We start from the raw sequence: 114,780 nt of genomic DNA, 5'->3' as shown, positions 1-114,780 counted from the left end.
AATGGCTAAGTTCATAAAGAAATAAACGGATGAATTAACGAAAAACTAAAACAGTACAATTTTTGCATCACTGCTGAAATGGCGGATCCATTGGATACCCCCCTGAAAATTTTATAACAAAAAAAGGCTTCAGATTACATTCCTTAAAAAGGGAGGGGCGATGATCGGATTAATGATTATTTTGCGCCCCTCCCCCCAAAATAGTCAATAATTTTTCTGTGTAATTTTAATCATGTATATTTAAATTTTGAAAAAATATGTGACGTCGCAAACTCAAAATATTACACATTCATGACTCGGTTATCATGATTTTATGGCCATGGTTACAGAATAAATAAGCAGTCTGCAATTCTGACTTTAATTGTTTATAGTCGACCTCTTTAATGACCTCGAGAAATGGACACAACGCCCGAGAAACATTAATGATCAAATTTAAACAACTGGTAATGAAACACAGCGATCAATACCACTCATCTGGTCCTGCTGATTTAATTAAAGTTCTCAAAGATTCCATCATTTTTTCCAAACAACTATCGATCAGAATTAAAAGCTACTTGTAATAATGAATCTGGATTCTATCTCTCTCATTCGTCGGGCATTAGCCATAATCATCGACGAGAGTCTATGCACAACGTAATCATATCTAATCTTATATAAACCACCGTCAAAGAGATATGATTGGCGGAAGTAAATATAACTCTGAATAAGAAATCAAGTATTTACATGTATAAGGGACTGTGGATGCTTTAAAACTTGATATTTTGCCCTGTATGTCATTTTTTCTATCAATGTTTTACTGAAAATGATAACATCGTCGTGATGATAAAAAAAATATTAAAGCACAGCGCTATGACGAAGTATTAAGTATTTTTAACGAAATTTGCAGACACGTACTTGGGGCCCCTCCCCAAAAGTGTCCTTATGCAAAGTTGCTGTCAATGTAGATATTACTGAGTTATGGTCAAACGAGATTCACTCATGATTTATCATTTGAGGGTGTGCACTCTCATTATGATTATAATCTATTGTTTTTTTTATTAAGGGTAGGACTTAAAATGAACATGAGGTGATATATCGGATATTTCATTTGGCCATTAGCTTTCAGAAACCGCACACACTCTCACTCTTAATCCTGTACGGAAATTTCGGCAAACTGAACATGCTGAATAGACGCCATTTGAGCTTTTAGAGCTTAGTAATTATCATCTGGTCACTTTTTTATTTTCAAATCAATGTCAATCGATAGGGTGTGACTCCGAGACAATCTGTTATGCTATAGCTTCACCGATGAGATCAACTCCCGGCAGACCAACCGATGGAATAAGTCCCTTCATTTTTTTGCTTCCCCCCAATTTCTCTCCTTCTGTATCTTCTTTCTTCTTCTTATACGTTCTTTAATGAGGGTTGGGGAGGGGGTGGATGTGTGAAGCGTGAATGAGTGTGTGATTTTTTTTTTCATAACTTCTTCAAATTATTTTGATTCAATCGTAATGTAGATGAAAATAATTTTCAATATAAGATTTACCTAATATATATTTCATCAATGTGTTGCGTATATTACTAGAAGATTCTGTTTGGTATTACACTCTAAAAAATGAAATGCTAATTTAGCTCTTAAAGAGCGTGTATAGTGACTGCACTTTGAAGTGCTGATTTGTCTAGTTCAAATTTGAACGAGAAAAATCAGCACTCCGAAGTGCAGTCACTATACACGCTCTTTAAGAGCTAAATTAGCACTTCATTTTTTAGAGTGTACATGTATAATCACAATTGGTTTAGTAAATGCCGTAGAATAAAAAGATCGTAGATTTAAAAGGGGCGTAGCGTTTTAAAAAATGAAAGGTAAGATCACACTCTCCGTCAGTGCCCATGATGTGACCAATAAGAAAAAGAAAAGAAAATTCAAAATCCGTTTCTGAAACAGTAGTAAAAACACGTGTGTTCAGAGGCATACGTAGGGTACTATCGTCGGTAAATCTGAGCTGCCGTCGGGAAATACTAAAGAAAAGGGACGAGAGCTGGGAGGAGAAGGGAAAAAGAGGAAAGAAAAAGGGAAAGAAGAGACAGAGAAAAAGAAAAAAAAGGAAAAAAAAGGATGAAAGGAAAAAAAAGGAAGGAAAGAAAGGAGGCAAAGAGGAAAAGAAAAACAAAATAAAAATAAAAGGAAAACAAGAGAAAGGGGACAGTGAAGACAAGGTTTTGATAAGGTAATTAGATATGCGGAGTCTGAGATGTCGAAAATATGATAAACTGTCAAGTACACAAGCGCAGGACTGTTGGACTGAGGTCTGTTCTCGCTCTGTTTTTATATTTGGCAAAAAGAAGCTGCTGAAAACTGCTTATCTAAAAAAAAGAGCCAATGGAGTAAATAAGAGAGTCAAAAGGGGCCTAATATTCTGCTAGGATCGAAAGCTAAGGCCCCTTTTGACTCTCTGTTTTTATATTTGTCGATCGATATATGTCAAATTGCATACTTTCATCGTTAAATTGTATATTTTTTCCCCGCAATGCGAACGTGGGGAGCTCTCTGTACCGACCGTGATTACAATATCAAAAGTTGTTAGCTTTGCTACCGACAGTGATTAGAATGTCCCGGTTTGAGGTCTAAATCTAAAAGATTTTCCAGCTCGCGCTTCGCGCTCGCATCATATATTTAATGAGATCGATATCCTATCGACAGTTTCATTCATATTGGACAGTGCTTAATTTTATTTCCCTTTCTGGTCAGTATATAAAAATTTCACCTCGCGATTCGCGCTCGCATTATGTTTATTAAGATAGGCTACATAGTAATAGGCTCATTTAGGCCTACATATGCAGAATCTGAGTTTTATCTTTTTATAAAAACATGTGTAAATGTCAGCTCGTGCTTCGCGCTGGCATCGATTGTTTGGTCGATATACCCATTCTCTTTATGGCTACAATATAATTTTTAGGTCAAAATATACACATTTCCAGCTCGCTCTTCGCGCTCGCATGCTGGGACTGGTGAGATACTGTATGTATTCTGTTTATGGATCACTGCGAACTCTCTTTGACATGTCATATCGAAAATTTCAGCTCGCGCTTCGTGCTCGCCTGGATCCTCTAGTTAGATGCGAATGCTCAAAATACTAAATTTTCAGGTCTAAATATCTATGTTTCTAAGAATAAAAATTTAGTTAAGACTGACCCTAAAAAAGACTTTAGCGGCCGTAATGTGGGAAAATGTGATTAACAATATTTTTCGCGCCTCAGCCCTATGATTAAAGCTGGACCTGCCCCTGTGTATGACGAAATAAAATGTGAATGAGTTACTTTAGCATGACACATGTTCTCCAGACGTCGGTATTCGGTACCGATATTTGTCGGTAATGAGGGCCTCTACATCCCCCACTGGAAAAGTCCTAGCTACGCCCCTGGGCAGACAGATTGTGAAACTCAATTTTCATTGGAAGAAAATCAATGCGCTGAAGATGGAGGAAGCGCTGTGTAAAAGATGCATCTAAAAGACGTGTTGCCGTGACTGCAAGATGACAATGGCGAATCTCCGGTTCCAAAACAGGAAAATCTGAAAAGAGCCTCACCACCAACAGTCGAGGTTTTGCAATAAAAGAAATAGAAATAGTCTGATTCGGTATAGGCCCTAAGGAATGAAAAAAAATCACAATTGCTTTTGTAAATGCCGTAAAATAAAAAATAGTAGATTTAAAAGTAGCGTAGCTCTAAAAAAAATAAAGGTATAGTCACACTCTCGTCAGTAACAAAAAAAAAGAAGAAAATTCAAAATTCATTTCTGAAACAATCGTGAAAACACGTCTGTTCATGGGCATATAGATTGTGAAACTCACCTTTCAAAGAAATCAATGCGCTGAAGATGGAGGAAGCGCACTGTAAAAGATTCGTTGCCTTGACTGCAAGATGACAATGGTGAATCTCCGAATTATTTTTTTTTGTCACATCACGGGCACCAGTGTGATTTTACCTTTCATTTTGTTTCTGTGTATGGTATTTCAGTCGCGAATTTACTGCTGTATGATTTGACATCTTTCAGTATGCTCGATCAAGCCTTAAAAACTTTTCTCTAATTCTACCACATCTTATCGTCTCTGTTCTTTCTTAAAGTATAGACTACCTTGCTGCATGTTGCAAGGTGGCAGGGGAGGAAGTAGTCTGCAGGCACATTCACACCCTTATCTCGAGTGAAGGGTTTGCACAGCAGACTAGGGAGGGGTTGTTGTTGTTGTTTTCCAAAACATGATAATTTCTTTGTTCAAATTATGTCAGTTCGAAAGTAAAAGAAAGAAAGGAAAGAAAAGTTATCAGGAAATTGTGCAAGACCACCTCTCCTGCCCTGAATTAATACGTTATCCTGACAAGCCCGCTCGAGGTGCATTTCGAGGGCGTCTCAGGAGTACAAAAAAATTGTATTCCCTATGTCTCTCAAACGTGAGCAGGGGGCGCTCACGTATACTCAGTATATAGGGGATGTGTATACAAGATAGAAAACAGGTTTAATGTGTGATCTTTATGTGCATAAATATGATCTTTATACCATCTTCAAAATCATACTTTAATTATAAGTTTATTTTTTTTATTAAATAGTCTCTTCATCAGTAACATTACTATCATTATTATTGTTACGAGTATGAGTAGTAAATGTTATTAAAATCGTCATTATTATGATTATAATCTTTATAATCAATATTATCACTATTATAATGTCATTAGAATGATTGCCATATTTACCTTTCACCTCCTCATTATCATTTTATCATCATCGTCATCGTCGTCGTCATCATCATTACCACCACCATCGTCATCATCACCACCATTATCATTATTATCATAACAATCATCATGATAATGAACACCACCACCACCACCATCATCATCATCATCTACATCCTCATCCTCCTCCTCCTCATCATCATTATTATCATCACCGCCACCACCACCACCACTACCACCATCATCATCATCATCACCAGTATCATATTTCGTAGTTTGGAATTTTATGTTAGATCATGGAAACATGACAATAATATATTAAGTTGTCGAATATTTTTTTGGTAATAACTACGATGTTTGTTTTTATTTCATCAGATGATAATCGAAATTCATTGCACCAACTTATTGCTTTTAAACACGCTGAATTGAGTCCATTTAATATCACCAAATATGCCACACAATAACACGCCCAACATGATTTGAACAATTCGATTTTAAAACCCATTAGCTGGCTGCATTTGTGATATTTTTTTGAGCAACGCTGTCATTACTCAATACATACTCAGATATTGAAATATTTCGTTAAAACCGACAATAAAACGAAGTTACTTCTTCAATAAGAGAAAAATGCACTAATTTCCAGCATATTTGTTGTGAACTATAGTTCTAATATCAGTTGGTTTCTACTAAACCACAACTAAATTCGCTCTTCTTTGTATGTCGCTTTTAATCAAAATAGGCGTAATGCAAAATGACATTAATACCTCTAAGCTTCACCAACAATAATTGTCGTAAATGATAAGATAATATTAAAATAATAAAGAGTAATATATATTTCTATGGATATAAATTGTATTTTGCAAACCTCATATCTTAACCCCGCGATGTATTACACAAAAACATAAGAAATTTGAATAATAAATTTGTATTTGTAGAGATAAATCACAAGTACGATGCATGGACCGAAGGTGTTAGGTATTTACAGTATGTCCATGCGGAACATCAGCCCCGCCCTGCAGATCATTTCAATGTTCAATGAACAAAGGATGTACTAGAAGATTTTGGCATTCCTGAGACATTGTTAGAAATGAAAATTCTACTTGAAATATTTCAAAATCTACATCTGGCCCTCTACAGTGATCAATTAACTATATTCGTTTTGTTACGTAACACCCTCATGACCATTGCCTCCACTCATCTGGATGAGAAATACACACCCATTCATCACTTAGTGGTATGTGGTGACTTCGTACTGGACCCTTATATTATGTATATATAGGAACGTCAATTTTACACAGAAAATCAGTCGATAAACAGGGCAAGCTGTTAAATCATATGTATGGTTCTTAATCTGCGCCTGTATTGATTATTAAACCTCCCCTTCTCCATCCTACATGACTAATAATTGATCGGGTATAGTCACCCCTGTGTGGTTCCTTTCAGTAAATATACTTGTGTCTTATGTCGTTTGAATGTGTGCAGTAGATTTCTCCGATGTACTGTTGGTTGGGGAATGAGTACAAACAGGGCGCCGCGAATAAATCACTGACACTTTGGTTATTCTTAAGAAGAGGTTACAGGATTATTTGCCTGTGACTGGGAGAATAGAGAGGTGGGCCACTGGTCAGTAAAAAGTGCCCCCAAAAGTATGTACTGATGCTATTTAAACGAATTAAAATGGTGGGATATGGGGGGGGGGGGGGTTCAAACCCGAAACCGAATAAAGTTTACTGTAGATTGAAATCCGTTATCATAGAGTCCAGATTGATTTTTTTTCGCATACAGTGTAGCTCAAAGCTTTACTCCATTAGTATTATTGAATATTCTATGCTACATTAATTAGAATTTGCATTTCATACATTTTTATCAGTTTTTTTCAATTCAAGGTGCTTGAAAAAAAACGATGCTTTGCAGTGTTTTTTTCATTTCTGCTAATCATATTCTGCTTTGTTAATCAACCAATAAATGTAAAATTAATTGTATTTTTTCCTTCTTACAGTGAGTATTCTACTAAATAAATGACACATTCAAATAAACATTGCATAGAAATATGTATCCCAGATATAAAAGAAAGCAATGAAAATTTTCAATTTTATTTCATTATTCACTGGGAAACTAGCTAACCATCACTATAGCTCACCCTATTTCATTACGTCATTTTAAAAGTTTTGGTTCATTTGATTTATTTTCGTGTTATCTAATCTTATTGTATCATAAGATTAGTCACGTGTAAAAAAAATCCTACGCCCTTGTACGCTTGAATTAAATAATCTTGGGCATAATACATTCCAATCCCCTTCATCTAATAATATCGATTTTGTAAAGTACACACCCGACAAGGTATTCTCTCCCCCTCCAAGTCGAGTACTTCTACCATTTTGCTGTTCATTGATACACGCATGCGCACTTACTAACTCGGCACGCGCTGACAACCAAAGTGAAAATGATCGATCGCTACGAGTTCGAGTCGAAAATTTGTCAGCTTAGCATGCATCCAGCGATTTAGGTTATACACAAAATTCTAACTTTCTAACAACTGTTATCACGAAATTTTCTTTATTGAATTAATTTCTACTTGACATTCATCAACATCTGGGATTCTACAAAGAACGAGAGTTTTACTATTTTGTGAGAAAGTGGAATTTGATGATACAAAGACTTCTGCGGGAAAGAGAGTGTAAAGGAACAGAAATCAACAGAAATGGCGTCGGTGGGGATTATTCTATGCATGTTAGCGTGTTTAGCCGGTAAGTATAGTTTGATGCAGTTTGTCTGATCGTAACTCTTATCCCATCAATTCCGTATTACTCTGATAAATCAAACTATGTTATTAGTTAATGTTCCTTGAATTCGAAATAGCAGATATTATGAAAATATGCTATAGATCATGTACAATAGATGTAATCAACTTTGTTTGATTTACTCAAGAACGGATAAAAGATATCCGTTTTAATGACATTCAGAATAAATAGTTGAATTGCAACTTAAAGTATTTTTAAGAAGTATCATTTTTTTCCACTTGAGATCTATCGAAGTAAAATAGCAACGTGATTTTTTTTCTGTATTTACTTTTTATTTTGGCTTATAGACTATTTTTACATTTTATTTGATTTTTATTATTCTCAGATAGCATTGGTCTTATTTCTATATCAGAAAAAATATAAATAATTGATCTTGGGCTTTTGCCATAGAGGGAATTATTTTTAGGCCGGAATTTTGCTATATTTCGACTACAATTTGAAAAATTGATTAAAGGAACTGGACATGATATTTAAAACAATGTTCTCTAACTGTTTTATTATTCATATTATATTAGATTTATATGAATTAATACTCTGGTAATAGACTACTACTTATTCATTAATTGTAAAAAAATATTTTAATGATTACTAGGTGATTCATAATTTCTTATAGATTGTTAGTTGCTAATAAACCCTGATTACCATAATTTAATATCGACTAAACCGAACTGGAAATTTGGACCTGGTAAACAAATTCTGCAAGGCTCATACAGATTATTTCAATAGTACACTGTGAAAAAATTGGGCAATATTTTACCCAATATTTTGCCCAACGTTGGGCCGATAGTCAACCCTACCAACTACTGGGCAATATTTTACCCAACGTTGTTGGGGCATTAATGTGCCCAACTGTTGGGTAATATTTTGAACTACATTTTGGGGGACATTAATTTGCCCAACTTTTTAATAAAGTTATTAACCCAACATCTGGGCAAGGCCTACACTCACTTCGTGTACCTGGTCCGTGTCGATCCGGAGACCTTATCCGAAAGTGCTTTGCATGCACAATAACGCTGCATACAAGTGCAAGTGCATATCTCAAGTGAGTGAAGCAAAAACAAAACAGCGTCAGATGTATGTAGGCCTATTCTGACAAATTCCTTACAAATTATGCTTAACGTAAAGTCCAAAATAAAAAAATTAAAAAAAACGTTTAAGCAACTCATCTATGAAAGATTCAGCGAGGCTCCCCAGCCCCCAGTCATCTAGAAGCTCCTCCATATCTTATCGACCGTGTGTAGCATGCTGCAAGCGCAACTCGTGATCGTAAAGTTTCGCAACATTTACCACTCAGCAGGGCAATTACTAGCCCAACAATTGGACATCTGTATTTTGGCAGCGGCAGAGTAAAAATTTGCCTAAGTATTGGGCACATAATGCCCAACAAAACAATAACCAACGTATATACCCAACAACAAAATGACCAACGTAAATTTACTCTTTTTTTTCACAGTGTAACTAGGTGATTCATCATTTCTTATAGTGTTAGTTACTAATAAATCCTGATTACCATAATTCAATATCGACTTAACCGAACTGGAAATTTGGACCTGCTAAACAAATTCTGCAAGGCTCATATAGTAAAGAGCATTGAATGAAAAAATTAAAGAGCGTTTTGATGTGTCTTATGCAGTCTTGGACAGATCAAAGTGAAACCAGTCGGATCGAATTACGGAAAACCTACATTAGCCCAGTAAAATAAAAAAGACAAGAACAACAAACAGAATCCTTGTATAGATATAAAAAAGAAGAATAATGGTCCATACAACCCGTTTGATGCCCATGAGCGAACTGTTTTTGGAAATCCTTTCAATGGATTCATGGCTGAAATCTTTTGGAGTAAATAACCTCTTTCAAAACATCTCGGTGTATTACTTATATATAGGGGAGTATAGGGTGACCAGTTTCTATTATCTCACACTTTCAATAATCTCGTTCCCAAATGTGCAATTTTATGAGATACACCGTTAACTCCAACATTTTATTAATATTTCTAGTATGTTTGTACAATTATGCTGTTTGCTTTCGTCTTTATCGTCAAGTCGGCGCTGTTTAGAAGCTAGCACTGCTTTTTTGTAGATTCTCTTGCCTTCGTTATATTTTTCCTGCGTTTTTGTCTATTTTGTTTGGACTTTTAATTTCGGATCATACATTGATGTTCATTGGACTTTATGGATACTAACTATCCTATTTGTGAAATTTTTGTGAATTTATATCCATTTTCTGCTGAGTCGGTGTTGTGAGTGTACCCAGAATGTACAGTAACATATTTAAAGGTCAAGTCCACCTCAGAAAAATGTTGTTTTGAATCAATAAAGAAAAATCAGACAAGCACAATGCTGAAAATTTCATCAAAATCGGATGTAAAATAAGAAAGCTATGACTTTTCAAGGTTTCGCTTATTCTTAACAAAATAGTTATATAAACGAGCCAGATACATCAAAATGAGAGAGTCGATGACATCACTCACTCACTATTTCTTTAATTTTTTTTATTGTTTGAATTATACAATATTTCAATTTCAGTTAAGAATTTGTCGATTAGGACCTCCTTGCCTGAAGCACAAAATGTTAAAATAATGGAATTCCATGTGTTCAGGGAGGAATGGAACTTCATTTTACATGACAATGACGAGAAAATAAAAATATTTCATATTTCATATAATAAAATACAAAAGAAATATTGAATGAGTGATGTCATCAGTTCCTTATTTGCATACCGACCGAGATGTGCATATAGTGTGTTTTGTGAAATGAAGCGAAACTTTAAAATGCCATAACTTTCTTATTTTACATCCGATTTTGATGAAATTTTCAGTGTTATGCTTGTTGAATTTTTCTCTTTTTATTCAAATCAAGTTTTTGTTGGGGTGGACTTGTCCTTTAATAAACATTCGTTAGCACTGTAACTATGTATATAACACATCGTTTATGAGGGTGTGCGTGTGTGTGTATTTGAGTTTTGTCAGACGTGTATCAATCAGATATGATTATCTACGTCTGGGACCGACATATAACGTCACCATCCGAAAGACGTGACCAGGGCTCGAACCTCGAACCTCTGCATCAATTTGTAACTTCCCCACATTGCTTGGATTACAGGCGCACGCCACAACGCCCAGTTCGGACGGTTCGGACCCATGATATTGATTTTTAGCCGGCATTGTTGTCTCCGGGAATGCCATGGCCATGTATAATGGACAATAGCCACCCTCCGGACAATAGATCGATTTGCTATTTACTAATGCTATTCATTAATGTTTCGAAACCTACCCCAACCAAGACCTCGTTTGGACCAAGACTTGTTTTCCACCATACAGATTCTTGGATGTGCCCGCAAACGAGGTCGTCGCGCAGGAAGAAAGACTCACCGGTCAATATGGACTGCTACCTCGTATCCTCGAATAGAAAGCAGATCGATCCTCCTCTATTTATCCGACCAAGGACTTTCAGCTATAAAACAATAATAGTAATAATGATAATAATGATAGTAATGATAATAGCGGTAGATTTACCCGGGGTAGCAACTTCTGTTCCGAAAACAGTACTGTTCTCCCAGCGGGCCCTGCTATTATTACCCCGGCCTTAGTTGGGCTGCCTAGGCGCTCAAGCATTCAAGGAATTAATCCTGCCGGGTACCCATTCCCCTCACCTGGGTCGAGTGCAGCACAGTGTGGATAAATTTCTTACTGAAGGAAAACACGCATGGCTAAGATTCGAACCCACGTCCCTCTGTTTGAGTAAGAACCACTAGAACACGACGCCACTTCAGTAGCATTGAGAAGAATGGCACATGTAGGAATTCTGAACGCACCGAATCTACCTAAATTCTTATCTGTGCAATGCCAGATCTCTAAACAACAAGCTAGATGAATTGGAAGAGGTTACGACCCAGGAGAATATAGGAGTGGCAGCAATTTCTAAAACTTGGTTTCATCATGGATCCATGGTTTCATACAGACATGCCACCAAATCTAGTGTCTCTACCGAACTTCGTGCGTTTTACGAATTCAAGGCGTGACAGATAGGGAGGTGGAGTTGGACTCTACATGAAAAATTACCTAAAACCAGAACGATTTTTGGTTGATGTGCCTCATGATCATGAAGTAATTTGGGTGAAAATCAGACAAGAACGGCTCCCACGCTTGATCTCGCAAATTGTTGTAGCTGTTGTCTACAACCTAGCCCCTTTACTTATGGTTGATCATCTTCAAGATACCATAGACCAGATCCTTATGACTATTCGACACTAAAACCAACATGAGAAGAAGAAGAAGTATAAGAAGCAGTTACTATGATGCTGGTGTTGCTGTGATGGGGAACTTTAATCAACTAGACTTGTCCCCACTCCTGCGGGATAGAAGATTCAAGCAGGTGGTGAATAAACCAATAAGAGAAGACAGAACCTTTGACGAAATTATAACGAACTTTTCTGTCCAATACCGAGAGCCGCTGATCACATGCCCTCTTGGTGCATGTGATCACAATGCTGTTCTCTGGACTCCTACCATACCATGTAACCATCATAATAAAGTAGAGTCACAAGACCATTGCCAGATTTAAGACTGCAAGAATTCGGATCTTTTTTTCACGGGCTGTGATTGGTCTCCGGTCCTCGATACATCATCTGTCAATGAAAAGACTGACCTGTTCTACAAAATGATGAATGGTATGATTGATCGTTTCTCACCGACACGAGTTGTAAAGATGCACAGCTGTGGTAAACCCTGGATGACTCCTACTATTAAAGAACATAAGAACCCTTGTAGAAACAGTAGGGTCAGGCGACAACTGAAGATGAAGGACTAAAAGACTTCAACAAAGTGCCATCCCTTACCTTATTGACTTATTGAATTCTATGTAACTGAAAATTCTCATAATTTTTGTCAAGATTTTGATTACTTTGCTTTCAGATAATTACTTTTCAAGTACCAACTGAGCTTAGATTTTTCTCTCTTTTTCGTTTAAACCTTTTTCATGTTCATAACAACTACATTAACGCACGTTTGCTACTTGTTCTTATATGTCAATAATGTACGAGTCACATGATTTTTTTTTAATTGCCAAGCCTTCTAGAATTTAAATGCATTTGTTAGCCGTCCTACACAATGTATGACCTATAACTACTCACATTGTAATAATGTGTAAACCAGTGGTAAATTATGAACGAACATCTTTTTACAAAGCGTCAATGATTCTTTATATGTAACACTTAACTTTTGACGATAATAATGTGAATAATGAAAGTGATAGTAATATGATATTAATAGTAATGATGAAAATGACATTAATGAAATTTTAGATTAATTGAGAATGAATTGAATAATAAAGAATGATTGTATTACAATGATGATTGATTTCATTATGACGTATGTATGTATCATTTACCTCAGGCATGTTATTATAAATTTTTTTATGTATTTTGGAATTGTGTTTCTAATTCCCGTTTTTCATTATGTTGTAATTTTTATGTATATTTGTGTATTTGCTTTTATCATGTTATGTCTGAAATCTGTAATTCGGCCTTTGGGCCGCGAATGATTTTTTTTTGTTTCTCAATAAACCATTTCTATTAAGAAAAAATGATTAAGAAAAAAAGTTTGGCACGTTTGACGAAGTATTTTTATTCCCTCATTGCTATATCTCCAAATGTGAAATATCTCCTTCATACGTCGTTCTCCGTGTCATGTATTGTTATGTTGGCTTAATAGATCTACTCTTGCCAAGATCCGGATCGATTGCTCTTGAAATTCTTGAAGTACATTCGGATTAACAATTTTGACTATTTACTCTCACTGTTGACAAACAGCATGCACATATGATGCATGCACAGTATCCGGCCCCAATTCCTTTCAGACTCTCCTCCTCATCCCTACTCTCCCTTTTCAGACATAATCATTATCAATCATGGGCATCATCCCGTCGACTGAAAATGTTAGCTTACTGTATGCAAGAAAGCGATAGAACTCTGTAATGTAATAGACCTTGATAATATAGGCGATACATAAATTCACAATGACAGTTAACAGTGACATTGCAACATGATTATTATTTCATGTGCCAAACAAATTATTATTTATTTTACGGTACAGGCAAACGATTAATCAATGTGGACGATATGAAACTATATCATATTATACTACATTATGGCTCAGAAATAGATAGTAGAAATATTCTACGAGTTAGGTAATAATGAATGAATTATGGATGTATTATGAATTATGGCCCTAACAAGTGGAATATTTTTAGTATCCCATGAAAAAGCCGTTTAATATAATCAATATTATCTTTAATGTTTATCATTCATCGGACCGTAATAAACTTGCTCCGCTATTGCACAGGTAAATCATGCTGACCAAAATGCATCGCTAAACGTTTAAAAAAAATCGCGGATTGAAGTTTTACGGCATTCACTCATTAACGTAGAAAAACTCTTATTAATCAAAGCAGTGTACTCAAAACAAACTTCCGCATTTCTACTGGTATCCGGACCACCGGTATTAACCCCACTTAATATACACTGATAATCAAGACCGCTTTTGGATCATACGATCCAAATTAACCAAATTAAACGAAATATATCAGAAAAATTATTGCGTCCAAATTATCGCCGTGTTAAGCATTATAGTTGATTTCACTAATGGAGTTGTTACCACGGTTACATAAGCATGATAGAATAGCTACACTGAATAAATACGGTTGAAATTGGCCTATTAATAAAATATATTGGCCAATGCAATTGATAGAAGCCCAATTAAATGGTCATTTTGGCGCTTTAGTGGTGATGCTGTCAGTTTGCATTGACATTCCTTTCGCATAAAATAATCTCGTGTATTTTCGTTACTCCCCATTCCGGCTTTCCATTTTTATTTTCGTTCTCCCTCGGTCCGTTTTATAATTATGAATCGCTGGTAAAACCACATTCATGACCAATAGGTGCCTCTACCAAAATTATAATTTGTGTTTCACTTATGATCATTTATTTGGATCTATATACATTCCAATACATAATACCAGGACCTTCTCCTCATCATATTAGTATGTTTTCTGGTGATTCTTTAGTTCCTGCCAAAGGTAGAAACTATTCCTTTTTTGTATGTATGTTATATGGAAATGTAATTTACCTTGTTTGAATATGTGGAGACATTTCCAAACCCGAATATCAATTTCCAAAATTATTGTCCGTGACCCATGTTTGATACTCAAAAGGATACATTTGAAATCTGGATGAAAGACTTATCCCAATAGGCAAAGATTTTGCAACAAAATACAATCTTAACAGTAAAAACTAAACAAAAAAACAGAGCAAATAAAAATTAGACTTTCGTTGGAGAAAATGCCGCAGTAACTAGATTTCAGTAGACAGTAATAAAACTGTTTCAAAAAGTTTTTGTTCAAAGTGTTTTTGTATTAGACGTTTGTCATCGTCCCCAATTTTAATCATAAAAATTAAGCATAGCCTAGCACCATGACAACCATAATGATGTCATTTAGCCTGAATATGATAAAGCGTCATTGTTAGACTCCTATCTTAATTAATACATTTTGCGCGGCTTTTTGCATTTTAATTCACGGGTATCGCCCTCCATCATCACATTCAATATTTATATGCTTGCCTGCATGGTTTCGAGTGACAGACTATATTCCATTAGTCTCGATGGACAAGTTGCATTAATCTAATTACACAGGCGTTGCATAACGATGTGATTATTAAAATCGATGCACTATCATGTCGAAAGTACATTAATCTCATCACTTCTTTCCAACAAGGTAATCAATATCAGATTGTTTCCGTGACGGGGGAGGGTGTGGCCACTTTCTCACTGGATAGTAAAAGCAGCGCATTGTCTCAAAACAAACTGTCTCAATAATATGATAATGATAATAATATTAAAAATAATAGTGATGATGATGATAATAATAATAATAATGAAAATGATAATAATAACAATATTAATAATAGGCATTAATTTTATAAAGCGCCATCTATCTAGAAATATTCTATTCCGAGGCGCATTATTATTACTATAATTACCCCGGCTTTAGCTCGAGCTGCCTTTTAGTGCTCATGCATTCAATGAAGTAATCCTGCCGGGTACCCATTCACCTCACCTGGGTTGAGTGCAGCACGATGTGGATGAATTTCTTGCTGAAGGATATTACGCCATGGCTGGAATTCGAACCAACGACTCTTTTTTACAAATCAGAAATCTAATCAACTGGGCCACAACGCTCCATATGAACCAAGTCATCTTAATCCATGTGAAAACGAAATTCAGACTAGAGACCTAAGACCCAAATAAAAAAAAAAAAACCTCTAAGCAAATTGAAAATACATTTTGGGTGAACAAAAAGGGACATTTCGTGGAGATGAAAAATCAATTGGAATGATTTCGATTTGCATTTGATCTGTATACAGATAACTCTTAAACGAATTTATTTGACCAGCGCCGTTTTGCTCAATCCTATAGAGCCCGCTTGTCTTAGTACACAGCAAAAATGTGGTGTTAACCGGTGTACATAGAGGACCACACCAGTTATTTTACACCGGTGTTAAATTGGTGGTGTAAGTTTTACACCTATAGGTGTTATTACAACACCGTTTCTTGTTACATTCACACTCTTTGGTGTTATGTTTAATCTCTAGGGTGCAATTTTAACACCTCAGGGTGTGGTCCTCTATTAACACCAACTGGTGTCAGTTTTAACACCGTAGTTTTTACAGTGTACGTGTGAACCATTAAGATGTATTATGGTGTGCTTCGTTCAAATAGTTAACACAGTTATCAAACCAAATGTAAATGGGCCCCTAAGAATGATATCTGTATGGCTCATTGCTACTGTTGATCAAGGTGTGTGTAAACACATCTCAGTTTCATACACTAATTCGGCGCCATAGTCGGGATAATTACTTATTTGCCTACTGTTAGCTATTTCGAGCAACGACGGTAATCAAAGTAGATCGAATGGGAATGATCGTAAAATGCAGAAGAGATCAACATTGCTCAAAATAATAGTTACTTTATTATTCAAACAGGACTACTATACAAAATCAAAGTGAAAATGGAAATTATTGACTTCCAGAATATTTTACAAAGCAAATATTTTACCAAAATGTTTTTGAGCTGTTGATGGATTAAAAAATTATAATAATAATAATAAACATTAAAATCTTCATTTCCATTGTCACTATTATTATATTGCCAAGTTTGTGGTGGTATTCCAATACAATACATTGTTTTGCATGGAATCAAAATATGACAATAAATGGACCAATATTATGGATATTTTCTAAATTAAGAAAGAGAGAGAGAATGACCTGATATATGGTGACAATAATAATAGTGATAATAATAATAATAACCCCAAAATGAAACTTTATAATGATGTACGATAGATCATTTGAAAGAGCGGAGGTCATACGTAGCGTTTAATCGGGTTTGAAACCCAGTGATCCAACTTTTTAGTAAGGTTTTTAATCCTCATTTCCAAGTCACTCGGAGATGATAGATAACTGTCGTCCTTTTGTTTGATATTGGGCATTTATGCTTCTTCTTGATTCAGGTAAATAACCACCGACAGAAAAATGTACCACTGACATGCCATTCTTTGTGACAAAGTGTAACTTAAATGAATCAGAGCCACATATGATATAAATATGAGTGATTCTCATCACAGATTAACTTTCATGAATGAATGATTCTCAGTCTTCTTTTGAATTAATTTTCTGCCAATATATCGTTTTACAGGTGTGTACGGTACTCAAGATGAATACAGATTATTAAACGACAAATTTTCCAACTACAGCAACATCATCAGACCTGTAGCTAAATCATCAGACCCCATAGATGTTTTAATCGGAGCAGCCATACAACAGATCATTGATATGGTAAGGGTCAGAGACTCATCAGGAATAGTGACATGTGTTGTATAAAGTTACATTAAGTACAACTTGCTTTGTGTCTGATGTTCTGGCAATGCTTACTCCAACGTAAATCAGCAGTGATCGTCACAAATATGTATTTGTATTCACTTGCTCTTGGTATAAGATCATTGCAGAGAGAGTAATCATAGAAGCCAGGCACACGTTTTCGAATTATTGGTGGAACTGCACACTTCTTCATATTAAAAATCGGATAGTTGCTGGCGATCCTGTTGAAGAATGTGATGGTCCGTACTTTAGGAAATATCTCTTTAAATAACACAGTCATCAACAAATACCCTCGTACTTGACTTTATCTGATCTGAATAATAGAAAGAGAGTCGGGTCGATCACAGAGCCTTGTGGCACTCCAGAAGTGACAGTTTTCCATTGTTTTTAATGCAATTATAGTTGCCAGTTGACTAGAATTCCAGCCTCAATCTGCTGGTCTATTTATTGTTTATTGAAGCCTTCGTGAGGAGGGGGGGGGGGTCAACAAAATACACTCAAATCAGATATTGACTTTGGTTGCAAGTGTAAAGAGGTTGAAACCCTAAAACAATTATACATTTCTTCCTTCTATGGTCGATTTGCAAGTGCATTTACTTTGAGTATTTTTTTCATTATTCATTCGTGTTTTTTTTTTTTTGGGGGGGGATTTACAGTCCGAGTTGCAATGGAAATCGGTAAATAATGATGAAGAATAGAACGAAAAGGGAAGAGAAAGACGTTTACAAGACAAGAAGGAGAAAGAAGGAGAACAATGCTTAGGAAAAAGAACGAAATAGATGCACAAAATAAAAAAATAAGGGAGAACGTTGGAGAAAAAGAAGTGAAAAAGCAAATGAAGAACTAGAAAAAAATGAAGCAATAAAAATGACATGGAAACGAGGTTTTTATAATTGGTTATCTTTCAATTAGAGTACAGAAAAAACGGTATGAAAATCACCAAAATACGTTGGCTTCTGTTTTCTCCATTTATAGGATGAGAAAAATCAAGTCATCACTCTTAACCTATGGATGCGCATGGTAAGTAACTACAGATTAATTTACATTATAATCAAGAAGAAGAATGAAAAGGAGGAGGAGGAGAAGAAGAGAAGGAAGAAAAGATGAATGAGGAGGGTGAGGGGTGGTATGCATGCAATAGACAAGGAATGACTATTCTGCACAAGCACTTAGCAAACCTAAAACTTTCGCCCATTCCTCTGCAGCCTTTGAAGTAACAAAAAATCATATGATGCTGATATGTCTAATCACTGATCTGTGTACTAACAGATAATTGTGTCTGATGTCCTCTGATCACGAGACCGAAGATTAAGAAAAAAGAAAAAAGAAGAAATAGCAAGACCGCAAGAAATTTTGATAAATTAGAAATATACTAAAGAAGAAAAAGCACGCCTAAATATTTTTCACTCTACACCAACATTTCAATAGGTATAAGTGAAATCAATTGATATCTGCTGAAAGTGATATTTGAGATTGATGTCTACCATTAAACACATAATATTCATAATCTTTTTTAATTATTTTTAATACAGCAATGGTCAGACAGTAATCTGGTATGGGATCCCGCCGACTATGGTAACACATCTGTATTGATAGTACCTATTGGTACTATATGGAGACCAGATATTGTTCTATTTTCCAAGTACGTATCATTTTAATTCTCTGTCTTATTTCACCTCTGGTTGGAGTAAAGTCATGAAGTTGTTTATTGAATACGTTGAATATGTTGTATTTCTATTGTTCAATCGGTTTGTTTTGTCTTTACAAGACCATCTATACTGGAAAGAACACATTGTCCCAGAGAGTGTGCAACAGTGTGTCACAGTGTGGAACACAATGTGAAATCACATTCACACTGTTAAAGTTGAGTAACAGCGTCCACCACGCTGTGAACAGTCACACCATGCACACTGTCGAGGTGTCCACAGTGTGAAAATGTATTCACACAATTTGAACATTTTAACAGTGTGAATAATATTTCACATAGTCTACTATGTGAACACACTGATCACAATGTGTGGCAATGTGTTCTTTCCAGCAGGGATAACCAACGTTATGATTATAAGGATTAAGGAATGATGGTTGGGTCAAGTATTTAACTCTCACTTTTAAGTTCCTTTAAAAGTTAACAAGTATTAAAGGTCAAGTCCACCTCAGAAAAATGTTGATTTGAATCAATAGAGAAAAATCAAACTAGCATAACGCTGAAAATTTCATCAAAATCGGATGTAAAATAAGAAAGTTATGACATTTCAAAGTTTCGCTTATTCTTAACAAAATAGTTATATGAACGAGCCAGTTACATACAAATGAGAGAGTCGATGATGTCACTCACTCACTATTTCTTTTGTTTTTTATTGTTTGAATTATACAATATTTCAATTTTTTTGAATTTGATGATTAGGACCTCATTGCATGAAGCACAAACAGTTAAAATAATGGAATTCCACGTGTTCAGGGAGGAATGAAACTTCATTTCACATGGCAATGACGAGAAAATGAAAATATAATAAAATACAAAAGAAATAGTGAGTGAGTGATGTCATCTGTTCCCTCATTTGCATACCAACCGAGATGTGCATGATTATAACTGTTTGTGAAATCACGCGAAACTTTGAAATGTCATAACTTTCTTATTTTACATCCGATTTTGATGAAATTTTAAGTGTTATGCTTGTTGAAATTTCTCTTTTTATTCAAATCAAGTGTTTGTTGGGGTGGACTTGTCCTTTAAACCCTGGATACATTTATAGCCTTACTAAATTAATTTAAGATAACTTTATGTATTAAGCAAATACCAACTACAGGCCTTCGTCACAATTAAGAAGTAAGTAATTTAAAGTAAGAATACTAGTAGCTTACGACTCTCTACTTACGTTTGACATTCGGATAAATTCGGGTGACAAATAATCCTTTGCCTTGATGTATCTTTTACCTACATGTACACATTTATTGATCATGTAGATGAACAGAGGCCCAATCCCCAATTGAAATATTAACAGTTTAACCACGTAATGTAATTATTTTTGTGACATTAATACTGTGGTCCAAGTTTTTCAAACTAAAGTCACGTCCTGTTTGCTTCTTTGAATGACAGTGCCGACAGTGGCTTCAGCGGGATGATGCAAACCAGTGCCTCCATTTCTCACGATGGCATCGTCCGTTGGAACGCCCCAGCCATCTACCAAAGCACCTGCAAAATAGACATCACCTACTTCCCTTTCGATGAGCAGCACTGCCGATTAAAGTTTGGATCCTGGGCTTATCATGGGTTTCAGATTGATCTTAAGAATCGGTCCGACAGCGGCGACATCTCTGCCTACATCGACAATGGCGAGTGGACACTCGTCGGTATGCCCGTCAAGAGGAACCTCTTCTTCTACGGTTGCTGTCCAGAACCTTTTCCTGATGTTGAGTTCACCGTCATTATTCGCAGAAGGGCCCTTTTCTATTTCATCAACCTTCTCGGACCTTGTGTTCTGATCTCATTGATCACCGTGTTGGATTTCTTCATGCCTGCCGACGCGGGAGAAAAGGTCACCCTCGGGATCACCATTCTCCTGGCACTCACCGTCTTCTTGTTGCTGGTAGCTGAAACGATGCCGCCCACGTCAGAGGTTGTCCCGTTGATAGGTAAGAGAAAAAAACAATTATCGTTATGCAAGACAACCTTAGGTCTCGGAGACATAAACGTCTAAGTCTTTTCTGGACAACTCCTTGGTGACTTGTAGGTAGTCCCGTAAGAAGGAGCTGTCATTGGATAAAATGCGTGTTCCCGGAAGAGAAACAAAGAATCATACCTTCGGAATTTGTTTTGTGAACATCATGCTTATATTGCTTAGTAATGTTGGATGTAGAAGGGAAAGAAAGGCATTCCTGGAGTTCGTGAAAGAACTGTTAATCTACGAAGAAATAATAAGCATGTCTAATAGTAAATTTTCAAATGTTAATGCTGTTATAAAAACAAACTGTTTTATCAGTGTCTACCACTTCCAACGGTATCATATTTTTTGTTTGATTTTCAGCTCAATATTACGCATGTACCATCGTGTTGGTATCCCTTTCTACTGTGATGACAGTGTACGTTCTGAGTCTCCATTATCGACTTCCGGGAACTCATCGGGTGCCACGAGGTATGAAGAAATTCACCTTCAGTTTCTTAGCGCGCATGTTGTGCATGGGAAGCTTCATTGTCAACATGGGTGATGACGACAACGATGACGAGATACGGCAGAACAAGCCACACGCTGGCGTCTATGAGAATACCTTTCTTACCAACCTGAATGGGGTAGCCATCATGGATGACTCGGAGAAGAAATCGTCGGAGGATTCGTCGGTAGTGTCCAAGAGGTTCGAATCGATGACCCATGATATAATGACCAATCTGAAGTACATCGTCAAGAAGAAGAAGGAAGAGGACGCCGAGGAAGATGTCATGACCGAGTGGAAGTATGTCGCAGTCGTGTTTGATCGTCTTTTTATGTGGGTGTTTACGCTTGCCACCGTTATCTGCACCGTTGCCATCTTATGCCAGCCAAAACCTTTTACAACATCCAACGAAATCTAAAGACCATTTACGGAGCTATCTTCTGCATAATGTTCTAGTAAGGCAGAAATGACAGTGCTGTAATGGTCAGTTCATTTGTTTCATTAAACGATGACAATTAGCGCATGCGCTAGTGATCAAAATGGATATTTCGATGGTTGTTCAAAATGAAAAAGCGTAAGCTCGTCCGAGCCAAGATTGACCCAGCTGTATAATTACAACTGCATAATTACTGCGTCTTTATTTACCTTTTGAGCACTTATCAGTCCGTCGAATTCATTTGAAACATTCTTTTGTAACTATAAGACAAATTTGAATTGTGTATTTTGTTTTCCTTTCTTGTAAAATGAATTTTCTGAGAAAAGACCGTAGATTATTAACAGAGACACGCATCGGTAAAAATGCATTTCATGTGTAATAGCATTAGCTATAAATCGGTCAAAATAAAAAGAATATTCCCTTGTCATGTGTATAATTTGGTAAGTTTGATCAGACTGGAATGTTGTTCTTAAAGTCAACTCGTGTATATAAATATGCTATGTTTGTTTAAGTTACCTATGTTGTTCTTTTTATACACTACAATTTCTTTGCCCTGCAATTGGCATTTAGTTTCACATTTTCCTGCCAGGGACCCAGGCTTTAATTATATTTTTCGATTTAAATGTTTACATGTTATTTCCGTCTTTATTAAGCCTATTTTGATGTATTATTAACGTTATATTTAACGGCAAATGGCAAATAAAGATGAATTATATATATGATAGATGTTTGTTTAATGTCTTAAAATTACCTCAGAATAATATTTTAGTTATTCATTTCTTGCACGTACAAGATACGAATTATAAAAATTGTCATGAACACGTGTAGGAAAATTTCTGGTAGCTTATAATATTCTAAGGGAGATTTTATGTCATATTCCAACCGTCTATTTTGCTCTTACATGTCATCAGTACGCAAATGTTTGGAATGAAAATTTTAAGACGCATTTTTTGTAAATTAAAAAGAAAATCATTTCAGCAAAATACGGCAAGTCATGAGGAATATTCAGAATGATTTCAAGAAAAATAAAAGGCTTCACTTTTTTTCTTTAATTGTATCTCTCAAAGTATCGGTTTTAAATTTGTTGATATAAAAAATATTTCTTTATTGTTTACTCTTTTACACTGTTAAAATGTAAATAAAACAATGATACCAATTATGCATCTCACTGAACTGCGAGCGTCAGTTCATAAAATCAATTTTAGTGTGGTTTCATTCTTATGTCGAAACGTACTATTATGTTGATAATGGTTAGAATTACAGTATATTCAAAATTTATATTTCAATCTTTTTGAATGGAATGGCATTTTTGCAAAAGACTTGCCCTATCAATTCGATTTTAGAAAGTCATTTTACCTTTTTATTTCGCCCCAATTTTTTGTTCTATGTGAAAAATGAAAGTTGAATTCAGCTGTTCAAGTTCCGATTTCGTTTTGATTTAGTGTATAAACTGTTCTTACCATAGATTTAACTTATACCTTCTGTGATTGAATCTGTTGATTTGAACGTTTGATCTAAAGATTATGGGGCCCGGTTTCATAAAAAACCTCAGATATTTTACCAAGTTTGCAATAACAGATTAAATCTACTGAAGTCTATCAATTCAATTGGATGATAGCAAATTTATTATATAAATTACATTAATCTTTATTAATAAAGAGAAATGCCAGTAGTTGCAATAAACACTGATTTCATGAGAAAGTCTGTAAAACCAGGTTTAATTGTCAGTATATCATCGAGGATCTAGATCTGGTACAGTTACATAAACTGAACTTTGTGAAATCTTGAAATCTACGCCGAAAAATATTCACACTGAAGATCACCAACACAGATAGGCACACGTGGGACAGTGTATTATTATTGCTGGAATAAAGACCCGACGGAAGTGACCAAATCCGCGCTTATTTTGCTTATTTCTCAGCAATTACACAATTTCTTCCAGAATCCTTTGGCACATATTTTTTATTCATACAAACAGACACTTGGGTGGTCATTATATTAGATTCTGTAAAAACTCATTTTGAGATCGTTACCAATACTGGAATTTATTTTTAAAATGTTGGGCTGTATACTGTCCACTATGTTGAGTAATGTATGTTGGTAATTATTATCCAATTTAGCAAATTCATTACAAAATTATTTGTTTTGTTACCAAATTTGGGCAGATTTTAAGCAATAGTTATATATGTGGACAGTATGTTTTCCAGGGTTGGTTAAAAGCTGGGCATTTTTTGCCCAACTATGTTAACAGTGTATACATTATTTTGTTATCATAACAAGTTTATATGAAAGAGGACCATGTGGGTTTGGCTTATATTAGATTTTAATACGATATATTTCATTTTTTATCTGACAGAGTCTGCTATCGACGAATCAGGACTCCCTTCACTTCATTAAGAACGAATAATCCTAAATTTTAATCACATACTTTCCATTTTCTCTTGCTTATGTTCAGTTGAGTGTAAATATTATAAATGCTTTAAGAAGTTGCAATAATTTGTATTTATTGAGACAGAAATCATGGAAATGGTTCTTCTAATGTGGTAGTTTATCTGTCAAATGAAGCAATGTAAACAGTACTTATAATTATTCGTTTGTATAGTCTATATTATTAATTTTTTAGTTGGTTGTATATCATCGTTCCATACATGCCATATGAGCAAAATCAATTTCTCGAAAAAAAAAACTGCCTTGGCGATGGAAAAATAAAGTTTTAATATTCATACCATTATGATATGTAATACAAAACGTCCATTTTGCCGAAGATATTGTAGAATGGAATTATACCATGAACGCCTATTTATATTTCTATGTGACATTAATCGTCCAAAATTGAGTAAAGGATTAAATGAGTAACCATAAAATAAGGGATTTGTGTCGATAAAAAGATATGTTGTGTGTCTCAAATGAGTATAAAAGAAAAGGAAGAGAGCCCATTAATCACCCTCAAATTTTAGAATGACCAAAGGATAGAGAAAGAGATAAAGAGAGAGAGAGAGGGGGGGGGGGATGGAGGGAGGGAGGGGAAAGCTATTTGGATTTATTATACAAAACAGAAAAAAACAAGTAGAGTAGACAAGATAGATCAGAGAACTGGTTTCCCTTTCAAAATGGGCAAATCATTTAGAAGTTGTTACTTGTAGCTGGCAAGGCAATCTAGGTTCATGACAATACATTTCATGTGTGTGTGTGTGTGTGTGTGTATTTGAGTTTTGTCAGACGTGTATCAATCAGATATGATTATTTACGTCTGGGACCGACCTTTAACGTCACCACCTGAAAGACGTGACCTGGTCTCGAACCTCTGCATCAATTTGTAACTTCCCCACAGCTTGGATTACAGGCGCACGCCACAACGGCCAGTTATGTTCTGATTCTATGGGAGCTGAAAATGGATAATCACATTGGAAAAAGTTTGGCTAGTGTAACCCCGTCTTCTGGCCCCAACTGCAAATTCGGAAAGAGAAATGGAAAGATATTGGCTGATGTGGAAAGGGAAGAACGGTGAAAAAGAGGAAGGTACAAAAAGTGAGTTTTGGTCGTTTTAATGTAGAGTTATCTTTTCTTTAACTGAAAAAATGACGTCACCCCCTCAAAACTTCCGGGACCCCTCATATGTACACGCGACAGCCTAAGCCGTTTTGAATACCCTGAAGCAGGGGGGGGGGGTGTCAGAGGGAAAAGCAAAATCAATGATCCCAACTGGTTCCGTAACGTCTAAAGTCATTAGAACCTCTTATTGATTATGAATATATACGACATCATTAGAATTTCTCAAACTTTCACACAACTTTAATTCATTAAGAGATTGATTAATGAAGATTGATCTGGGTTTTTAATATGGACCTCCCGTTCACCATCTGTCGGGCGGATATGGAACATGTTGTTCAATTCGATTTTAAAAGAACGACTGATATTTTTTAAACAACTGTAATATTAAGTTTTGTGACTCTCATTGTGACTTTAGACGTTACGGAACCAGTTGGGATCCATTGATTTTGTTTTTCACTCTGACACCCCTCCTGCTTCAGGGTATTCAAAACGGCTTATCTGACGCGTGTACATACGAGGGCCCCCCCCCGAAGGTTTGAGGGGGTTGGGGTGTGACGTCATATTTTTCATTTGATAAAGGTCAAGTCCACCTCAGAAAAATGTTGATTTGAATCAATAGAGAAAAATCAGACAAGCACAATGCTGAAAATTTTATCAAAATCGGATGTAAAATAAGAAAGTTATGACATTTCAAAGTTTCGCTTATTTTTCACAAAATAGTTATATGAACGAGCCAGTTACATCCAAATGAGAGAGTCGATGATGTCACTCACTCAATATTTCTTTTGTTTTTTATTGTTTGAATTATAAATTATTTCAAGTTTTACGAATTTGACGATTAGGACCTCCTTGCCTGAAGCACAAAATGTTAAAATAATGGAATTCCACGTGTTCAGGGAGGAATGAAACTTCATTTCACATGACAATGAGGAGAAAATAAAAATATTTCATATTTCATATAATAAAATACAAAAGAAATAGTGAGTGATGTCATCAGTTCCTCATTTGCATACCGACCGAGATGTGCATATAACTGTTTTGTGAAATGAAGCGAAACTTTAAAATGCCATAACTTTCTTATTTTACATCCGATTTTGATGAATTTTTTAGTGTTATGCTTGTTGAATTTTTCTCTAAATCAAGTTTTTGTTGGGGTGGACTTGTCCTTTAAATAAAAGGTACCTCTACTGTAAAACGACCAAAATTCATTTTTTGTACCTTCCTCTTTTTCTCCTTTCTTCCCTTTTCTGTTTTTTTCTGCACTACTTGAAGATTCATATATAGGGGCGAAACTATGCTCCCTCATATCTCAGACAATATCTATTAATTTCTCTTTCCATATTTGCTGTTGCAGTGGCTTACCAAAAATTCCCTCAGCGGATGATTCTTTAATAGAGAAAATCAGATGAATTTGGAATTAGATTATGACATTTTGAGTGTTGAAAAGTAAAAATGGCTAGGTATTCAGAAAGTAAATCCTGATATTCAACAACACAATACAAATACACTTTTATCGGGCCATTGAATCCCAACCAGTACGCCAGTATCTGTTTGATTATTGTTCTCATTTGTCCATGATTCAATATTTCATCTACTTTCTTTCTCCTGATTCAGTCATATCTCCGTATTTCACCTTTTCTCACATGCCCCAATATTTAACTTTCATTCTACATGTATATCTCTATCTATCTATCTATTTATATATCTATCTATCTGTCTATCTATTTATCACTCTACCTTCCCATAAGTCTCACTTCATCAATACTTCCAACCTCATTATCCCACTCTCGTCCTTGGTCTCCCCGAATCTATTCGTCTACCTCTTCTTCTTCTCTGTCTTCAATTGGTGAGTTAGTGAAGATAAAATAGAATTTGTATTGGCTCGTCTATCTTCATTTGAACCTTGAACATAATTAATTACTAGGAAAGTTTTTTGAGGATATGAACTCATGATATGATAGGTCTCCTATATTACAGATATAATGCACTGCGGAAATGTATCTAACTTTCTTTTTGAAACTGATGGTAATAAGAAAGAGGGAGCTATTTTTGTATACATCAAAACTCAAGAATATCTTTTCTTTTTAACATATTAGATTAATAGCGTTGGGCCAATCTTAATTAGCCCCACACGTATGATTATATTGGGATTATATCAATCTCCATATATCGACCATCATGGATTAGCATGATGATAAAAATTTCAACAAGGCAAGTTTGCTCTGGGAGTTATTTTATTACCAATACCAATCAATTCTACTTACAGTCGCTCAGCACTAAAGGCCTAAGTGCTACAGACACAAATCAATGTCGGCATGTTAAATGTCTCAATTTTAAGAGGTAATATAATACAATATGTCTATTTACAAAAAGAATGTATGATCGCACTTTCACTTAATACTTCAAATCACTTTTATACAAATCATCATTGCCTAATATTTAATAGTAGAAATGTGTTATGATATACAAAAAACAATTGATCGTTTATTCCCATGTCCTAGACAATTAAAATCATGCAAATCTTTTCTTATCAATTTTGTCTTTTGCTTCAAAATGTGAAAGATTAAATACAGAAAGTTGGTTGGATCAACAAAATATTGTATATATGCAATATATGCGTATACGCACTCAAATGGAAATTAAAGTAACGAAAATGAAACACGATTTCACCGAATCTATATTAACTGACACGACAGAAGCTATCGCATTTGTACGGGACCTTAAAGTATAGTTTTGTTTAAAAAAAACACCCGAAATGAAGCATAATAATGAAGAGCATTCCATTTGTAGTTTGACGCCTTAGTTATGATGATTGAAAATGGAAGATGTGAAATGGAACAAAATAAATGTTTGAATGGAATTATATTGATATGGATAAACATATACATACACAGTGACCATGGTAACTATATTATTTGATTCTCATCTTCACCAAATTTCGAATTCTTCTTGGGATGCAGGATTTGACATGATAGAAAGAATACTGATACATCCAAGGATCAGGGCTGTCATCATGAGAATGAGTAAAACCCGATCAAGAATGAGACAAAGATCTATCCATTGCTGCTGGATAGCAGACATTGCTTCTTTCTTCCGAGAAATGTTTACCAGTCTGCGAATGTAGTTGCTAATGCGCATGATCGATGACCCCATGCTGTCGTCATTGGTCTGCAGAATGAGAAAAAAGTTGACAGAAATTAAAAACAAAATGAATAAAACAGAAAATACACAACATCTCCCAAATAAAAAAAAAATAAAAAAGGGGTCATTTACCTTACATCCACTGCTGGAAGTGCAACACTTATAATGCTAAAACTTTGGTCTAAAATGTTACCCTAACCCTAATTCAATCACGGTCTAAATGAGTTTGTTTTGATTAACATGTAGACACAATTTTCAACATGTTATTTTAATATTCCTACAAATTTTCTTGTTTATTTTTTTTTAGTAATGTTTTGTTTCTCTCCAAAATAAATAAAACATATATTATAGTACAATCAACAAAACATTTTCATTTTCCATAAAAAGAAACACACCATTGGTAATTGTTTAGATATAATGAACATGCAACATAATTTAACCGAAGGTCTGAGAGAAGTTTAATCTGTCTTTTAAACAAGTGAAAAGATCAGATTCAATCACTGAAAATTGCTCCATTAAGTTCATCTATTAATCCGTCATAGAACCTCCGATTATTGATGGTTATAATGGTAACGAATATCTTTGTATGGCTTTCGGTATCGTGAACATGGTGAAAGGTATCTATGATATGGCCATTATGATACATCTATTCTAAGTTTTATGACAGAGGATGAAGATGCTCAGTCACGTGACCTATCTTGTGACTTACCTCACTACCATAGTCGGAATCCTCACTGGAATGCTTCTCCTTGATTTCTGGCACGGCAACGTCTTCGGGGCTCATGTCAAGCTTCTGCAGAAGGCTCTCTCCAATCGCCTTGGTCTCCATCGATGCCTTTCGATTGTCGAACTCGAATGGGTCACTCGTCTTGTAGTCTTGTGCGTCGTGGTCGATGACTTCGACCATGGAACCCTCGTCATCGCTGTACTCGTGACGCCAACCATTGAGCCGAAGGAGTTGAGCGGCTTTGTCGAGGATGAGCCACCGGGCCCATGCAGGAGGAGGATAGGGTAAGTGGAGATGGTAAAGACGGAGAATGATTACGGAGATGGCCGTCTCGATCCCCATTATTGCGATGATGGTTGAAAACAGCTTACCTGCGGGAATAGATGGAAATGAGTGGGAATTAAAGAATAGGAGAAAAACAACAATTGTGGTATATTTATAGACGCATTTTGATGATTTTTAATCTTCAAATGTAAAAGAAAAAAACGATCATTGCAAATATAAGTAAACTATTTAGCTTTTTGCCAGAGGAAAAGGTTTATATATGTTCAGTTATCAGGGCATATTTTTAAGATCAGAACTAAGAAATGTCCTTAAGAAAAAAATTGTTTTAAGGTGGGATCAAAGACAAAGTTCCTCAATTACTCACCAAGGTAGGAAATCGATTCCGAGGTTGGCGGCAGGAGCTGTGCTCCCAGGAGGAGAAAGAAGACAAGAGACAGCAGGCTGGTGATGTTGAGACCCACTTTCTCTCCCGAGTCTGGAGGGAGGTAGAAACTCAACAACGATACCAGAGACATGAAGACCGATGGGAAGAGAAGGTTGAAGACGTAAAAGAGTGACTTCCGTTTCAGGTTGATATAGTAGGTGACGTCCGAGTATGGGATCGGGCAACAACCGTACTTGATGAGATTCTCTACAACGGGCATCCCCTGAAGTTGCCACTGGCCGTTCGGACTCAGCTGTGAGAAGTCACCAGAGTCTGGAAGTAGTTTGATGCATTAGTACTTAATTATTATTAATGAGTATATTTGTTTTTTGACATAGCATAAATGATCATGAAACAGTCTTGACACACTTAACGAAACCCGTGTTGTTTTAAAAGTGTCCTATCAGCATTATGATGAGAACGAAGTCTTAAAACCAAACGTTCTAGGAACATCAATCGGGTATCAATGGTGAAAATATACCGGTATATCAAGAGAGGTAAAAATACGCCTTGATTTAAAGGGATGTTGTGAGTTAGCCCTGAGCTCAGTTTACACGGTACTGCTCAAATTGCATCACATTATTTTGTATACTTATATTCGATAACTTACCTGATTGTTTCTTCATGATAACCTCGTTGCCGAGATAGGCCCACGGGCCAAATTTGAGTTTACAACTGTGTTGATCAAAGGGGAAGTACTCGACGCTTAGACTACAGGAGCTCTTGAAGATAGCAGGGGCTTGCCAGAAAACGGTTCCATTGTAGAAGATCTTGGCATTGGTGAGCATGACGTCATTCCCAAGCTCCTTTTCGACGTCCGCACTGGACATAAGAAATGTATGAAAGCATAAAGAGGGGATTGAATATGTTGCAGAAAGGGAATGAACCTAAAAGGGAAAGATCGCTGGTGTGAGAGAGAGAGGGGGGGGGGGTGGAAAACGAGATGGGGGGATAGAGGAAAGGGCATATTAGAGCAAAAAATAAGACAAAGAGGACGATAATCTAAATTAATATCTAAAAGTCAAGCATTCATATTAAACAAAAAAATGACTGAAGACTAACTAAAATATGTTACCTTTCGTAGAGCACTGTATCCGGTATCCATATCATTGTGGTAGGAATATGAACGGCGGTTATGTTGTCGTATTCATCAGGATCCCATGTTAGATATTCATCTATCCAGCTCTATGAAACACATAATAATAAGAGAAGGAATCAGGAAACAAAACAACTCAGACAACAAAGAATAATAGAATACACTATTACCGCGTAACAATTTATTCGATTTTAAAAGGATGCAGGCACACACTATTCCGTATTATATACATCTCCCCTTTTTTTCAATGTCAAGATACAATGTTCATTCAAACATTCCCTCACCCTTAATATTATTTTAAACCCCCCGCATGATAGTGGTTGTGTAATACATGAAGGGGGGAGTTCAAATTCTGGGAAACTCCGTGGAGTTCAATACTAAAAGTAAGGAAAAGGTTAGAATGTCACCAACGCAATTAAACTGATCATTCGTGTAACGAAAAGTAAGGAAAAGTCATTCACATTATGAAGCCACTATAGATAACACTGATTATTTGCATACATAATATACTTCCTGACATCATTTTCATTTTTCGTACAGAAAGTAAGAATTTATTTTTATGGCTGGGCTTATGGTTAGAAATTCATGTAGTTTTCACATCTTGTTTTACGAAAAAAAAAATGGTTACCTGTTCGAGCCACATCGCTGTGATCAAAATCTGGTTTCGTTCGTCCTGTTCAATTAAAAGAGAAATGAATTTATAAAGGACCAAAGTTAAAGAGGGAGAGATGAAGAAAGAAAGAAGTGAAAGGGGCATGGATATGGAGTGTAGGAGAACAGAGAGCAAAATAATAAGGTAGATATAAGTAAAATCTTACAATCATTCGCCAAGCCACGTTTGGCAGTCGATTAACTACTCGTTCACCAAAGATCCAAGTTAAGAGGAAAATTCTACTGATAATAACCGAAAATAATAAACGATAGTGCCCAACATAATGAAGTATTTATTCGTTTATTAAAACTTAATTATCCAGGGTTACAAGATAACTTTAATAATTCTTAAGCATCACGGTCATGGCATTAATATTACAAATAATCTGTGTCTCTGAATTTATTGTATGCTATTCTTATCTTATGACCTTTATTATGATGTTGTAGATGTCGCACGATTTATCCACATAAACAAATAAACAAACAAACAAACAAACATTAATTACCATTTGAAGAATTCTGGACAATCTCATATGATAATATACATAGATGATAGTGGATTCATTGAAGACTGGACGCACGTAACGGCTGTATTGTGACAGGAGGTCTCTGACCAGACGGGTTTCCGTGTTGAAAGACGGCCTCATCGTCCCGGTCGAATTCGACATCGTCAACATCATCTCGGCGTCACTAACTATTTTAACAACAGGTATGAATATAAACGGAAAGTTACCATCTGTGCAAATTAGTAGTATAATCACGACTTGACCTTGATTTAACTGAAAATCATTTATAAACCTACCATGTTCACGACAAAAGTTTGTCATTTTTCCCTGTAACATAGGCAAAGGAGCATGCTAATAACTTTAATTAGTCGTTCCATAACAGCAACCGTACGGAAGCTTTAAAGTGCCATGTACTGTCTTGATGAGATATTAAGATATACATATCAATTCGATAAGTTATCATGTGGACATGGCTTTTTATAAGACGACTTGGCAGCATAACGTATCTCACCATCACGTAAAGTAGATTTCACTTTAAAGACCCAGACCGGGCCAAAAGTGAAATTGACAAAAAGTATTTATATATCAATCGAAAGTTTGCATACTAATTCACACAGAAATGTAAGCTTTATGCGTTTTTACCAGCTGAGTATTTTTCTTCGAAAATAGGCTTTCTTGTACGTGCTTTCACCGACCTCCAGACCGTGACGTCTTGTTGTGTTAGAAGCATTGGAGCTATTATTCTTAAGCAAAATACTCAGCTGTTAAGCGGTAAAAATCATATAGCTTGCATTTCTGTGGATCCATGAGAAAACATGCTAATAACAGGTCTATCAGTCTATATTAAAAAGTATAAGCATGATAAATGTCCAAAATAGTATATCAAAAAAGGATAAAATAATAATTGGTCAAAATCATCATTGCACGTTTTGGAGGGTTAACCACGATATATGCCATTAACTTTGTGGGGTGCCATATATATTTTATTTGTTTTTACAATTTTGAATCTGTTTTTGAAGTAAGTTACGCCGATAATCCTCATCATTCATAATAATAAGATATATATAGTACACAATATTGACGCTTTTAAGTAAGACAATTATGATTTTCTTAGGGAAAATATGATTACGTAGTAATCTCATGTACATATATTTATGCGTCTATTGCCAGGAGCGAAAAACAAAAATTATCGGCGTTCAAAATGCTACCATCGTATTTCTACACCCATGTCATTAAAGATACATTAAAAATACATTATAGCATACATTTTTTTTCATAAAGATACGAACATCCAACACTGTGACTGATCAAACTTTTAAAGGTGACAGCATCAACAGTAGGTAATTAAACATAAAACTTACCCTTTAACGTGAAGCCGAATATGATCGCAGATATCAAAAGAACACACCTTGATCTAAAAACATCCATCTTCATATTATTTTGCTTCTATTAAATTCTCATGAATTCAGTGTTAATTTCTTCACTCCCGTTAGAATGAGTTGCGAACACGTAGTTTTGTCCAGAAAAAGTAAACACCAAAACAAGTTTATTCGTGTCGTGTTGCTGTCGCCAAACAAGCTTTCCATGGAGGAAAAATCATAGCACAGATTTTAATTTTCGATCGGTTTGGAATGCATACGAACGGTGTCATTATAACAATCATTTTTATGACCAATATTGTAGGCTCGATAGTTACGTAACGCCAATCAATGCGATGCTTTTAGCGCATTACATATCTTCGATTGCATTGAACGGATATACTTAGCAATTAATCAACTACTCGAGATTCGTGTTCTCTTTTAAAGCCCTTAAAAGCGCCTTCGTGCGGTGATTCGTTACATTCACCCCTAGCCTTCGACGCAATTATACCTTTGATGGAAATCTGCATAAACATAAATCTCGATCTCAGTCCTAAACCCAAATCTTCATCTTCATAATTGAATGAAAAACAAATCATGATGTACATTGATTTTTCAAAATGAATTTATCGTGTTCTTGTTAGATCCTTTGAAAAGTTTGTTCTCATTCTGAAATGGATACCTGTTATAGTAATTGAACATTCTTTTTAAACAAGACCACACATTGGTATTCATAATGCATATATCATTTTCATTTTTTTAACATACGATAAAACAGCAAAGTAGATAAAATGCCTTGCTCAAGGGCAAAAGTGCCGAACCGGGAATCGAACCACCGATCTTCGGATCTCCAGTACAGCGCCTTAGACCACTCTGCCACGGCCGTTTAAATGATACACAAATCCAGCTCAAATGTATTTTGATTGTGATTAATATCTTTATTTGAATGAGGTCTGAAATGCTGACTGATCCGTCAAATTACGTAACATCAGTAAGACAATGAACATGAATTTACTCTTATTACATCAGACAACAATCACAAAGGAGTGTCGGTTTTTGGGGTTATTTTGGGATTTGATGGGTAACTCCGGTTGGATGTTTCATAAAGCTGTTCGTAAGATACGAATGACTTTACGTATGACTGGTGATCCTTTCATAAGGCAAGTGATATATCACTATGTATTTGACTTACGACCCAAGATCATTATCCAATCGTGCGTAAATTTGTGCATACGAACAGCTTTATGAAACACCCACCGGGACGCAGAGAAAAATCGGTGCAAAAATATGTTCATATCATGATGATATTTGGTGTTCGGGGCTCGGCGCTCGGCGCTCGTATTGTTTAAAAGTTATTTAAGCAATCGAAAACAGTATGTGACTTTTAATGGTATTAACTCACGGTCTCTTCCAATCAAATGTGGTGTCCCCCAGGGATCTATCCTGGGTCCACTTCTGTTTTTATTATACGTCAATGACATAATCAATACATCATCACTGTTATCTTTTGTCCTATTTGCAGATGACACTAACATATTTTATTCTCATAAGAGCCTTAAGTATCTAGAAAATATCTTGAATGCCGAACTAATAAAAATTTCGAAATGGTTCAAATGCAATAAACTTTCTCTCAATATTCCGAAAACCCATTTTATACATTTCAAGCATAACAATATCCATGTGAATGATAATCCAATTAATATTAACATTGACAACAATACAATCGAAGAAAAGAAGAGTTCGAAATTCCTGACTGTCATTATTGACGAGAATTTAACTTGGAGTAATCACATAAATCATGTTACACTATGTATTTCTCGAGGTGTGGGAATTAATAATAAGTTAGAGTTTATGTTACCACGAGTAACTCTGTTTTTACTATACAATACACTAGTACTTCCTTACAAAACATATTGTAATATTGTTTGGGCCAATTGTGGAACTACCAAACTCAACCCTATTCTCACCTTACAAAAGCGGGCTCTTCGTATCTGTACAGGATCGTCTTATTTTTCTCATTCTGATCCACTATTCTGTAAGCTCAAAACATTGAAGGTTTCTGATTTGAATGTCATGCAAGTTGCAGTTTTTATGTTCAAATACAAAAACCACCAACTTCCCTCCTCATTTCAAAATTTATTTAATCTAAACAGTACAATTTACACATACCCTACCCGTATTTCTGGAAATTTTCACCTAACAAACCCAAAGTTATTAATAACTCATAAATCAATTAGACACCATGGCCCCGACTTATGGAACAATTTACCCGAAACTACAAAAATGTGTTCCTCACTTTATTCCTTTAAAGCCACTATGAAGCGCAACCTAATATCATTGTATTCAAATCCGCCACATTGACTATACTTGTATTTTTTTAATGATGAATTTTGACCCCTCCTCTTCTAATGTACTTGCACTACACTTGCACTTGCACTACACATGCACTACACCCTCATGACCTCTTGTTAAAAAATGTGTAAGTTTTACATGTCGCTTTTTTTACCTTGAGGCCGTCGTCAACATCAAGCAGGTCGCTCATGACGACGGTCTCCTGCGTTCTGAAATTGAGTTGAATAATATTTTTCATATGCTTTTTTTATATTCAGAAAGAGATTGTAAATGATACGTGTGTCTAAAATGTATATATATGTAAAATCTATGTAATAATTGATTATGTTGTATTATGTTGAACATGTTGAACGCAGAAATAAATTTCAAGCAAACAAACAAACAATATTGCATGATGTACTAAATGATAATGACATGGCTTGTATCATTATCAATACCCTTTGGAGGCTTTAATCAAATCTAACATTTAGCACACTTAATACATAAGCATATTGAGAATAACTCGAGGCCTGTGTCTCAGTTGGTTTCGGAAAAGATTTGGATTTGGCTGTTGATATTGGTCTGACCGAGAGATGGCAGCAGATACTTTTGGGGAAGTTTGAAATAAATTCATGATACGGATCTATTCATTACGTTTTTACCTTGTTATCAATTAGGGCCCAGAAATAATCATTGAAATCCGATAAAAAAAAACAAATTAAAGAATAACACAATCAAGGAAACACAAGAAAATTCATTAAGCATGATCATATCTTTATTGCTTCATAAAAAGTGTGGGTTATTCGGGGAACCATGCACTTTTAACCACCTAAAAAGTTCACTCTACAAGGTACCATTATTATCACGATAGAAGGTATTTGTTACGATAAAATTCTACGTCAACTTTGCGTCAAGGTGCTGAAAGTACGCCAAGATGACATTCTAATGATTACTTGGAAGCTATGCAACTGGGGTGTAAACCTTAGAAATCATACAAATAATGCACAGGTCGGGGTTTGCTAATGGTGATGTATTACATTTGAGTGTATTTTTCAATGACAAAAGCTGGAAACTTGCACAACAACGTAGATTCCAGAAATGCCTGCATCGCCACTAACATCACGAACTTTAACCTGTGCATTATTTGTTTTATAAAATGATGTGGTTATACGGCAGAATTGGTTATAAATCAGAAGGAAATGACACAGTAAAAAAATCAATTTCGTGACCTGTGATTATACCATTATTCCCCTCTCAGTAGGCATAATACAGTTAAGTGCATATACCTCATCCCGTTTATTGTCCTTTTAACTTTCTTTTCTTTTTTTACCCCTGTCTTACTGTTTCTTTGTTTTATGAATGCACATTCATTTAAAAATGGACATGAATTCATATTTTCATATAACCATGAATGAATATACGAACACTAAAACTCCATTTGTGTGATCATGAACAGGGGTTCTGCATTAATTCGGCAAGTTACCCAAAATGTGCATAAAATGTTGATGTTATTTAGGCCAAGAAGTAAATAATTTACAATCCCCATCAAGATACGATTAATAAAGGATAAATATATATATCAAAACAATTTGAATATATCTTTAATAAGGTGAAACGTAAAAATATGGATACATAACATATCGAATATCATATCAAGTGTATTTACAACAGTTTTACAAATACATGTACATGTATATATTTTTCAAAATCACAATCGGAAATATACTTAATTTTGTCACTGTACTACATAATAGTGGCAAGCTTTTGAATTTTCAATAGTAAACATGGGGATGAAATAAATCGAGCATGAAAAGGTTGATCAATATTTCGCAGTTTAATGTAATGTTAAGGAATTTGATGGTTCATAGATTTCGGAGTAGACAATCATTTTAATAAGCAATAATTTTCAGTTTTATTAATGACTTTAACAAGGGCGATAATACCTATGGAAAACCAAAATCTTCATCTCCATAGCTTAATCGTATCAGCCTGATTTGATGCTCTTCCTATATCCACTTTTTTTCGTCAAGTCATACTCGACAATGAGCCAACATCATTTCAGTTATATGAAATAAATGTAAAGTATTAAACTAGCTACACTGATATTTCAAGGTGGATATGGTTTTATAATTTTCTCTTACACATTCTAGTGTAACTATCATTGGTTTTAAAGTGTAATGAATTATTTCAAAGTTACAAAATTAAGTCACATATACATCGATAAATATTTAATTTTTTTTCTCTTATTTATAAATTTGTACATCAAACTGATATAAATCACTTTATTAATTTGCCAAGGGATTCATCAAGTTATAGATTTAGTCTTGTATCCGATTCCTTATCACTTAACAATCCCCCTTTTTGAGGAGGGGGGGGGTAGCATGTTGCATTCTCGCAAACTAAGATCTGAATTATTTTAAGAAGATAAAAATGAACACATTTTTTGACTTGTCAGAGAAAGTTGTATCTTTCAATCACGAATTCAAATTCGCGTCTAGTTATCAGGAAATGAGGTGAATGTATTTATACATAAAAGTTATTGAATTTTAATGCAAGCATATGGAATACTATAAGCACTTAACATTTTCAGTGTGGAAATAGAGTGTATCCCTTAATGTTGCATGACCCCCGTATTATCATAATACCCTTCTAAGGTAGTTTCTGCAGAGCCTTTAAAGTGCCATCGACTTGACGACTTGGCGAGATACTTTATCTTGCCATGCCGACATAATAATCTTATTATGTCGACGTGGCGAGATACGTTATCTCGCCACGTTGACTTATAAAACGTTATATGTCAACATAGCGAGGTATTTGATCTTGCCAAGTCGACTTATAGCATATGTCGACATGGCAAGATATGAAGTGTCCAAGGCCCGGCGAGAGTCCAAATATCTCGCCAAACTGACATATAACCCTTTATAAGTCGACTTGGCGAGATAACGTATCTCGCCATGTCGACATAATAAGGTTATTATGTCGACATGGAAAGACAACGTATCTCGCCAAGTCGTCAAGTCGATTGCACTTTAAAGGCTCCTTAAGTTTCAAGGTCATTTACAATGAAAACAACACCCATTTATATGGCGCGGCTTTGAATCAATTAATTTTATTAGCCTTTGTTGACTTTTCATGAACTCTGAAAATAATACCCGTTTATCGAAGTTTCTTGACCCACTAAGTCAACTTCTTTAACGATCATGAAACGAATTCTAATTGACAACACGTATTTCTATAATTGTCAAAGATATGAGTGTTTTTTATAATTGAAATATCATTCTTTGGTCTGACATGTATATATGTATGTGACGTTTGCTGTCACTGAAATTGCGTTCCAACTCTTCAAGTACTAAGAGTAAGAATTAGGTAGAAATTCAAGGTCAAAATGAGGTCCACCAATCAGATGCAAGGGTTTCAGTAGCTTATAACAGTCATCAAAATACACCATGAAATACCTCCCTCAGTGATGTTTCATGAAACGTCTTGCCAATTAGTTTTAAAGACAAATTTTCTCCCAGTAAATCTGGTGTAAGCAATTCAGTAGCTTATCGTAGTTATCACTGAAACCCAAACGCTCTCCTGCAACTTTGTTTATACCCTTGCATTGGTCTTTTTACCGTGTTTATACTCATCAATATTATTGTTCAACCACAGGACCTCATCAGGTCCTCAGTATCATACCCATACTGGAAATATGGTCACTCGCACGATGATCTTTATCAATTACCATACACTTCACATCATCCTGTTATGTCAGTATCATGACGTAAGTGATGACGTTTTATCAGCCCTGTCTCCACATTCAGAGTTTTAAATAGTCACACCGAACGCATATAGTAATTAAGTCCTCTTTGACGTAATACATGCGATATGTCAAACGGATGTCGATTTATCTGGCGATGACGTCACGACGTCGAGATACTGATGTCGAGGAGGCATTGGTGTCGATGTCGGTGTCTTGTAGAAGTTGTACAGTGGGGTGAATCCCAGTCCGCCGTACACGTACTCATTGTCCTCTTCATCTCTTATTTCATGGGCGCCATGAGCACATTGCTCGTATGTGTGAACTGGAATGACAATAATAATCAAGTTAGGAAAATAAATCTTGTTTTAAAAACATTTCATCAAATTTTCTTGAGTCTTCATTATTTTCAATATTACAAGATCTTGCGTCTATTACTCTTCCTGTGAATTTCTTTCTAAATTTCTTTATAAAATATATATATTGCTAAATAGGTATCCGGTAGGATGTGGAAGTCATTGTAGCTTGTCCAGTACTGTGTGCGCTTCATCAGCGACTGACTAGAATACTCCCCAGGGAGTGAAGGATGTGTGCGGGAATGACTGATTGAATCCGATGACCGGGGTAATAATATATCTGTAAATCGCTTAGACACGTCGTTCCGATGTATTAAACGCTATATAAAAAGCGGATTATTATATCATTATTATTATCATTATTATTGCAATTTCCCTCTATTATCTATATCCATTTTCTTCCCTCTGCAGCTAACGTTTAAAGGTATAAAGTAATTTAAACGATTGTATGTGTTAACATCAGATTAAAGTCATAACAATACTGTAATTGGTATAATCTGCTTCAATTGAATTGATTTATATAAAGGTTCATCCAACTATAATATTTCATTTATGATAAAACCCCATATAAAGATGCACTTACGGTCTTCAACTGATTTTCCCAAGTCAATATGAATATCTGCGATGGCTGTCTCATTTTGGTTGTCCATTGACCGACCGAAGAAGCTGCCCTCTAGCGGTTCAGTACCCACAGTGATCTCCAACATTAGATCAACATCGAAGGGCGTGGTAGCTACGTCGGCTGTAAACTAAAATTAAGAGAAGTAATTGGGATGCATTTATATTATAGAATAAGTTCATGAAAACGGCAAAACAAAAAATGACATGACTTGCATTCATGGTCGTATGGGCCTTTGCACCTTGAGGCTTCGAAAGTACTTTTGAAGTAATGCTCGCTTTTGTTAATGACATTATTCATTTTATTAAATCCTAGTAACAAATCTATACAAGAAAAGACAGCTTGCTTCATCATTCGGAAACTTCCAGTAATATCTTGAACAATATTTGCCGAAATTATGAGAAATAAAGAAACGGAAATACTCCAATACATTCCCTTAAGAAATAATTCAAATGACAACCGCAAAATTCATTGAAAACAAAAGCATACAAGGACGTCACTGCAATAGATCAAATAAAGCATATACCAATAGATTGCAAATCAAATATTATGCATACGAGTTTATACATTAAATCAATGGTGGTTGGAAACTCGAACCCTGACTTTGACACAAAAGATGGATAAGTGACTTCATATAAATCTGGAATTGGCGTATAGTGACTCCCAACCCCATGGAGTCGATTCATAATTATCTACCACTCGACTACTACGGTAACACCAACGAAACCGACTTTGAATTCATCGACGGTGAAAACATACTAAAATTCGTTGGTCATTGCCACGTTCTTACAAAGAGTTACGATTGATCCAATCAATCTCAGCTGTATGGAAATCCATCCGTACCATATTTTTTTAAACAAGAAATCTTCTTAGTAAACAAAAAGAATCACACTGAATCTTCCAAAGAACGATGAATGTACGAAAATACATTATATCTTGCAAATATTTGACAAACATGCATTTTAGATGTTGGCATTGCTGTTCATCCATAGTTGCGGTTGATCATTTTAAATCATAACTCTTTGTAAGACAGGGGCCCCTGGAATCCCTTTTGCCCGTGTGGCTGCAACATAAATCATACTTGACAACTTGATTTTCATACCTTAATATAATACTTGATATCGATAAAGCTGCACCCCTCTAAACCCGTGGCTGGTACAGGTGGTATCACGAGTGGTTTCTGCACCCATGTGGCTCTTGAATAGGAACCACACCCCTCAGACCGTATAGCTTTGACTACGTGTGATGTGGTACGGAAACCAGGTGCACCCACTCCTTCTCTCCTTGCACCGTAGTTCACGGACTAAATATAGTAAAATAATGAAAATAAATAGATTTGGAACCATAAATTTAAAAAGGAATCAGTACTTACTTTCAAAAATAATTTGGCAACGTTTAGATGGGATACTGGCGTACAGATGGGGGGCCTGGGGGCCACCCCCCCAAAAAAAAAAATCACGACCAAGTGAGAAAAAGAAAGAAAATAAAACAGGGTTGAAATTTGAAAAAAAAATATTTAAATATAATAAAATAACGTCAAAACTTTTAGAGCTGTTGTAAAATTTTGCCCATTACGTTTCGTCGGGCGCCCGGATGATTTTAGAACAAAAATAACAGAAGTATTATGTAAATTGTTTTAACAGGAGTTTTTCTGCAATTTAAAAGAACGGGTCCGTTAAAACTCATTTTGTTCATTTTCAAGCCACTCATAGGAATGACGATTTCCCAAAAGACATTCTAATTGACAATGAGCCAATAGATAAAAAAGAATCTGTGAAATTTCTTGGCATTACAATAGACAAACATTTATCATGGAACCAACACGTAAGCAAAATATCCTCATCAATGGCTAAAGGAATTGGAATATTATACAAATTGAAGTATTTTTTTCCAGAGCACTCCCTTTTAATGATATACAATGCATTGATACTACCATATATTAATTATTGTAACCTTATTTGGGGAAATTGTAGTAAAACCAACCTTGAACATTTACTTTATTACAAAAGAAAGCTGTTAGAATCTGCACAAAATCAACATATCTTTCACACACTGATTCTCTTTTTTATCGTCTAAAAACGTATAAGATATATGATATAAATACCATACAAATAGCTATTTTCATGCATAAATATCATTACAAACTGCTTCCTTCTGTATTTACCGATTTCTTTTCATATAATAACAACTTACATTCATATCCAACACGGACTTGTCAGAATATTCACTTAGAAAATCCTAGAACACTATCAGCACATAAAACACTTAGACATCATGGGCCTGATATATGGAATACATTGCCAAGTTCGCTGAAACAGTTAAGATTCATTTCTCCTTTCAAAAAAGGTATTAAATCACTATCATTGAATAAATATTCACAAAGTTAATAGGCTATTTCTCTATATCTTATGAAACACATGATTTAAAAAAAGGAAAACAACAACTATAAGAATACGAATAAAGCATACATTATGAGGACCAAGCGCCCCCCCCCCCTCCTCCCCCGTCATTATGCACCTGCACCCTTACGTTAAGATAATGTAGTAAGAATAATTATCATCGTTTTCTGGGGTTGCCACGCGGTCAAGCTTAGCTTATAGTGGCAACCCCTGCAACCTTCTAATAATCGATGTTTTAATAGAAAATGCATTTTATTTTTGTATGTTTTGCTTGTCAGTTATATATATATTATTATTGTATTTTCTTTGTTAATATGTTCATGAAAAAGTGTTGCAGAAACCAATAAATGAAAAATGAAAAAAAAAAATTAAAAAAAGGGGAAACGTTTTATTACAATAAATTTGGAAGGTTCCATACATCAAATACACATTTTCAGTGATTTTACGCGATGCGTGTAGGATCGCAGAGTGCAGTAAGATTACAGGTGTTCTCAATACCCTGCTGCAGGAACTTCTGTTCAAATTTCCTAGCAGTGTAGGAACAAGACATGAGCAGAAACGAATGAACAGAAATAAAACAAGGATAATCTTGAAAAGGAAGAATCAAACTGAAAGACTACAAGCACATGTTTTCCTTCCGTATTTCCCATGCAGAGAAAATACATCATCAACATTCTCCTCTGAATAATTAGTATCACAGGAAATGTTGAATACAATTTTTCCTTAACGATTACTTAGTATCATTTCTGCATTCAATTCCGTTTTCGTTTATCCAGTCTTTCATTACGTTTCGACAAGCTTTATAAATAAACCCCAGCCTGTGTTTGCATATCTACAGTTCCTAAGATTTTTAGATGTAGTAGTTCTATTCTATAATACTTTCGGAAAAAAAACATAACACTTTAGTCACCTGAATTAATTCGGCTTCTAACGTGCATACACTGCGTCGACTTTTGTTTTCCAGGTTCGCCGAAATGTACACAACTTCTCCAGGGACGTAGCATTTCTTATCCGTATGCGCAGAAACGCTGATTGGCCCTGTTGCGCAGCACAAACAACATACTATTTTCTCATCTTCCGCGTATACTGGGCTCTGCAGGAGAGAAAGGTGAAGAAGGATGGTGAGGGAGAAACGGATTGAGAGAGAAAGAAAGAGAGGGGGGAGGGGGAGGAAAAAGTGAGAAATAAAATTTAAAATTGAAAGAAAAAAAAAATAATAATATAGGAAGAAAACCTATCAGGGCTACCAACAGAAGGCGCACAAAAATATAGTGCTATAAGATTAGTTGGTCCGATATGTTTCTCCTTTTATCGCACCTTTTTCCTCTTTCCTGTATTAGAATGCGTACAGGTGGAAGGCCCCATTATACATTTTATATCTCTGTGATATTAATTCATATTCTCTAAAATCCGATTAAATTTCTAAGACTCCCAGGTCCCATACATACATGTTGATACTAGTATCAATATTTATTCATGAGGAAAACTTATCCCTATCGGAATTAGATTGAATCTGTAATGATTTTGGATAAGACTTCTAAAGCCAGCAATTACTTTCAGGATAATTTGATATGTCACCGGTTCTAAAGGAAATTATCTCCAGGTGGGTGTTTCATAAAGCTATTCGTATGTTAAGAGCGACTTTAAGAACGACTGGTGATCCTTTCTTGTGGTAAATAATATATTCATTGGCGATGGTTTGGCACATAAGGAAGGATCACTAGTCGTTCTTAAAGTCGCTCTTAACATACGAACAGCTTTATGAAACGGCCCCAGGTAGAGATTGAAAATGGAACACGAGAAATACTGTTTAAAAAATCCTTCAAATTAGCATTTAAATGTACATAATAAAATATTTCATCTAAATATTATCTGTAGGCCTAAATTCATACTCGAATTCCTATATAAAATCATTGTATTATAACAAGATAATTTTCGTTGATAATTATTTCTATCCTTCTCCTCCCCTTTCTTGTTCTTCTTCTTTGTTCCCTTTGTTCCCATCATCATCATAATCATCATTATCGTCACAACCTTCTTCTTTTCCTTTTTTCCTCCTTAACGTAATTTTCATTGTAACATGAGTTGATAATAATTCGTACGATATTTTTTGCAAGTACATGTATTATTGACATTATAAATCCTTTGAATAACATTTAACCCTAAATACATTTTTTTTCTCTTTTTCGTTATTCATTTTCTACTCATGTCCTTTGGACCTGAAGTTTATATAGCATTCTACTTGCATTATTGAAAACATCAATACTAATAATGATAATAATGATAATGATAACTATAATGATAATAATAATAATTAGTATAGTGCACTTTCTTTCTTTATGACATGATAGAGCATTTTAAACTACAAAATAAAAACCTTACCAATGAATGAATAATTGGATGTCTGTCAATATCACTTTTATACAGGTAAGTCTTTAAGAAGCCCAGTTAGCTACCCTGAAGGTGGTAGCTGTTATCAAATTCAATGACAATATGAAAGACAAAAACAAAGATTTGAAGACTATGCCTTCTTCGGTGCCAACTCTCAACTTTTAAATATACGGGTGATGCGACTGCGCTTACTGGACGAAGTAACAATGCGCACATCTGCATTTTGTAGCATCTGTAGTTTCAATGGGAAATCTTCTGTAGGTGCTCTATTAATGAAATGGAAAAAATGGGCCCTCCACCAGACCCCTGGGTACAACGCATACCCATAACATAGAAAAAAGGAGGTATATAACACCCGTCAGAACCACTGACTGCTAATGGGAGAAAGGAGAAGATACAAGTTCAGCCATTGCAGTGCCTTGCCTTGGATACCTAAACTATATAGTATGGTATGTTTACTATTTATTTGGAAGGAACCATAGTATTATGACTGAGCGATCAATGATAATCATACATTCCATAAATAATGACCAAGTACCAATAATGGTTAGCCTTAACAAAGCAGGGCCCTTGATCTTACCATGCCGCTGGGGATCTTATTCAAGTCTACCGTTACGCCGGATATGGTGAACGCCCTCTTCGTAACGTGGTCAAACTTCCAAGGTCTGTCTATGACTGCACGGGCAAAGAACCGCGAGTACCCGAGGGTTCCTTCAAATGAACAAGGTAAGACGCGGGCAGGTAGCTGGAACTGGAAAGGAAATCGATGTTCACCGGCTTCGAGTGGAATCTGGTGGTCGTCATTGTCTTCACTAGGTTCTGGGTTAAAATCATAGCAAAAGATGGAAACTTAAGATGCTAACAATAAAATGGAAAGACAAGAAGATCTATAATTCATTTTGCAGTGGATATTTTAGAAACAATTAAGTGTTGTTCTTTCCAATAAATTTATCATGTGTTCGTTTTAAGCATTAGGACGTAAAAAATGGTTATTTAGTCGCTGAGCGACGATCCTGCATAATTATATTCACACTCAATATGTCATTTCTATAATGTACTTTGAAAACGATAGTGTTGATTTAAAAGAAATACAGGCAAAGAAAGTCATAATCTACCTTTTCCAAATATTTGAATATTTTGGTCGAAGTAGCATTCTCCCGCCATGTATGGGATGGTGACCTTTGATTTGCCACGTGACTCGATCTCTGTCCAGTTGACCATCGCACGACCAACAAAATGCATGTATATACCTGGACAAAGAGGAAGAAAAGATATAGGTTTCAATGTGAGCAGCTTTTAAAGAGAGCTTATTACATCAGTTACCAAATGATTGACCATCACTGAGACAAAAAAAAATGATCAGGTAACTATCTAAATTTGTGCAGATTGGAAAAGAGTCCGAGTAATGGCGTATTTGACTTCAACTGATGACATTCAAATTTGATAACATCTTCAGCTGTTCAACCTATATACTTTCCGAGAAGGAAATGCATTAGAATCGAATGTGTGTGAGTTCATGCAAAGATTAACTCGGATGATATCAGAGTACATGGAGCGTGTTCCCAGGGTCTCACTGTGACATGTATATATTGATGGGTAAATGCTACGGTGACATCGACGAAACTTGTTCCAGACCGATCAAACCTAGTACGTTATTTCCGATGATGGCATATCGGTCAATTTGGCGTTGATTAAGTCGGTGGTACGGCATCGTGATCCTCCACGCGACTGTTGCCAAATGAGAGAGTCACGATCACTTCACACCATAAATTAACCATGTTCACACTGCCGGTTGATAGACGCGTTGACAGGGATCGTGCACCTCACAACCAAACTCACTTTTATCTTTTTAAAGATGTATAATAGGTATCATAGATCATGTCTTCTTTGCCACAAAGAATGCTAAGATTGATATCTTTTCGAAACTTGTCTAGCGTGTGATATCTAACGATGAAATAGATGGATTTCTAGTTATTTTCATCAGGTTCAACCTTACTCCAAGATGTCAAATGCAATCAAGATTAGGCAACATTCATCAACAGAAATGAAAGCGAATGGAGATTAGCATTTCAGTAGGTACTTCTAATTGCATATTACGTGCTTTAACGCCATCAGAGAGGATAAAATAATGAATCATTTTAAAGCTGTATTCTAATTTAATAAATCTGGCGGCTAGCAATGTTGTATAATCGCATAAGCTTGAACGAATACCGACATTTTGTTCAATTTTGTCACAGCTGGAATTCCAAATGCTTTAACAAAGGCCCCGGACTCAGGGCTGGACGCGTTGGATCCCGGGGGGTTAAGAATCTACGAGCGTGGCCATCTCTGTCTTAGATCCTCTGCCCAGCATGATATGTATTAGGTCACCATGAGGTAAGAGTTATCTATTTCAAGCGTGCCATGCATAACAGAGGCTTTTGAGGATTTGAGAAAAGGTGATCATCTTGTCATTCAATGAATTTAAAGGAGCTGTACACATCACTTAAAAATCGTGTTATTCGTTGTTTATAATTTCCAAGCGGTAGGTGAACTGTCATGCAACCACCTTCTTCCAGCATTTTTTAAAGCATAGTTTGATGATAAAAAAATTGGAGCAACTTTTTAAACATTTGGAATGTATGCTTCCACAGAAGATTTCCAGATTTAATATTAAACCTAACGTTAGTCATCTTGATATTTGTTGAGGATTCTCTGAATATATGAAAAAAGTTGCTAAATACGTAGTGCGATAGAAGAGGGAATGAAGTATTTGTTCATTACTCTCCATTTTGATGTGAACTTCGCCACCAAGGGGATATAGTTCAATTCATAGTCGAAACCCAATAATTTTAAAACCCCTTCTTACTTTGTCTTTGTAATACACAGTACATATACAAGATACCAACATATTTTTCTAACTATCTAGAGTAGATGTAGAACTAGTTTATTACAAAAGCGCATCTCGTATTTATCAATAAATGTATATCACAGTTTAAACATTATTATGGCATGATTCTTTCTTAAAATGTTATGTTGACGCTCATTAACGGATATAAACTTGCAATCATGGCGGGCTAGAAAAGTTTCCTAAATCTATGGTAGATGTAGAATGACCGTTTCATGTTCGATACTCATATTATATCCAATTACAATTAAATTGTTACTAAATAGGATAGATAGACTTTCCCCAATAAACATTTCATAAAGTAAGTAAAAATAATTGAGCTGAAGGGTCTATTTCAAGATGGCGCCAGAATCCACACATAATAGTTCCATCGCTGTCACATCGGTCAAATATATCTATTCATGGATATATGACTACATTATAGACTTCAAACTGTCAATTTTCTACGCAGGTGTATGCAGGCATTGTCAGTTTCCCTCCCCGGGCTATATTTTTCAAAAGGCATCCATTAGCATTTCCTGCTTGTGGTGGCGTCTACACTAGCAACGATATCATGGTTATCAGCACACGATTATAGTCTTTCTCGGACAAGTGCAGTGATTTGACGTTGGGTTTGGAATGTGGAAGACTATTTTAAACAAAGGGTTCCGGGGAGGGGGGTGGTGGGAAGAGTCAAATAAAGCACTTACTTATATGATAAATAAAAAGGTAGCACACTAAGTGGGAAATGGCGCCATATTTTTATTTTTTAGTAAAATTCAAATCCCGCGATTTCTAAAAAAAAAAATTAATTCGAGTATCTGGCTGCAAATACTGATTGCGGTAAAATGGAAAGGAGGACACACACAGAGAGAAATCACTTCCAGTTGATATTCATCTTAATATGATCGTATTTGTCCTGAAAATCCGTATCAATAAGAGTTGGATCTTGAAACGGAGAAAAGCCTTTGTTCCCCGCTCATATTACATGTATTGGTATTTATAGGTCTACTGTTCACCTGAGCATTCAAATAGAGCGAATCATAACAAGAAGAGGTGTCTAATTGATTTATTAACGTCTGTCTTTTTAACAGAATATGAAAAAAAAAATGATTTAAACGAACGATTTTGTTTTCTGATTCGAAAATATTATATTGTTCACGTTGAGCAGAGTGATAAGAAGGAGGCAAGCCTGACAGAACATACCAGTCACCTACACTAAGCAACATACAGTTTGGATGTAATAACAATACACACTGAAAAGAGTTGAAGTAGTATATTCATGCATTTTAGCCATAACATTCATAAGTATCTCTCTCGAATCGTCAAGGCAAAGACCATAATTTCAATTCCATTTCTCAAGCGAAAGTTTGAGGATATTGATCAGGAAAGGGGCACAGGCAAGGGTGCATTTTTTTAGCCGGACTCTAGATTGGATAGAGATACTACATCTGGTGAGCAAACATACTCACAATCACGTCGAGAATGAACTAATCTCGATTAGACAAACATCTCGATGAGGAAAGAGCTGATGCAGTGTTGAGAACTGTGTCCTCCGAGTCGAGACCTATACTGATATCAACGTTATCATCACGTTGTATACACGTCCTTCCTGTTTTCGACTGAAGGGTTTAGCTTAGGCAAGTCGTGTTGTTACACGGATGTTTAGAAGTTACTCGAGAGAATGAGCGACTTAAAATTCCATAAATAACGACAATAAAACAACAACATCAGTAACAAAAGTAATGCCACTGTTTTCATCCAGTTCCACAGAACGAACAATGTAATATTTACCTTTAAAGACCTATGTAATTCGATCACCAATTTCACGATAAACGATCCGTTTATTCTAAGTATTGATATAGGCCTAAGTGATTACGTGAAAAGTGTAAACGAAGGTCTGGCGCCTTTTCTGATAATTAGGGAGAGATGGTGGAGAGGGTAGTGGTCAGTCTGCACTCTCATCCCTCGTACATTATCTTTGTGGCTCGTTGATAATGTTCAAGATATTTAAATTACTGTAGGTTCTTTATGATCAATGATATACCAATATCATTAGATGTGTATATTGGCACAGTGTTTTCATATCTACCGCCGATAGCATACATTTCGCTCGCATTACACGCATGAGTGCCAATATTGAGTGAGTTGGAATGCATATGCATGTAAGTGTCATAGAATTTGAATAAAAAAAATGTTCCCTCTCCATTTTCTGTTTCATATTCAAGATCGTCTCTATAAAGTAGCACGGTAACATATCTTGTGTCTTTCCATATTTGTATATTGATGTTTTTCTTTATCATTACATTCTGGTTAACAAACATTTTCAATGTCATTTTTACATTACTTTTTACAAGAGAGACTAATAATCATGAAATCGAAATATCGATTTTGTTTACTAGATCGTTTCGCCCGCTGGACAGTATTTTAGAAGAGAGCACCGTATTTCAAACTTTCTCCTTTATTTCTCATTACGCCACTGCTTGCCATAGTCATTGCCCCTCATCATGAGGCCAGGGACACACATACACTTTCTTTAGATTTCAACCGCAAGACACTCGACTGAATGACGTCACAAAGAGTTCACATCTCTCTGTCTCTCTTTCTTATGATGTCACACGGCGACCTCACCATCGCACACTTCAATAACAGCGGGCTTCATCTGAATTTTATCAAGATTATGTCCAAGAAAGAGATAAATAATAAATGCACAATAATTTTCGTTGCCTTCTGGGAATATCAAAATATCTTATTCATTATACTCCCCTGTACGTCCTGAACTATCTTAAATCTTTCTGAATATATATATCTGCAGAGACGACAATTAACAGAAATAATATTATAAATTCCTGTATATCGGATGCTGCAAAGCAAGTACAAGATCAACTTTTAAACGGATGAAGAAATTAGAATGTATGTATGAAATGCATAAAGGGGATATGTCAAGAACACAGCCTTTGATTTTACCCTAAAGCAAGAGTTGAAATTGTTTTATTTTACACGAAAACAAATGTGGAATTATGTAGAGATGTGCGATGATAGTAGTGATAAAATGGCCCTTATTCAAGTGATTGACCAAGAGCGCACACGTTACTCGGTAGTTATTTTTTTTTTCTAATTCACAATTTTGTACCGTGTTAGTAAATAATTTTCCTATCTGATGTATAATGTTTATTAAGTGACAGTGTAGATGTGAGCTGTGTCTTGTATGCCTTAGGGGTGGGTGAGATCAGAAGAAGATTCATATTATAACCTTTTTTGCCGGTGTTGGGTGTGAAATACTAACCCCCTTTACATAGCTCTTTCACCGACACCGATCATTAGCATAGATGAAAACAGGTGCACTGTGTACGCCGACGCTAATGAAACATGCAGGGTCTGTCACAGAAAAATCCCAAGAGATAGGAGAGGAAGATTTAGGAGAGTTACACACTGAAAGAGAGAGAAAAAAATGAGTGAGTGAGAGGGAGGGAGAGAAGAGAAAGGATAAAGTTAAAGAAAGAAAGAAAGGGGGAGGGGGTGGGAGAGAGAAAGGAGGGGATGGAGAGAAATTGTGTGTGTGAGTGTGTGAGGGTGGGTGTGTTGTGAGGTGAATGATAGAAAGATAGTGTAAGTGAGAAGGAGGGGGAGAGAGGTGCATGGATTGCATTTACCCCCCCCAAAAAAAAAAACAATAATAATGATAATAAAATAAAAATAAAGGGATCAAGACAGGTGAGGAACAAGGAAATTTGGGAGTTAAAATAAGGAAGATGGAGACACGGGGCAAGAGAAAGGAATGGAATAATTAGAAATTTGCGTTTGTGCACAAGATATTCATATAGCTCTTGGTGACGCTTAACAAGAGAATGAACAGAAGCGGGATAGCGTTGATACCAATAGCAGTCGGACATTCATTGAATGTATGTAATGCATATCCACTGCATTTATGGAAGTATAATCGTAAAAAAAACAATTCAATCATGTATTGTAATTATATACACAGCATAAAGGAAAATATCGAGCATGTGCTATAATAGGATGAAAGTTCTTCACCTTAGCTATCAATCAAGAATAACAAAACAGAAACTCCTGCATGCTAATGTTATAACAAAATGTGAGATACGTTTTCCAGGCATACCAGCATGTACATCCATGTGCTAATGTCATGGAAGTTTGAGATGAATTTAAGTACAATAACACTCACTCCTCACTGAACATGATTGTGACATATATCCATGCACCGAGTTTGCTGGTGGCTGGAGTTTAGTCAGTCAGATGAAACATTTTATTCTTCTTCTTCCTCTTTTTCTTTTTTCTTTTAGTATTGTATTTCTTGAAGGATACCATAATGCATTGCACCATGGAAATGATAAAGTGCAGTATAAGAAATATGCGAGTACTCGGGTATTCGGGTAATATAGAGTGCATGCATGGAGAGACAAAAGCGAGAAGAAAAAGTCAAAATGAAAGATAGTGAGAGAATGAGACGGTTGGATGAAAAGTTAAAACGGGGAGATGGGGGTGGGGCGAGGGAGAATCTGAACAGCCAATGTTCTATACAATGGTATGAGAAAAGGCAGAAAATGTATTGCTAGACATGACCAATTTATGACTACATTGTTGTAAAATTTATCCTTAAAATAACAAAGTTCCTGCAGCAGAGTCTCGAAAACATCTGTAATCTTACCACATTGCGTAATCTTACATTATATCATGTACAAATTTCCTTTAATAAAACACCCTTTCCCCCCTTTCGGAAGTACAGACTTGTTTCATATGAAAACAAATTGAAAAGGGACCAAAAGGACGAGATCTGTGTAATTTTGTTTGTGTTTGACTATGTGAGATGACGAGGGTGTATATTTGTGTGCTTAATTTGAGCACGTACACATGAAATATAAAGCTATTTTTATGATCAACATGGGACGTGACATTTCAACAAATGGAGGAAATACAAAGAGGTACGCCGGCAGCAGTCGTACTCTGTCTCAATCATTCTAATATTAAAAATATTAATATTTCGATTTCGACCAAAATGAGATCTGTGTATAGAGGAATATCATATCGTTATAATCATTTTACGATATTAGTCGCTTGTAGCATTAGTAGAAGTCGTCGTAGTGGAAGTAGTCGTAGTATAAGTAGTCAATAGTGGTAGTAGAAGTAGTACAGTAACAGCAGTGGTGGTGGTGGTGGTAGTAGCAGTAGTTGTAGTAGTGGAAGTAGTAGTAGTAGTAGTAGTAGTAAGTAGTATAAACAATAGTAGTAGTAGTAATAGTAGTAGTAGTAGTACTAGAAGTGGTGGTAGTAGTAGTAGAAGTAACAACAGTGATAGTAGTAGCAGTTATAGTAGTAGTAGTAGTGGTAGTAGTAATAGTAGTAGTAGTATAGTAGTAGTAGTAGTTCTTGTTGTTGTTGTTGTAGCAGTAGCACCAGCGGAGCGCCGCAGCAGCAGTAAAAGTACACTGTTAGAAAAAACAGAAGATTTTACATGAGAAAAATACCCCTCCCCCAAATTTTATAGAAATAAATAACCAAATCATTCTGTAATTTTTTTATAACAGAAAAGATTTTCTACAATTTTACAGAACAGATCTGATTTCAAAAAAGAGGAATAAGTTTTATTACAATAAATTTGTGAGGTTACATACACCAAATATCAATTTTTTTTTTATTTTTACACAAATTCATATAAAATTTACACTGTGTAATAAAATTACAGGTGTTCTCGAGACTCTGATGCAGGATTTTGTTTTTTTATTTAAAATTATTCTAACAGTGATAGTGTACTTTTTCAAATTCGAAACTCTAAATTTTGAACTCATAGTTAATCAATAAACAAGATAACCCACAAAATAAACTCGAAAGGAGCCCCCAAAGCAGCCATCCATAGTATTCAGACAGCAGTAAACAACTTCCATGATAATAATCCTTCTCGGATGATGTTAAAAACCTAACTTGCCTGCAGCAGAACAAGATTCGTTAGACTATCAAGATTTTGCTTGCAATATCATCCTTCTCTTCACTATCCATTTTGCCTCCTTCGTCTACCTTTCCAAGCTCTTTGATTCATTGGCTGTCAGGGTATGATTACTGAAAGCTTTTCACCCTGATTAATCCGACATCGGCAACTATTAATCCTCTCTTGAGTCGGCATGAATATGAAGGCATTGGATGACGCCAACAGATTAATTAAATCCCTGCGATGTCTGAATCTCAAGTCTATTCTCCTAATGTCTTAAGAAATATCATTCTCCATTTCCTTATTCATACATTTTAAAGGTACAATGGTATATCATTTATAGAAATTCATATTAAAAAATCAGTATTATAAAATAACGCCATTTTAACAATTAGAATCGCTCATCCAACAGATAAAACAAACAAATTTTCTTAGTTTCTTCATAATTAATTTGCATGCGAGATGTACTAATATAATAACAGTTTCGGCATTAGGTGAAATACTCTAGTGTATTCATGAAAACAAAATCTCATAAAAAATTGTGATGCATGGATAGCAATCGTTTTCAAATCTATACAATAATCAAGATAATAGTGAAAATTTCATCTAAATGCGACTAAAAACACTATATATGCTTCAAACCCTAAATATATAATTAATTAGTTAATTGAATATCCTATTATGATATAATTGAATGTCTTTAAAGTGGATTAAAATAATTTCTCCTTTTCCCGTTTATATCATGGTAACACTACTTCTGATGATCTGGCATGCAGTAATCCGTTAATATCTAATCACGCATATACCTCCTCCATGGCCGTTTTCATTTTTTCGAAGCCGTCATGGGTTTTGAAGAATTCACTGAACTTGTTAAATGAACCTTGCACGAGGTACACCCTACCTATCCCAAACGTACCTAATCATCATATGGCTGAATTCATTTTATGCGTGGTCACAATTTCCTTCCTTCTCCTCGTTTAATCTCTCTTCATTTTGTTATCTCTCTCTCTCCTTGTTTATCATTAGGGCCTATGTCATTTAATCACTCTTCATTATGACTTCTCCTTTCTCCCTGTATTTTGCTTCATCCTCTCCCTTTGTTCATGATTTTCAAGCCCTTTACTTAGGCCTATTGCTATTCTCCTTTCTATACATTCATATTTTTTTTTCGTATTTTAAAGGCTCTTTTATTACTAATGAAAATGAGGCCTATTCATCAACACTTCTATACATGAACAAAGAAACATAAATAATGCAAACTTTCCACCTAGACTGGTTCACTAGTTTTATTCATCGATGTCATCCCAATAAAACTTCCATTTACTCTGTAATATTCTTCCATTTTTTTTTTGGTTTCTGCAGTCCACTTTCCGTCTCTCATAGCAACGAAGCAGTCGATTTATTTTCAGAACTATGAGAGCAGCGGTAGGTCATTCTCTTTCAGCCTGAAGCTCTGGGGTCATTACATTTGCATTTTCTGTCTGTCCATATTTTCACACCGGATGAGCCTAAGGGGGGTCATAAGACTAAGATAAGTTAATCGTCTGTATTAACTCACCTTTTGCCGTATAACGGATATTACTTCGGAGTGGTCTTTCCACTTTTCTTTGCATTGTCGTTGAATGAATAATAATGAATGTGAATAATCAACTATTAATCTATATAATAAATTGAAGGTCTATAACATTTGAATATCAACCCAATACGCATGACTAAATACAATATATAAATTGAATCTATAAATACACACACACACACCCTAACACACACACACACATATATATATATATAGATATATATATATATATATATATATATATATATACATATACATATACATATATACGTAATATGTATCTGTTCTAATACAACAGGCATGATGTTGAAATAAACTGTAAATGGCCACTTGCACTTACTGATGATCATGCATTGGATAGATACTAGCAATCAGAAAATATTTCATCACTTAAGAACTTCGATGATTTAAATCGTAATAGAAAATTTGACTAGAATAATGTTACACAATTATCGAAATTAGAATTTCATCTTATTTTTCCCATACGCATTATGGTAGATCACGTCTTGGCAAATCATCCCCTCCCTGTAAAAAACTAGGTGAAAAAAGAGAAAAGCAAAAAGACTTTGAAGAGAAGTCGACCTGTTCGGGGAGATTGACTTGTTTACATCGGATCGAAGAGAACGTGACGTCATGCATAGCTCAAAGGGACACTTCAACTATAGCATTGAGTTTTCCTGAATTCTTCCGTGTAATATGCAGGGCATCCCAAAACGATTTCCTGATAATGAATAGGGAAATGAATGTCAGTCTCTCCAACCAATCGATTCCTCTTCAAAGTTTAATTTAAAAAACGATGATATAAGATGTTCAATTCAGGCTTTTTTTATCCAATACAAATATGTTTTTAACATTAATATAATTCAGACAATTCGTTTTCACTGAATATTAAAATGTATAATGAATATATCAAAATTAGATTTAAACGCCAGACTCCTCAGGAGATTAATAAGCACTTACATCAGAAAGCATTATTACATGTTTGCATAATTATTTCAGATTTGTTTTTTTTCAAAACCACATCCTCACTTGTACCATGTAACGACATAAAACTGATATCTTGGAGCATTTCGTTTAATGCCATTGATCGATGAACAGACATACTCATGCATGCATCGTTTGGATTAAGCAGGTGAGTAAGTAAGTAAGCAGATTAGTAAGTAAAAAAGTGTAAGGGCGAGATAAATCGTCAATGATCTAAGGACATCGGAAATTTTCAAAGTGAAAACGACGAGGCGATTCTTATCATGTTCGTTTTGGGAAAATGCAATACAATGCAATACAATATCAGTGTGTGAGCGGGTGAGGGTGTGTTAGAATGTGAGAGTGAGTGGTGAGAGGAGGGGTATAGTGGTGGTTTATATATTTAAACTAGGATGTAGGCATGTATGAGGAGATTGTATCATTTTCTGATTTCAAGGTAGGAGAGAACATTATTCCTTTCCTTCCTGTTTATAACCATGATAACACCATCGTATTAATTAAGCAAAAAGGAAGAAAGAGGTACGATGGGATGAAAAAAAATAATAAAGAGTTGTCTTGCTACTTATAATTCTCGACATACTTTGTCCTTGCAAAGTAATATTACCCGATAGTAGACTCTACATCTTTATTCGCAAAATCCGTTTTAATTCCTTTCTCCACTGCTTTCCATCTTTATACCCATTTATTGTCATAGTAACCAAGATGTATAGCTCATTGGTGGACACGCATCATGTCTGTTGAGTTGAAAGATTAAATGCCTTCAGCTAGCTTACCTGGGTTAGTGATATTCCACAAATCTAAATCAGGAATAGATAGTATCCCATAAAATGTGGGGGATATGGGAAGGAAATGCTTTATTATCTTTGTATTGTGATGATTAAGCCTCAGATGATTTTTTGAAATTATCTCTATTTTTGTCATCATTTGTATCATCATCATCATTATTACCAATGTCATTATTGCTATTGTTTTTATTTTCACCATCGTTATCTTTGATAATGATAAAACGGAAAAAAATGATAGCGTTATTATGATTTCTACTATTAATATTGTGAACATCTGGTTTTTTTTTTATTATAATGGTAATCACCATCGTTAGTATTGTAATTATTCTAATAAATTTCAATTTCTTTTTCTGATTGTTTTTCTTGTCATTTGGTTTCCTATCAATGCCATAATTTGTTTTTTTAATTGTCATCGTTGGTATGATTGCATCTTGAAAGGGCAGGGCAAGCGCAACTAGTTTGGAACTAGGCTGAAGATAGTGGTTTGTTTTGGTGAGATGTTTGTAATGCCAATTTAGACAATAATTATCACAACTAACTTAATTTTGAAATTGTATTCTTTTTCACATTGAAATAATGCAAAGGATAAGATATAAAGACGAAAATATATTGGTAATAGTATCATTATGTGAGGAGAAGGGAGAATTTTTTAAATGAAGTCAATGGCGACAATAGTTAAATATGACAAATCGCCACTCAAACCAATAGAAGAAGAAGTTAATATCATCGTTATTGCAGTTGTAATGTGCTTATTAGTGCTTTTTAGCGAAGGTATTTCTTGTCTTTTGGTTGTATTATCTATATCAGTTTTAACTGGCGAATTCAGAAGTTTACCAACGTAGTTAAATTGTTTTACATGTAATTTCTTTTTTGGTGTTCTTTGTTTGTTTAACAGTTTTTCAATTTTAAGGTTTTTTTTGTCCTGATGGCCGCCCCCCAAAAAAACATATACAACTTTTTGCATCAGACGGTATGGTAAGCGCTGATATTGCAGTTTCTTAAAATTTTTGACGCTTTTAACTCGTATTCGCCCAAAACCTGAACTTTTCTTCCTGTTTTTTTTTTCTTACAATGAAAGAAGTGCCCTATAGGCGTGCGCCCCTTTGCCCATAGAAACTCAACTGATCATCGTCTTCTGCTCTGATCTTGTGTTGTGTATTGAAACGTTCCTTTTTCATTGATTGCTCATCACAGAATATGGGGTATGGATGTCATCACGCAAAAAGCAGCTACACTGAATTATTTTGACAAGGAACTGCATATGATATTATCAAATATGCAAGGGATTTTGCGATTGGCGAGGGTGCCCGATGCACTCATGAATTCAGAACCATGATACTTGCCGTTAAGACCCGCTGAATTGCAAATATGACATTTAAACGGGTCCGAAAGCAAGATCCTTTGACGCCCCGGGAATACATGCCAAAACCGCGCGCTTCTCCGTTCATAATTTATCGTCTGCATTGTTTGAAATGAAATAAAAGAGACAAGTGAAATATAATTCATATTTTAGAATTTCTAGAGGCTCTTTGGTGTTTCCAGTGAACATCTGAAGCAATTTAATTGTTTTTGTTTTTGTTTTTAGAAATATTATCAGTTCCGACGGTAGGGTGGAGAGGGTGAAATGAATAGAGCTATTGTATCTCATACATGGTATTCCTACCGACAGATATACAAATAAGAAAGAATAAAAGTATAAAGTAATTATGAAATGAAATAATCCAACACAAGAAGAAAAATTGCGGTAACAGAGCATCGCATACACCTCTCAATATACATGAACTGTGAACTGCTAAAATTCTCCCGGACCAATATTATAATTACGACAAAAACAATACTGATAATTAATGATTTTAATACTATCAATTCCACTTCTAATATTACTCCTACAAATCCTGCTACTTCTACTATTGCTATAGCTATACTACTACAACTACTAGGCCCTATTACTTCTACTACTTCTACTTCTATTAGTACTAGTACTAGTACTACTACTACTACTACTACTACTACTACTACTACTACTACTACTACTACCACTTCTATACTACTACTCTTCTTCTACTACTACTACTACTACTACTACTACTACTACTACTACTACTACTACTACTACTACTACTACTACTACTTCTACTGCTGCTGCTGCTGCTGCTACTACTACTACTACTACTACTACTACTATACTACTACTAATCCTACCACTACTACTACTACTAATAATAATACCATCACTTCTATACTACTACTAATTCTACTACTACTACTACTACTACTACTACTACTACTACTACTACTACTACTACTACTACTACTACTACTACTACTTCTACTGCTGCTGCTGCTGCTGCTACTACTACTACTACTACTACTACTACTACTACCACTACTATACTACTACTAATTCTACCACCACTACTACTACTACTACTACTACTACTACTGCTGCTGCTGCTGCTGCTACTACTACTACTACTACCATTACTACTACTACCACTACTATACTACTACTAATTCTACCACTACTATACTAATTCTACCACTACTACCACTACTACTACTACTACTACTACTACTACTACTACTACTACCACTACTATACTATATTACTTCGGCTCTATATACACCAAAATACCAAAATGGCTCAGATAAAAACAAAATCGTAAAGTTAGTCTTCATATGGCAGTGAATATAGTAGTCTGTCATTTAAAAACAATACCAGTCGTTCTAACAAATCGCATTCATTCAACATCCTTAAATTGTACTATTCCATACGGCAACCCCCATGTAATGAATACTACTTCTGTGTTAGCGTGTATGGAGTCCTTTTTTAGAAATGAGCAATGCTCGTACTCTTCGTATGTCTAACAGTTCTACCATCAATTTTAATCATGTTAATGAGCGCAATGAAAATACTGTTTTGAATCAATCATGCTGAGGTTGATAAAACTTTGTTTGCTTATTTCAAATCTGAGGGGATAAAATGAAATATGTATATCAAGAGTTGCCCTTTCCAAATCCAATTCTTTTTCTCAAAAGTGATGTTCTACTCCACAGGATATCATATGATTCTTACTATTGATCATAAACACTGATCGATGCAATCAATCGTTAAAAATAAGTCTCTAAGCTCTATAAGGGACCTAGAACACTATTGTCACCTTCCGAGGGTTGTGTCACGCGAGGATTGATAAAATTTAGTAATAAAAATTGTCGGGATGAAATGTACTTTGATAAAGTACAATACAGTATAGCGAAAGGTTGAAATAGACAGCTAAATAAAACCCCATTTCGCCCACGTTTTTCATATCATAATAGTTTAATGAAACAGCGAAAGATCACATTGTTCAATGATGATCTTGGACCAATCATATAACGAGTCGCTACTAAACCCAACATCGTAATTGCAACACGTTGAATCAGACCAATTTTGGATATGTCTTTTTTAAGTTGCCTTTTATTGTTTTCATTATATTCTTGAACGGGATGATACATCTCATAAACATGTCATAGACTTCTTAAAACAAGACAAAACTGGGACCTTTGCCCCCTTCCTCTCCTTCACATCGTCATTAACTATTCTATCATCGCCACTATTCAATAACATTTGATAATGATCAAAAGTTGATGAGGGATCACAATTAAATTCTTGCTAATCCCTCCTCGGCTGTTTTGTCCTACGTGTCTCAGTATATCGCGAATTCAAATTAACTGGGGACCATCCGTTTTAGACGCACCTTATGATAATAACTCGGTCTTACAATAATATTGTTTCTGTCACCTTCCATCATTAACTGATGAAAAGTAAACGATGAAGCCGTGATGGGATAATTAAAGCGGCAGTGAGAGGCCCCCTCTTTCTGTTCTGTAATTCCGATGTATTAGGATTGAATGGACGACGAATAATTCATGCTCTATTAAGCGGGTATGTTGTAAAGTAATACTGATATGGGGAAGAGATAGAAATGGTAGAAAACAGTTGCATCTGGCTGGAATTTAGCACTGTCTAAATTTCTTAATCAAAATAATGACAATTATTTTTTTGTCATTTACATTCAATCAAAATCAGTTCACAAAAGGGAACATCAGACAAAATCTATGACAAAACTGACTCGATGGAGACTGGATAGGTTCGCACTTACCTCGTAGAAATTTGGTATCTTGTAAATCGACTTGAACGTATCCTGTAATGAGATCCCCGGCTGAGTACACGGCATGTTGCCGATCAAAATGTATCTGAAATGCAACTAGTTTCCCCATGGTGCAGTTCTCTTACGTCCCTGTATGCTATATCACAATGTGTATTGGAGGGAAACGTGACGAAAGGTAAAATGATGTTGACTTCTGTGTCGTCTGGAAGTTATCTACTAAAGATATCGAAGTTGTGTTTCGCTTAATGGGATGGGTACGCTTATACTGGTGTGTGCGAAGAATACAATCTCTCTGTGGTAAAAGGCATCGGGTGATCTCGTAACATATTCATGTAGCAATTCCTGTATGTCTCTGATGGTTGCCTTTAATAGAGCACACTCTACCAAAACACTTTCACGTCTCTCTTTAGGGTCGACTTATTCTCAATGTTTGTACTTTTCCTGCGTCAGTGTATGTATCCCCGCAGCTCTATCTCATTTTCTACCCCCGATACCCCTTACTCTGGTTTTGTATTCCTTGTTTGTCTCGGTTTAGATACACTGCGATGGCGACCTAGTTTTCGTGCAGATCGGAATTCATTTAATGATTGATATTTCCAAAGTTTGTTGAGCTAGCAAGCTGTGAGTGGGTAGCCCGTTGACGAGAATCAGCTAGAGATTTCTCCCACTCTGACATTAAATTTATCTAACAGATTTCCGAGGTCAGCAAGTTACACACCAGAAGCAGAATTCCCTGTAAAACATTAAAAATAGAAGAGTGTTAGAGATGTAGATGAAAAATAGTACACACGACAATTTATAAATGGAAAGTATAGGGTGTATAAAAAAACACTCATTTACGTTTTGTGAAAGCCATTATGAATTACAGTGGTTTTTTTACTTCAAGCGTTTAACAAATTTGCTGGACAGGTCCCCAGAAAAAGATAAGGAACCGAAAAGAGAATTCCCACTTCAAAACTAAAAATCACTCTTTTATCATGTTTATTTGAAAAGCAAATAAAAAGAAAAAATATACATACAGTAATATTCAATTACATAATTATATTCATGGAATCGCTTTATGTTACACGGCCTATGGATAGACATAACGTACAAATGAAAAGGGTCTACAGAAAGTGCATTAGTCTCGCTTATTTCAACATGACTCCACCTGCATGCATTTACGGCAGTTTAATGAACCGAGATCATTGCCAAATAATCAAGTCTAAGCGAATTAATTAAAGGGAATTGGATATACAGTGACGATGAAGGTGATCCATTGATACATGTGCTAGCGTATAGGAATTACCCTTTCAAACAGCCTGGGTATAACCATGAACTTTGCACGTTTCAATAGTGAAAATCACTGTCGTTATCAGTGTAAAGACGTTTGATATTATTTTAGCACTTTGATTTGTTAAATTTCTTTAAATTTTCTGTTCGCGTCAAAATCGCGATGTTATAAAATGCAATGAAATTATAATTAACAATATGTTCCGTACAAAAACCCTGTCATGCCAAAAAGATTACCGTCTTACTAGCTTTTCTGTAAATCCCCTCTACAGGTACTTGTACAGGTTCCACGAAATTTGCTCCGGTGGAAATGCCACAATACTGAAATGACCAACTTCAACCCTGGATCTAACTCTATAACCTATTGTAAACCTGGCCCTAAACCTACTAAAATAAAACCCTATCTCATCCCTAAGACTATCTCTTTATCTAGACCAAATATAGCCAGGAGCAATTGTCGCCGGAGTAAACGTCGTGTCGACACTTGTACATAATATACATTCAACCATTTCCCCTAAGAATGTACAGGAAATATATTAGTGTTTGTTTATCTTTGGGTATTTATATCTTTTTGCCAAAATATTTTAACATCTTTTGCACATAATTATAAAATAATAATAATAATAACAATAATAATTATGATACTATATACTAGAAATAAAGAGAATCGCAGTATCCTAATTTCAGTCTAATGGTTACAAAAAGGAAAAAGATGTGCCAGCTAAGGCGGAGAGAAAAAAATATCAGAATCACCCCCAATAAAAAAAAGAAAGCAATGTACATCCACTTTGGCCTACATTTTGTAAGTAGCCATGCAAATGATAATGACGTTATCAGATGGATGAGTTATTCATTGAGCTTTAACATCTGTGATACGAGACTGGAGGGAGCAGAAAATCTCTAGATGGAACGAAACCATCAATCAGAATGATAATGGACGAAGTCTTTAATACTCCTTAATGGCCTGGAATTGGGTGAGATCTTTGACCCCCTTCTCACCAATTAGAAACATTTATCATCTTCCATTATTTGGTGAACTGCACAGAGAAATCTAGGTTGCCTGTGGTTAATGGTAGGCGATATATCTTTAAATAAGTATTATCGCATAAGATGTAATGAGTTGTTGATTGCCTATATAGATTTGTTATGCTTAAAAAGACATTCGAACGAAGGAGGGGTTATTTACTTCACGTAAATCCGTTAAATATCTGATCTCGGACTACACAGATGCCCTTTATGGGTTTGTTATATTGTGATCAAGAAATATGCAAAGTAATACAAACGCAAACTTTACATAGTATATGTGTATAAATTTATAGAAAGTTTCTCTTTTAATCGCCAAAATCATGTGACAGTAAAAAATGCTTCCAATACACGTTTAACGTAAATACTAGATTCAACGTCTAATACTGATCGATAATACTTCAACAGTTGTATTAGTTTTGTAACCAATGGAAATATCGTTTCAGCGCGTATTTATTTGCTTTAAAAGTGATATTTCCCTCTCATTTCCTACCACCTCGTTTGACGTGGTAATACATTATTCATTCTTCCTTGGCCCTAATCAAACTAGAATGGTGTGGTTGGTTGTATAGAGCATTTTCAACACCTGCTAAGTATTTGACATGAATAGGTAAATCGTATCTTTCATATTTTCATCATTCTTTATTATGACGGGTGATCAATAGTTTTGCGATATAAATATACTTCTCGCAGTTACAAACATGATCACAGTCATATTAAAAAAAAGGAAATAAAAAGCCATCAATATCTGTCAAAATATGTGTTTCCAAATATCTTAAATATCTGTTTGATACTTTTTCTTTCATCATACCATTATGTTATGAATGCTATATGAAGATCTGGATGATGTACTTTAAATGAATGATTTATAAATATGGTCTCCGAAATTTATTTCAAAGTTCACCCCTTGAATGTACTTTTTGACCATTTCCATTCATCATATCCACGAAACTAACTGTCAAGGCTCACATCAGAGAGAAAGAGAGAGAGAGAGAGAGAGAGAGAGAAAGAGAGAGAGAAATTGGGTGAGCCACTCCTTTTAACTAATATCAGCCTATATATACAGAAAAACTCTTTACTTTTTAATATGCTACTTTTTGATATTTTCAAATATGTTTTTAAAATGAAAAGGTTATAGCCCAGATACCACTCGTCCCCTAGTAGGTAATCATTTTCGTGGCAATGATTGAGAATGAAATAGAAGTCTGGTTATCAAACAGCGTTAATTCTTCTTTTTCTCTTTCAATGATTTTTTTATTATTCATAACTTCATATACATATAACAAACATAACCATTATACATTATACATATTATAAACAGCGTTAATTCTGCAATAAGAAAGGCGTTGATCCACAAATGATAATAAATACATGTACATCAATCGAATAATAATCACCATAAAAAGCAAGCTAAGAAATAGTAAACCTTTTGCGGATTTATGAAATTCCATCAGATATTGGCTGAATGATACACCATTGACTTGCTACTATGCATCAATGCACTTCAAACCATTCACCCCCTGGGAAAGCATTAGAACGCTGAAGCTGAAATATCCCCCACTCAAATATACATTACGAACAGTCTGATACAACCTGAACTATCTTATACTTACCCTACTCTCCAATACTCCTACTCTCCGTCCCGTTCAGGAACAACGCAGAAAACCTTTAAGGTCTATTGCCCTTCCTTCACTTTCAGCGTGTTATAAGCGGTGTGTATATTTTCACTCTCCGTACATATGTGGGTGTGTGTTTATGCGTGCGTGATGATGAAGTGTAAGCGTTCGTGTAAAGATGCATTATCAAAAGAGCGGGAATTCGTATTGATGTGCATGAGCGCACGTACTCAAGGCACTGGAGATATGTAGTACGTGTGTTTATATGTTGTTCGGCTACGGGCGCGGCGCCAGCGGTTTTAACATGTCATTTGCGTCTCCATAAGATATGAACTCATTATATATCACTAGTCTTGCTCGAGACAAGGGTTAAGCCATATGAAATTGGTGTAGAGTTTATGAAAAAGGATACTGGGGCAGGGTAATCTTTTTATGATTCTCTTTTTTGGGGGGTTATCATAATGAATATCCATCCTTCTCTTATTACAATTACTGATAGGCCTACTATTATGATCAATCTTGAAACTTTGAAACTTGTTTTGATGTAACCATGATAACGCTGCGGCAGCACAGAATGTTGAATATGACAAATAATACGACCAATTAGAACAAAAAAGACCCCCACCTGCCTTATAGGAGTCCATAAAGTCCATTTGATATTTCTAGGAAAGTGCATCTCCATGTCAAACATAGTTCTATGTAAGAACCCATTCAATAAACTAGTAAGAACCCATTCAATCAATCCTTTGTGACATGTATGAGTTTTCAGAATTACACATCTTTCCTCGGCAATAAATTGATTTGCAAGCCAGTTTTCTCGATGGTTTGTCTGTTCAATTTAACATAAGTTGAGCTCTGGACATCGTAGCTCGATTCATTTCGTCATATAAATATCCGAGTAAATTTCCATTAAGGGAAAGTCTACCCTAATGTTGAGTTGGCTTTTGATAAAAGGATTGAACGGGGAAGTGATTTTCCAAAAGCTGAATTGAAGGTACATATACTGGATTTTATTTTTATGAATTATTCTTGGAAAAATGTTGCCGCACATAGAAGTCCAGTTAGAACTAGCATCTTACTCACATTTTTCCTTTTTAAACCAAATCATATTAATATGTAAGGTTTGAGTGTGGATGGCAATTAATTTGTTTTTATAACTTACATGTTATCATGGTATTAGGCATATTTAAGTAAGCCTTATATATTTATTTTATTCATGACATAAATTATAGTTCTATGCTTTTTATTTATTTATATTTCCTTAGATAATCTTAAATACGTTGCAATTTCGTAGCTTAACGAATTTTATAATTGTATGTTTTCATTTTACATATACACAATTTGATTTTGCTTTTCATTTTTCCTTTATCATTGTGTCATCGGTAATTCCTATTTTCATTGAGTTCTGTATAATATGTATCTCTATTGTCATGCATGTTTTATGTATTTGTTATTTTGCACGGCCCCTTTGTAAACCAGCCTAGTAGCTGAACAGGGCTTTTACCGTCAATAAATAAATGAATCAAATTGCAAAACATTACATTGTTTTGCTTTTTGAGTAACACTAATTCATTTTCTAAATACACACCTACTCTAATATTTCACACATGGTTATTGTGAAGTTAAGTGATTATAAATGAAATTAAAAATCGTTATTGGTAGGCCTATGTTCTTTTTAATCCTAGTAAATACCAGGGATGGCCAAATTCAGATACTAGTAAACTTTGACAAGTTAATTTGTTCTTCCAGTGAGAGATGTGTGGAGCATGCATTTTCTAAATGAAATTGTCTTTTGTAGATTCATGTATATGTCGCCTGTAGGAGCATTTAAAATAATCATCACCATTTCTCGTGCTATCATCGTAATGATATCATTCACAATTTCCATGTTAGACTCTAAAATACAAAAAATATTTACCGTAATTGTGTAAAAAGGAATATGCACGTTTGTTGGATAAGATTTTATCCCATATTGCGGCAAAATGCATGTTTCTTATTTACCCAATATTGGGTAAATTGTACTCAATATCTGCATTCGAACGTCATGCGGGTATCAGGTTTCCCGTTTGATGTCGAACTTGATTTTTTTTCGTTTTGTGGAAATTAAAATGTGATATCTTCGAAAGTAAAACTATTTGTTGTATTGTGCTAATGTTGATTAAAGAGAGATCCCCAATAGATCCCAAGGAATAAATCGAAATAAAGAGACATACAGAGACAGAGAGCGAATGAGAGATGAACAAGAAGAGGGGTCATAATTAATAAGGCTATTTGACAAACGATGCAAACGATTTTTATACATAGCAATAATGGTATGAAAGATTGTAAGGTGTTCTTTAAGGTATTTGTGACTATAGCATTATGAAAGGAGACAAAACGAGAGGGTAAACTAACGGAAGATATGGATATAATACGGATAGAAAAGGATCAATAGAGAGTAGAAGTAAAAGAACTGTGAGACACATTCAGAGAGCGGATTTGACGATTATGACTCCTCATTGGGTAAAAACTGGCTACAGCAATGCGATTCAACATGTTCAGGTAATAGTATGCTCTTCAATAGGAAACAAGATAAATCGGCGCCTCATAAATATTAAGATAAACTTTGTTTAACATTATAATGAGGACCAAATTGGAATACTCCTGGAATATCTCATTAAATTATTAAAAAAGAAATACATGTATTTTTTGTGAAAATAAACGAAACTATAAAAGGAAAGGACTTTTTACATTTTTTACATCCGATTTTTATGAAATTTTCAGCAATGTACTTTTTAAGCATTTGTAGCGGGAAGGGGAGGTATGAATTTATTCTTTTTTGATTTATGCTATATGAAATATGATTTGTATTATTTGTTCGTATACAAAGACTTTTTTGGTCTCTGGTCTGTCTATCTTTGAAGAAAAAGACGAAGGAGGAGGAGAAGACGGTGAGGTAGAAGAAGAAGAAAAAGGGAAAAAAGGGGAGGAAAAAGAAGAACAAAATGTAAACGATAATTACATGTCCTTTTTAATGAAACAAATTGGGCGTTGGTATTTCTGTGTTCATTTTATTTTTCCGCACGTTGCATTAGCACATTAAGAACACAAGGTGGCGCATTCACATTGATGTATACAAAACTATTGATTATTTTCAAGAATTTCTGTCAGCCCTGGGCTCCGCAGCTTAAGATTATTTGTGCGACGTAATCTGCAAAGCAGTTGTTTGGCCAAAAAAATCACACTTATTACCGCACATGCGCTTGATTGTATTTTTGACCGGATATACATTTCTCGAATACCACATTAAAGCAGTAAAAATATAAAATATGTGAATCCTTATGTGAATGGCGAATGGGGTATGCACTTTTGAAGTACATGTACCTTTTTTTTTTTACTCTTGTAGTTTTGTCACCATGGGTGGTGCCAAAAAGAGGGGCAGGGGCAGCCAACCCTACGATTTCATTTAGTATAATATAATACCCCTAACATATGGCATCACCTTTAGATCGTCTTGCACCCAAAATCTAGGCGCCCATGTGTGTTACATATCCATGCACATACACTCATACATAGACTCAATTATGTAGAGCTCTATTCAAATTCGCAACCCCACCCTCAAAGTTTCCTACACATAAGTCCCACACGATATTTTATTTACACTGTCACGGATATTTAAGTAGCAGCAGCAATTTAAGACTCCATTTTTCAAGTTCAAGTTCAAGTTTATTTATTCAAAACCAAAAACATCACATCATAATCAAAATAGATGTACATACAACGTAAATGAGTACATGAACATACATCAATCAGACTATAGCATATACGAATTAGTTTTAGGACCCCTTTAAAAGCAAAGCTTGTGAGTAGGGCCCAGTAATACTTAAGATTATTAACATAAAACATAGGATATACTAATCTACAAGATACAAAGGAGAGAGAGAAAAAAAGTGTATAATAAGGTTAAGATGCTAAAAATAGAATGGAAAAAAAACTATTATTATACCTGGACCATGGAATTTGAATCGAGATAGGATTCTAGAGTGGATAATGAGTGAGTTATATCCATTTTCAGTGAACGGCCGCAATCTTGGACGCCCTCCTGAAAATAACTACTTTCCCGGGTGCGGATTTCGGCAGATTTTTAGTATGTAATTCTTGTGGTCAAATCCTGCCAGAAACAGTTGAAAACCATTTGCTGCAACTTTGTAAGGGTCGAGCCATTATATTAACCCGTGGATGGGATGATTTTGAAGTAATTGAAAATAACCTTTCGAAAAGAAATGTGACAGAATCAGTGTGGAAAAAAAAGGATTAATCTAGTACTGGTATACTCTTGATAAACATTGTCGCCAATCTTTGGTCCAGTGATCAAGAAACACGGAGGTATAGACCACATGCTGAAAACGTTGTGACTTATCATTTGGCTTGAGAAAGTCCACAGGAATGGACGAAAACTCATCCCAAATAATAATTAAGGTTGGGTGAAGCTTAAAAATAGTTAACAATTTACTCATGAAAATATATCTTTAAAGGTACATCACTCGAAAATTCAAGATTCTATACAAATAAGCAAAAACTCTTGCCAGTTTACATTATCATCTTATGTAAACTTATGATAAAGTACAGACATAGATGACCCTTTTTTTAGCAATATCTCGATATCTATACTCTTTGTAACTATGAGTAAACATGTTATTATGAATTATGTGCATCATACTCTTTATTTGCTCAGCAATTCATGTCTGCTTTCTCGCTCTCTCCTTCTCTTGGTTCCCTTCTTCTCACATCCGTCTCTAACACTTCTTCCTTTCTTGGTATATTATGTGTTTACAGGCGTGTCCCGCCAAAAGACTTTCCTTCTAGGCACTTTCGCCTTCTTCAGTATAAAACATAACTTGTATACAGTAACAGTCTCTATGACAAATTGAATCTGTATGTATATATTCAAAATAATTTTTGTGAAATGAAAGAAATAAAGATATTTATTTGAATGAAAAAAACAATCAATGAATGATTGAAATGCCTTGCTGAAGACTGCATGACCATTGCATTCGAAAACACCAAATTGCACTTTATATATATATTCATTCTCGTACACAAATCATGAAGATGTACTGTATTTGACTTGACAGACATTCACTCGCGCTCGCACACCCTTCCTCACGCACATACATGTAAGTCCTTAAAATCCATGCATACTATAACTTTTCACACACAGAACTCCACTACAATGCATATCAAGACAGCTAGTAATCTATAAAATGTGGGATAAATTTCTGGGTATGGAAGCTTAAAAGTGTCACCCAGATGATCATATAATCATCTCGTCGTTTCTACATCCTGTGGGAGAGATGATCAGATGACAAGATCTTGGATCTCGACATGTCTAATCGGAAAACAAATAAAAAAGTTATTGAATTTTAAAGTTTATCAATATTTTGTGAATACAGTTGTATGCACATTGTCATGAATTTTCACGAGGTGGGCTGATGATGTCACATCTCCACTTTCCTTTTTCTTAAGTTATTACATGAAATCTTAAGTGTTTCATTTTTTCATACATGTGTTTAATGTGTCTCCATTATGATGAAATAAGTTGAGGCAATGAATTACTAATGCACTTAATCAGTTCTCAATTCAAGTGTTTTAGTTCTTGGTAGAAAGAGTTGGAATAAACCTAATTTCATATAATGAAATACAAAAGAACATGGGGGGATATAACATCATCAGCCCACCTAATGAATATTCATAAAGACATGCCTTGAGCTGTTTCACCGGAATCATGCAAATCTTTAAAATTCAATAACTCGGTTATTTGTCATCCGATTTTGATCATTTTTTTAGCATTTTGCTTTGTGAATTTTACTATATTTATATAAATATGAATATCTTGAGCCTGGGCCATCCTTTTAAGGAATTTCCATAGTTAAAATAAAGTTCATGTCATTTTGACCAAATTTTCCACACTTGGTTTACTTTGGCACTTAAATATTCCAAATATACAAAAATTAATATAGGTTCATGTGCTTAATGTATTTCCGAGCATTAAATTTCATCCAGAGGTCTCGAGAAATACGCAATAAAAATGATTTTGCTTTTTAGACTCCTCGAGATCACATCCATGAGTTTATATCACTATTACCCTGTCAAAATCCATCTAAATTTCCAAAAATTTACATTATAGTTCAGACTTATACACAAAGGCCCGTATTCTGAAGTCAGGTTTAACTTAGACTCAGGTTTAAAGTTGTGGTTTAAGTATGGGAAGCCAAAAGTATCAAATTTTTAAATTAAGTTGTACGTTTCTTATGTTTACTGTGCTCTTTCCTGATTCATCGATGGTGAAGACAATAATCTATATATACTTCCTAGACAATTATGAATGATTTGAGAGCCAAATGAGCTGAAACATGATATCTCTACCATTAGTGATTTATGTATTAATTGGCTGTCCATACTTAAACCACAACTTTAAACTTGAGTTTAAGTTAAACCCGACTTCAGAATACGGGCCTTAATATGAGAAACCCGCTCATACTGCTATTTGTATGCTCTTTAAAGAGTAGCAGCACCTTCAATTTTGAAAATTGATAATAATTGGATTTATATAGCGCTTTTTTTGAAGAGGTTCAGAGAAGAGAGGTTTTGAAGAGATGGAGGGAGTTTGTTCCAAAGACGGGGGGCAAGAGATTGAAAGGAGTTGAAAGAATTAGGTGTGAAAATGGACAAAAACAAATTTAAAAATTCTAAATTTATGTAACAAATTTAAGAAGTAAAATAAATGTACTTTATTCAAAACCCATGTCATGTCATCAGGGGTTCATGTTTGTTTCCAAACTATCTGCATTTTTACAGAGTAAATGTGCTTTAAAAACAAATCTATATAAGGGAAATTTCTACACTACTATCCCATTTAATCAAAATGAAGGTCATATTCGTCATACTCTGCAGAGTAAAGTTTTCTAGAGGTAGAGGTGTTTCAAAATTTGGTCCATATATTATTTTCAACTAATAGCTTCGTAAAATAACACATTAAAATTTGCTGTTTCATTGCCAATGACTGGAAAAATAAGTTAAAACCTGTAGCCGGTCTTATAATCAAGTAAATTAACGGGAAACTATCAATTAGAAAGAAAAAAATGATCAGCGTTTATGGGCATGATGCATCATAATTCATCACTTCAAAATAAATATGCAAAGATTTAGAACACAAATTATTGCAGATTAAAATTATCAACTTTTCCTAAGATTCAATAGAAACACCGCCATCTATTGTTTTGGGGAGCAGCAGATGGGTGGCTCATCATAGTCATCAATCATGTCCATATATTAATCAACAATGTGCTATTTCTATTTCGGAAATACTTAAGGACACCGCACACCTTACGATTGCTCTGCGACCCGATTTTGGAAGAAAACGTAGTAGAATTTAATGATAATATTGAGACATGGAGTATCTTACTGTGTAATGTTCTAAGTCATCATACGAATACTTATGCTCAAATCTGTGACTACGCTATCATCCTTATTAGAATAAAATAATGTAATATCTAGTCGTAATGACGCGATAGCAATCGCACGACTGGCTACGATTTAATACCAATTTAACCTTTAGTCCAAAATAATGGCTGGTAATCACCCAAAATTGTTATATAAGCATTCTTTTAGTTAATTCTAACCTCAAATAAAAGGAACTTTTCATTCAAATATTTAGAAAATTAGCAAAATGCGATTTGTTCCAAAATCGGATCGTGGTCGTAAGGTGTGCGGTGGACTATAGAAGTTCTCCAAAAGGACAAGCGCGTACAAAAAGTTCCATAATGAGCGTTTTGTTTCTTCATATAGAACTGTTATTTGAATCATGGAGTACTTTTCATGTAGCGGCAGCATGCAGCGAGCTCTATCCTGTGGGTATTACATCGATGATCATAGTAATTAGAAGGATAATTTCTTAAAAGATATTAGGTATTTTATAGATAAATTACTATGGCTTCAAGTTCAATCATTCCACATTTCTAACATGAAAAGCGCCATCTTTGTTCTCTCGAAATTGACTTTTGCAGCTCTTCTTAGCATTGCCAGGAAACTTTGGGGATAAATGCACCAGATAGATATTCTTAACCAAGTCCTCATTTTAGAATAGATATGATTAATGAAGCGTCTTGGATGTAATGGAAGTGTAAGATTATCAAAAGATACTTCCATCATTTCCGTGCAGTCTTAGCTGGCACCACTACGGATCTCAGTCCACAAGGCACGTGTAGCAAAAGTGTAGTTTCAAATTCGTCAGTCTTTCATTTATGATATCGATAACCATTGTTCTATGCTTGTCACTCTCAATGTTAAACTTTATTTTGTAGAGGAAATGTTAGAACTTCACCACATTTCGTAGATTTTACATGATTCTCGTGAGAAAGTAGCGACATCAAAAGAAGGATAACATAATGATACACTGAAAGACAAGCAAGTTCTTCGCCAAAGAAAACGCTCATAATGCCCCAAATGCATCTGCAGTAAGGGTCAAAGCTTTGTCAGACTTCATCACGCATCGTAGCTTGAGCATTTTTCTTATGAGTGGGTGGTAGGTCGAGGACAGTTTCGACAAAGACACCATTGGTCCTTGGCTTCGGTACTACTTTCGAAGGCAATCTCCGATGGCTATGTCCCTGATGTATCTCTTCGTCTAGTGTCCTCGCTACATCTTCAGGAATGATTTGTATAGGATCTATCTTTGTCTTTTTTATACCCGTCTGTGGCAATGGATCAGTGTTGTCCTGAGGTACTAAGATTGCTCTGGGTGTGTCAGCCTTCATGCCATAATACGCCTTGAGCTGTAAAAGAGATAGGCACACTATTTAACTAAAAATATGACAATTATAATTTCTACCTCAACTTCAGATAGTTTTGTGTTTACCCAGTTCGTGTTTTCTGTAAATTACAAACTACAAATATATCCTTACCAAAATTGATTGTATTCAGTACAATGACCCAGATGTATATTTCTATGGAGCAGCAGCTCTGTATTTCGAGCCGCCAATAAACATGATAAACGTGGGGAAGATTTCGAGGTCATTTCATCTCAAATCTTACCTTAAAAGGTTTTGCATGGATTAAAATAAGAATATAAAACGAAAGTATCTTAAATCATCCACGATCAAGCCTTATGACAAGGCCTCGCGACTTGGCTCTATTCCTCGTCAAACGGTGACTGAGACGAGACTAGCAGCCGACGAAGAGAACTGGCGACAAAAGAGTGAGCGCGAGAGGGAGCGACTCGAAATCATCGCACTCACCATGCTCACTCGACTTTTTGTTGAGAGTCTTTTTTCCATTCGGTAAATATGTGATATAAATATCACAACAGACACAGGGCCTTGTTTAATGGCTATCCGCGACCGTGCTCGAGGAGGTCCCGCCATATTGCCTGCAGCACATACACCATTGTATTTACTTTGAAAAGGGTAATTATTCATTATAAGTATAAAAGAAACATACACTTGCTGTACATTATGAACTGATGAATTAAAAAACCCGAGTAGGATATGTCGCATCATGTGACCCGTCGGATTAAACAACGGCATGTTTAAAGTTTTATGTAATTTAAGAATGTGAGCCTATTTAAACGAGATAAGGATATTTTTGATGATAAGAACATTGATTTATTTCTTTCAGGTTCTCAATTTCATATCAAACAAGAATGGCATGTTTACGCGTTCCAGTATCATATTTATGCACTGGAAGGATTTGCTATAGGCTGCTATGTAGGTGCGTCACCCGGATATGATAAACGGATGTATGAAAATGGGACATTGATCTGCCCGGCGGTAGAGAAGAAGGTGCCAGAAAATGCATGTTAAACATAAAGAAAAGCATATGCAGGTGATGATGGAAATAACTATTGGTGTGACTTAGTATAAGTGTAACAGGGATAACGGACAAAGAACAGAGACAATCAATAAGTGAATCTTTGAGATGAGGTGATCACGGGTGATAAACTTACAGGTTGAAATCTACGTCTGTCTCGAGATCTTCCCCCCCCCCCTCCTTCCCTCCCCGAAAAAAATGAAAGAATTATTCTTCACTCCTGCCTACTATTCTGAATCTTAGGGAAATGGGTCCCAATTCTTCCAGAAAATTTACCTTGTTAATCTCATCTTCAGCAGCCTCGCCCTTTTCAATCGCTCTTCCAAGCTTAACTGCCAGAGCTTCGTTCTCCGTTTGAACGAGTCTTCTCTCCGCTCTTACCTCTCGTAGAATCTCTTCTAATTCATCTGCCCTCGCCTTGGTGTTTTGGTAGCTTGTCTTGTTTTGGCATTAAAGGAAATAAAAGAATGACACGATGAAATTATGAAAATGAATATACGTTCCTGGCCCTGGTAAAAAAAATAATGCAGCGTCGCTTTAGTGATTCGCATTGATAAAATGACTGAATCTAATATTTTAACAATAATTGTTGAAATTGCTCGAATGCTCTGATTATAACGGGCCGCGGAAAGGGTGGTACCGATATCGTACAGACCCTTCGGAACGTCCAATGTTGATGAACATGGATAGATAATGAGAGAAAGCGAAAAAAAAAATGTTTCCTTTTAGACATTTCAAGAAAATAATGGGTAATAATCATTTTGGAATCAGTATATTTCCTTCAACCCTGGATAATCCCGTAAAAGGTGTTATTTGAACAGCAAGTGCGTCAAAGGAGGCAACATTATACTGCTTAACCTATTTCTGTACTTGGATACGTTTTACAGAGCCGTTGTGGGTTATTATGAACCAGGCAAACGACTGATTTCGGCCCATCAATTTCTCGTCGAAAGCTGTCCAGGGGCACTTGAGAATGTTGTGTTGAATTACGAAGTCGTGTCAGAAATCCCTCGGATCAGTATGCTCTCTCGGATTTCTCCCCGACGAGAGAGAAAGAAGTAGAAGACATGAGTAGGATCGCTAAGTTATAGCCATGTTTGTGTCGCCGAGTAAGATGCATTTTCACATAATCACATTCCCTGCATGTAATTTAATTCTAAGGACCCATTGATATCGACCAGTGGTGGACTCCATTTCCTATGCAACATACGGGCTAGTACGAAGGGGGCTATGTGCCAAAAGCATATAGTAAAAGCAGGAAGGGGGATAAAAGGAAAGAAAGAGAGAGAGAGATCACTAGAGCACAAAAAAGAAGGAAAGAAAAAGGGAGAATTGCTTATAGAGAGATGGGAGTATAAACATGGATGAGAGAGCGAAAGAGCGGGATAAATGAAACCGAGCGATGGTTTCCAAAAAGCAAAAATAAAATCGTAAAAGCCATAGTAGTCACTGTGAGAAAAAAAAGTCTTAAAATCATCGCCATCTGTTACCATATCATCGAAAATCGAGATCTTGTAAGTACTGGCGTTTCCTATAAAAGGTTCGGTCCCATGCACAGCACTTACGGGTGCAGAGAGGATGCAGAACGGAAAAGAATCTTGCCATCCGTTGGAAAACGTTATGTATCCGTTGTGAACTCTTTGCAAACGTGTTTCATATTGTAACGCAGTTACAGTCTCTGATTTTTGTAAAAACGAACCCTTTCAACGTATTTCGGATAGTGTGAAAAAGAGAGGAATGGAAGTGAGAGCGCGATAGAAAAACAGGGGGAAGGGAATTTATAACCAAGTGACATTATTAATAGATGGTGAGGTAATTAATCTAATACTTATTACATCACCCTCTATTAATAATGTAATTCGGTTATGAATATACAAGGGCCTCTAATCAAACCAATACAATATTTGCATGAGTCAATTACTCTACAATTAGCAATAACAATTCCCAAATCAAAGCGAACGAATAATCCCCTCGAATACGGTTTAATCCCATACGCAGATCGTATTATTTGGAATACTTCACTCAAGCGGAAGTGTCCTATCACTTTTCCTTCCCCCTAACCCCCATCTATACCAAAAATGATAGGTTGAAAATGACACGGGATATGCCCAATAAATCCATTTATCTCTGACAGAAATCTATAGTGCCAAACCACGCGCCCCTTGTTGCTAGTATAACTTGTCTATATTACACTGACATGCGCTTGTGGTAATGTCATGTTGGATTTGATGAATAGGGTGGAGATCAGAGGAAAGGGATCTAGATAGCCCCTAGATGGACAATGTAAAACATACAGATGTGGCTTACACATTCTGTATTTTCTACTTTTTGATGCTGTAGGATGATTTTACATCAACATCTTCGTATTTGAATGTTGCTTTGTCATATGTATTGACCAAATATTTCAAATTCAGGAAGTAGCATTTTATATGTCAAACAACTGCAAACCTCTATACGTTTTCTCTTTAAGATAAAGTGCAAATTTTCCTATATAATTTCATTTCATTATCGGTAATATTCATAACGCTTGGAATAGATTGACTTACACACACAAACGTCAAGCAACTTTCATTTTTGATGCGTAAAAAAGGGGGAATATCCCACAAACTGCCCCGGTGCATGCATTTTATGCAATTATGTGTAGGTCAGCTTGATCTGGGATCTCTGGAGTTGATAATTATAATGGGAACCTTAAGTATGACTGGCTGTTGATCCGTGTTCCCCTTGTAGTTTCTTCTTTGCTATTCCCATAAATAGTAAGCTCTCATGCATACGGGTTCAGGTGTAATCGTAATTTTCAGGAAATATCCATTAACAGGTCCATTGAACCTGACCACTGTATTCGACCGGTCTTTTTGGCTCATTTCCTTCTAAAAAATAAGACTACGCCTCTGATTCGAAAAGTCAGATTTCCGTTTATGCCATGGCCGTATTACACCTTGCGGCGAAGGACTCCGTCGAATTTCAGTTATCATTTTGATTTAAGGCATCCCATTTCAAGGCCAAAAAGATACTTTCAAAGATGCAATTGGATACACACAGGAATGCATTCGGGACGTTGGACATGAACGAGAAAATAAAAAAGTTGAAACGAGTATGAAATGTTAATACCAAGATCTCTGATTCGTGGGAGGCTTAATGCTCCTATTCCTTAACCATACCCCCCCCCCTTGATTCAATCATCTACATCGTATCATCCGCTAAAGATAAGTTTTGTACTATTGAAAAACAGCCTTGGTCTTGAGTGATGTTGTTAAGTAAGTAGTGTTGTTCAGGTCCTCTGAAGGGGTCCAGAAACTCTGGTAGTCAGGAAGTGCTAGTGTACGTATGCGTAGGGATATGACTCTAAAAACTGAAGTGCTAATTTTGAACTTATTGTCCTGGTATAGTGACTGCACTTTGAGGGCTGATTTTCTAGTTCAAATTTGAATGACTAAATCAGCAGACATTATACAAGGATATTGCTAAATTTGCACTTAATTTTTTAAGAGTGTATGGGTCATATTAAAGTATGCGGAGTGTGTGTGTGCTTTTCGAAGAGTTATAATTATGATTAATTGTTTTATATGACCAAATACATTCTTCATTGAAATGTTCGACAATTAACCAAAAGATTTGCACTTTCTTGAGGAACTAATGGCGGGAATGGTTACTGCATTGATCGGCCGCACTCACGTCAAACCTCATTACGTTCAAAATCTTAACTTTATAATTTTAGCATACCTTCGCTAATCGTGCAAAATCAGCCATATTATACTGATGAATGTGGATGTTACTGATGCAAAGCAATAACGTAGGAACATGGACAAAATTTGATTAATCTATGACATGTAGGTTGTCTCCTTTAAATCACGCTTTGAGCCACGCGCGTGAACATCCAATCCTCTAACAATAGTGAAAGTTTTTTATGATCTCGATTGCAGATTAGGATGCTTTTGGTTTCAAGTTCTTTTCTTTCTCATCATGCTCATGATATACCTGTCCTTTCTGAATATAAACATCTCTGTTTGTTTCTTGAAAAGTCAGTGCTGACGCATTGCCCTTACATTTCCCATGATTACGTATATCAAGTATCCAATTCGACATTTTACAAAAATGGAGACAACCATTTTTGAAACAGCTAAGATATAAAAGATTGAAATACTTTTCTTTCGGAGACCCTGCTGTCTTTTCGTGTTATGTACAGCTTCTTACAAGATTCCCCACCGTCAATTCCAGAAACATTGCAATTTGAAGAGGATATCGGTGACATTTGGATATCGGCTAACCCGAAGCTATGGAAAAGAGGATGCGCCACAAACATGCAAATGGCAAAGCTAGAACATCGCTAATTAAGAGCAACAGACATTACAAACGATAGAAAGCGAGGGATTAGAAGAAAAGGGAGCCTTACGCCGCAGGGTCCATGTATGTAACATATCTGATTTCCGCTTCGTAAAGGTTTAGGCTTCTTACTGCTTGGTGTCTTCCTTTGATGAGCTTGTGACGGGTATAATGTAAAGTCTGTAGAATAGACTACGAGACGAGTCGAAAAGAACAATGGTAGTTACCGGAGAAGTAACACGACATAGAGTTGAGGTTAAGATTGTAAATTAATTTTTGGTGTGTGTATTTGAGCTTTGTCAGACATGTATCAATCAGATATGATTATTTCCATCTGGGACCGACCTTTTACGTCACCATCCAAAAGATGTGACCAGGGTTCGAACCTCTGCATCAATTTGTAATTTCCCCACTTAGCTTGGATTATGGGCACACGCCACAACGCCCAGTTTTGGTTTAGAATAATTAAAAAATAAGGATTTGAGTTTATTTACTGCTGGGGGCTAGATATTTATGTTTGGCTAAGTGTGCAGATTTTCCATCGGAGCAAATGTCGCCGGAGCAAATGTAATAGAACCTGTTACATTAAAAAAATCACTGAGGCATCTTGGAATAGAAAAATAAAATGTCGTTGGACTGGGGATAAAATGAATTCTTTGGAACGTTTCATGAAAGGACATTTTTTTGTTTCATTCGACAGTTACCATAGCAACATCCCATCAATATCAAGGGAAAATGTAAGCTCGGACAACTTGTCGGACGAAAAATGTTAGTAAAGGCTTACCCGTGGGAGTATTTTATGAAAAAATTAAGCTGTAATTTTCATAGACACGTTGCTCTGTCCCAATCGGAAGCAAGATTTCCGTAGCTTATAAAAATAGTTATCTGGTGTGATGCCCCCTGGTCCCTTCAATGCACTGTATGAACCTGAACGAGTTGTGAATCGACACACTCAAAGTTATTGACTTAGGTGATCGACTTACCTATGTGTTTGGTCTCATTGAATATAAACAAAATATAAAAAAGTCGATGGAACGATGAAGAAAATAACGTAGCGCCATTCTTGAGGCGAAGTTCATAACCCTTTGTACCTTTTATCTACAAGTATACGAACCATTCTCAGGTTTTCAGGTATGCCAAGTGCTATAGTTTTGAAATTATAGGGCTATAATAGCACCCACATGTACGCATATTCCTTTCTTATAATAATAATAATATGCAACATTTATATAGCGCTTAATACAAATGTTTCTAAGCGCTGCATACTATTACCCCGGCTTAGCATGGCTAACGATTTCTTATGGTTGCTATGCCGACGTATGTTTCATCATCTCTCATATATCTGCCAACATGACTGTTCTCTATGAATTTTAGTCCCTTATAACACAATTTCTATGAACTGTATGCTGATGGTAAATTGAATCACATTTTTTTCTAAATAATATGAAAATGTTGAGATATAAACATTTAACTTGCATAATATCCAAAAGACTTTTGCGAATGGTTTATCATGAAAATAACAAATTCCTAGCACTCTCAGAAAAAAAAAATATTTAAGAGATTTTCCACTTCAAAAATTTCCCGATTGAACAGAAAATGTACAAAAAGCAAGTTTTATAACTATCATTTAATTATACGTAACCAAACTTACATTAGGCGTATGAATAAAGATCAAACTTCTTCAATGTCTTTTCAGGCGTATATACATACCTGTGCCTAACATAAACGAATAAAAAACCACTCGTACCACAACTTGATTAGGGGGCGTTTGCTTCAAATTTCCAATTCACCGCAAGCAAGCATGGCAAGATATGCAAGTTAAGTCTTAATGACTACCACAACACCCACAACATGATCCTGTCTAATCCAACCTTGCGAATATAATAAATCGATTGCATATCATTTGTTTTCGGGTTGGGGAAATTATTTTACAGGTACTGATTTGCCTATTATGAATGAAACGATTAAAAAGGGAATTCGCTTTTATTTTCAAGCTATCAACAAACTCCAAGAAAAGCTAAGATTTGTATTTCCATTATCTTCATTGCTCAAGAGCAACAGGTTTAGTTTTCAACGTTATTATCACAGAATGAACATGATGATGGTGATGGAAATAGTAGTGATGATGACAGTAATAATGACGGTAAGTCTCTCGAAAATTTGTCAAAATACTGTACTTGCTTCTAAAATTGCATTTTTTTATGACAAATGTACTTACGAGCGCTTTGGATCCTTCTGTCAGGGCTTGATGCAGTCGATCGTCCATCTCTGTCTTGGTACGTTTTGCATTCTTGTTCGCTTTATCAAACTCGATCCTCGTGTCAAGGAACTTCTTGGAGACTAGCTCAAGCTTGTTCGAGAGACTCTTCTTTTCATCTTCTAACTTCTTTTCCTTTTTCTCACTAGCTTCAAGTGAAAGACGTAAATTCTCGATCTGAAAGTCACAAGTTTGTACAAATACCACACAGTATTAAGCAATTAAACATGAAATAAAGCTTAGACCCTACATACTAGGAGAAAAATGAAGAAAGAAATGAAGAAGAATACTAATAGAGTTATTGGTTGAGGGAATTTGTAGTAGACCATTATTCAATAAGGAAGAAAAAAATAGGTCGTATCCCCTCCTCCTCCCTATAAAAAAATACTTCGGCTCAGCCCACGCTTTTGCATTCGGTGTCATTATGAGGACTCGGGTTAGCAGTTCATCACTGTTCATTACGTTTTCATCGTAATCCAAATTAAACTATTGAGTATGCCTATACATTATCAATCATTAAGCGAATCTCCCAAGCACGTGTATTAGGCTCGAAGTGATTTAATAGTGTGTCAAACTCTGAAATGTCGGTCAAAGTTAAGGTGACACAGGTGCTTTTTGTTGACTTGCTATGCTGACTCACGCCCTCATTTCCTGAGCGGGCAACCCACCCGCGTGAACATTCACGATAAACTGGGGACCTGACCTTATAGGAAACACGTGTGAAAAAGTACCGACTAGTACTAGGAATGATGATTTTGTCGTCTGCTATGAGGCATGTTGACGGCAAATCATGTACTTGTTCAGGTCCATTACTATAATTATGACAAGAATGATTAAAATTTAAGGTGGATTTAGAGTGAACAACATTTCTGAGTTACCCCAGAGATCGTAAGTGTTCAGTTCAAGATCTTAATATTCTCATTTCAGTGTTTTCGAAAAATGGCTCCGTCTTATCTGTCTGAGTTACTTGTAAATATGAACCTGTTTGGAATCTTAGATCACTTCATAAGGATTTATATATTGTACCTGTTGTTAAGACACAGTTATGGTTAACGGGTGTTTGCGCACGCAGCGCCAGAATTCTGGAATAGTATCCCACACAACATGCCCAATTGAAGTCAAGTCTATACAATAATTGGGCAACTCAAATCTGCATTTAACACCTTATTTATGTTTCTGATAATGATATCATCATAGCATTACCAGGAACTTTCCTTCATTTGTTCCTATTTCTCCGAACGCGCATTGAGACCTTTGTAAGGTGAAATGTGCTATACAAAAAACTGTTCTTATTATTATTATTATTATATTATAAAATGATCCATGAGCTGGTGATATTTTAAACGATCATTTCATCTCTCCCCAAGAGTTAGCTTCCACTCCCTGGAAGAGAGTTAAAATTACAATGATTTTAGTTTACAGTGAATTGGTAGTCAAACACTTTAACCACGTTGGAGCAATCTAAGACACACCATTATTACAGATTAACGACTGAACATGCATATTTTAAAAAATAATAAAAAAATGAAAACTACAATTCTCTCTTTCTAAAGACATGTCTATATGATTTGTTCATATTTTGAAGAACCCTATCTCATTTAGTTTTCATCTAGAAAAATCAGCTCAGCTCATTCGGCAACACGCAACGAATGTTCCAATTCCCTGAAAAATACAAACAGTGAATGGAAATTGTGTTCCAAGTTACTAATAGAAAATACCATGTACATGATGATCATGCGAGAGGAATCAGCACATCCCGATAACAACAAGTGATTAATATGAAAATGATAGATATTGAACGATTTAGACCTTTGATAATAATAATAACAAATAAACGAAGTACAGGGCAATTTTCAGAAAATTGCTGTGCACCCCGAAAACAAATGTATACGACATTCTCAATGCCGATGGCTGTGGGAGAGATTATAATCCCTTAATTTTTGTATAATTAAGATTGCCATATTAATTTACCTTCAACATGCGATGCTCATATGAACTCTGCACCTGGAAGTCTGCTGCTGTCCATCCAGAATTCGACATCATGAGGAGAATAAGAAACAACCCCAGGATAGCGATGATCGTGAAGAGGACGACGACCACGCTGTTATACTGGAGTTTGGTTAATGCCCCGGTGATCGACTTAACCTCAGGTCCCCTCATCGAGTACGAATCCCATATTAAATCGGAAATCGGTCCTCCACGACGCGTCATTATAACGTATTTTAAAGAGACAGTCCACCTTGATAATGGGGTATAATGTATACACTGTAAAAACGCTGTTTAAAATTTCAAGCACGTTGTTTAAGCCTGTCACTCTAAAAACTACTGTTTAAATTTTTAAAACAATTGTTTAAACTTTTTAAACAAGTTGTTCAAAAAGTTTTTTTTACTGTGTAACAAGTACGAATAGAAAACAGAACATGACGAACATTTGAACTACAACTTTCAACTTTAAGGAAAGGTTCATTTCAATCTTATTCTTTATACAGGAATTAATCCATAATCGAGATTTCTAGAATTCTTTCTAGTTTTCTTCCTCACAGAAACTTTTTAAACGGAGATCAATGACATAAGTAATTACAATGATCGCACTTATACAATAAAACTATGCAAACTGTAGTACTTAGGCCTATATCGTTTTGAACAATTTGAATTGTATACCCCATTTTTGGTTTGTAAATACCTGTACGTTATTAACCATACAATGGAATAAGCAGAAATTAAAATAAATTGAAAATGTAATTTGATGGTTTTTAATTGCCAAAAATTGGTATGAAATAATTTTACTTAAAGTTTACTTTCCTGTTGCATGCAGCGTGTAAGCAAGTAAATGTTTAAAAAACATCATAATTCCCCATCCTTATCAACGACTATGTATAATGCAAAATAATGCAAAATCGATGTTTCAATGAAGGTATCACTCTCGGTTCAAAATAAGTAACTGTGACAGGCTACATGTATGGATAAAATACAAAAAAGGAATGAATATACGACATGCGTGCCTACTGCGCAGTCCCATAATACCCATATCTGTCTGCATGTCTTGGCACTCAATTCAACCGAAACATTTAGAATCTCTCATATAGGGTTTAGTGAGTAAACACTCTAAAAAATGAAGTGCTAATTCAGCTCTTAAAGAGCGTGTATAGTGACTGCACTTCGGAGTGCTGATTTGTCTAGTTCAAATTTTGAACTAGACAAATCAGCACTCCGAAGTGCAGTCACTATACACGCTCTTTAAGAGCTGAATTAGCACTTCATTTTTTAGAGTGAACTCTTGAATGATCACGAATTGTCTTTATACATGTATAGTTTACATAACTTTTGCAAAGAAAACTAAATTTCCATCACATGAATTTACACGATCCCTCTTCGATGTATTTTTCAGTTCTTTAATTACCTCTTATAAATATCCAGCAGCAAACTGGATGCTATAGCTGATGCGATGCGGAAATGTGATGACCGATTTCATTAGAAACATGGACGCACATGAAGGTCTTTGCTATCCCCCTTACATCTCTAGCTCTGATGTAACGCGTGGGCAGATTCAATTTGCTCTGACCTGGTAATGTAAGGTCGTATCCAAAAACAGTTGCAGGAAATAAAGAAGCCTCCTTGGTTAATTTCATTCAATGCACAGACAAAATCCTTCTTCGAATGTTAACAATGATACCGAACTATATCTACTGACAGCGGCACCAACAAGTGACCGAAGAGATGATTATTTATTCATACTCGAAACTGTATTTTTCATTCATGATCTCGAGGTTGAATAACTGTCGAACGAAGATTGAAGAGCTTATCGTAATGAGAAACTAGGGTAAACACTTAACAGTCGTAAATCGTTGTGTCTTTCCATAGGTTGCGATGGCATGATCGAACGCCTCAAAATAGTTAAAGAATAACATGGAAAATGACAATTAACCGCTCCCCGTAATCAGGTCATTCTTCTGAGGTGAAGTTTGCCAGAGAGTGAGTAATTTCCTATTGATTGTATCAATTGAGCACATGCGATTATGTTCAACAAAAAAAACGACGCATGTAAATTGTGTTTGGATTCCCTAAACACCGGACTCAGATGTGAGGCCTCCCAAATCCTTGGATATAATATTGAACAATCACATAACCTCAATATAACACTCACGCCAGATCCATTGTTTAAACGAGCTGCCAATAAAGTAGAGGATCTCATTTAAAGGAGTCTTAAAGGACAACATGCTTCTTTGAGTGGCCAATCTGACAGGATCTTGTCGAGTGGAGAAGCCTTGAAAATGAACTCGTCGAAAGTTTGGGAACGAACTGAAAGTCGGTGCATCTACGGTAATGTTATCTCCCCCATCACAACGATCGCTTTGTAATTTAACCGGGTCTGAGTGATTTTGGGTAATGATAATGACAGTCCGTTTGAAAATGAGCCAAGTTCGGGTTCACCAGTTTATAACAGAGATGTCCATACCATTTCTTGTCTGACTCGTCATTGATGGTTGTTAATGTCTATCGACATTGTTAAATTTATTAATTGAACTTGGATTGGTCACAGGGCTTGCAGGGCAGCTTTACTTGGTTAATGGTTGGAATACGTACACTCTAAAAAAGGGGTTTACCCAATATTGGGTAAAATTAGAACATGCATGTTGGTTGGGTAAAAGATACCAAATATTTGCTAAATTGTACGCAATGTTGCGTTGAAATTTACCCTTTAAACATGCATTTTGACCAATATAGGGTAAAGAAAAAATACCTAGCAAGCATGCATGTTTCTTTTCTACCAAATATTGGGTATAATCTTACTCAGAGTTTTTAGAGTGTAATGACAAGCTGAAATAGGGTGGTTTTCTTAACCGTATGTTTCACTCAAATTAACCAGGGAAAATTGACGAATATTTATGTCATTGATGTATTTCCTACTTCAGTGAGGACAAATCTCAGAGAAAAATGATAACGGTCTTTACTTTCAAACATAAAAAACGAAGAAATATTACCTTTATGTGTAAGTTTCCCGTGGCGTATGACCCATCGCATTTTTTAATTTCCCAACTAGAAGGACCCACGCAGGGACGAGGTGTATATAGTAATAATATAGGGTATTTATATTGCGCACATATCCACCTTGTTAGGTGCTCAAGGTGCTCCTATATTACCCAGCTAAGTTAGGCGTTCACAGCGCACACAGCTTCTTGAGGAATTTCTTCCTACCGGGACCCATTTACCTCACCTGGGTTGAGTGCAGCACATTGTGGATCAGTTTCTTGATGAAGGAAATTACGCCATGGCTGGGATTCGAACCCACGACCCTCTGTTTCAAAATCCGGAGACTAATCCACTGGGCCACAACGCTCCATCTGATAATGTCGGGTGTATATTATCTACTCCAAAACATCCTCAAACCCATCCCACTCCGTTCTTCCTGACGCCAAGGCTCTAAATTCAACACAGAAAGAATAAAGATACGAACAAAATATTTATTAGCGTAGATTAGAATTAAAGAAGCTCAGTGTGGACGCACTCTATCTAGGCTAGGTACTTGTTCTATCATTTCTATGGGAAGGCATGTAAGGGGAAGCCAAAAGAGCCTCGTGACATTGAGACATGCCGAAGTATTTCCTTTCAGCTTAAATGTACATCCTACATGTAGGTTTGGTGATACTTAGGTGATATTAAGAAAATCGAATCTAGGCAAAAAAAAAAATTGTAGAAGTTTGAGAGTTTTCTTTTTTCGCAATTGGGGGCATCAAATTGCAATGAATCGTTTTGAGTCAGGAGTGTCAGGAACTACCATGATGAAGACCACTGGGCTAATACATGTATTTCATCTTATATATGCAAGAAAACATTCGACGACCGCACAAATGTGCCAAGGAAAGGACGGGAAGCTCAAAAAACAAGGCCTAAATCAATAATCAAAACGCTCCTAAAATGAATGAAAATACCAATCTCTAATCAGTCTTCAGTCTTACCTTTAATCCGAAATCAACATTTCCGTTATTTAAAAAAAGGAAACTAATTCGATATCAACAGGTTAGTTAAGGTCAAATGAAGCGGAATATAAACGGTTTAGTGTTAATGTCAACATTACAATAGTAACACTAAGCGAATAATTATCACTATATGGTAGGACAAAACAATCACACCGATTTGGATGTCAACGGCAATTTGGGGGCTACACATTCCAGTTCAGTATCAAATTTCACATCGAACTAATCGATGTATGTAAAGAAAGTTTTGGGAGCACATATAAAGTTGTTTTAATAACACCTTAAATGAAGAAATAAGGCATTTTCAAGCAAATATAATTTCTTCTACTACGCGTGCGCACCCATGTTTGTTTTTCGTGCGTCCAAGTGTTTGCTTGGAGTCTGGCGTTCACACACAAGGAAAGGGTTGAATTTTGATTTTTTTTTTCATCGCGATGCAGGTAAAAACAAAATGATCGCGACCCTATTTGCATTACTTGCGATTTTTTGTCAGAATTTCTCAAGCGATGTGAATCCTTTCGCGAATCGAAAATCGGGTTGGTCTATCCCACAACAAACAAAATGTCGGCATTGAATTATTATGAAGGCCTACATTCCTAAGATATAATTTTTTTTCTTTCGAAATTTGGATCGCGATCTAAATTTCAAGTTAACATGTGAATATTTAAACTTATCTAAGGTCGGTTTTGAGTAGGATAGTCCACAGTGAATGAACTTTTACCAAAGATAGTACGCAGTGCTACAAACGTTCGTTTTGCGCGTATTCAAGATAGCGTTAGCTTACACCGCTGGGGGAATGTTTAAGGGTTCTTTGAAAGAAAAGCAAGCATTGTGCAAGAATGCGTTTCCGTCAAAAATATCCCTTGCGATTCGAATTTCACATCAAGGTACCATCTCATCAAGCTTGCATCGGTCGCTGAAGTACCTCTCCGACCGTAGGGGAAGGCGGGGTAAGTTGTGACAGTTTTTGCTTTTTGTATGTTGTAATTGGTATGATTAATAATCTTGTAGAAATAAGTCCCTTACCTTGAAATTTAATTCTTCTGGAATGTTTTTTCACCTATTCATAACTTTCTACCCCCACATGAAAGTAATCGTCACCTTTGAAAAAGAGATGTCAAATAGTTTTTGTGGCTCAACTTAACCCACAGATGGGGCAAGTTGAGCCACAAAAACTATGTACAAAATGTATGGGGGAAGAACCAGCATGTCAATTTTTTATTTAAAGTCTTTTCACTTGCTAATTCTCTATAAATACTAACATCCTTTTAAAGAAAAAAAAGTCATGTAAATCTGCTGCTTTCTACCTGCATATTGATGGCTTTTTAAAGATTTTTTTTTTTTTTTAATATACATTACCATAAGAATTACCATGGCTCAACTTGCCCCATGCTGGCCTGCTCAACTTACCCCAGTCCGAACTTCATGCGATCATTTCGAATCCACGCATTTCTTATGCATCCATCATGTAAAAGACTATGACAAGAATGAGAATCCATACCTGGACTAACAATATTGTTCTTATGTCTTTATTATATTTAAAGACGCGTGTGTGTGTAAAAAGCACTCATCTTTTTCACTCCCTTTCTTTACTTTTTAGCCTGAAATTTGTTTTTTTCCCTGTAAAAAATAATTTTTGTTTCAAAGTTGAAAACAATGTGGTGGGGTTAAGGGTTATGCAATGGGTCGTCAATACATGACACCACCACAATGTCTGACTCAATCATTATTGGCCTGGGGTGGGGGCTCAACTTTCCCTTATGCTCAACTTACCCCGCCTTCCCCTACTCAGTGACCGATCGTTTTTGACAAAAACGATCGGTCGCTGAGTACGATGAAATGCTTTCACATATTGATTTCATCGGTCGCTGGCTCTGTCGCTGCGACCCTACCCAGCGACCATACTTTGATGTGAAAGCAACATTACTTTCTCGTATCATAAAGAATTGTATTTCGTGAATCATTATATCAGACTATAGTATTTGTTTTCTCAGCCTAGCTACATAGCCCTGATGGAAGTAAAACGCGCATTTCTTAAAGGTCAAGTCCACCTCAGAAAATGTTGATTTGAATCAATAGAGAAAAATCAGACAAGCACAATGCTGCAAATTTCATCAAAATCGGATTTAAAATAAGAAAGTTAGGACATTTCAAAGTTTCGCTTATTTTTAACAAAATAGGAATATGAACGAGCCAGTTACGTCCAAATGAGAGAGTCGATGATGTCACTCACTCACTATTTCTTTTGTTTTTTATTGTTTGAATTATACAATATTTCATTTTTTACGAATTTGACGATTAGGACCTCCTTCCCTGAAGCACAAAACGTTAAAATAATGGAATTCCACGTGTTCAGGGAGGAATGAAACTTCATTTCACATGACAATGACGAGAAAATAAAAATATTTCATATAATAAAATAAAAAAGAAATAGTGAGTGAGTGATGTAATCAGTTCCTCATTTGCATACCGACCTGGATGTACATATAACTGTTTTGTGAAATTGAGCGAAACTTTAAAATGCCATAACTTTCTTATTTTACATCCGATTTTGATGAAATTTTCAGTGTTATGCGTGTTGTATTTTTCTCTTTTTATTCAAATCAAGTCTTTGTTGGGGTGGACTTGTCCTTTAAGTTACTGTATTATCGCGGCGATCAGCTTTATTTTGCATTTACGTCAGTGGTATGGTGTTTCCCGAAGCTACTATCATCGATTAGAACATCGTTGGCTGGATCACGTGATTTGTGTTTTCCCTGAAGAATAAGGAAAGAGATCGAAAAAAGGTGGAGAAGAAAGTCAAGAAGAAGTAGAAGAAAGAAAATGAAGAAGGAGAAGAAATGGAAGGAGGAGGAGTAGAAGAAGAAGAAGAAGGAGGAGGAGGCGAAGAAGAAGGAGAAGAAGAGGAAGAGAAAGTAGAAGAATATGATGATGATAATGATGAAGAGGAGAGAGCATTAGGGAGAGGAGGAGGAGAAGGGGAGGAGGAAAGGAAGCTAAGAATAGGACATGTTGCATGTAAGGATAGGATAATGGAGAAAGCTCGGAATTCTTTATGCAAAACGTTTTGTCCATAAAAACAATTGTCGATTTAAAAAAAAAACTTAGAGAGGGTACCAAGAACATGGAGAAGACGTAAATGGTTTCAAACATACTTCCATAACGTTATATTTCTGTAACAAAAATGAAAACTGACCAATACAAGTCTCGTGAGATGGAGAGACGAGAGTCAGAACCAGATACATCAATGGATACAAATTAGTACAACGTATTCAAAGCGAAAATTAGAAGTGACACGAACTAGCAGGTATGTATACTTTTTAGTCATCGCCTTTCCATTAACTCACATACGTGTCTAAGTTGTATTCTTTTTACTCACCAGTAATTGGGTTTATCCATATTAATTCCCCACCAGAAAATATCAATTTAAATCCCACTAAGTAGCATCACTTCAAAACCGTACTATTACATACAAATGCCCTCTCAAATGCACTTCTTCCATAGTCAACATATCATTCTTTTTAAAATCTTCATTCTGTTTTGAATGTGCTAAAATTTATGGATATTGGTAATCATAGTTTTGATGTCATCATTTCTTTAGATTTTATACCTTTGCCATATTTATAGGTCTAATTCAGACTCGGGGTGGCCATGTGGCTTTTATAGGTGCCTCAGGGGCAGTAACATCTAATGAAACAGCAATCATGGCATTGTCTTTAAAGGCAACATACTTTGAGAGCACCAGATAAGGTCGTGTTGGACTAATCGACTCCCTTTGAAAAAATATGGCAAATGTTTTAACTGTGAAAGTGTAATGAATTTTGATACGAAGAAAATCCAGACTTTATTGAGCGTGCAAAAGAAACATAAAAAAAATCGATTTATGGAAGCATCAAGACTTTCCGCCCTTTCACACGGTAAAAAAACGTAATATGAATGATGACTGCAGTGAACAATAAGGCTCATGACGAAGTTTTAGCACGTGTGAACTAAAGGCCCTATCTCACCAACGGAGACGTCGCCGCGACAGTCTCCAACTTATCAGTCGCTGCAGTCGCGGAGACGTCTCGGAGACAAAAATGGCTTGCGCTCTCACCAAGGAGACGTCTCGATGGAACGTTTGAAAGATCATACACCTGACTTGGAGCAGGAGGAGGGATATCAGCACGCGTTCAGTCACGTGGTTTCTGAAGTGGGTCAAACAGTGTGAAGAAGTTTTTTTGGTCTCCAGCAGGTCTTCGCGATGTCTCTGAGACGTCGAGACATCGCGGCGACGTCTCAGCAGTCGCGGATATCGTCAGTCTCCGAGACGTCGCAGCAACTGATGGAGACTTCTCGGAGACGTCGCGGAGACTAGAAACAGTCTCCAAAAATATTAAACATGTTTAATCTTCTTGCGACTCCTCGGAGACTCTGTAATTTTCATGAGACGTCTCAGAGATGTCGCGGAGACGTCTCTGCAACTAGCAAAATTTGTAGTCGCGAACTAGTCGCGAACTAGTTTCAAGCCCAGTGAGATACCCCCTTAAACATGTTAAAGGCCCTATCTTACCAACGGAGACGTCGCCGCGACAGTCTCCAACTTATCAGTCGCTGCAGTCGCGGAGACGTCTCGGAGACAAAAATGGCTTGCGCTCTCACCAAGGAGACGTCTCGATGGAACGTTTGAAAGATCATACACCTGACTTGGAGCAGGAGGAGGGATATCAGCACGCGTTCAGTCACGTGGTTTCTGAAGTGGGTCAAACAGTGTGAAGAAGTGTCGCGGAGACGTCTCCGCAATGTATTATAATTTTTTTTTTGTCTCCAGCAGGTCTTCGCGATGTCTCTGAGACATCGCGGCGACGTCTCAGCAGTCGCGGATATCATTAGTCTCCGAGACGTCGCAGCAACTGATGGAGACTTCTCGGAGACGTCGCGGAGACTAGAAACAGTCTCCAAAAATATTAAACATGTTTAATCTTCTTGCGACTCCTCGGAGACTCTGTAATTTTCATGAGACGTCTCAGAGATGTCGCGGAGACGTCTCTGCAACTAGCAAAATTTGTAGTCGCGAACTAGTTTCAAGCCCAGTGAGATACCCCCTTAAACAAGAATCACGAACGCTAATCACAATCACGAATTCAAATTCTTCCAAGGATGTGTATTATAGTTAAGGTTCACTCAAATTACCGAACGAATTTTCCCTGTGAAATTTCCGATGAATCTAAACACGAACTGCAATCATCATTACAATGATGATTCAAGATTCACGTGTGAAAAGGCCCTAAACAAACTATTACATCAGCAGTATATATCAATCGAAAAATATCAAGTTTACTCTGGTGTAAAACAATATGGTGGTGACAAAGCCTCTCGTTATGACGAATACATAATTCTCTCTTTAATCCATATTCACATGCATTACAGGTCGACGCCGGTGAAACATTTCGCATTATACTAAACCGTATTACGTTTCCTAGGCTAAGCTGTTGTGATCTAAATGTACTTTTGATGGTGCAAACGTGTTTTGTATTCTGTATTCTGTAAGTATGAAATTAATCAACTTTGTCAAAGTCTATACGGGCTTTTATAGTGGTGTTAAAACATCGTGCATGCTAGGGCTTATGAAATCATGAGGTGGTTGTTCGTAACATGATGCCGTCATCTAGCTTAACCCAATCAACATAATGCAAAACAACTTGTCCCAAAATGTTCAGATAATTATTGTCATTCGATTTCACCAACGCAATTTGGCCGATTGCGTACTCGACTTATTTCCCTATTGTTTACTGTGTTCTCGACTTTCGGACGTGCAGGACGAGCATGATGAAAAGAGAAAGTGCATTTTAGTTCAGATTAGTCGAGAGGAATTGGCTTTATGACTATTCTCCTAGCCCCATTCGGTGCAATTCCCCCAGACGAGATTGGTCGACATTTAATTTTAGGGAATGGTATAGGGTTCTTCCGCGCCTTCCCTGGGGTGGGCTCAGCTTGTATTTCACATTTCACCGGCATTTCGGTAAACAGGTTAGCAAAGACAAAACATGAATGAAAAAAGGGCTATGAAATTCGAGGTGCATTGCACTGGACAAAATTGCTCTTTAAATGAGATTAACTTTATTAATGCGTTGGGATAGCATGGGTAACTCAACTCTTTGAACACAACACATGCTAGAAAAACAATACTTGTAATTTTCTGGCTGTGAAAATAGGTTTTTTAAAATGTGTTATTTATTTTCTCTCTTCAAAATTGCATACATATAGGGAATGAAACCATGTTCCATTTTGTTCTCATTTTCATTCATTCATCCACCCATTCCATTCTCTTTTTTAAGTCAAGTATTCAGTGTTCAATGTTTTTGCCATTGACAGTCAGCTTCGCATATATTTTCGATCTTGCTCTGTTAGAATGTTGAGTTCTCCGAATTAAATTAAATTTAAAACAAAATTTACAAATTTGATTCAAAGGAAGTGTTCATCGATAATGAATTATCCAAATGAACGTTATAAATTTGAAAATTGGGGTATTTTTTTTTCTAGATCCTGGCGCCACGTTGTCAAATTTTAGAACAAGACACAAGAAAATGAAGAGATTAACATTAGAATATAATGTAATCTAGTATGCTCCGATCTTCTTGGAGCCGAAAAGAGAGCGGGATGCGGGTAATGCGCTTCCAAGAATGTGAAAAATTACCGAATGGTGCAAGCAAAAAGAGAAAAGGGCTGAGAGCTCAGCCCTAAGGTACCAGAAAAGAAATGGATACTGAAGTAAAGGGGAGATGGAGAGAGAGGGGAAAGGGAAGAGAGAAGGATAAAGAGATATTATAAACACATGATATAAGGTGCCAATGTTAAGCCGGTTTCGATTAGATGAAATTGAAACGAGGTGAAATAGTGCAACACTTCCAGGGTCCCTACAACTCACATTCAAATTGCTTCCCACCGATGCACGGTGCCTATGTCGCGATTTAAAATATCAAACTATATTTTGTAGATTTTTCGATAATCTTTGGAAGAAAATTGTTCAACTTGCTGAGCTATACCGCTTAAAATGAGATTTAGACCTCATCATCAGTCAACTGTTAAGGAGATGGCAAAGGAACAGTATAGTATAGGGTTTACGCTTTATATTAGGCGCTGAGAAGTCAGAAAAATGATTTTTGCGATACAAGTACTAAATATTATTATTTCAATATGTTATTAGGCCTTTAATGTTGAAATTACCATAAGCATTGAATGATTCATCATCATTATTATATTCTTGACAATTTCATTATTACAAAAATCAATATTATATGTTTGACTCTATCATTATAGTCTTTCCAGTGCCATAAGTCCTACTTTACAGGAGTGCCCTGTATACACACAGAATTATATAGAAAATAAATGAAATACAATAACATGAAGGGAATAGAGTATACACACACAAAGTTAAGGCCCGAATCCACAAAGGAATATAATCCTCTTTGGGTTTAAACTCCCTCCTGGGTTTTTAATTCACGATTTAAACCCCCTCGCCACGGTTTAAACCAGGAGGGAATTTAAACCACCAAAAACCAGGAGCAATGCCTTTTTGTGAATTCTGCCGATGTGTTCCACATTACATGTATTACTTACATTTATTCGAGTCTTGGTCTAGTGGTTCTGACTCCTTATTAACTGGCAGCTTTAACGACAAACTTCATTGTGACATCATGTATGCATGTATTTTTCCCTTAAGTTGATATTTCTAGATTTCCATTTAAAAAATTTGTCCTTTAATCATGCAAGCACGAACCACAAAAAACACAATCACAAATGATTTGCGATGCAACTTTTTATTGCATGTAAAATAAATTATTTTTTTCACATATGAACTCTCATTTCCGACCTACCAGGAATATTGCTATGTCAGACAAGCAATGGCGTTCCCATATGCAAAGATAAAACCGGACATATACAATCCAGAGGTATCACAATGATGAATGGATTTTGATAATGAATTTTGAGTGAATTTGAATAAATCGTAAATACTTTATTTTTTTTAGACCACTTGCAAGGATCACAAGAATCATAACCTAAGAGTGAAAAATAACTCTTTCACTCCAGCAATGAATGCAAAACGCAAGTAACGTTTCGCGCACTTTACGTAAGGATTGCTATTTTACTTAATTTATCATACAAGGTATACACAACACAATGGAAAACACTTAGGAACTTCGAATGAATTGTATATAGTGAATTTATGTACTTATGCATGGAATTATTATCTGATAATATATCTACGAGATGTGTTTTAAGAACGAAAAAAATCTCACAAATTATTTCAACCTCCTTGATAAAGGCATTGATTCAGGAGACAGAGAAAGAGCGAAGGGACAAGTCATCCACTCCACTCCAACCCAAACCAAATCATTTTGTTCACAAGTAGTAGTGCCTTCCCGTTCCATTCTTCAATCATTAAACTTATGTAATGGAGGAATAGATGAAAATACGACCAATTGGAAGTGATATTTTTTTCATTTGCTTTCGATATATTTGGAATGGGAACGCTATGGGTTTTGTGTGATTACAAAAATGTTGATGTTTCTCATTTTAATTGAAATTTCACTCAATTTGTACTCAAAGATACTAGTAGTGAACAATCATTATCTGCCTTGATTTCAGGACGTTTTCAGCATCTAAACTCATTCGACTTACAATGTCAGAACAAGTTTGCACTACATGTATCAACATTGGGTGTATACTATATAAGATCATGGAGCTAACCATGCACATTAATATATCTGAAAGAAAATAATGAAGTAATAAATAAATAAATGATTTTTATAATGCATATATTATCATTGAGTGTCGTGTCTCACTAAATCCTAACTTAGTTTTCCAGCTTCAACTTTTTAATTAGCTTCGGTTCTTTTGACAAATAATTTCTTAACATGCTTAAGTTAGAAGAAACGAGATCAATGTACATGAAAACGTGAAATGAAACGAACCAAACTCTCTCTCCAATCTCGTCTTCGAGAAATTCGTTGGAAATAATATAATATTTCAGGCCAAATATTTCAAGTTGGAATAACAATACTGCTTGTGGCATTTGTGTGTAGGTTAAGAAGTTGTTAACCTTCCTACGAAAGGTATTATCGTAAATACTCAGTGATATCAGCTCGCCAACTGAAGAGGCGACCCTGTTAAAGGAAACCTGATGAAACATGCAGTAACGGTTCTCCGTCACAAAAGGTAGACCTACATTAAATAATACAATTAACAGTGAATGAGAAACATCAAAGGAACTGTAAGGCGAGGGAGTCGAATACAAAAGCTCGATATAAAAGTGACTGCCATAACAGACAACTATCCGGGAACACGACATAACGATCCTGTGACATTTGCTCCAGTCTTAACCCTAGCTTACCAACATTTTCGCGACTGCATGAAATCTGCGGCCGAGATCTAAATGGCCCCCTCCGGACTTTAACCTCACAAAATAGCCCAGTTAAGTTAGGGTTAATATATCAGAGGGTAAAGGGATAGGGTTAGGATTGTAATAGAGTATTGGTTTAGAATAATCTTAAGATTATAATTATGGTTTATTTATTATCTTTGGAGGTAAGGTTTTATGTTTGGCACAATGTGCAGATTTTTAATCGGAGCAATTGTCGCCGGATCAAATATCATGGAACCAACTGTCCATTGCAAGTAACAGAATAACTTCCCTTCATCAAATGTGGCCCGTTGTAATAAAAGTTGCGTTTAAATGCAACAAACAACCAAATAATCCACAAGATCCAAAATACGTGTATGATTTTTTAAAAGTTGCGTTTTAATAATCGTAACTATACAACAGGCCCCAGAACTCGTAATTCATAACGCATAATTATCAGTAATGGCGATCAGGTTTTAGATTCGCAATAATTTCTTTATGATTGCGAGAGAATAATTTTTCATTGTCCATTAGTAATGACCAATTACCACCAACGTCAGACAGTTACAGGGGTCGCAAAAACGGCGGGGGGGGGGGGGGCTGTGTGGGCTTCAGCCCCCACTTTTTTTTTACAAAACCGTGAACAAAAACGTAAAAGTGACCATCTGATTGTGATTCTTAGCATGGTCAGCCCCCCCCCCCACTTTCAAAACCGTTCCGCGATCCCTGACTTGTTGCGAGCCAACCTCTCCCTAGACTCTTGCTATGAGTAACGCGGTATTGCACACACACTGAAAGGCATTGGGTTGCGTGTGGCACCAACTTTTCCTGCAGTACTGGGTGGAAGGGCGCCCTCAGGGATACGGAATTCGAAGCGGTGGAGAAGATGGGTGAAGAAGAAGTACAATTCCATCTTGGCGAGTTGCTCTCCGAGACACTTTCTCCTGCCTTCAAAAAGAATGAAGGAATAAACGATAGTGATCATAACGCTTCAACACTAGACTCTGGCAGTATACATGTACCTTTCAGTAAGGTCTACAGATTGTAATTCTCTGCCAAATAAAATACTCAATAGACATTTACCAATTTAAGTCATCCCTAGAAAGGTATTGAAAAAAAGTTTGACATATACTTCAGATGGGATAGACCAGTAAAGAACGACAAAGTTGTGCTACCAGTCTATACATCCAAGTATACTCAAGAAAGTAAGTTGCAAAAACGAATGAAAAGAGAGACTTATGGACCTACATTATTGCTTACCAGCAAAATATTCTGAAAGGAAAAAAACTGTTCTTATTCTTTATCATGTTTAGATTTCGTCTGGATTGCTTGATTAAAGAGTATATTAAAAGCGGTAATTGCTTTCAAGTCAAAATTGTCAAATAAAATTTTGAAATTAAGAACAGGCCTCAGAGATTCAATAACCCTTCTTTGTATAAAGATAGGGTCGAATCTTTTAAGCTTTCAAATTCTATTTACCTATGCAAAATGGGAGGAGCTCTTCTCGCTGAAGAACAGTCGTTCCCGTGTCATCTAAAAACCTTTCCGGCCGAAACTCATCAGGGTTCTTCCAGACCTTTGGATCATGGTGGACAGCCCAGATGTTGGGTAAGATCAGGGTATTTGCTGGGACATGGTGTCCATTAAGCGTGGTGTCCCAACTCGCTGAATGTGGCACACCAAGGGGAACAACCGATGCCGTCCTTTGGACTTCCAGAAGCACCGCTTCAGTGTAAGGGATTTGCTTACGATCCTCCAAGCTTGGCTTTCGAGTGCGTCCAAACACACTGTCCAATTCTTCATGGAGTTTACTTTGAACGTCTGGATGCAGTATGAGAAAGAGAATGGCCCATTTCAGTGTTGTCGCAGTTGTATCCGTTCCGGCTGCAAACAAATCCCCAAGAGTCTGACGCATATCTTCTTCATTAAAAATCACACCACCGTCAGAGTCGCTGGTGCCATTCGTACCACTGAGCACGTCTGAACCTACTCCGCCTGCGCTGACTCGTTGTTGCATACGCTTCATTTCCTCATGGTACATCTGAACGAAACATGGCTCTTCAGAGGAAGGCCTCTGCAGGGCATCTTTGATCATGGCACTGTCGAATTTCCTCCATTCTGCCTCGTTGTCAGCCAGTTTCTTCCAGACAGGCAATGGTAAGTACTGCAGCATGGGGATAAATCCTGTAGCGCCTGTCGACTCACAAATCTCGATTCCTTCGTGAATTATTTCCAGGAAACGCTTGAAGGCAGTATCATCGTGCTTGAATCGCTTCCCAAAGACAATCCACGATACGATGTTGGAAACGGACACAGTAATATCGTGGGCAGGATTAAAAGGTTTGCCTTCGTAGCCAACAAAGACTTCGGACAATGTTTCAATTTCGTCCGTTATGTTCTCGACGAGACGAGATTTACCCATGCCGAGTTCTCGAAGGGCGGCAAGGCCGAAACGACGTTTCTCTCGCTGACTGTCACCCACGTGAGCTGAAATTATGCCTGCACAGAAAATGAAGAAGAAATGGCTAATGAAACTAAGGAAGACGTTGTAATAACTGATTACAGGGGCATTCGTATTTCCGGGATCAGATGATTAAAAAACAAGAGAAGCATAAGTTGTAATTTAAAAAATCGAGAGGCACCTGTTACGTCCTTAACTTTCTAAGAACCACGCATGGGATGAGATTTTTTTTCAAGTAGATCCATACCTGATACAATTTCATAGACTATATAAAAAAAAAAGTTCCAAAAAGTTTCAAAAAGTTCCAGAGAGTGCCAAAACCTGCAATAGAATAGAATGAAAAAAAAAGATCAACCGAACCTAGTTTCTTCCACGCATGCAGCAAATACGTCTTCTCAACGTCTTCTCCATTTTTCATGTCGCTATTCAGAATGAATCTCTTAACTCCAAGGTAGTAGGGGGGTGTTGTATTTTCTATTGCCTACATGATATTGCACTACTTAGCGTTCTCCAGAACTTTTCCCATCATGGTGAAGTAATATGCCAATAGGGCTGAGATGGGCCTATGTAATTTTATCATGAAAACATTGGATTTTACAACTTTGCTTCATCAGATTTTGCCGAGAGTTCACTCTTATATATTGATTGATGACATCATGGACGTAATAGGTCCATGATGACATGTAACAAGTTGTTTCTTTTTTCTGAGCGCTCTTTTCTTATCATGGACCTATCGATAGGGCCATGTTCATATGAATTACATTGGTACATAGTCTCGTGCGTCACGTCAGCCAGGATGAACGAAATGCCCCCATGTCACGGGAATATACCTCCACTAAACAAAATTGATTGATAAATAATGACATACTCTACGGAATTTTTGGAATGAAGGATCATTGATGAATGAATGCTGAGAAATATTCTTTAAAAAGCGCTCTTGATTCTCTAAGCGCAACTCGATCCAGAACCAGAGTAACGTCCAGACCGTACTCGTAAAAGATGGAAAACCGAAAATAATACGTATAGCTCATCACGTTTATCCTGTCTTTATACAAAATTCCTTCGCTTTTAATTCTTGCCTTTTTTTCTTATCACGAGGATGCGATCTAGAGCTGGGTGAGGGGGCGGGGGGTTGACAGCCCCGTCCCCAGCTCTATATCGCAGGGGCTCAAGGCTTCCATGATAAATAAATTACTGCTCGGCACCTAGCATGTCTGGGGAATAGCACAACAGCTCCAAAAAGTTTTTTCAAAAACTTGTTATTAGAGTGACAGGCTTAAACAACGTGCTATTTTTTTTTAATGTGTATGAACAGAATGAAATAAAATACATAAATAGTACACAGGGAAAAATAGATAGGCATACATGCAAGAAATGTACAGGTATAATAACAATATATACATATATCAGTGTTCATGGTGTGAAATAAAAAGAAATGATATTATGTTCGCGTATTTCTTAAAATGATATTGTTATCTTTGTTTATGTAAACAATTTAAATTAATTTAAAATATGTAATTTTTTCCAATATTGAATTTCGTTCATGCTATTGTTTATTTAAATTGAATCAATCTATCATGTTCTTATTTGTATCATTTTGAAGAATGAAAATAAATTTGAATTGAAACAAATTGAATTGAATACATGAAAATCATCGGCAGTCACTTTGAACATCTTGAGCTCGACCTTTGAACCTCCCAAACCTTATTAACCCATAATGCAGAATTTAGGATAATACTAATGGGTGTTCATATACACCTGCCACGTTCAACGTTCAATTATTAATGTCATCTTTGTGCAAACAATTACAGATATGAACTCAATAGACCAACGTCACATCGTTAACTCAAACCTTGAACATCTCAAACTTTGTTGAACCCTGAAAGCAACATTTTGAATGACAAAAGGTCGTTCTACAATGCGTATCAAAAAAAGTTTACACTTTGAAAAAGCCCTGGGAATTAGAAAATATACAACATGTGGGTAATTTTTTCACATATTATCGTGGGTTTGGGTCTCATCTATCCAATGAAAGTAAAAGTTTTGACACAATGTTACACTTGAGTGAGCAATGTCCATTTTTGTAAAGCTCGCAGAAATCTGTTTGCGCAGAAATGCTCGTTTTCACGCTGTGTCAAGGGGAAAGGGCGTAATTAAAGGACAAGTCCACCCCAACAAAAACTTGATTTGAATAAAAAGAGAAAAATTCAACAAGCATAAAGCAGCAAAATTTCATCAAAATCGGATGTAAAATAAGAAAGTTATGACATTTCAAAGTTTCGCTTGATTTCACAAAACAGTTATATGCACATCTCGGTTGGTATGCAAATGAGGGAACTGATGACATCACTCACTCACTATTTCTTTTGTATTTTATTATATGAAATATTTTTAGGGATTTCTCGTCATTGCCATGTGAAATGAAGTTTCATTCCTCCCTGAACACGTGGAATTCCATTATTTTAACTGTTTGTGCTTCATGCAATGAGGTCCTAATCATCAAATTCGTAAAAATTGAAATATTGTATAATTCAAACAATAAAAAACAAAAGAAATAGTGAGTGAGTGACATCATCGACTCTCTCATTTGTATGTAACTGGCTCGTTCATATAACTATTTTGTTAAGAATAAGCGAAACTTTGAAATGTCATAACTTTCTTATTTTACATCCGATTTTGATGAAATTTTCAGCGTTATGCTAGTTTGATTTTTCTCTATTGATTCAAATCAACATTTTTCTGAGGTGGACTTGACCTTTAATACTTGTTGAATTTTTAAAGGAACTTAAAAGTGAGAGGTAAATACTTGACCCAACCATCATTCCTTATAATCATAACGTTTGTTATCCCTGCTGGAAAGAACACATTGCCACACAGTGTGATCAGTGTGTTCACATAGAAGACTATGTGAAATAGTTATTTGAACGAGCCAGTTACATCCAAATGAGAGAGTCGATGATGTCACTCACTCACTATTTCTTTTGTTTTTTATTGTTTGAATTATACAATATTTCAATCTTACGAATTTGATAATTAGGACCTTGTGGAGCCGTGATATGTGCAAACGCCGGGATATGTGCAAACAACGGTATATGTGCAAAATTTCGCCGGGATTTGTGCAAACAACGGAATCTGTGCAAACGCCACGCCGGGAAATGTGCAAATCTGTCAAAATTTATCAACGGCATCTGTGCAAACGTGACGACGGGATATGTGCAAATGAACAATTTTCACGGGAAAAGTGCAAACCTCCGGGATATGTGCAAATCACTGCATTTATCCATATAAAGGCTATTTCTAATGAAATGTTTCATAAAATTACTGTTAAAAATGAGAAACATGCCTGCATAAGGGAGAAGCTATACAGTGACATCGGCAATGAAAAGCTATTCAGAGAGGCAGGGGGGGGGGGAACTGTTGCACCCACAAATGTAATAACACTTTACCCACAAATGTAATAACACTTTACCCACAAATGTAATAACACTTTACCCACAAATGTAATAATTTTTGATCGCCCACAAATGTAATACTAGTAATTAATACCCACAAATGTTATAAATTTGAAGGGCTTTTTGGCAAATCCGTTCTTAACTAAAATCCTATAGTAATGCGTTCATATAGCACACAAGTGCAAAGTCTCTTTTCCTGACCCGGTTATTTAACAAATTATAATATAAATCCAAAGTCTTTATTCCAGACCCGGTTGTTTCAAAAATAATAATATAAACCCAAAGTCTCTTTTTCCAGACCCGGTTGTTTAAAAAATAATGATATAAATCCAAAGTCTTTTTTCCATACCTTGTTGTTTAAAGAATTATGATATAATTCCAAAGTCTTTTTTCCAGACCCGGTTATTTAAAAAATTATAATTTAAGTCCAAACTAAGATACAATAATGATATTCCAGTGGAATAAAAATGAGAATCGAGCTTAGTCTTTTCTTCAGCCGCTAATAGTAAATTGAGAATCAAGCATAGTCTTTGCTCCAGACCCGGTAACTAAAAGCTGAAACCCTATAGTAATGCATCTATATTGCACAAAAATGCGAAATCTTTTTTCCATACCCGCTTAATTCAAATATCATAATATAAGTCCATTTAATAATAATAATTTAACAATAATTTTTGATCGCCCACAAATGTAATACTAGTAATTAATACCCACAAATGTTATAAATTTGAAGGGCTTTTTGGCAAATCCGTTCTTAACTAAAATCCTATAGTAATGCGTTCATATAGCACACAAGTGCAAAGTCTCTTTTCCTGACCCGGTTATTTAACAAATTATAATATAAATCCAAAGTCTTTATTCCAGACCCGGTTATTTCAAAAATTATAATAATTCTAAAAAAAGACCCATGATCCTATTTATGCTAAATAACGTTGTTGTTGTTACCTTGGGTTTTGAGGCGCGTGTCATTCAGATATGAAAATATAGCGTAGTCTTTTTGTCAGACCCAGTTATAGAAATCATTAAAAACACAACAATAACAACAAAAGAACGACCCTGCAAACCATAAAAATAATTTCTTGTATATTCCTTCCTTTTTTCTATGAAAAAAACACAAATAACAGAACTTTTAATACATATGAAAAAAACTGAGAAATAAGATATCAGTAACCAATAGGGGGATTACTTCCCGAAAACGATAAGGTTGTTGATCAACGATCTATGATATAGTATATAAAAGAAAAACATTCGATTAAGAGGGGATAACCATTCCATTCCATGTTTTCATTTGGCAATAAGTCATGATTGAATATTTTTGCCACCCACTGTATGAGAAGTAGGGTAACAATTTTAATTAGTGTTATTTTTATTACTTCTTTTTTATCATTATTATTTCTTATATATTCATTCCTTTTTATTCTATGAAAAAAAAAACCTTAAAATATAAAACAAAAGGATGAGGAATAGGATATCAGTAAACCATATGAGGATTACTTCCCAAAAACGATAAGGTTGTTGATCGACGATCTATGAGATATTATATAAAAGAAAATGATTCTAACAATAGGGGATAACGTTTTAACAAGTTCTTCGGTACTTTAAATTTTCAGTGGGCAAGCACCATTTGTAATATATTCAGCATTTTTTTTATTAGTTACAATTCCAATAATCTCAGAGGCCTAAGATATATTTTCTGGGGTTATATTGACCCGTAAAGTAAAGAGAGAGACAGAGAGAGAGGATTTATGTGATCAAGAAGTGATAAGATAGGGAAAAAATGATTTTAAATGACTGAAAGAGAGACAGGCAAAGAAAGAGGAGCCCCCTCCCACACCCGTACCAGAGTTACGGGGTTAGGCTGTCCCGTCGATGGATTCAGGTCCATCAACATCTTGAGGTTTGATCTTTCCAGGGGACAAACGTCTTTAAATATGGTGTAGTCTTTGCTCTAGACCATGTTATTTCAAAATAGGAAATTATTAGAAAGGATAAAAACAGACAAACAATATTAACAAAGACGCCACAATATCATTAATGTAGAATAACGTTGTTATTTTGGGTTTTTAAGGCGCGTACCATTCAGATCTGAATATTTACGCCTTTTGTTAATTTGTCGTTTTTGTGGTATGCGTTATCACAGGTTTTTTATAGTTTGGGAGAGGCTGGTGTCTAAATTTTCCTGATTACTCTTTTGCTTAATTTGTATTTTTAAGAGAACTGGGTGTGGGGTAGAGACAACTCTCTAAACCCAAGCATTTTAACTGGGTTTAATTTAAAAAATTGGTCTTAGCTTTGTTTTTTTTTTCAATATTTTTTATCTTATAAATAACTGGGTCTAGACGAAGTCTAAGCATAATATCCATGTTATTCAACAGGAATAAGAATATGACAAAGTCTAATGTTTTTAATGAGATTATTGGGTATTCGTTTTAGAATATGGGTAAAAACTATTAAAAAAATAATAATAACAAAGTCTGGAGAAAGGACGTTTGCTATATCCATGCATAATTACAATGTTTTGTAGGGGTCTTAGTATTATTACATAAAAAAAAATGGGTGTGGGGTAAAGACATATTTTTTTAGTGGGTGTAACTTTTGAAAATTGGTTTTAGATTTGATTTTCTTTTTTAATTCATTTTTTATATGACCTGGTCTGGAGGAAAGAGAACGTTTTAAAACTTGTGTTATTCCAAAAGAATGTGATAGGGTCTTATGTTAGAAGATTCTTTTTCGTAATTTTTGTAATGATTAGGTCTGGAATAAAGACAACGTTCTAAACTTCTTTTTAAAAACAGGTTCTTAGGTTCAAGGATTGCTTGGTCTTAGATTTGGAGTTATTTCTAATTTTACTATTAGCGTTATTTTGAAAAACAAATGACTGAGTCTGGCTGAAAGACTACGCTATATGTCCATGTTATCCAGCATTAATAAGATTATGGAGTCTTTATACAGTTTTTGTTGTTGTTGTTTTGTTATTTACAATTTTTGAATAACAGGGTTTGGAGAAAAGGCTAAGCTCGATTTTGTTTTTTTCCCCACTGGAATATCATTATGGTATCTAAGTTTTGACTTATATTATAATTTTTGAAATAACCGGGTCTTGAAAAAAAACTTTGGACTTAAATTATAATTTCTTGAAACTACTAAGTCTGGAAACGAGACTTTGGACTTTTGTGCTATATGAAGGCATTACTAGAGGGTTTCAGTTTCTATTTTTAAATAACCGGGTCTGGAGAAAAGACTATGCTTGATTCTCAATTTACTCATGGCGAATATATTCACAATACATTCCGTATAATTCAAAACAACAACAAAGACATTGATTCCACCAGTTTTAATTAACTGGGTCTGGAGAGAAGACTAAGCTTGATTCTTATGTTTATTCCACTGGAACATCATTATCGTATCTTAGTTTGGACTTATATCATAATATTTGAAATAACGGGGTCTGGAAAAAAAGACTTTGGACTTATATCATAATTTTTAAACAATCGGGTTAGGAATAAAGACTTTGGATTTACCTTATAATTTTTTAAACAACCGGGTCTGGAGGAAAGACTTTGGACTATATTATAATATTTGAAACAACCGAGTCTGGAATAAAGACTTTGGATTTATATTATAATCTTCTAAACAACCGGGTCTGGAGAAAAGACTTTGGATTTATATTATTATTTTTTAAACAATCGGGTCTCAAATAAAGACTTTGGGCTTATATTATTATTTTTTAAACAATCGGGTCTGGAAAAAAGACTTTGGACTTATATTAGAATTTTTGAAACAACCGGGTCTGGAAAAAAGACTTTGGACATATATTATAATTTTTGAAACAACCGGGTCTGGAAAAAAGACTTTGGACATATATTATAATTTTTGAAACATCCGGGTCTGGAAAAAAGACTTTGGACATATATTATTATTTTTTAAACAACCGGGTCTGGAATAAAGACTTTGGATTTATATTATAATTTGTTAAATAACCGGGTCAGGAAAAGAGACTTTGCACTTGTGTGCTATATGAACGCATTACTATAGGATTTTAGTTAAGAACGGATTTGCCAAAAAGCCCTTCAAATTTATAACATTTGTGGGTAAAGTCATTATTACATTTGTGGGCGATCAAAAATTATTACATTTGTGGGTAAAGTGTTATTACATTTGTGGGCGTTATTACATTTGTGGGTGCAACAGTTCCCCCCCCCCTGCCTCTCTGAATAGCTTTTCATTGCCGATGTCACTGTATAGCTTCTCCCTTATGCAGGCATGTTTCTCATTTTTAACAGTAATTTAATGAAACAAAATGCAGTGATTTGCACATATCCCGGAGGTTTGCACTTTTCCCGTGAAAATTGTTCATTTGCACATATCCCGTCGTCACGTTTGCACAGATGCCGTTGATAAATTTTGACAGATTTGCACATTTCCCGGCGTGGCGTTTGCACAAATTCCGTTGTTTGCACAAATCCCGGCGAAATTTTGCACATATACCGTTGTTTGCACATATCCCGGCGTTTGCACATATTACGGCTCCACAGACCTCCTTGCCTGAAGCACAAAATGTTATAATAATGGAATTCTACGTGTTCAGGGAGGAATGAAACTTCATTTCACATGACAATGACGAGAAAATAACAATATTTCGTATTTCATATAATAAAATATAAAAGAATTAGTGAGTGAGTGATGTCATCAACTCTCTCATTTGGATGTAACTGGCTCGTTCATATAACTATTTTGTTGAAAATAAGCGAAACTTTAAAATGCCATAACTTTCTTATTTTACATCCGTGCTTGTCTGATTTTTCTCTATTGATTCAAATAAACATTTTTCTGAGGTGGACTTGACCTTTAAACTTACCCTGCGAAACATTACTCATAAATTTCCCTCGGATTTTTGGTCAATTGAAATAAAATGGATACATTCAAGCATTTTGTAACAATTTTGCCACCCAAATTGAAATTTCAACACTTAGTAAGCACAACCTTTACCCCTTTTGTGCCAGCTGGATCTGAGGACATAACTAAATCTGAATAAAAGTTTATCTCAAACATTTTCACCTTTTTTCATTAAGTTTTTATCACTTAAAGTGGGTTTACATGTCATTTTTCATTTAATACTTGCTTCTCCACACTTTTCCCAAGCTTGACAATGATTAACAAAATGAAAATCAAGCCTAAGCCATTTCATGTAAATCGCAGCTCAGTGTAAAGCAAATATCGTCACGATGGCCTCGGTGTGTGGGGAGTGGGGTGGGGCGCAAAGCACTCTTCGAAGTGTTTTGGGCAAGGAAACAAGTTAAAAAGGTAAAACGTATCTTCAAATCAATTTTACTAGCTCAATTGCACACGTTCTTCATGATTTAGGTCTAATTTTATTCGCATAACTATTTCAAAGTTCTGCGCAAATCATTTTTCACTAACTTTTCAAAAGTAAGTGGTGCTCACTCAAGCGGAAATATTTTTCGACAGTTATATCGTCATTTGCTTAAATGGACCTGTACCAATGTTAAAACGTTGAAAAATTATCAGGATATTGCAAATGTATAATTTTACAGGATTATTTCTAAGTGTAAACTTTTTTTTGATACGCACTGTATATATTCCCTTTCATGTTGAGAAGACCGTGAGGTATTACATTTAGGCAACCGTCACGCTTAAAGGGGAATCCAGCCTTGGCCATAAAATGTTGTGTTGGGAAGGAGAAAAATAAATTAAACAGAATGGTGAAAGTTTGAAAGAAATGGGACAAGCAATAAGAAAGTTATAGCTGCTTTAAAATTGAGATCACTAATACTATGTAGATTTCAAATTGGCAACTGGGTAAGTATATTATGACAAGGGGCAAGGACAACTTTCCCATAGGCCATGTACTTTATTATCAGGGATTTGTGGTTTTCTCCTATGTTCCCTGGGGCAGTAATCTAAACATAACCCAGGTAGTATATTGTTTTATGTCCTCATGAAAGAAAAATATAATTTGAAATAAAACTTTTGGGAAAAATGACATTTTAGCCATAATATGTATTGGAGTACATGGAAGAGTAGTCCTTGCCTTACATCACTATGACATCCCATATGCGGCCAATTTGAAATCTCCATGGGTATAGTGATTACCAATATTTACAACTTTTAAAAATTCATATCTTTCTTTTTGTTTGTCCAATATTGTTCAAACTTTCACCTGTCAACTTGTATGATTTTTCTTTTCCTTATAAAAACAAGTTTTTATTTGGGTTGGATTCCCCTTTAATAGTATGAGCAAAAAAACCTTCTCATACAATATACAGTCACAAAGCAGAAGGGCGTGTATAGCATGTAGACGTCTAATTAGTTTGAAATGGGTATTAAGTTATTGCAGGAAGTTATCAATTTTTAAATTTATGTTATTTGTATACTTTTCTACCAATGGATTTCTAATTTGACATATTGTATATTCTATTCTTGAGAAGGAATTTGATACTGTAAGCAATCAAAAGCTAAAAATCTTTGTATGTCTACATTCACGGAATGCACACAATCTTGAATTTTGTAAGCCTACGTGTGATGGCAATAATCATGCTTAATTATGAATTCATATTGCGCCATTCAATACACATGCGCGGTGACTTTTTTTCGGGGGGGGGTCCCCTCTAGGATGGCGAACCCATTGGCTAATGTACAAGATTCAAAATTCGAATAGGAGGCCCCCCCCCGCGACAAAACATTGTAATAAACATGATGAAATAGTCATAGCCAAAGAAGAATCAGGGAAGCATTTTACCGCTATAAAGCACACATCATATTTATATATTACAAATATCTTATGCATTGAAGTATCTTGGAAAAAGAGGTATTCGGTCATGTCGGTATGGCTTATATAATCAATATAACTAACCATGTCCATCCACTGTCTTTTTTGGTTTACCTCTTTGGTTTTCAGTCAGATCGTTTTCCTGTAAGTTTTCATCACAATGAGGAAACAATATGAACCTGAAGTGAGGCTGAACTACCAGATCGGAATTTCCTGTCTCTCTACGTCAGTCGCGTAATGGCCGCAAAAAATATGAGGGGTAGGTGCAGGATTTATGAATGAGAGGGACATAAATATTTATATATTTGAGACATTTTCATTTAAATTAACAAATCATCCATCCACATAATCGATAAGCATATTTATTCAAAGAAAGTGGCAAAGTGGGGACATGATTAGGCCTACAAGTTGGACCAAAAGAAGAATAATTTCAATCTAAAAACACAAAAGGTGAAAGGGTGGCAAAAGGTCGAGGAGTGACAGCGTTTTCCATCCCTATAGTATCATGTCACTCATCGGCTCTCGGTTTAAAAGGTTGATTTACCCCTTTCCATCCTTTCATCTTTTAGAGTGTACCCACATTGATTCACGGTTTGTTGCACCCTTCACAATGTTCAAATATTCCTAGACAACAGTGTCGTTATATTGTGAATATGAATTTGACATTGATTCAATGTCGAATAAAATGGGACAATGCGGAAGTGCGTTGACATTCATTATCTCACTTTGTAAACTATTGCAAGAGCAATGTTTGAATCTCTCTGATAATGGTGAGTCAATGTCCCAGCGACCCATGTCTCAAGTGCCGCACCAGAATATTATCATTATAGAGCTCACATCCCTTTTAAAAATGTTCTGGCGCGGCTCTTGAAATTAGCTGGGGAGGGTAGCAGGATGAATTCCACTTCCAGGCATTATTTTTATCACATTTTACATCATCACCATCTCTTAGCCTAAATATATATAGTAATCTCTTGAGAGACAATGATGTACTAACAAAAAAAAAGTTTCAGTTTACCACTATTTCGCAAAACAACATAATACATCATCAAAATACAATTTCACGGTAAAAACTAGACATATGAATAAACATCATGAAGTCTTTTGGGGGCAGTCTACTTCCAATTATTACCGAAGCCTCTGTTTTAATTACTCTTATTACTATAACGTTATACAAATTACATTATTAGTTTCAGAGATCTTGTTTTTATTTTCAATTAACACATAACATTGCATCTTTGAATATTTTTAAAGCATTAACAATGAAAATGTTTTAATGGTGTGATGTATCGAAAACAACAAGGTTTCGTCATGATGTTAGCAAAATATCTTATCGTTTATAAGATGGAATAATATCTTAATAACATGTTTATATGGCCACTCAAGGAAACGAAAGAGACAATATTTTAACGGACAATATCTACGTGTTACGTAATACCTTACGGGAAGAAAGACGGTGGTTTTTACCACACTAGTATTGATCATGCCAATTATTGCAACAATCGTTTACTTACCCTTCCCTTTCGTAATGTACTCCATCATCCCAAATCTAGGTCGATCTGCGAAATCGTCCCCAGACTTCGCGAAAGCCTCTTTCATTGCGTTGAAATCGTTGATTACGAGTGTGGGAATCATTCCGATTCGACTCAAGAACACCGGGCCGTACTTGGAGGACATACCAGCGAGAAGCTTGTAGGGTTCGTCGCCGACGAGACTGGGGATGATTCCAATGATCGGCCACTCTCGCGGGCCACGCGGAAGAAGCGATTTTATTTTTTCATCTCTGCCTTGGTAGAAACGATGGGTGAAGAAGAGACTGAGCAGAAAAACAAGAAGAGCTACTAAGGAAGTTGTTGTATCCATAAAGCTAAGAAGAGTCTCCATTATTTACTGGTCAAAGTAGTCAGACCCGGGTGTTGACACTGTGCTACACCATGGAGCTACTAGCTCTACGGCTATACCATGGACCATACATAATGCACTACAATGCTATTATGTAAGGACCCATATCACCACACAGGTTTCGTAATCAATTCTGACATGATATAAACTAGTCTCAAGATCCAGACTGTATCAGTGCCAATTGTGCGCATTTCGCATAGGCCTGTACTGTTACGCGTAGTGACCCCCTAATGAATGTGCCCCGGAATGTGCATTTTTTTTTCGACCTGCCAATCAGCCGGGTCAAGATGTTCTAAACCTTGATCCATGATTTGAACTCGGTACTTGATTGACGAGTCGATGTATACTAGGCGCGCGTCCACAGAAACGCGTGAAATAAAAAGGATCTCTTTTCAAGACAATTAGGGTGTCAAAACTCTAAAATACTGACCAGGGTAATTTCGCTAAGAAATTAGCTACGTGTTTACGGTCAAAATGGCCAGGGTTTGAAAAAAAGACTAAAATACTTAAAAAAGGATGTACTTTGATTTTACCCCCAACACTGTTTAAAAGGGTCCGATTTCAGCAAAATGTGGGAGATGAGGCGGTACTAAGGGATGTTCCAGGCTGAAGATATTTATGCTTCAATAAATAAAGTAAAATTTACAGAGCAAATTGCTGATAATTTGATCAAAATTTAATGATAAATAACAAACTGCATTTTTTATTTGCAGTTTGCATTTTTTATTTGCATTATTTTGGTGAAACAATTATCTGCATGTCTTCATGAATATTCATTATGGGGGGCTGATAATGTCATATCGCTACTTGTTCTTTTGTATTTTTATTATAAAGTTTATTCAAAAAATTTCTCCCAAGAACTTAAATGATTGGATTGATAACTATTAAGTGCATTAGTTATTTATTGTGCAACTTTTTTTCATCATAATGGACACACATCATGAAACAATTATTATTTAATGTAATAACATATGAAAAGGGAATGTGACATCATCAGCCCACCTTATGAATATTCATGACGTCGTGCATGTAACTGTTTTTACAAAATATTGCAAAACTTTAAAATTCAATAACTTAGTTATTTGTCATCCAATTTTGATGAAATTTCCAGCATTTTGCTCTGTGAATTTTTCTCTATTTATTCAGATATAAATATTCTCAGCTCGAAGCATCCTTTAACCCTATATAGCCCGGGCTATTTTGAATAGCCCGGGGGGGGGCCTATTAGGCCCCCCTCAGATCTCGGCCGTTTATCGACCGATTGCGACCAAATTTGGTGTGTGGGTGTCTCATTATGTATTTTACAAGAATGCGTTGTCAAATTTGTGATATTTATTATCATTTTTTATTTATCTAATTAATTATGCAAATATTCAAATTTTTTCAAGGAATTTTCATTTTTTTGTAGTTTTCCCCCCATTTTTTGAGAAAGTGCAATGAAATCAAGCATTTTAGAAGCCAGTGATGTAATCTAAAAGACAGCTCACTCAACTGTATTGAAATTGTATAATTATTAGATTTTAATAATAATTAATTATGCGCATATGCTAATTTTTCGCGATAAAATTCTTGTTTCCTTCCGTGTTTCCAAATTCTTATGTATTTCTTTTTTTTAATTTATTATTTCTTTGTTTTGAAATCTCTATTTTTTATTGTTTTTTTAAATCTAGAATAGTTGGTGATAGCCCAAAAGAAAGTGAGGAAAAAACAGAAAAAAACATTCATCTGACAACATTTCTTGTAAAACCCATACATTGTACACACAAAAGTCAATGGAAATTGCCATTTTCGGTGACATTGGTCACGAATATGTACTATATATCCACAAGTACACCCCCGATTTTCGCAAACAGGGTCTCAAAATGTGCGGGAGATGTGAAAGGAAAAAGTCATGAAATTTCAGCGCATTATTTTTTTGCATTTAGAAATTATCGCGAAAAATGTCGAAGGGGGCCTTTTAGGCCCCCCCGGGCTATATAGGGTTAAACCCAATGTTAGTAAAAGTAAAGTCGACACAGGGCGGATCCAGCTTTCGCGAATGGGAAGGGGGGAGTTGTTTTTCACCCATATATATATATATTCTTATGAGTAAGTAACATGAATGTGAAAAAAATCTCAAACACATTATTTATATAGTGCGAGCGTGAAGCTCAAGCTATTTTATTTTAGAGGGGGATTTCATGTATTTTGTCCTGAAATAATTATGAACATTCTGGGCAATGTTTGACTGTTTGTGACCTTTAACCAGGTGCGTGTGTAACTACAGGTAATTATTGCGCGTTAACCGAAATTTTTGATGCACGACATGGCCTGATCGAAAAGGGATCTGTTAAGGACTGTTTACATTTAGCCATGCTGACTATACATATTTTGACAATTGAAGAATGTGAGCTCCATATTAAGCAAGATAAACTCATCGAGCAGGCATTGCGAGCGCGAGCGAAAATTTTATCGAGTGACATGAACGATTTTTTTTTTCATTTTCCAAGTCTTCCCCCTCACATTTTATGTTATTTATTTGCTTCCTCCTATTTTCCCCCTTTTTGCCTTTCCTCTTCTTTTCCCTATTTT

The 114,780-nt window shown here is 35.7% G+C and overlaps 5 protein-coding genes across 5 annotated transcripts; 1 reads left to right on the top strand and 4 right to left on the bottom strand.

The window, feature by feature from the left end:
- Positions 1-7,148: 7,148 nt before the first annotated feature.
- Positions 7,149-22,061, top strand: LOC121416075 (neuronal acetylcholine receptor subunit alpha-10-like). Its single transcript, XM_041609526.1, has 6 exons — positions 7,149-7,457; positions 17,260-17,399; positions 18,417-18,461; positions 18,974-19,083; positions 20,539-21,074; positions 21,467-22,061. The coding sequence occupies exons 1-6, from the start codon at positions 7,412-7,414 to the stop codon at positions 22,006-22,008; spliced, it is 1,419 nt and encodes a 472-aa protein (XP_041465460.1). The 5' UTR covers positions 7,149-7,411; the 3' UTR covers positions 22,009-22,061.
- Positions 22,062-27,780: 5,719 nt separating this feature from the next.
- Positions 27,781-33,975, bottom strand: LOC121416074 (neuronal acetylcholine receptor subunit alpha-10-like). Its single transcript, XM_041609525.1, has 8 exons — positions 33,770-33,975; positions 32,409-32,596; positions 31,880-31,924; positions 31,231-31,340; positions 30,766-30,977; positions 30,096-30,428; positions 29,429-29,817; positions 27,781-28,746 (listed from the first exon to the last, which is right to left on the bottom strand). The coding sequence occupies exons 1-8, from the start codon at positions 33,840-33,842 to the stop codon at positions 28,507-28,509; spliced, it is 1,590 nt and encodes a 529-aa protein (XP_041465459.1). The 5' UTR covers positions 33,843-33,975; the 3' UTR covers positions 27,781-28,506.
- A 2,863-nt stretch (positions 33,976-36,838) lies between these two features.
- LOC121416073 (arrestin domain-containing protein 3-like) lies at positions 36,839-65,993 on the bottom strand. Its single transcript, XM_041609524.1, has 8 exons — positions 65,819-65,993; positions 61,902-62,643; positions 46,720-46,854; positions 46,185-46,423; positions 44,124-44,306; positions 41,917-42,117; positions 40,779-40,944; positions 36,839-40,164 (listed from the first exon to the last, which is right to left on the bottom strand). Exons 2-8 carry the CDS (start codon positions 62,017-62,019, stop codon positions 39,971-39,973), a joined length of 1,236 nt encoding a protein of 411 aa, XP_041465458.1. The 5' UTR covers positions 62,020-62,643; positions 65,819-65,993; the 3' UTR covers positions 36,839-39,970.
- A 7,921-nt stretch (positions 65,994-73,914) lies between these two features.
- Positions 73,915-86,435, bottom strand: LOC121416072. Its single transcript, XM_041609522.1, has 5 exons — positions 85,648-86,435; positions 84,219-84,486; positions 82,209-82,424; positions 75,944-76,105; positions 73,915-74,634 (listed from the first exon to the last, which is right to left on the bottom strand). The coding sequence occupies exons 2-5, from the start codon at positions 84,456-84,458 to the stop codon at positions 74,335-74,337; spliced, it is 918 nt and encodes a 305-aa protein (XP_041465456.1). The 5' UTR covers positions 84,459-84,486; positions 85,648-86,435; the 3' UTR covers positions 73,915-74,334.
- An 11,817-nt stretch (positions 86,436-98,252) lies between these two features.
- On the bottom strand, positions 98,253-112,195 carry LOC121416071 (cytochrome P450 2U1-like). The gene is made up of 3 exons (XM_041609521.1): positions 111,822-112,195; positions 99,084-100,103; positions 98,253-98,552 (listed from the first exon to the last, which is right to left on the bottom strand). The coding sequence occupies exons 1-3, from the start codon at positions 112,189-112,191 to the stop codon at positions 98,368-98,370; spliced, it is 1,575 nt and encodes a 524-aa protein (XP_041465455.1). The 5' UTR covers positions 112,192-112,195; the 3' UTR covers positions 98,253-98,367.
- Between the last annotated feature and the right edge of the window lie 2,585 nt (positions 112,196-114,780).

Source organism: Lytechinus variegatus, chromosome 5 (genome assembly GCF_018143015.1).
Source record: "Lytechinus variegatus isolate NC3 chromosome 5, Lvar_3.0, whole genome shotgun sequence".
NCBI classification, from domain to species: domain Eukaryota; kingdom Metazoa; phylum Echinodermata; class Echinoidea; order Temnopleuroida; family Toxopneustidae; genus Lytechinus; species Lytechinus variegatus.
This window is presented reverse-complemented; position numbering and strand designations above follow the sequence as displayed.

Bases quoted from the DNA above. Each gene is read 5' to 3' on its own strand.
- LOC121416075 (XM_041609526.1), top strand. From the start codon at position 7,412: ATGGCGTCGGTGGGGATTATTCTATGCATGTTAGCGTGTTTAGCCG. The intron at 18,462-18,973 runs GTAAGTAACTAC...TTTTTAATACAG, and splicing joins TTAACCTATGGATGCGCATG to CAATGGTCAGACAGTAATCT. The intron at 21,075-21,466 runs GTAAGAGAAAAA...TTTGATTTTCAG, and splicing joins AGAGGTTGTCCCGTTGATAG to CTCAATATTACGCATGTACC.
- LOC121416074 (XM_041609525.1), bottom strand. From the start codon at position 33,842: ATGAAGATGGATGTTTTTAGATCAAGGTGTGTTCTTTTGATATCTGCG. The intron at 31,925-32,408 runs GTAATTAATGTT...TTAATTGAACAG, and splicing joins TGTCCAGAATTCTTCAAATG to GACGAACGAAACCAGATTTT. The intron at 30,978-31,230 runs GTAACATATTTT...TCTTATGTCCAG, and splicing joins GATACAGTGCTCTACGAAAG to TGCGGACGTCGAAAAGGAGC.
- LOC121416073 (XM_041609524.1), bottom strand. From the start codon at position 62,019: ATGGGGAAACTAGTTGCATTTCAGATACATTTTGATCGGCAACATGCC. The intron at 42,118-44,123 runs GTGACTAAAGTG...TACTATATTTAG, and splicing joins TAGAAGCCGAATTAATTCAG to TCCGTGAACTACGGTGCAAG. The intron at 40,945-41,916 runs GTATGAAAATCA...TCTTAATTTTAG, and splicing joins ATATCAAGTATTATATTAAG to TTTACAGCCGACGTAGCTAC.
- LOC121416072 (XM_041609522.1), bottom strand. From the start codon at position 84,458: ATGACGCGTCGTGGAGGACCGATTTCCGATTTAATATGGGATTCGTAC. The intron at 76,106-82,208 runs GTAAGTACATTT...TGCCAAAACAAG, and splicing joins CAGAAGGATCCAAAGCGCTC to ACAAGCTACCAAAACACCAA. The intron at 74,635-75,943 runs GTAAATTTTCTG...TCTCTTTTACAG, and splicing joins CTGAAGATGAGATTAACAAG to CTCAAGGCGTATTATGGCAT.
- LOC121416071 (XM_041609521.1), bottom strand. From the start codon at position 112,191: ATGGAGACTCTTCTTAGCTTTATGGATACAACAACTTCCTTAGTAGCT. The intron at 100,104-111,821 runs GTAAGTAAACGA...TTTTCTGTGCAG, and splicing joins GTACATTACGAAAGGGAAGG to GCATAATTTCAGCTCACGTG. The intron at 98,553-99,083 runs GTAAATAGAATT...TTCTTTTTGAAG, and splicing joins GCTCCTCCCATTTTGCATAG to GCAGGAGAAAGTGTCTCGGA.